A 110,858-nucleotide genomic window follows, 5' to 3' on the forward strand; every position below is an offset into this window, starting at 1 on the left:
TAAAAGTGTATGTTCTGAAGCAGTGACAGAACAAGTATCCTGTCTCTGAAACACATCCCAGAACTGCACTTGTTGTCCTTCTGGTGGTGACTGATGACACTACAGAAGTAAACTGACGAGTAGTCAAAGCTGGTGATCATATTGACTTCAAAAATAAACAGAAAAGATATCTGTAGAATAGTGATCACATTCAGTCGTTAAATACTGTTTTCTTCTTCGTCAGTTCTCCTGATTCAATAAAACGCCCCAAACATATTTTGTTTTTCAAGTTCCATAATCCTATTTTAGCAATCCCACCATCGCGGCCCGTTCCGACTTTCTCAGCCTGACACGCCCGATAACGACCTTTAAATCCAGAATGCACATACTATAGTAAGTAGTTACACAGTACTCGCAGGTCAGTGTGTTGTGGTTTCGGAATGGATGTATCATATGTCATTGCGATATGGTTTCTCTTGTTGCAGTGCAGGCTAAGCCTCGGTAAGTAGGAATTATATAATAATGTAAGCAATGTTTTCACTCTGGCTCCGTCCTTCCTACATCTGATGCACATGTAAATAAGTGCGTATGTGTTTACGTTCGTCACACGTACGGTGAGGGATGCAAATCTATGTCTTATTATCCTTCTGTATAATCAATAAACGTACATTACCATATGGGGTAACTTTACTTCGCAAATCTAGAATATTTGCTGTCCAATAAAATAGCCCTGTGGTGCCTTGTTTAGGCTTATGTAGTTCGCGTTAAAATAAACATATATTCTAATCTCTTTCCTACGAAAGAATCCGAGACAAACTGAAGCCGTAATTTCAAGAAACCAGCGCGGGCGAATAAGGATCAGCTTACACTAGGCTCGAGGTCGATGAAAAGGTGGTCACTTAGTGCAGGAAAACGGCCCACACAAGCAATTGTAGGATGACAGTTATACTCTGAAGATTTAATATGATTATGTTATTAGGAAGAGAGTGACGTGACCTAATGGATCTTGTTTAACGAAAAACAACAAGCCTGTTAATATCGGTGTCTGGACCAGAAAAACTAAAACGCCTGGTATCATCATTATTGTACAGTGATTCATAATCTCACGCTTATTATATTCTAGGTATCGTATAATGGATTCTGCTTTGGGCAGATATAGGATTTTTTTTTTTCCTGTCGGACTTTAACTGACCGTGTGTCCGCATGTTACAACTTGTCTGCATGTAAACTACCAATCAGACTGCTCATTTTCTTTACAAGATTTTCGACTTAGAGGAAATACCAAAATAATAGCTACAAAAGTCTGTCCGCTTCTCATTCTCAAATATTAATGCTCTCCCTCCATGTTGGTTTTGAAAGGTGACGTTGGTAGACTTTTCTTTGCAACAACCCAGAAAGCGGAAGGGTTTGAGTATTTCTGCCTGAGCATGTGACAGGTTTGTCCCCAGACTTTATGGTAACTCCCGACCAATATTACCAGACATTGTAATATTACCAGACACTGTACCTAAGACAGTTGGTGTCACACAAGAAGGACAAGCCTCTCCTTCTTTATACTCGCATGCCGGGCTTTAAACCCAAGACCAATTAACCTGCAGATCCACAGCTATCATACCTCCACACACAAAAGTATGTTCTCTGAAATCATTTTACGTTCTGTTTGTTTGATCGCCTTTTGAAATAGTTCAAATACATTAATATGCATCACCTGGATCCTCAAACCGATAATAAAAGCAATATGTTAATCCGCAAATTAAACATATTTTCCATTGATTAAATGGGAATGTATATCAAGGTTTGCGTTGTTGTGAAAATCGCTGGCTCCTTCTTGTTGAAAACCCCCATGGCACTGTGATTCCTAACTCACATACAGTTGAATGCTTGCATTGTTGAAGCGCCACTGCGAACACGACAGATAAGGCAAACACAACCTGTATGACGGATAGACGAATTAGTTTGTTCAAGATACGTACGAACACAGGCAGCACTGTTTTGTGTGGGATAATTGTTTGAGGCTGCATAAAGGGTTATTACATCGTTATTATTTGTAAATGTTGTGATCTCGTGATCACTGAGCACATGCAGTGAACAGTTTAGAAGCAGAGTTATAAAACACTGAGTCACACTTAATTTTTCTTCTCGGACATAGGGGCGGTCGGGTAGCCTAGTGGTTAAGGCGTTCGCTCGTCACGCCAAAGACCCGGGTTCGATTCCCGACATAGGTACAATGCGTGAAGCCCATTTCTGGTGTCCCCCGCCGTGATATTGCTGGAATATTGCTAAAAGCGGCGTAAAACCATACTCACTCACTCACTCACTCTTCTCGGACATAACCCCAATCTGATTTTTTCTCTATGATATAAGTCCACAAAAATGTTTCCCCAGTCAGACATAGCCACTCCATTCGGACATTTCCCGATAAGGACGTACCCCAATGCGAACATGGCTACCATTTGATCTCAACACAACACTGACATTTCCCCACTCGGACATAACTCAACACTGACATTTCCCAACTGAGACACAACTCCACACTAACATGTCCCCACTCGGACATAACTCCACACTGACATTTCCCCACTAGGACATAACTCCACACTGACATTTCCCCACTTGGACATAACCCTACACTGACATGTCCCCACTCGGACATAACTCCACACTGACATGTCCCCACTCGGACATAACTCCACACTGACATTTCCCCACTCGGACATAACTCCACACTGACATATCCCCACTCGCACATGACCCCCACACTGACATTTCCCACTGGAACATTACCCTACACTGACATTTCCCAGTCGGACATAACTCGACACTGACATTTATCAACCCGGACATAACTCCACACTGCGCTTTCCCTACTCAAACATAACCCCACACTGACATTTCCCAAGTGACACACAACTCGAAACTGACATTTCGGTATGACTGAACAGTTGACACTGCATCCTGCCTAACTTACTCTGTGTTGTCTTTTCAAGAAAAAAACCAACTTAATACGCAAGACGAACCTTTCGGTATTAATCAGATTGAACGAGTTTCTGCCCCCCAGCAAACATGTTGGAGACGGATAGTTGACGATGTTTCTGCCGCCTAGCAAACATGTTGGAGACAGATAGTTAACGATGCTTCTGCCGCCTAGCAAACATGTTGGAGACGGATAGTTAACGATGTTTCTGCCGCCCAGCAAACATGTTGGAGACGGATAGTTGACGATGTTTCTGCCGCCTAGCTAACATGTTGGAGACGGATAGTTGACGATGTTTCTGCCGCCCAGCAAACATGTTGGAGACGGATAGTTGACGATGTTTCTGCCGCCCAGCAAACATGTTGGAGAAGAACAGTTGACGATGTTTCTGCCGCCCAGCAAATTTGTCTGAATGGGGAAACGTTTGTGTGGAGTTATGTCATGTGTAGCATTAAACCCAACTTACTCGCTAACTGTTGTCAACAGAACCATCTCCATTTGCAGTTGATGTACTCACATTATGCTAATGTAAGAAATCAGCATGCACGAGGAGTGACCTGTGTCAGTGCAGAAGAAACAAGTTTGCATGGAGGAAGAAGTTTGTGAAAATGCCAAGGATGCATGATTGGATAAACTTGATTGCTCAAGTTTGATACTCAACGTGTAGAAATGAATAGTGTTGTAGGAGCATTGCAAATGCTTTGTCTTTGATCGTTGATTGATACTAAGAATGTTCAAGTGAAGAAAAGATATTTGTATTTTTGGAGTTGAAGATTTTTGCAGATGTAATTTTAAAGTTACAGCATAGAAAGTAAACATAAGCTGGTGGTCATCTTGGATTCCATCTTGGCAACCATTGTGGATTTAAATATTGCTAAAAGGTCATAGGAGGTCCCAACGAATATAATAGTACCAATAAGATACATTATAAACATTCTGTGGACTCGGGTGCAATATTACAACCTTGATTCCGACACAAATATCCCGGTTCAGAACGATTGAGTAAAGCTACAGGACCTTAATTTCACGATGAACGGACAGAGGCATGCGTTCATGGGCACGAAGTTTACGATCTGCACGATGTGCTTGAAAACCTTTGACGCGTTTTGATTGAGCTAAAGATCAATTGGACAGAGCCGGACTTTGCTCAAGTACATTTCACTGATGAATCCAGATGCTGTCCAGACTTCACAGATTGTCGTGCCTTTTAGCGTAGACAAGGAGAAAAAATTCAGGGTTCCAACGTAGCCAAAGACAGCGTTATGGAGAAGGCTCAGTCATCATTTGGAGTTGGATCAGTAGAGCTGGACAAACCGATCCCCATGTCCTATAGCAGGTTATGGTGAACCTTCATACAGTAAGGACCAAACATTGTATCGCAAGCTCCGACGTTCATACAGTTTGGCCGTCACTCTATGAAGGTTCATACTCCAATGAACTCACACAAAGTGAAAGTCAATCCTTAATTGAAAGAGCATTGGCTACCAGTAACGTCAGAACGGCCATGTCACTGTAGATACGTCGGGGGGGGGGGGGGGGGGGGGGGCACCCATGGGTATTCCGTGTTATAAAGTATAATGTCTCCATCATTCTGTTTGTTGAAAGAGGCCACTGAGTGGATCGGGTGGTCAGGCACGATGACTTGCTACCATCTTACCCCGTCGCTGCGGGACTCACTGGTCAGTCTGGTTCAGGTCAAAGTTCGATTATTTACATGCCGGCGTCAAATAACTGAAATATTGCTGAGTGCAGCGGTAGACAAATATACAGTCGTATGGAACAGTACTCGGTTTTTAAGAAGAGTAAAGGGTGATCATATCAGCACATGTGTGTCTATTTCTACGCGTCCCTAAGTAAAATGTGGTCCTTGGCCTTTTAGGTGAACAACTGATTTGCCTCTGCATGTGTTTGTGACGAGTGCCATGGGTTGGGGCAGGTTACTTTCACATTTTCGTAAACACCTGATATTATCACTATTTGATAGTGATTCATAAATACATGCTAGTAATGAATTCGGAACCGAACAATGGATTCTGATTTTAGCAGGCATGTCTTCTGATCATGGAATGATCTTGTCGCTTTTATATACTCAAGTCGGTATATGAGACAGGTCTACTTCGGAAAGCAAGCCCTGGTGTACGTATTTCCAATTTATGCTTATACATGTAACATGCAGCTACCTAGTGCGCTTTATGTGCAATATTGCATCCACGCGTGCCTGCGGTAGAAGAACGCCCTGGCTCTATGGGCTTACTTTAAGCGTAATTAATTATATAATATTATGCCCACCAAGTTTTACATATCTTTGAGATACCAGCACTTATGTGTTTAATCAGAACTTATTAATGACTAAATTAGGTTCCCATATAACGTCGCTCAAACACCAAGAGTGAACATTTGTATATGTCAGTTGTTAAGAACAAGTTAAGTAAAAACGAGCATGTCCGAGTAAGGTAAGTTTAAAATAGGTGTATATTATGTATTGCCAACACATCTGCACCACATTGCTCAGTGGCAGTAAACATACACTTCGCACATGACGATGTTTCGTTTTGCTGTTGTTATTGTTGGTTGTTTTAGTTTTATAAGTGTTTTTTTATGTTTTGTTTTTTGTTGTTGGTCAACAGTGTGGTAGACACCTTAAGTGTGTTCCTTTAGCATGCAGATCACTATGTCTTCGGGTGTGAACAGACCTTAGGCTGATTCAAATGATTCACCGTGGTATTGTTATATTTCATACTTCTGGTTGCGTTCACATTACAGGTGAGTGCCACTGCCGTATAAAAAGCCAGTGCGACCTTCACCAAACAATGTGTGAGTCGGGATGTGAGGCTGGATTCACGGGAAGTCGATGTCAGTATGGTAAGAATAATTTTACATAACCAGATCAACCACCATTTAGAGCGTCAGTTTACATTGGACAAGGGATGATAAGGAATCTTTTGGCCAACACGAACGCATAATGTAAGAAATGAGCAAAACGTTTAGAAATCATTTTGAAAGTTATCAGATATATTTAGATGAATGAATATTAGACTTATCAACACTTGTATGTTGTTTTTACTTAAAATAACGCCTTTTCTGATAAGCTGTTGGTGACCTGGTATCGTTGCTGTAATCTGTAGATGATTCTCACGTGGACATTAAAAGCACTGACAACCATTCGTGCTGTCTGGCCAGCATGCAGTCGTCCTAAAGCCTGGTTTCTCTGATTCTTCGTAAGTCTTGGCATGTCACTAGTAGCGATACAAGAATGTTGGATCCACGTATTGGCGTCCATTTTATCAGAAAAGGCACAAGGAAACGCAAGTGCATTTTGATTTTGACGTTTTGGCGACCAATATATGTACATTTGTGGCACTTTTGGTTCGTTAATACTAAATTTGGATACAGACCAATTTTAAAAAAGAGGTGTCTCCAAAAATGCATTGTTTTTACAGTGGGAAAAGTATTTTCATGAAGTGACGTTTCTTTTGCGGTTCAGCATTTATGGACATCGTTTAGGTCCAATTTGGAGGCAAGTTAACATACACGAGGAACAATATTTAAGGGAACCCCTGTCGTTCCAGATATAAAATGTAATGGCCAGCTTTGTTGCACCAGTCACTAAGCGGGCATAGCAAACTTTGGACATTTTACGTGTAGGGCTTGTCGTCCACGGTGATACGTCATGTTTTAATTACACGTGCCGGTTAACGTCACAACCACATGGTTCATTGATCGAGGACGACGAAGGAAAATATGCCTCCCAAAGTGTACGTCACAGAAAATGAAATAATGCGCATAATAGGCATGACTGAAGATGGCTAATCTCAGAATGCTTTTGTCAGACACTTAGGTAAATGTGTAAAAGTGTGACTTATGAAACAATATCGGCAAACGATTGGGGAAGATGGAAGACAACATGGAAAGATATTACCTGGCAGGATCAATATGGATGCACCAATGCTTTAAGGAAAAGATTCATTTCTGCACCAGTAATGAGGGACAACTTTGAGGCTGCCACGGGAAGCCGATTTTCGACGTCAGCGATACGAAACAGGTTGAAAACTGCAGGTTCTGAGTTCAAGACGTCCTTCCAGAGGAATGTGCATGACTGTGGTACACACGTGCCTCAGACAACAGTGTGCATGGCGTTTGGAGGTCGTCAACGGTGGACTTGGAGACACGCCATGTTTTTTCGATGAATTGATGTTCGGTTTACGCGTTACAAATGGTAGAGGACGTGTTTGGAGACAGCGTGGAGAGAGGAACTATCCGGCAACAGTCGAAGAGTACTTTATGTACAGTGGTGGCAGCATGGTCTGAGCTGGCATCCTATATGACAACAGGACGGATTGGAAGATCGTGCAAGTGAACTTGATCATCAACATTATGTGGACCACGTTTTATGTCCAGTGGTCATACCATTTGACAAGCCCGTTGGTCAGAAGTCTGAGATCCAGGATGACAACTCAGAGCTAGTGCTGCAGTCGACTGACTGAGGCAGGAAGGTGTCGCAACATTGCTCTTGCCAGCCAAATCTCCAGACATGTCACCGATTAAACACCAACATGTATGGGATGTTCTAGGCTGAAGAGCGAGCGTTACAAGCTTGTTCTGGTCCTGTCGCAGACATGTTCTGTGGGAAAGATGTTGGGAGAAACAGCTAGTTGTGTTCTAGTTCATAGCAACGCAAGTGTTGCTAAAACGTTCTCCCGGACACCTGTACACCCTTGCACGACCATGAGAGCTGTCCAGATGAAACCTGGACTCTGTGAACAGCATACTCTCCAAGACTTGTCTTCCGAACTTCAGATGCTGTCTACATCAAACAATGCCTGCATGACGGAGACGTGGAAGGAAACTTGAGCGTATTGTTGGATATCGGTGCCGGATCCTGTGATGTACGGCTCTACCACTGATTGGTCAACCCAGGAATTGTCCAAGCTGTTTATGAGGGAGTTTGGTATTGATTCCGAAGCTCCACAACCATATGACTGTCTTGTTAACGTGACGTCAGCCTCAATGTTGCCATGCTGTAGATTTGTTGTGCCATTCCAGTTTGCATACCTACTTCGCGTAGACGTGGAGCGTTATTTATAATTAACTAAAAGTGTCCCTAAAAGAGTACCTAATTGTTATCAGAGCACCTAATAGCTAATAAATCATTACATGCTGTTCATATTACAAAATCACCTGTGTGAGTTATCTTCGTGAATGTATATTGAAACTGCATTGTAAACCCCTCCAGGAAGTGAAAGCGGGATATAGGAATGGGAGCCGTCCGCCCTTCGGTCATTCCGTTCAAATCGTCACGTTTGACGATTTTTAATAATTTTGATTATTCTGGTTTCCATGGAAACAAGTTGGTCTTTGAAGGTGTACAGACCTGGGGATGAATTGGTTTCTTTTTCCAATCAGGGCATTTGATATTTTTCATTTTTCCGTTTTTCATGAAATATGTCCGACTTAGTGAATTTTGGTGTGATGTTTCTCTGAAACATTTTCTGCTTGGTAAATATTCCTTTGCAACATTTTGTATGGGTAATAATTCTTGATTACATACACCTCCAACTATCAGTCATTTTATAACAAATCATGGTATAAGCTCAGATGGACACCAGAACACCACATCTTGTTTATTGGATTGGTATACCCGCCCCAAATCAAATCAAATCATCCGAGCAGTTTTAGACCAAGTGTCACCGTCCCTGCACAAGATCTCTACATTCGAGTCTTTCATCTACGTCATCGACATACTACTGCCACCGGGACTGTAGGACATATGCCTGGTTTGAGGAGGATATGGGCCCAAACAAACATGAATCATCTGAGAGAGGTGAGAATTAAACCCAGAAGTCCAGTATGTGTCCCTGTATTGAAATGATTGCATCGACGGGAACGTATGCGATGGACCAAAACCGTACAGGACTCTTGTGAAACTGGCGGCGAGTCTGGTTCAGTGATGAATCACGATTTCCTCTCCAGTGTCGAAATAAACGTTTTGCACCGAACTGCGTTCGACAGGTCCACAGCTTCGGTGTCGGACATTTGAAGCTATGGGGAGCCATATCCTTCACACGGAGATATGACTTGTTGGTGGTTGTTCAAGGGACTGTGACAGCAAATCGCTACATCTTCAATGTCACCTACTTCCGATTATCAACAACATAGGGAGTTGTTTCAACATGACAACTATGCACCGTACACAGCTCGTGTCACTGCTGACTTCCTTCATAATTCAAGCCTCAATTTCTTGCCACGGCCTTCCAGATATCCTGATCTTGACCCGATAGAGCATCTGTGGGATTAACTCGACAGACGTGTACGTCAACGACAACATACGCGACAGACACTTGGACAACTGGCCAAAGCGTTGAAGGAATAATGGAGAAGAATTAAAAGAAATATGCACTTTTAATGTACTCAGTAAAAAGTTCAAAGTTAGCCTATGCTTTTTTATTTTTAAGAATGCTTTTATAGGACTTATATTCAGGTATTAACATGCAGTGGCAATTGACCTTCAGTGAGTATGTCAGATTTGTGATAGAATATGCATGTAGGAGTGGATGACGATTTGCCTCCTCGTTATGTATGCCAGGGTGAAATATTTACATACTATGAAGTTAACAATGAAGAGGGGACACATAATATAGAAAATAAAAGTGTTCAAATGGATACATAGTTCTACTTCAAAGGTGCTGCCGTTGTTATTTGATTGTACCTCTTGCTTTCAGAAAACATACTTAGGGGGCACACCCTAGATCCATATAACCGAAAACTTGTGGATGGAAATATAATGACTTGTTCCTCCTACCACAGAATGATTTATGCAAGAGACATCAAATCTGCAGACAGAGTGAACACATTGAGGATTCGATATGCAGCAGGTAACACATGCCATTTATAACATTATCATAAAACATCAATTTCTAACACAACGTGATTGTATATGTTCTATCTGCGTCCCTGGGAAGTGCAAGATGAAACCGTAAATATTCGACTAAAGATTCAAAACGTGATACACAAAATCACGTATATATCAAAATGTCTGTTTACCAGTGAATAGTGAGTTTGCTTTGTGATTTTATCTTGCGTCTATGTATAGTATTGGCCCTTTATGCTATTATAAAATATCTATCTCAAATCAACTTTGTCTCTCTTAAACCATATTTGACGGGATGACAAAATCGAGGTAGAGAGGCAGTGAGAATAAGTGGTTGTTAGCTGGGCAGATTATTGAACAACCGTTAAAAAGGATGATACAAGCAACACAACTGGGATGTGTATTCTCATTGGAAAACGCGTTGGCCAATTAAAAATCCTAGATGGGCGCCATTTATGCCATTACATGTTTATCTCATGATACAGCTATCCGATTCTTGAGATCTAAAAGTGGTTTCACATGGTTCCTTTATGCTGTAGTCACGAAATTTTCTAGTTCAATAGTTGGTATCTTTCATAAAACACACGCAATAGTATTACAACTATTTTATCCAGAATGTACTGGAGGTACATGAAACACACCAAAATACAACAATTTGCATGTACTATATTCTTGTTGTCATTTGAGAAGGTTAGTTTGAGCATGAACAGATTCATAGAGCTGTGTAGTGGATAACATGTACACCCACAGTTCAGTTAAACGGGAAGCCACCGAACATAATTCACATTACTGTTGATGGCAAAAATGTATGGGAGGCTTTCAGCTATTGCCCCACAATAGAGTTCAAAATTAGATTCTCTGAACGACCCGATCAGTGTGAAAATATACAGCTCCATTGTCACGACAAGGTGCCAGAAATGAAATTGAAGACTCTGAAGATAAAGTCTGTTACCCAAATTTCGAAATTCAATAATCTACATATGATGCTGTCATCGGTTGTTATTTGAAGGGTTTGACGTTTCCTTGAAACAGAAACACTTGAAGCTGACAGGAAGGAGTCAGTGCATCTACTGCAAGGTTCCAATTGAGATCAGAGCCGCCATCTCGATGTGCAATCCCCCAAACACGAGTGAGTGAGTGAGTGAGTATGGTTTTACGTCGCTTTTAGCAATATTCCAGCAATATCACGGCGGGGGACACCAGAAATTGGCTTCACACATTGTACCCATGTCGGGAATCGAACCCGGGTCTTCGGCGTGACGAGCGATCGATTTAACCACTAGGCTACGCGACCGCCCCCAAACATAAGAACAAACACCTTTCTCATAGCAATCTGGCTGGTGCCACATGATCTGCTTGGCTAATGCATAAATTGGTGGTCTGCAACGCTAACAGGATGTTGGTCTGGATTTAAAAATATGACTGTATTTCCTATTTTGTCTTTCGCATGCTTGATGGTTGCAACAGGAGGGGCTTGGTCTTGAAGTAGGGTGCACGATGAGTAAGGGTGTTGTCGTCCTGAAACACAAAACGTCGACCCACGCGCCTTGCAAACGGGACAATAAAGGATGTCAGCATGTTGTGCCAATAGTAGTGTAATCCTTCCTTGCACAAAATTGAGATTGGTTCGTTCACTCATGGTGATACCACCCAACAACATAACCGATCCACTGCCAAATCTGTCACGAAGTCTCAGGTCGACATGGTTTGACCTTCACTTCGACGTCGACCGATACGACCACGCCTACCAAGGAAGTGAAAAGTGAATCAGGGCCCATAATCAGGCACAACACGCGATGAGCTGCATGTAGACGATTTCTGATTCGTAACTCGTCCTCCATTAGCCTGAAGAATGTTTGCAACATTTTTATTGGCCGTTTGAGCTCGATTTCGTGATCGATTTCGTGTCGGGTCAAACGATACCGTACTCTTGTTGTTGACCTGGAACGCCTTGAACGGGATCGACCTTCGATCGATTGGTGGCGAATCAGATCTACGAAACATTGAATGTTTAACTCAAACTATCATCATACGTTAACACTTATGCACATTATTGGCATGTGGTTAATCGCTAGTGTTAATTTGAAAGTAATAAAAAACACATTTATTATGATTCAGTGCTAAAAGATTGATACTCAACAAACAGTCAGCAAAGTGTACACAAATCACAAATAGAAAAAAGATAACGCCACGTAACTTGTAGTTCCATTCAGGCAGATTTTAGTTTGACTCGCATCGCTGTATAAAACGAGCACAAGTTAATTAACTGCCAGGAAGACACCTTTCTAGTCGTGAGTTCATCTTTTATGTTTGTCATGTAATGCAGGTACTTTGTGTGGGTGTAAACAATGGAAGCTGTGCAAGACTCAATGTCCAGATGGTTGTCGCAGGGGATATATGGGTCAACTATGCAAATACAGTAGGTGTTCGTTTTCTTCTTGTCCAAACCTATTTCGAGAATAATTATACATAAACACAATTCCATCTAATTACAGGATGTAGTTATCGGGATGTGGATGTGGTAAGACCATGTTTCGTGTTTTGTTTTCTTATTATCATGCATAACTTTGCTCTGTCATTAATTTGAAGAACGCGACTTTTACATATAAGATAATCTAAATGGTCCATTGAAAATGTTCCTTGTTCATTTCATTTAACGCATGATCATGAAATGGGACCATTTTGTTTGTATTCAACAATTGCGTCGTTGCATGACATTACTTCAGTGATGGTGAAAAGATTAGGTAAACAGGAACTAATGAGGTCTGCCGTCTATTTATAATCACTTGGCGCGCTGTTACAGCATCAGACCAGAAGTACAAATTGCACATACGACGTGAATTTAGTAACAGTGCCGTTCTGTGTCGAGCTGGCCCGCATCACGGGCGCGTAGATAACTGGCAAGTGCAAACAGATATATATGTGAACAACATTACATGTAACTATCAGATTTGAATAAAACAATGACTGAAAGCCGGACAGATCGATCACCGTTTGTGTTCACCGCCACAAGGCCACGAGTAGGTACGATGTTTTCATGGGCTATCAAACATGCCACTCTTTCACTGTCAGTCTTCACGAGATGAATGAAAGAATGACTATGAAATGAAATAAATAATAATTTTTTTAACCTATGCACGAGGTCGAGCATGTGATCTAGGTTTATCTCATAGTGTACAATTGCTCCACAATTCTACACTTCCTCCAAGCGTGTATTACAATACAGTTTTAATATATCCAATGAGTCATTTTTAAATTAGTAGTGATATAGTTATTAATCATGAATATCAATATGTAGTCAGATTTGTTCATTTCTTGTTAAATTGTTATATAGTGGGCTACCATGTGTATGGTATTACAACCTATATTGACAGGTTAATGAAAGTTAATGTAATGATGTGTCAATTATTATAAATTTGCAATCAAATTTATAATGTTTCGTAGTTCATAAAGTAAATTACCTTTAAAATGAACTTTGTATATTTTGTATGTGTTAATGTGTTACAGTTCCAATAAGCATCCTAGCTATCAGTTTCTTAGTTATCTCTAAAGGAGTGATCTGAAAGGTGAAACAATCCTCTCTATAAGTACATGAACAGTCACCTAATGGCAGGGAACATGGAGATGGCACTAGCTAAGGGTTGGTTGGTTTGTTGTTTAACGCCGCACTCAGCAATATTCCAGTCATATGACGGCGGTCTGTAAATAATCGAGTCTGGACCAGACAATCAAGTGATAAATATCATGAGCATCGATCCACGCAATTGGGATCGATGACATACATCAACCAAGTCAGCGAGCCTGACCACCCGATAACGGAAATCAATTCAAAAGTATTATGGACAGAAACACATTCTGAAAAAAAATGTTTCAGTAATTGTTCCATTTCATCTTGGTAACAATCCATTTAGGGACTTCACCCAGACAGGTTGCAGAATGGGCCCGATTCTATCAATCTGCTAGTCACGCCACGCCCTAAGCATGGAAAGCTTGTGTTTTGGAATTTGTCCATACAAACCTATTTGATTCATGAAAATAATCAGCAACACTTTGTATTACAACTTTGCCTAGAGTCGTATGCTAAGGGCGGTGGCTAAACAACCAATCTGGCATGTTCAACCTCCGGGTTCTATTTGTCTTCAGGTAACTGACATGGGCCTCACTTTCATTCTGGTTGTCAGAAATAGATACAGGGTCTGTTTTCCCGGAATATAACGCCCTTGTAGCCCTGCTTTTTGCAGTCGATTTCAACTATAACATCGCTCCTTGTTAACCCTCGAATCTCCTTTCTTTCAACATGTGTAACCCAAAACACATCGGTTCTCGCTATAAAAAACCCAAAAGAAGTCATGTTGGAACAAATGCTGTTTCTTCATCTGATGGTGAGAGAACTCGACAAAATCCAGATTCATGTCCTGCCTGACTGTCGACTTTTCCATCACAAGGGATAACTATTTCAAGGTTTCATGCATACAGATTTTTTTTACGATGAGTTCTCATTGTATTAATTTTATTTCATTTTTTTTAATTGATACTTTTTTTTATAAAATGTGTATAGTAGAAAGTAAGTGATCTTTTAATTGGGTCGAATAAACAAAATAACTTAGATTGTTAGTGACTGTATCTTCAAAGGGTGTAAATATAACGTAAAATATTGTCCCCCTGAGAGGGTACACATCATTCAAGGTCAAATCGTTGTATGATTAATTGTTTGGCTTTCTAATAATCGCCAGTAGCCAGAGGGGTGGCGTAAATCCTACAAGGATTCCATGCAGGTAGCAAAAGTATGGCCTAACTTTGATTGTGCTGGTGACCTATAGCCCATCTTTATCATGTATTGTTATATACAGTGATATCTCTTTATCGTTATATGGTCGTTTTAAATAAAGTCTGTGATGGTCTTGTTATTGTAGTGTCCTTTGTTGGCATGTTTTATATTAATGTCTAAATTGTTGTACTCACGATACGGCTGAAATACTGCCGATGTGACAATAAATCTTAACTCACTAATTCACTAATAATGTTTTCAGGGTCCTAAAACACTTCCACAAAGGACATGTTTTGAATCACGAAACCTTTTTTAAGATTTATTTGGTAATTAGGTTGATATACAATCAATTAGTAGGCTGAAAATTATTTTTGTTTCTCTTTTTGAACTGTTAATGTTTGACCCAACAACTGTAAAACCTTATCAAAAGATAGTGAGTGACTCTTAACTTTCAACAGTATTTCAGTTATATCATGCCCTCTCAGCTTGGTTTGAGAGGAAAGCCCGAAGTAATGTTATCGTCTGAGTATTGAGTATTGAGGACGATAATGTGTATTTTTTCATTAGGAGCACCTTTAGATTACAGTACCACAACTTGGCGATCTCTGCCGTAGTTCACGTGTCTCAAGACTAGCAACCAGTTTTAGTGTGAATCCGTCGGACGCGAACTGACCTGAGTGAACACAGCTCTTGGCGTCAGGTGTCGAATTCGTGGGTAGGCATGAATGACATGGCTTTTAATAATTCTTCGGGTGATTTATGTGACAAAAATGTGTGGTAGGGAACACTGTAAGGATAACTGGATAATTGTAAGGAACGAGGTAGCCATAAGCATGGTTGGTTACGACACAAGTGTGAGTTCGCTTTTGAATCAGTAAATGAATAAAGTTTGCGGGTGAAAGCGACTTGTGTGAATGTTCCAGAACAGTTTCCAGGAACCAAAATATTCGACACTAAACCCTATCTTCCTTTTTTCTCGACGTTTTTGTGTGAAGAATTTTGGGAGCCGCTAAAGAATCTATCATAACCACAAAACAGCTACCTAACCCTAATGATCGTAAAGCTAGGGTTGGTAGATCGTTAAGGGGATCCAAGGGATAAGAATTGAGTTCGTGTAATCTAATGGCCACTAAACGGGTATTCCTAACCCGAATGATCGTAAAGGGGTGATTGATCGAAAAGAGGATCCAAGGGCTAAGAATAGAGTTCGGGCCCGAGGTACCCTCCCCAAACATCGGCGACATTTGGATGTGTTGTATTTCAATACAATAGGCCTGATAAACTACATTCCTGTGCATGATAATAAAAATTGATAATCGAAAAAAGAATATATTAATTCCCATTTACAATCATTTTAGCCATTTGAATTACGAAAAAACGAAATAAAACACATCTTGAAAATAAACGTGCTGTCCAAAACTAGCGCTTTCTTTCAAATGCGCCGTCGCAGGCTATATTTAGTAAACAAATATTCAAAATATATCTGGGCGTATTCAATGACACTGCGTGTAGAGAGGATAGATCACTAGGAGGAGTTTATGCACACTGGATGACCCCTGACTTCACAAGGCATTGTTTCACCGGTGTGAGCGGCAACAAAATACTACAAATCTACTCTTAAAAAAAAAGAAACTTGACACTGACTTTTAAAATGTAATATAATTCGATTGTTTCAAAATAGGACACAGAAACCATAATTGAAACACTGTTTTAAGATCAATGTACACAATGTTCAAAACATTAATCGTGTTACCTAGACAGACACACGTACACGATACAGTTAATGTCACAGGGGTACAGAAAATGTCAGAATCAGTTGTGCCCACCACGTGCATTAATCACCGCTTGACACCGACGACCCATAGATGCAATCAAGTTGTCCATTACACGCTTTTGGATGTGCTGCCATTCATGCTGAAGTGCATCAAGAAGCGCATCAAGAAGCGCCGGAAGTGTTTGGGGCGGTGGATTCCTTCTGCGAAAGCATCGATCCAACTCGTCCTACAGATGCTCAATCGGGGACAAATCTGGTGACCGGGCTGGCCAAGGTAATGTCTGCATGTTGTTGTGCTGTAAGAAGTCTTGACAAACACGTGCAATTTGCGGTCGAGCGTTGTCCTGTTGGAACTGTCCACCATGAATGTTGACGTGAGAAAGAACGTAAGGCTGTAGGATCAAGTCTCTGTAACGCACACCTGTCAATGCACCTGCCACATGCACGAGAGGCGTCCTAACACCGTGATGAATTCCGGCCCATACCATGACACTCCCGCCGCCAAATGGGACAACCTGCTGCATACAGTTGGGGGCGTAACGTTCACCCCGACGTCTGTAGACACGTGCGCGCCCATCAGCACGTGTGAGTAGGAAACGGGACTCGTCAGTAAACAGTACATTTCTCCACCTTGCACGTGTCCATCTAACCCTCTGTTGGCACCAAAGCAGACGATCCGCCAGATAACGTTGGGTCAATACAGGACGTCGAACAGGTCTCTGTGCAAAAAGTCCAGCCTCCCTCAGTCTGTTGCGTACCGTTTGATCTGATATTCTGCGTACCCCAGGGATTGTAGACGTGGCTGTGGTAGTGCGGTCTCGGAGGTGTCGCAGCCGGGTGTATCGATCTTGTGCTTGGGTTGTCATCCTTGGTCTTCCTGACCTTGGTATATCGTCAACTCTGTTGGTGTTGTTGTATTGGGTCCACAGTGCGGAGATTGTCTTTCTGGATACGCCAAAGTGCCTGGCCACTTTTTGCTGAGTTGCTCCAGCCTGTAATCTCCCAATGGCGTTGTTCCGTTGAGGTGCATTCAATCTTGGCATTCTGTCACCGCCTCTACTGCCGTTATAAGGACTGTATGAACAGCCGTTGATGTGGATTTTTATACCCATTAAGCCGGGGGCGCTGCACAGGATCCTGTGCTGCACGTTTTTTTACAGGCGGTTGTGTTTGCATGAAGCTGTAAAATTGATCCCCAAACGCTACGTGTATGTGCTTTGCATGTGTTTTCGCGAATTATAGACACATCATCTTTCTGTTTGACTTATTTGGTTCACATTTAATGTAATTATTTTAGATATTTGGCAAAAGGTGGTTTAACATCTATGTCAAGTTTCTTTTTTGGAAGAGTATATTTTCACGTGTTTGAAATGTTTGTGGTACTGTGTACGTGGTACGGTGGTACTGGTAGGCCAACCGAAATATCCGAGGATCGTGCTTTAGCCTTCCATCTGGTAGGTTCCTATTTTTTTCTATAATATACATGTATGTAACTGCATACCATACCGTAGAGTGAGACACAGTTCGGACTGTTTGCCGTCGAATAAGCTCGAACACACGCTCCGATCATGTTTCATACATGTCGCCATGTCACTTGTACACACCATCTTTCAGATAAATTCGTCGGCGGACACCATTATAAGATATTTGAATTAAGCATTTTCAAATGTGTTGGTGCTGTGAGGAATTCAATGGTCGAAAAATTCGCCTGCTTCCAACGAGAGAAGTCGAAGGTTTCAAGACCAGCGGATGCTACCAATGCTAGTATATCACCGGTGTAATTGTACTGCCTTTGAATATTTTACTGCCACTCTATTGTGTACTTTGCAATGATTTGTATTGTTTTTGTAAACTAGTTAATTGTATAAATCCAGTCAATGTCCAGTCAATTTCTTTGTTGTTTGTTGGTTTCATATTGAATTCTGTATTGTATAGATTTCTGGGTTAGCTTATTGTTTCAATAGCGTCATGTCCTTCATAACAAAATCACGACGTATTAAGATGCAATTTCTTAGCATGTTATGAATTAATTGTGACCAAATGTGTATATATAATTTTCAGAAAGGTAAGTTGTTTAAGGAACAAACAGAACTCACCGCAACACAACATTTCTGGCAATTGGTCCTGACTCAGATGCAGTGCTTTCGATTCACAAAATATCAAGTTATTGTGATATGGCATGCGTTACTAATTTTCAGAATACCCGCTATTTGCTAAAGTACAGTTAAAGAAAGGGAACAAACAACTAACCGGAACTGAGGACAAGAGTGAACCTGGCCTACTGCTGTTCACCTTTGAACCAAACAACGTCACTGATATTACACTGCCCCTATATGGAAAAGTGTGTGAAGTAGAGCTATCATATGGTAAGTGACATTACTCTGTGTAGTGTTATGTAACTGTTTCCTTTACCGTGTGTCAAAGGATGTGAATTAACAGTGGATCATACATTCTTCTGCCAATATGGCTCATTGCATTTCGAACATTAAGATTACCTATTACACAGATGTTACAAGGAAAACAAGTATGAATACTCATGAATACTTGGTATATGGCGCTTTTTTATTGTGTATTGGTTTCCAGGTGTATTGTTTGATAAGTAATAACACGTCTTTCGTCCAACATGGAAGAAGTCTCTTCTTAAATAAACATTTGCACAAAAGTATGTTTGCTGGTAGGGTTTTATGTAGACTGCACAACTTGAGCTCTAATGTAACGATCGATGTAATGAGCGATCAGAAGACGATTATGTCAATTTGCGAAATAGTTTATGTGTGACTCAAGTTGTTCTGCGGGCAGATACTGGGACTGTGTTTAATTATGCATTGAATCATGTCAACCTGTTGTTCAAAGGATAATCTAATGAGTACATGTATTCTGAAATGCATTTGATGAAATATGAAAGTAAACTGTGAAAAGCTATTTTTAACTGGCAGTTTTAGGTGAATCTCAAGCTTAGACTGTGGTCACGTGTCCGCTTAAACTGTACTATGAGCTTTACATATATGTTAAATGTAAGTACATGTGGTTTATGCAATGTGAAGATGTACTCTTGATACATGTACTTAAAGAAGATCAGTCTGATCCAGTGGAGACGTTTTCAGTCTTCCGCATCTATTACTACACCTATTAAAACTAGAGAGAAAACGGGTATTGATTTACATAGTTCTCTTATATCCCCGTCAAAATAACGATAGACCAACCACAAATTGCAACAGACATGCTTTTAGTTGATTCATATTTAACAAGCCCTCCTTAACATCATATAAAAAATGTAGAAAAATCTAAGTGGGGGGAACACTTTCAAATTCAGTCACCTTTACTGAAATATAGATATTCATTTTTTTTTTAATTATACAATGTTAACTTTGTTACATATCAAATAAAAGCTACGAATACAGGCTTCATCATGCTTTACCTTTCCATATTCTATCTTGTTTTGTGTGATAGAAATCAGCAAAAATCTGTTTTCAGCTTTCAATAATAGTAATCTATCTTGTTCCAAACAGCAAGAAACGGTCATGTGCTGACCGATACACCCCACCAAGTTGTCAATATAGCAAACACGCATACATAGTTACAGGTATGCATATGTATTAACTACAGTTCACTATCTTCAAATGCCGGAGGCTGTTGGCAATTCAAACAAGACATGCCACGACATTCGCCACACAGTGAAGAACGCTGCAATCTTTGATGCCTACAGCTACATTTGTTTGAACCACACATGCTCGTCTTACAGTTGCATTTGATTATGGTGAATAGTTTTTTGGGAGCTGCTGGCATATCTGTCAGCTGTGGAATCATTCGTCCATCAATGACTCTCCAACCCCATTCTTCTGCTGCAACTTCACCCACTGCTTTCCATTGCTGCACCTGAGATGATACACCCGCATACTGTGAAATTTTGCAGCAGCTGACGTTGGGGGTAAGCTTTGCGGGGTGATGTAGGTCACACTTGATGTGACCTTCTCACGAAACCGACGGTATCTTATATAATTTAGGTCTTCTCCTGGTAAATTGTTGTAAAGGCACAAGGGAGCCTTTTCTCCAGATATTATTATCTGTTCTCTGGTTATGTCCTGCACTGGCTTGTCAAACACCTTAGCATGTTCTCTGAAGTCGGCATTAGAGAGAAGTGTTTTATTAGCTTGCTTCAGTAGAAGAGCTGGAGTCAAACAAAGATGTTGGATGCCTACACAGTACTTCATAAGTTCCTTCAAGTTGTCTGATGTATCACCAGCTGCTGTAACTAGTCTCTGGAACAAGAGTACAGGTCAACAGATTCTGCAATTTCCTCATCTTCAACAGATGGTCTGCAATTTAATATACAGCTTGATTGGATTTCTTGAATGAAAAGTCAGATACGGTTTTTTTGCCAGACATTGAATTAAAGATCATCTATCCAACACTTTTTTGCCTTATCTGCGATAGCTGAGTTATTAGCTGTGATGCCATTGGCATTATGTCTGTCTTCGTGGAATGGGTCTCGATCAGCAAGGTAGTCTAGCAGTTATTGTCACATCTGATGGATTTCTGTGAATCCTCGCCCTGGTAATATCTGTATGCTGTTCACAAATCATCAGCTGCAACTTCTGTTCTTGGAATAGGTTGTTGGTGTTTGGTTCCTGGTGTTATGGTTAGTATGATGCCCATTCCGTGGAGTGTGTTACGGCCGTCCAGTGTCCTGACATAATGATCGACATTGTCAGCAACAAATTGTGCAAATCTGCCAGATGTTATGTTAGGTCTAAACCGTGGTTCACAGCAGAAGAGTAATCAAACTTCTTTACCTCGAAGTAAGAGCTACAAAATCCAAGACTTGAAAGGGTGTCAATCAAGTATTTAGAGGCAAAGTGATGATGTAGCTGTATTCCTTACCCGATTTGCAGGGGTGGGGTGCTCAGTTTCAAGTTGATGCCCTTTCCAACAAAGAGCGTTTGTAATAGAAGTTTCAATGACGAGGGAAGATATTCTTCATTGCTCAAAATGTTAGAAAGTTCGTCTGGTGTGGGATATGTGTTGGTTTGGATATTCATAGATTCAATGTAATTCTTTATAAGTTTAGATAGTGTTTGTAACAGTCTCATCTTTTCCTTTTCAGGTTCTTGACTTCTTGGCTTCTGACAATGTTCTTGTAATATCTTTGATGCTGTTGTTCTGAGTGTGGCAACATTTGGTTTCCCATTTATTGCAGTCATGCAAACTATTTCCGTCATGAAAACCGGAATGAAAAAATGTCCGTTATGTCTACAAAATATTCTAGTAGTTGTTGTTTCATACATGTAGTACATAGGCATCAGTATCACCTTGACACTCTTGCATCTTCATTATGAGATCTTGAACTGAGACCTGTTCACCATCAACTTGTTCTAGCTTTTCAGCTGTCTTCAAGAAAGCTTCCCTCTTTTTCAAATCATGTCTTCCTAACTTTTTTCGGTGTATTATCTTCATTGGAAAATTGACGGGGGATATCTCTGTTTGTCCTAAAGTTTACACTTTAAGTTTGATGATATATAGCATCGACAGCATCGAGGTCTTGTGCAAACTCTAATCTCGAAAATACTTTCTCACTCCAACTATCCTTTCTTGTCAAGCATGTGCTTCTAATCTTGTCTTCAAATTCTTTAGTTCTAACAGGAAACACATCTACAATCTTCCTTTTACTGGAATAGTTTGCAGATCTTCCGCAAAACAAACAGTTCAGTTATGTTAACATTGACATGATGTCCCCAGTTCTCACAACTTTATAACTTCTCATGGAACATCAGATAAATAAAGTAACTAGAAAATGTAATTTGTAAAGTACTTTATACAATTTCAAATGCAAAAGATTACTATGAAACAATTAAATATACCTTTCGGTTCCAGGTTAATCACTCAAGTGGAACTTGTTGTTAGGTACATAGTATTTAGCTCAAAAGGGTTGGCAGGAAACATTTACAAACAGACTCTTTATCTTGATATATATCATGATTTAGTCAATTTTATACAGCATTTCATTTGTTTATAATATCCATTATGGTTCATTTCATCTTGTAAACTACTTTGTGGTATATACCTGCTGGACATGAAAGTCTGTCTTCTTGGTAAACATGGCTGCCAAAGTGCTGCTTGTCGGGAAACATATTTGTAAACATTTATTGATGACCTTACCTTGACATATATGTTTTAAAAAGGAAATGTTTTAAAATGAAGGTTTCCAAACAAATAAACAAGTGTTTATATTATTAGATAAATATAGTTCAAACTAACAAAAATTATATAGATAAATAAATATTGATATACGTGTTTTTCCCCCCATTTCTTTTTTTTCAAAGGCCGATTATATTACATTTATGCAAAATAGATACAAAATATAGATATACAAGGACTGCTTGAGACACCAGCTTTCATTTGATATGTAACATGATATGGTTAAACAAAAAATGAAACATTAAATGTTTTGTTTTTTATGTATTATATATTGATTTACTACCCCTTAAAGATCATTACCAAATTAAACAATTTTCCCAACTTAGATTTTCCTAGATTTTTGCTATGCTGTAAGGGGATGCCTTCTGTTCATAAAACAGGAGAAATCATTTCTGTTGCCATTTGTTTTAGGTTTGGTAGGATTTGAGACTATATCGACCGGACTATAATTAAAACGGTTGATATTCACGTCCTGATCATGGACTCAGATTTTTCTCCATGTATTATGATATATTTTGACTCTTGTGGATATAATGGTTGTATAGATACACAACATCAATGAGTTTAGTATGACCAAAATGAAGGAAAGGGGCAACCCGTGATGAGAGATGTTCTAAAATTTGGAACTAAGTTAATACTCCTAAATAATGCAATGTCATTATTAGATTCGCATGGGCTACATTATGGAAAGAATACTCCCTGTAATCTTAGCATTAGTACGTTTACCTAAATAACCATTAATGCCTTTCTACTTTAACACAAACAACTGCACGTAAATACATTTTGAAATAGTTTATTTTGTAAAACGAAAGCACAACCTGTTCTTCCTACCTACTGCACCTATTTATGAAGATTCGCAGTCCACACTATTGACAAAATAGCAATATGAATTTTATCAAAATCAACGCCCTTATAACCAACCTCAAAGACTCCAAAAAGCTTTTCAAGAAGGACTTGTGCGTGTTTATTCTTACACACGTACACCTTCCGTTAACGTTCCGTTCTTATGTTCAAAGGACAGGTTATATGTATAAGGGAACTAGGGAGTATTTGTTGTTTAAAGTGGTTATGTGTGCTGCACGTCACATGAGAAACATACACAATGGAAGAAGGACAGACTGATTTTGACAGCAAACTCTCTACATTGTTGTCACATGACCGGTGCTGTGTGCATCGTTTCATTAATAACATATTCGAAACCCACAATATTTATTGTTCCTGTAACAGAATGAACTATTCCTGAACCTAAAGCAGTTTTAAAAGTATGTGTCCAAGAAACAATAACGTGAGTGAATATTGTTTTACGCCCCTTTAAAGCAAAATTCCAACAATATCACGGCGGGGGACACCAGAAATGGCCTTCAAACATTGTGGGGAATCGAACCCGGGGCTCATGCGTGACGAGCGAACGCGTTAACCACTAGCTACCCCACCGCCCCTGAAACGATAACACGTGTTACAACTATTTATAGACGATAAAGTTTACCAAATTACGTTATGATCATATAATGACAAGTGACTTTCGGGAGTGATGTGGATACAATATTCAATATTTGAGTGAGTGTTTTACGCAGATTTGAACACTGTCAGTATTCAGTTATGTCACAGAGTTTAAGTTCGACCTGGAAGGAAAGCCCTGAGGGATGCAGGCCTTACATGTTTACCGATTAGGTTGACCCCATGAGCACGGTAATGGTGCTGACAAACGTCTTGCGTGACTGACTGGGCCTCCGACTTCATAAAGACAGACATTCAGGGGAACGTTTCCACCCATAAGGATATGTGTAAAGTTGATGTGATCTGTTGAATGTTGTACGTAGACATGAGACATTGGAATTCCATATCAAACAATGGTCTATGTTTCAAGCAATAGTTTTTTAAGCAATAATTTTATATTCAAAATTTGGATCCCTGTAGGGACGCCTGGGAAGACTACGTCCAAGGAACATCATGCTTGTGACAGGATAACTGAGTGTTGATTGGTCTAAATGTGATCTGGGTGCCGTTGTACAAAGCGATCTTAGCGCATACCATACCTTAACATCGACTTACGACAGTCGTAGTGATAAGATTGTTTTGTACAACGGGACCCTGGTTTATTAAGTGTCACCTGTCCCGGCGGCTATCAGTCCTATGAACCATTGGTTTACCTTTCCTACACTCTTATTGCGAACCACAGCATTAACTCGCACTCTCGTTGACAATATGCATCGCCTTATCCCTGGGCTTAAATTTAATAAAACACATACATATTCATATTTCTTTATCTTTATTGCAATTTCATGATTCCCTTCAGTTATGTCTGTCAGCTATCTGTCACAGTTACGTATGGCTTAATCTAGTCTATATTAAGGCATAATTCCCACACTGCATTGTCTTGTTAGGAAATAATATACAAATTAGTTAATTTTTTTTCGGGGATTAACGTACGCATTTTTTTCATTTCCTCGTGTATGTTATTCCAAGCAAAACCTCAACGTTGTAGATTTCTAAGCTACACTCTCCAAAAAAAGAAACGCACAGGTAGATTTTTAGTAAATATATTGTACCTAATGAAGTCTGTATATTTAACTTAATATCATAGATACAAATACTTAAAATATGGAGCTCGATAGTCACATGGTGTCGTTATACAAAGGCATTGAAAACTGTTCATTGTCATGTCACATGAGGCCACAAAATACAAGGTCGCACTGAACTCAGTTTTCTCGTGTGACCGCCTCCGGCTGCAATCACGGCTCTACATCATCTTGGCACTGACTGGTTAAATGTACGCATTCTGTCCTGCGGAATTCTGCGCCATTCTGGTTGTAACGCGTTGGCCAGTTGTTGAAGTGTCTTCGGCTTGTTCTGACATTGAAAAATGTTGACAAGTGAATGACAAATTATTGGCTTATGCTTGCCTTTTTATAGGCACTACCACGAGTTACGAATGCCATAACTTGCACCTGCATTTTTCTAAACTGTTTTCCTCCGTGACATTTTTGAACAAGTGCGACAATAATGCCTTTTAAGACATTGCAGATCGACAATGGCTGCGTTTTGACGCACCGTTCGTCGAATATCAGGCCACCAACATTTTCCTATAACATATATCCAATTTTTATACAGTAAACTACGTTTATAACGAACATGCTTATAACGAACTGGCCGATATAACGAGCCTATGTTTTAGTCCGGACCATTTGGTGAATAAATGTTGTGTATATGCTTATAACGAACTACGGTTATTACGAACTAAAATTAGTGGTCCCTTCGAGTTCGTTATAACCGTAGTTTACTGTGCCGGATTTTTTGTGTTGTCAGGTTCAATGAACTACATTCTACCTGTGCGTTTCTTTTTTTTGAAATTGCGTGGTCATTATTTAAACATTTTGATATGGAAAGACCTACCATAAGAAACACAGAACTTTTGGCATTGTGACAAAGGACGTAATGAGTGTTGGCTTTTAAAAATGCATGTTCTGTTTGGAAATATCTGGAGGACAATTTACAACTGGTATACATTTTGTGAGATAGATATCGGCTCAAGGTGTAGTCAATGCTGCCTGGCGATTTGAAATCATAGGTCCACTTTGCACTGAATGATACTTACATACTGTTATGGTAGCGATGGTTCTCTGTCGTTTGTTTGTTACGGGGAGGTGCGTCGTTTCACGATTTATTCCGGTAACTGAGTTGGGAATAACTATTTGTTCAACCACAGATATCATGGTGCTGGGAAATTAATATTATATTTGGGGGAAGTTCGAGGATGTTGTACATTATCAAACGATACAGCAAGCTAATCACACAACGCTGATGATGTTTCGCAACACTCTCATTTATCAACGACAGCCCACTTGTAATTCATTCGGAGTCAACATTACACATATGAGTTAATTTCCAGAATGCAGTGTCGGCTATTACGAAGATGGACAAGACTGTACACAGTGTGGAGCTGGATGTAATGGAGGGTGTGATGGCCCGAACGGTCACTGCACATGTAAAACTGGCTGGACGGGAACTCGATGCAAAAGTAAGTACTGTCTTTTAACTATTGTTTGCTTATTGTTTGTGTGTTATTTTTTCCTCTACTATTTTCTGTACTCGTTATGTTGTCGAAAAACAAAAGTGACACATCAATTATATTATTACAATCTTTATTGTAATTTCTTGCTTTATCGACTGCAACTTAATTAATAGAGGATAGGTGTTGTATTTATAAGGTACATATTTGACGTCATTTTCACAACATTCATAGTGTCTATTTTGTGAAAGAATGTTAGCTACAACAAGATTAAATAAGAGCGATGAGGTGTCAAAGTTGGTATGACACTCTTTATATTATATTATTGGATACGACGTGTCACGAGCAGCTCCCGACCACGTATATGTCTACCCGTTTTCCAATTCTGTCTTTGGGGACAATCCTTGGGTATTCCATCGCTATTACCCCTGACCTTAAAGTTAGGGACATCCCTTTGTTTGGGTTTGGGTTTAATGTATATTAATCCTTCCTGCCCATTTAACAAGTAATCACAAAAGCATTAAACGGATTATCATCACATTTGTATGATGTTAATGCAGTAATTTGTCCTCAAGTGAAGTACTTCTACTGATTGTCATATAATGTCTGTACAGTGGAGACAGTAACAAGTACAAACCACCAAACACATAAATCTTCGTGGGATTGCAGTCTCTGTAACAATTAGATCTTACTACGATTATATGTCATGTAACGTATGTTACATGAGACCACACACCCTACATCATAGGAACATCGGCTGGCCATACGGAAACTGGGTTCTTCTTTGTTTTGTTTTGTTTGTTTGTTTGTTCGTTGTTTAACGCCAGCATGTTTCCAGCTATATGTATATGACGGCGGTGTGTAAATAATCGAATCTGGACCAGACAATCCCGTGACTTACATCATGAGCACCGATCCGCGCAAAAAAAATTTGGCAAACAATGACATCCATCAAACAAGTCAGCGAGCCTGACCACCCGATCCCGTTACAACAAGCATAGTCGCCTTTTATGGCAAGCATGGGTTGCTGAAGATCTATTCTACCCCAGATCCAACTCCAACTTTATAATGGCTGTCACAGTGTCGTAGAACCCAGCTCGTCATGGTCCAGTGGTCTTAGAGACTCGCAACTTATCACTGCCAAGCGGTGAGCCGCTCCGCTTCCGTTCTTTCACATTGTATTTGTTAGGCTAGCTCGAGGGGATTTGGTGTCTGTAAATTTCATTTTTATAGCATTTGAGTCTCATACTCATGTCTTGTGAGCATCGATCACAAAATTGGGTAGCGAGCCTGACCACCCGATCCCGTTGGTCGCCTCTTACGACAAGTATGGGTTGCTGAAGACCAATTCTAACCAGGATCTTCACGGGTTCTCCTTTGTTTTGTGTAGTAGCGTGTGCAATAGTTTTGACAGATATCAAGTGTCAAGTCTTTGAGTGGCATTTAGAAGTGAAATATATAAAGAAGAGAATATATGGATGTCAACTTCTTTATTACAAAACAACCTGGAGCATATACTTACTCCTTCATCAGGTGAATAAATGCTTTGAAGCATAGAACAAATAGATGTACCTGTAACAACAACAAAAGAAATAACACAGCAAAGGTGGAAATTAACCAAGGGAAGCCAACCGACAATTGTCGCTGATAGGTGATAGTAATGGACAAATGGAAGCCGACACGTAACAGTTGATAAGTGTTGGTAGGTGATAATAATAGACAACTGGAAGCTAGTACTAAAATCAATGGAATTAAGGCAATGGACAATAGACGGGACAATAACGGGAGGCAGCACTGATAGTAAATAGTTATGGAAATGGAAAGGGACAAATGAAAACCCGATGGACAATTAGCACAGACAATAACCAAAGCAATTAGTGATATCCAGTGTATGTCAAATGACAGGGTATGTGTCAATCAATACATCTTAAGTTCAAAATACTGGCAAGTTAGTCAAATCGACAGATATATTGAAATGTATTGGTTAATTCCATGGGAATAATTAAAAGGCTACAACCCCCTTAGTTCTTTTAATACGTGATTGTTGTAAGCATAACATTCCCTCCTACAGTATGATATGTATTTTTTAAGACGGATATGTCTTTTGGCCATTTATTCCTGCATTTAACGTGAGGTCGCCCTTAAGTATGCTAATGAAGGACTTCTGCGTGGTTTTTCTTACACACGTACACCTTCCGTTACAGTTCCGTTTTCATGTTTAAAGGACAGGTTATATGTATAAGGGAACATTAATTCGTATTTGTTGTTTAAAGTAGTTATGTGTGCTGCATAACAAACAATACATGATGGAAGAAGGACAGACTGATTTTGACAGCAAACTCTCTACATTGATGTCACATGGCCAGTGCTGTGTGCATCGTTTCAGTCATAATATATTCGAAACCCACAATATTTATTGTTCCTGTAACAGAAAGAGCTATTCCTGAACCTAAAGCAGTTTTAAAAGTATGTGTCCAAGAAACAATAACGTGAGTGAGTATTGTTTTACACCGCTTTTAACAATATTCCAACAATATCACGGCGGGGGACACCAGAAATGGCCTTCAAACATTGTACCCATGTGGGGAATCGAACCCGGGTCTCATGATTGATGAGCGAACGCGTTAACCACTAGGATACCCCACCGCCCCTGAAACAACAACACGTGTTACAACTATTTATAGACGATCAGATTCTAATAGAGAAATGTCTCAGTATAAGAGGAGGAAAATTTTATGCACTTTTCGTTGATTTTTCAAAGGCGTTTGACAGAGTAGATAGAACAAAACTATGGACACTGTTAGAATCGCACGGAATTAGCTTGAAAATGAGTTATCTTTTGAGAAGTATATACACCAATGTCAAAGCCTGTGTGAGAAATAATAACGAACTGTCAGAAAGTTTTACTATTGATTTAGGTGTCAGACAAGGCGGTTTAATGAGTCCGTTTCTATTTTCATTTTTCATTAATGAATTAGCTACTCAAATACAAGAAACTTGCTCCCATGGTATACAGTTACATACAGATCATACGGATTTATATCTGTAGCTGTTCGCAGATGATGTCTTACATTTCTTCACGACAGTGATTGATTGCACAAGGCAAATTATTGAACTTGAAAAATTCTGTAAAGAAACAAACTTAGTTGTAAATAGAGAAAAAATAAAAGTTATAGTCTTTAAAAATTGGGGGAAACTAGCATCAACTAAAAAATGGTTTCACAATTGACAAATTTGGGAAACCACATCTTCCTATAAATATCTTGGTGTTTATTTCACAAATCAACTTTCATGGCATTTTCACGTCAATCAAGCTACTATACAAGCTAAAAGGTTTGGACTGGTATATTTAGACAGTCTCCATTTCTAAGAGACAGATCATATTTAGAGACTGGTAGATCATATTTAAAAACTTTTGATACAAAGATAATTCCAATACTACACTATGGTGCTGAAATCTGGGGTTTAAAAATTCATAATCAAATTGAAAAAGTACATTTGTTTGTTTGCAAGAAATATTTAGGAGTTAAAAATAGTACGTCCAGCATAATGGTATATGGAGAAACGGGACGATATCCGCTGTATATTCAATCCTACTTAAAAGTTATTAAATACTGGCTACGCTTGATAAACATGACTAATGATAGAAACCCTAGGAAGTGCTATGATATGTTAAAACTCTACGACAGTACTGGAAAACGAAATTGGTAACAAACGTAAAAGAATTATTATTTATTACGGGTTTTAATCATCTGTGGTATAAACAGTGTGTAGAATCAGAACCGCTCTTTTTAATGTCCTTCACCCAGAGACTAAAAGATGTGTATTTGCAGAAATGGTTAGAATTAATATCCAAATCAAATAAATGTTTATATTATAGAATCATGAAAAGTAATATTGAAATTGAGGCGTACCTCTGTAAACTTGAGTTAAAAAAAACTAGAATTCCTCTCACAACCTGTATATAGAGACTGGTAGATATAATTACACTGATAGATGAGACAGAATATGCACATTGTGTAATACAAATTCAATTGAAGATGAGTTCACTTCCCCCTGGTATGTCGAGCTTACAAACATTTACGTGATAAATAATTGCCATCTTTGTACTCTGCACACCCGAATGTCCATAAGTTTGTAGATCTTTTATCTAATTATACTATGTTATGTAACCTGTCAACATATGTTTACCACACGATGTCACATAGAAACAGAATTGTTAGTTAACAACCACGTCACCTACATGTAAAAACGCATTGGACAATAGGCCTGTGGCCTTTTAAGTACTGAATAAAAGTGATTGATATAGACGATCAAGTTTACCAAATTACGTTATGATCAAATAATGACAAGTGAAAGGATTCTCTAGATAGTATTTGGACTTTCAGGAGTGATGTGGATACAATATTCAATATTTGAGTGAGTGTTTTACGCAGATTTGAACATTATAAGTTTTCAGTTATATCACAGAGTTTAAGTTCGACCTGGAAGGAAAGCCCTGAGGGATGCAGGCCTTACATGTTTACCGATTAGGTGGACCCCATGAGCACGGTAATGGTGCTGTCAAACGTCTTGGGTGACTGACTGGGCCTCCGACTTCATAAAGACAGACATTCAGGGGAACGTTTCCATCCATAAGGATATGTGTAAAGTTGATGTGATCTGTTGAATGTTGTACGTAGACATGAGACATTGGAATTCCATATCAAACAATGGTCTATGTTTCAAGCAATTATTATATATTCAAAATATGGATCCCTGTAGGGACGCCTCGGAAGACTACGTCCAAGGAACATCATGCTTGTCACAGGATTACTGAGTGTTGATTGGTCTAAATGGGATCTTGGTTCCGTTGTACAAAGCGATCTTAGCGCGGAGGTGATCGTAACTCCCATACCTTAACATCGACTTACGACAGTCGTAGTGATAAGGTTGTTTTGTACAACGGGACCCTGGTTTATTAAGTGTCACCCTGTCCCGGCGGCTATCAGTCCTATGATCCATTGGTTTACCTTTCCTACACTCTTATTGCGAACAGAAGCATTAACTCGCACTCTCGTTGACAAAATGCATCGCCTTATGCCTGGGCTTAAATTTAATAAAACACATACATATTCATATTTCTTTATCGCTGTTTTGCAATTTCATGATTCCCTTCAGTTATGTCTGTCAGCTATCTGTCACAGTTATGTGTGGCTTAATCTAGTCTATATTTAAGCATAATTCCCACACTGCATTGTCTTGTTAGGAAATAATATACAAATTAGTTTTTCTTTTTCGGGGATTAACGTACGCATTTTTTGCATTTCCTCGTGTATGTTATCCCAAGCAAAGCCTCAAAGTTGTAGATTTATATACTACACTCTCCAAAAAAAGAAACGCACAAGTAGATTTTTAGTTAATATATTGTACCTAATGAAGTCTGTATACTTAACTTAATATCATAGATACAAATATGAAAATTTGGAGCTCGATAGTCACATGGTGTCGGTGTACAAAGGCATTGAAAACTGTTCATTGTCATGTCACATGAGGCCACAAGGTCGCGCTGAACTCAGTATCTCGTGTGACCGCCTCGGGCTGCAAACACGGCTCTACATCTCCTTGGCACTGACTGGATAAATGTACGCATTCTGTCCTGCGGAATTCTGCGCCATTCTGGTTGTAACGCGTTGGCCAGTTGTTGAAGTGTCTTCGGCTTGTTCTGACATTGAAAAATGTTGACAAGTGAATGACAAATTATTGGCTTATGCTTGCCTTTTTATAGGCACTACCACGAGTTACGAATGCCATAACTTGCACCTGCATTTTGCTTAACTGTTTTCCTCCATGACATGTTTGAACAAGTGTGACAACAATGCCTTTTAAGACATTGCAGATCGACAATGGCTGCGTTTTGACGCACCGTTCGTCGAATATCAGGCCAACAACATTTTCCAATTTGTATACAGTAAACTACGTTTATAACGAACATGCTTATAACGAACTGGCCGATATAACGAACCTATGTTTTAGTCCCGACCATTTGTTGTATAAATGCTGTTTATATGCTTATAACGAACTACGGTTATTACGAACTAAAATTTGTGGTCCCTTCGAGTTCGTTATAACCGTAGTTTACTGTACCGGATTTTTTGTGTTGTCAGGTTCAATGAACTACATACTACCTGTGCGTTTCTTTTTTTTGAAATTGCGTGGTCATTATTTAAACATTTTGATATGGAAAGACCTACCGTAAGAAACACAGAACTTTTGGCATTGTGACAAAGGACGTAATGAGTGTTGGCTTTTAAAAATGCATGTTCTGTTTGGAAATATTTGGAGGACAATTTACAACTGGTATACATTTTGTGTAATAAATATCGACTCAAGGTGTAGTCAATGCTGCCTGGCGATTTGAAATCATAGGTCCACTTTGCACTGAATGATACTTACATACTGTTATGGTAGCGATGGTTCTCTGTCGTTAGTTTGTTATGGGGACGGGCGTCGTTTCACGATTTATTCCGGCAAATGAGCTGGGAATAACTATTTGTTCAACCACAGATATCACGGTACTGGGAAATTAATGTCATATTTGGGGGAAGTTCAAGGATGTTGTACATTATCAAACGATACAGCAAGCTAATCACACAACGCTGATGATGTTTCGCAACACTCTCATTTATCAACGACAGCCCACTTGTAATTCATTCGGAGTCAACATTAAACATGTGTAAATTTCCAGGATGCAGTGTCGGGTATTACGAAGACGGACAAGACTGTACACAGTGTGGAGCTGGATGTTATGGAGGGTGTGATGGCACGAACGGTCACTGCAGATGTAAAACTGGCTGGACGGGAAATAGATGCAACAGTAAGTACTGTCTTTGAACTATTGTTTGCTTGTTGTTTGTGTGTTATATTTTCCTCTACTATTTTCTGTACTCGTTATGTTATCGAAAAACAAAAGTGACGCACCAATTATATTATTACAATCTTTATTGTAATTTCTTGTTTTATCGACTGCAACTTAATTAATAGAGGATAGGTGTTGTATTTATAAGGTACATATTTGACGTCATTTTCACAACATTCATAGTGTCTATTTTGTGGCCTCCAACTTTATAATGGCTGTCACAGTGTCGTAAAACCCAGCTCGTCATGGTCCAGTGGTCTTAGAGACTCGCAACTTATCACTGCCCAGTGGTGACCCGCTCCGCTTCCGTTCTTTCACATTGTATTTGTTAGGCTACCTCGAGAGAATTTGTTGTCTGTAAATTTCATTTTTATAGCATTTGAGTCTCATACTCATGTCTTGTGAGCATCGATCACACAATTGGGTAGCGAGCCTGACCACCCGATCCCGTTGGTCGCCTCTTACGACAAGTATGGGTTGCTGAAGACCAATTCTAACCCGGATCTTCACGTGTTCTCCTTTGTTTTGTGTAGTAGCGTGTGCAATAGTTTTGACAGATATCAAGTGTCAAGTCTTTGATAGTAATGGACAAATGAAAGCCAACACGTAACAGTTGATAAGCGTTGGTAGGTGATAATGATAGACAACTGGAAGCTAGTACTAAAATCAATGGAATTAAGGCAATGGACAATGGACAAACGGGAGGCAGCACTGATAGTAAATAGTTATGGAAATGGAAAGGGACAAATGAAAACCCGATGGACAATTAGCACAGACAATACATTGTCAGACTCTCATACAATACAGACTCTCTACATTGTTGTCATATGACCAGTCCTGTTTGCATCGTTTCATTCATAATATATTCGAAACCCACAATATTTATTGTTCCTGTAACAGAAAGAACTATTCCTGAACCTAAAGCAGTTTTAAAAGTAAGTGTCCAAGAAACAATAACGTGAGTGAGTATTGTTTTACACCGCTTTTAGCAATATTCCAACACTATCACGGCGGGGGACACCAGAAATGGCCTTCAAACATTGTACCCATGTGGGGAATCGAACCCGGGTCTTATGCGTGATGAGCGAACGCGTTAACCACTAGGCTACCCCACCGCCCCTTAAAACAAAGAACATAATAATACTACATTATTATTTATTCTTTTGAGAAGTATATACACCAATGTCAGAGCCTGTGTGAGAAATAATAACGAACTGTCAGAAAGTTTTACTATTGATTTAGGTGTCAGACAAGGCGGTTTAATGAGTCCGTTTCTATTTTCATTTTTCATTAATGAATTAGCTACTCAAATACAAGAAACTTGCTCCCATGGTATACAGTTACATACAGATCATACGGATTTATATCTGTAGCTGTTCGCAGATGATGTCTTACATTTCTCCACGACAGTGATTGATTGCACAAGGCAAATTATTGAACTTGAAAAATTCTGTAAAGAAACAAACTTAGTTGTAAATAGAGAAAAAATAAAAGTTATAGTCTTTAAAAATTGGGGGAAACTAGCATCAACTGTAAAATGGTTTCACAATTGACAAATTTGGGAAACCACATCTTCCTATAAATATCTTGGTGTTTATTTCACAAATCAACTTTCATGGCATTTTCACGTCAATCAAGCTACTATACAAGCTAAAAGGTTTGGACTGGTATATTTAGACAGTCTCCATTTCTAAGAGACATCTCAGTTAGATCATATTTTAATTTTTTTGATACAAAGATAATTCCAATACTACACTATGGTGCTGAAATCTGGGGTTTAAAAATTCATAATCAAATTGAAAAAGTACATTTGTTTGTTTGCAAGAAATATTTAGGAGTTAAAAATAGTACGTCCAGCATAATGGTATATGGAGAAACGGGACGATATCCGCTGTATATTCAATCCTACTTAAAAGTTATTAAAGACTGGCTTCGCTTGATAAACATGACTAATGATAGAAACCCTAGGAAGTGCTATGATATGTTAAAACTCTACGACAGTACTGGAAAACGAAATTGGGTAACAAACGTAAAAGAATTATTATTTATTACGGGTTTTAATTATGTGTGGTGTAATCAGTGTGTAGAATCAGAACCGCTCTTTTTAATGTCCTTCACCCAGATACTAAAAGATATGTATTTGCAGAAATGGTTAGAATTAATATCCAAATCAAATAAATGTTTATATTATATAATCTAGCACGATTTAAATGTTCCTCTCACAACCTGTATATAGAGACTGGTAGATATAATTACACTGATAGAAGAGACAGAATATGCACATTGTGTAATACAAATTCAATTGAAGATGAGTTTCACTTTCTCCTGGTATGTCAAGCTTACAAACATTTACGTGATAAATATTGCCATCTTTCTACTCTGTACACCCGAATGTCCATAAGTTTGTAGATCTTTTAACTTCATCTAATGATACTATGTTATGTAACCTGTCAACATATGTTTACCACGCGATGTCACATAGAAACAGAATTGTTAGTTAACAACCACGTCACCTACATGTAAAAACGCATTGGACAATAGGCCTGTGGCCTTTTAAGTACTGAATAAAACTGATTGATATAGACGATCAAGTTTACCAAATTACGTTATGATCATATAATGACAAGTGAAAGGATTCTCTAGATAGTATTTGGACTTTCAGGAGTGATGTGGATACAATATTCAATATTTGACTGAGTGTTTTACGCAGATTTGAACACTTTAAGTTTTCAGTTATATCACAGAGCTTAAGTTCGACCTGGAAGGAAAGCCCTGATGGATGCAGGCCTTACATGTTTACCGATTAGGTGGACCCCATGAGCACGGTAATGGTGCTGACAAACGTCTTGCGTGACTGACTGGGCCTCCGACTTCATAAAGACAGACATTCAGGGGAACGTTTCCACCCATAAGGATATGTGTAAAGTTGATGTGATCTGTTGAATGTTGTACGTAGATATGAGACATTGGAATTCCATATCAAACAATGGTCTTTGTTTCAAGCAATAGTTTAATAAGCAATAATTTTATATTCAAAATTTGGATCCCTGTAGGGACGCCTGGGAAGACTACGTCCAAGGAACATCATGCTTGTCACAGGATAACTCAGTGTTGATTGGTCTAAATGGGATCTGGGTGCCGTTGTACAAAGCGATCTTAGCGCATACCATACCTTAACATCGTCTTACAACAGTCGTAGTGATAAGGTTGTTTTGTACAACGGGACCCTGGTTTATTAAGTGTCACCTGTCCCGGCGGCTATCAGTCCTATGAACCATTGGTTTACCTTTCCTACACTCTTATTTCGAACAGCAGCATTAACTCGCACTCTCGTTTACAATATGCATCGCCTTATGCCTGGGCTTAAATTTAATAAAACACATACATATTCATATTTCTTTATCGCTGTTTTGCAATTTCATGATTCCAGGTAGGTCTGTCAGCTATCAGCTATCTGTCACAGTTATGTGTGGATAAAAATATGAAAATTTGGAGCTCGATAGTCACATGGTGTCGTTATACAAAGGCATTGAAAACTGTTCATTGTCATGTCACATGAGGCCACAAGGTCGCGCTGAACTCTGTATCTCGTGTGACGGCCTCGGGCTGCAAACACGGCTCTACATCTCCTTGGCACTGACTGGATAAATGTACGCATTCTGTCCTGCGGAATTCTGCGCCATTCTGGTTGTAACGCGTTGGCCAGTTGTTGAAGTGTCTTCGGCTTGTTCTGACATTGAAAAATGTTGACAAGTGAATGACAAATTATTGGCTTATGCTTGCCTTTTTATAGGCACTACCACGAGTTACGAATGCCATAACTTGCACCTGCATTTTGCTTAACTGTTTTCCTCCATGACATTTTTGAACAAGTGTGAAAACAATGCCTTTTAAGACATTGCAAATCGACAATGGCTGCGTTTTGACGCACCGTTCGTCGAATATCAGGCCACAAACATTTTCCTATAACATATATCCAATTTTTATCATATAATGGGTAGGTTTCTCGGCAGGATAAAGCCAACGGATAAAAACGATATCCGTTGGGGTCATATGCGGATAGAGATGCAAATATCAAAGGTCAAGTAGGGACTACTTTCACTGTTTATAAACAAACATGGCGTCGCCCTCGTCATCTGGCGATCGAGTCAGAATTAACCATCGGGAATCTGGATAAACTACAGGGATAATTGCTATCATTATCAAAAGAACAGTCTAATAAACTGAAAATCAGTGTCTAACTGTGACGTAGCTAAGGCATTTTATAAGTTTTGGCAACTTTGGAGATATAAATTTCGAAACAATTTTGCGAGGACACGAGGCTTAGCCAAGCGGGATCAGTAGCCATATCTGTGCTTGTAGACCTCTGCGGCTTGAAACCTTCTCTACAAATTAAAATAGTTGGATTTGGAACCAAATATGTTTGAATTGTTACCTTGTTTCGTTTTTCGCTGTGTGTACATCTGACTACACTTCTTAACGTTATGACAGACCGAGTGTCAACAACGTCTGACCGTGGCCGTGACGTCTCATAGACTAGGGTTAGAGTAGCTTCCCTTTGACAAAGGGCAGTTACTCACAGTTACTTACGGACAGACCGATGGATTGCCGCGAAAGGAAAATATAAACCATTGTTGTTTTGCGTATATGTTGCTTCGCCACTGTATAAGAAACGGATTTCAGTTGGAACTATATTGGCTACTGTCACTGTCCGACTGACGCATCACTTACCCCATGACGTAATATATATTAATGCGCGCATTCCAGGAAAACTCGCAATGTTTCGGTAATGTTTGTGAGAGAGGGAAAGCGATTTTGAAGCACAGAATTAAAGAATGACATTATATGATAAAGAGGTTATCACGCTTGTGTGTTTGGGGATGGTAAATATCCTGTATTAGGAATAAACACACTCGCGTGATAACCTCTATTTATACAGTAAACTACATTTATAACGAACATGCTTATAACGAACTGACCGATATAACGAACCTATTTTTTAGTCCCGACCATTTGTTGTATAAATGCTGTGTATATGCTTATAACGAACTACGGTTATTACGAACTAAACTTAGTGGTCCCTTCGAGTTCGTTATAACCGTAGTTTACTGTACCGGATTTTTTGTGTTGTCAGGTTAAATGAACTACATACTACCTGTGCGTTTCTTTTTTTTGAAATTGCGTGGTCATTATTTAAACATTTTGATATGGAAAGACCTACCGTAAGAAACACAGAACTTTTGGCATTGTGACAAAGGATGTAATTAGTGTTGGCTTTTAAAAACGCATGTTCTGTTTGGATATATCTGGAGGACAATTTACAACTGGTATACATTTTGTGTAATAGATATCGGCTCAAGGTGTAGTCAATACTGCCTGACGATTTTAAATAATAGGTCCACTTCGCACTGAATGATACTTACATAATGTTATGGTAGTGATGGTTCTCTGACTTTAGTTTGTTACGGGGAGGTGCGTCGTTTCACGATTTATTCCGGTAACTGAGTTGGGAATAACTATTTGTTCAACCACAGATATCACGGTACTGGGAAATTAATGTCATATTTGGGGGAAGTTCGAGGATGTTGTACATTATCAAACGATACAGCAAGCTTATCACACAACGCTGATGATGTTTCGCAACACTCTCATTTATCAACGATAGCCCACTTGTAATTCATTCGGAGTCAACATTAAACATGTGTAAATTTCCAGGATGCAGTGTCGGGTATTACGAAGACGGACAAGACTGTACACAGTGTGGAGCTGGATGTTATGGAGGGTGTGATGGCACGAACGGTCACTGCAGATGTAAAACTGGCTGGACGGGAACTCGATGCAACAGTAAGTACTGTCTTTGAACTATTGTTTGCTTGTTGTTTGTGTGTTATTTTTTCCTCTACTATTTTCTGTACTCGTTATGTTATCGAAAAACAAAAGTGACGCACCAATTATATTATTACAATCTTTATTGTAATTTCTTGTTTTATCGACTGCAACTTAATTAATAGAGGATAGGTGTTGTATTTATAAGGTACATATTTGACGTCATTTTCACAACATTCATAGTGTCTATTTTGTGAAAGAATGTGTGCTAAAATAAGACGATGAGGGGTGAAAGTGGGTGTGACACTCTTTACTTTATAACTTTGGATACGACGTTTAAAGGGCAGTTCCCGACCACGTACATGTCTACCCGTTCGTCCAATTCTGCATTTGGGGACAATCCTTAGGTATTTCTTCGCTATTACCCCTGACCTTAGAGTTAGGGACATCCCATTATTTTGTCAAGACTAGGGGAAACGAGGGGCCTGACGGTTGATTTAATAAATGTACGGTTTAGAGCATTCTTTTTTCTTTTTTTTTAGAATTCTAAGTTATTATTTTTCACAACTGCATGTGAAGAAAGTTGGATGTAGTGGAACCACCAACAATATGGAAATTTCATGGAAGGCTTTTTGAAAAAAAGTGAACATGTTCGTTACTTTCACTCCCTATATGTGCTCATTCGCAGATATGATGCCAAGGACGATGCGCTCTAGTAGCGCCCTCCCTAGTCGACTTCCCTGTTCAATTGTACCTTATGTATGTTAATCCTTCTGACAATGCCCATTTAACAAGTAATCACAAACGCATTAAACGGATTAGAAAAAAAAGTTTGTCATCCTAAAATGGTGATAGGTTTCTTGGACGTCATTCATCGTTGATAATTGCTGGCTGAGATGGGGCTGGTCTTCACATACACCATACTTTTGGTTTGTTCTCTGTACGTGTACAGGAATATTATGTTGATTCAATTAATGCATATCAATATATAGCCAGAAAACTCTTTACTTAAACAATAATGCATTGTACGATTTAGACTAGATCATATGCATGTGTTTTTGCATCAGTATCAAATGCTGATGTCACTAGGTGTAACACAATCTAACGTCACATGACTTCATGAAACATGCGTTATTCGCCGCTTAATCATTTACGTTACAGAATGCGGAAATAGATAGACATGGATAGACGTGAAGGAGTGTCTGGGCTTCACAAAACACCACCATTTTGGTGTGTTCTCTGTTCGTGTTCCATGTCCAAGGATATTATCATAATGTTAATTTACTAAAAGCCTATAACACAATATAACGTCACATACCATCATTAAACATGTGTTATTCATTTACGTTACAGACTGCGAGGGCGGCTATTACATGGATAGAGGTGACTGTGTAGAGTGTGGTGCTGGATGTGATTGGGGGACTTGTAACGCTAATACCGGGACCTGTATCTGTAGACCTGGGTGGAGAGAACCGGGATGTGCAATACGTACGTGTCAGACTTTATACATTACTGTTGTCTTATTTCGTATTGACTTGTGTGATATGTTTTTTTTAGCGTCTAAATATAGTAACTTCCTCAAAACTGATTACATTAAACATAACGACATTCCGGACAACTAATGTCCACATACAATGCAATGAGCTTCTACCGAATCTCAGCAGAAACAATGTAATACAGTTACAATAAGTGTCCACCAAGGAAGTACATTACAGGTTAATTTGACCTTTCAGCTACACGACATTTTGTGTCCGAGATACAGTTATCCATATGTCTCTACTAGTATTGCAGACACATATGAATGATTTATCGGGAAATACCTGTTCATCTATTTCATCTACCTTTATACCATGACGTGTTATACACGTGTTGCATTCCTCATCATTTCTCACCAGTCTGCCCGCCTGGTACATATGGGGAACACTGTGGGCTGAACTGCTCTGCTGGGTGTGTCAACCAGACATGTGACCGAGTTGATGGCAGCTGTGACGTGTGTCTGCCAGGATGGAACATGGCCAAATGCGACAACAGTAAGTGGTACTGATATATCCAATTAAAGGGGTGCCAAATAGCTAAAGTAAACGTACGAGTATGTCCACCTTTCGGTTTTCAACCAGCAACGTTTACCTTTTATTGGGGTGCAAAATTTGAATTGTCACGAACTCATTCTGACACCATCAAATGCAAATATAATACGTAAATCTATGGTGTTAGATCAATAACTCAAGGCAACATAATATTTGATGAAGAATAGTTTTTCTCTGAAGTTGCATCATCGTTATGGTGTCATACCCAAGACATTATACAATATATAGAAAAGGATAGTAATAACGAAATGACATCGATATATTCTGATGTAAACAACAAGCAAAACGGTGTGAATTGTGTTATGTACATAAATATTCTGTTATGTTAACTGACGTGAAGATCCGAATGGAGAATAGGTCTTCAGCAACCCATGTTTGCTTTAAGAGGCGACTATGTTTGTCGTAAGTAGCGACTAACGGGGTCGGGTAGTCAGGGTCGCTGACTTGGTTGACGCGTGTCATCGTTTCCCAATTGCGTGGATCGATACGCATGCTGTCAATCACTGGATTGTCTGGTCCAGACTCGATTATTTACTAACCACCCTCATACAACTGGAATATTGCTTAGTGCGGAGTTAAACAATACACCAACCAAGCAAAGTTATTTTAAGTGACAAAAAAAATACAAATCTGTTCATCCTGTGCAAGCAATTACCTTTTCACGACAGGATGTGACACGGGCACCTATGGCCCTGACTGTATGTGTGCGTGCAGTGAGGGATGCTAGCCTGAGCAATGTGACACTTCTGATGGGAATTGTGGGTCTGTGGGTCAGGTGGATGTGCAATGGTACAATGTGTGAAACCCCTTTCTGGTGTCCCCCGTCGTGATATTGCTGGAATATTGCTAAATGCGGCGTAAAACCACACTCACTCACTTATCCCCCCTCCCCTCCCCGCCCGCCTAGTAATTGTACACAAATACTGTCACACAAGAATTTGCATATTTTTCGAATACTGGCAAATAAATGCGAAGGTGGAGGTTGACGTTTTATCTGATACAAACGTATTTTGAATGAGATGTTTCTGTTATCTGTGAACGTTGAGATGTGGAGATAATGGTCAGTGAATGCTTTATTTAAAAGACGAGCAAGTAATATGATATCTCCTTATCTCCAACAGATGTCTTGATGCAGACCAGTGGATCCTGCTTGCCTCCCTTTGTCATATGGTCCTCCATCACAACTATCGTCACGGTCGGGGCTGCTGTACTCCGACCTGCCATTCTTGTGTAAGGCTGTGAGAAAATCTTATCACATGGCCATGTGGTTAATGTATATATGAATATGTAAGTTCTTCTTGTGTCCTTGTCTTATTTGATAGGAAAGGATGAACTATTAATTCTTAAGAGGAGACTATTTGGTATCTTGGGGGCGGTGCGGGATGGGGTGGTAGGTATACTAACGGGAAAAAAGTAATCATGCTTCATATTAAGTGGCGAAAATGTCATGTTATGGGAAATAACTAAATATTTGGTCAATCGTCTGATCAATGTTTTTATAACAAATTCATTGGAAAAGAACATACCTGGTAACAGCGATACCCCCTAGAGTCGGGAAGTGTAGAAACTCAATTAACCATGTCAATATTGGGTGTGACCACCATTTCCGTTGATACAGGCAAGGTAACGATGGCGCATTTAAGACAACAGATGATGGAAAACCTCATGCTGGATATTGTTCCAAATGTCAATCAAAGATTGGCCCGACTGAGCTAGCGTTACCGGCTGGCTCTGGTCTTGTTGTTGGCGTCGAACCATCTCATCCCTGACATGTTCTATCGGCGAGAGGTCTGGAAACAATAGCCGACCATGACAGTATGCTGCCTCAAAACGTGTGTTACGTCACGTGCAACATAGGGCGGACATTGTCCGGCTGCAACGTAACGTTTTTACATCCTTGCATTTGCATAAAGGGTAGAACATGATCTCGAACTATGTCATCCTGGTTGCATAAGCCACGCAAATTGCCAATAACAATGATGAACTGTGTTCTCTGATGACGTTGAGTAACGCAAGCGTCGCTTAAACGTTCCCCTGAACTCCTGTAGACCCCTGCACGACCATCAGTTTGTGTGTTTGTTGTTCAACGCCGCACTCAGCAATGTTCCAGCTATATGGCGGCGGTCTGTAAATAATCTAGTCTGGACCAGACACTCAGGAGATTGATATCATGAGCATCATGAGCATCGATCCACGCAATTCGGAAACGATGACATGCATCAGCGAGCCTGACCAACCGATCCCGTTCGTCGCCTCTTACGACAAGCATTGTCGCCTGTTTCGGCAAGCATAGGTTGCTGAAGACCTATTCTACCCCGTATTTCACGGGTCACGACCATCAATGATATCCAGATAAAACCATGACTCATCTGTGAATAGTATACTGTCCCAGTCTTGTCTTATGAGCTTCAGATGCTGTCTACACTAAGTTAGGCGTGCCTGACGGTGATGTGGAAGCACAATTAAGCTCCTAGCTGGACGTCGCGGCCGGATGTTGTGTTCACCCAACCGTTTGCGTCCAGGAACCCATTTATTGTTGTAGCTGTTAATGTGTCAGTTTGGTAATAATTCCGTAGATGAACAAAACGAATATGGTTGTCATGTTGACGTGACGTCACACATGGACGACCGTAAGCGTTATTTACGGTTATACAAAAATGTTTGTATAAGAATGAAGGTAAACAATCAGCGTGTGCTGTTCACGTTTAAAAACCACTGTGTGAGTGTCATGTCACGACTTTAAAGTGGAGGAGATGTCTTCCTGAGTATGTGAAGATGGATTGTTTAATTTCAGAATAAATATATTTTTATTGAACTTAATATGAAGCACAGTTATATTTTCCCTTTTTTAAAAGAAAAGAACAGCAGTTCCTAAGCTTGCTTATTGTTCACTGGACATGTTGCATGTTCTGACAAATAATTTGTTATAGGTTAAACTAAAGAATTTTGTCTTCTGCTTGTTGGTTTTTACAGGATTATCTTATGAGATTATAAAGTATTCATATTTTAATGATTTGGTCAATTATGTAGCCCAGGTATGTCAAAATTGTGAAATATTATTTTCTTTTAAGGTGGAAATACAAGATAATAGAAAGCGGTGGTATTTGCACATTTGCATTACAAGATTTAATTTGTTTCACTGCAGTGTAAGGTTTTATAATCCAATACTTACTGAAACATACATCCACATTATGGATGCATGTTTCTATTTAGTCATCTATACGTGATTAAATGATAAAACGAACCAACTGACTTTCGTTATTTTGACTGAGTCACACTTAGTCGCTGTGTTATAGTCTCTCAGCTGTTTTGGGATTTAGTAAAGTGAGAAATCACAGCGAACAGTCAGCAAATGCCCACATTTGCCTGAAGGGAGTTCAATGAAGCAGACAGAAAGAGGGGACTTGTTACATATCTTGTCCATCCAGCGCTTGACCCTTGCGTGGATTACAACCGTCAGAAAGCTGATAATTCGTGAGCGAGTAATGTTCAAGCCGTAATCAGATTATCATGGCGGCATAAAAATGGAACAAAAGAACCATAATTTCAGCATGGCAAAGGCTTTGGCCTATGCTGTAACGGTCACACAGCGTATTCCCTGTAACTGATTTACCCACCTTAACCGAAAATAAGATGTACAAGTGAAACGTCTTATCTGTTTCATGTTTAGACATGTTAATAAAGATTCAGAGTGACAAAAAAAAAACCACAATACTGTATGTATGCCTTGAGAGGGAACTAAATCAACTTTCTCGAATTACAAAATGTTCAGCAATTTAACTTGACTACCTATCATCAGGTCGCATTGTAGATTTTTAACAAAAGGCTAAGCAGCATTATCAAAAAAATGTTAAGTTAATTTAGCATGCAGCACAATAAACATGAATCTCTTCTGACAATAGCTCTCAAACAAGATACAAAAAGTACTGCCTAACAATATACATTGTCAATCCAAGAGAATTACCTGTCTAGATTATCTACCGAAACAGATTCCAATTGGCGTACAGGGCAAATAGCTTATATGAACATTATATGAATGGTGCACTGTAAATCAGTGATGACACCACATGTTCGCGAAAAGGGTAACCTTGTCCTGCCCCATCGTTGCACCGCCATTCATACAATTTGCATACAATTTGCAAATAAGAATGTGCTGCCTTACGCCGCACACCAGTGCCCCTGCCATGCGAAAACAGCAGTTAGATGACAACCTTGGTTTCCCGAGAAAGTCCCTCACTAGTACATCAACTGCGCTTGCAGCAGGTTTGGGATTTCCCTGGTCTTTTCGGCCTTAAATAGTCACCATGGAATTCAATACCATATACATCCATATAATACTAGATTTTACTAACTTATTTTTGGGTGGCACGGATGGCCAAGTTGCTGATTGTGGGTTCGCCCCGATTATGTTTCTAGGTTTGCCAGCAGCATACCCGTGCCCATGGGTTTCAGCGAAGTGGTTAACGTCTCAGACCTGCATCACTTCGGGCTCTACTCCCACATCAAGCTGACACGTCGTGATATAACTGGAATACTGTTAAAAGCGGCGTTAAACCCAACCCATTCACTAACTTATCATCTGGGGACATACATGCTTTTAAAGCTTAACATGACTGGCCAGTAACAGTTGTTCTCCGTTTATATCGCAAGATTTGGTCAAGAAATGTTCACGTGCATCAACACACTGATTCTGATCATAGGGAGCTAACTCCGCATTTGCCTAGTTTATTTCTAGCTCAGACAGGTGAATCAGTTGAAGGGAACTGGCTGTGTGACCATTATTGAATGAAAACAGCTGGGCCGAATTCCCTTGTTTTGATTTTGCCAGCAGAAAAGAACGGATTTGCAAGATGGTAGCACAAATGGACCCCATGGAGATGCCTACTTCTTGCCTACATGTGCTGCACCTTTAAAATAGAAATACCAAAGCATTGTAAGAATTATGCTAAGAATTATCACCTGATTATACCAAAGGGTGAGTGAGGGTGTATTGTTTTACGCCGGTCTAGCACTATTCCAGCACAGTGTATCCATGTGGGAAATGTAAATGACAATGGATCTCAAGCAACTGGTGACCCTGCCGTCCTCCCTGGCACCGCTCGGTTACGGTCTAGATTGATTTCGAACGCTTTAAAATGATACTTTCGTTGTGACCCCACCATTGTTACAGAAAAGGCTTGAAATAAATAATTACGTTTTAGTATGATTTTATATATAGAAAATCAATGTTTACATTAGTATTTGATATATTTACATAACTTATGATACTTATTCGAGAAGTACTGGACATCAATCCAACAAATTTAAACATGCTAGGTTTTTGCAAATATTAATTAGGAATGAGATTTAAATATAATGTTGTTTGTTTTTGTATAACGCCTCACTCAGCAATATTTTAGCTATATGAAGGCGGTCTGTAAATAATCGAGTCTTGACCAGACAATCAAGTGATTGACATCAAGAGCATCGATCCACGCAATTGGGATATGATAACATGCATCAACCAAGTAACGAATCCTGGTGATAACTACAATGCGAACTTCAGAGAACACTTATCACCGCAAGCTAGCTGTGAGAACTGTTTAACCTCGTGAGCGAACAGAATTGTGCCATCAGTAGGGAAAATACGAATAGCTAACTACTAAACCAATATTGGAGATATAGGTATAAAAAAGAGGGCTGAATATAAGTGCCAAAGGTACTATTAAACATTCACAGATTAATATGTACAATTAGTAAGGTGGCATAAATATATGAAAACTATCAAATATGAGGTAAAGAATGAAAAGTGATATTAAAAGACACTAGGGTATCACCCAAAATACAAATCTGTGCAGTTACCTTACCTTGTGGGGACATTTTTGACTACATCTACACATCTACGAAAACTGGGTACACAATGTCACGAAGATCAACTAATCTGGAGGAAATAAAAGAACTTATTCTCTATTTCTGAGCAAAATATATCACTAAAAATAGACAACATCAACACAACACTGCAGAGCGCTATCGATAAGATTGAAATAGAAGTATCCAACCTGAAAACAAGAGTAGATTTCGTCGAAAGAAGTACAGAACATTACAGCGAGGACGTGATGCAGGTGAGAGAAGAGCTCAATGCTTTGAGAGCAGATTTTACGCTCGAGATAGGTATGCTCCGTCGTAAGGCCAAAAGAAAAGAGCTTCATGATAGAAAAATAAACCTACTGTAAATAACATCAACAAGAAGATAGTGAAACAGTTCTTAGGCAGTTTATGATTAACAGTCTCAAACTATCAGAAGAATATGTGGACAATGTGAAATTCAAAGATGTCCATCGACTGCCAGGCCCGAGATATTAGGAAAAGTCGGGTGAAACGGAAAGGCCACCAACTATCATTGCCGCCTTCATGTCGATTTAAGACAGGATTGAGGTGTTCAATGCCAGGAGAGCTGTGTATGGCTTAAATATGAATGTACAAACAGACCTCCCGATATCTATGAAAAGATCAGATCACTCCTCAACAAAAAAGCATATGAATTAAGAAATGAAAAGGGCCTGTATACCAGGGTAAGAATTAAAGGTATTGACCTTGTGCTTGAGGTGAAAAAGCCTGAAGAGCCAAATACCTCCTGGACACTAGTGAATTTGCCTATCCCTGACACCCTTGCCAAGTACTAATATGACAACTAAAATGAGTAACATGGTTACGAAATATATATGCATATTCGCCCAATCATGTTTGTTTCATATTAGACCCTGACCATGAAACATTTGTATTATAGCAATATACCTACCATGTTTTGTTCCCACTATAGAGCATGACCATGATAATAGGCCTATCATTTCATGTGTACACTATAGAACATGAAATATTTATGCATGATGAGCCTACCATGTGGTGCTCACATTATAGAACATGATCATGAAACATGTTTGCATAAAAGGCCTACCAAGTTTCTGTTTATATTATATGTCATGACCATAAAACCTATATGCATAATAGGCCTACCAATTTTTTTTGTTTACACTATAGCCTACAATGAAGAAACATAGATACATTATAATCCTACCTTTTTTTTGTTTACATCATATGGCATGGCTAAAAACCTTTAAGCATAAGAGGCCGACCAAGTTATTTTTTATACTATATGGAATGACCATAAAAGATATATGCAAAATAGGCCTACCAGGTTTTGCTTACACTATAGACTACAATAAAAACCATAATGCATATAATCCCACTAGGCTTTTGTTTACATTATATGGCATGAACATAAAACCTATATGCATAAGAGGCCTACCAAGTTTTCTGTTTACACTAAATGCTGCAGCCAAGAAACATATATGCATAATAGGCATACCACGTTTTGCTTACATGATAGACCATGACCATAAACATATTAGGATCATGGGCCTAAATTATGCTCTGTTGACATTACATATCATGACCATAGAACGCATAAACAAAACAGGACAACCAAGTATTGTTTACACTACAAACTATGGTCAAGAAACAAATATGCCTATTTGCCATACCGTGTAATGCATAATAAACCAACTAAATCTTGTTAACATTATATGCCTGAACCATGAAACGTATATGCACAATTGGCCTACCACGTTTTCTTGTTTATACTATAGACTATGGCCAAGAAAATGTATATGCTTATTTGCCCTTCCTTGTTTTGTTTAACATTATAGACTGAACCATAAAATGTATATGCACAATGGGCTTACAATGTACTGTCTAAAATTATAGACTATCGCCATGAAAAAACATCTGCATATTTGCACTGCCATGTTTTATTTTTATTATTGATCAGCCGTGATATAGCTGGAATATCGCTTTACTCGGTGTAAAAAATATATATACTCATGAATATCACGATGTTCGCGTTCTTGCAATATGTAGTGTGTTGTATGGTGTACAAAGAGGTATGGAAACATGAAATATTATGTTTACATCACACTGCAAACACATATGTTACAGTCATTTATTGATATGTAAAGGCCAACTATATGTTACCACACTAGTATATGTTTCAATGCACATGTTGAAGTAAATTAAACAGAAATAATATAAATGTGTAACCTCCAATAAGTAATAGCCACCTCTAAAAGAATCTCATCGATTCACACATCACAATAGTATAAACACAACATGCCTCCATATAACATAGATACTCTACCCACAGCATAGTTACCCATACACAACATATGCATAAATCACAATTGAATAGATGCTCTTTAGCTTACAACAGTAAATTGATTTCAATACATCATTAAAAACTGTACATATAACACATGAACAACATACACATGGCATGGGACACCCCCCCACAACAAAACATCCTAAACATACATACTCATACAGAAACAAAATATATGCATGCAAACATAATGAAACAAATTCATTAACAATATACACAAACAATATGAATATTTACATGTAATTTGACACCAAATCATGGTAATTGGGGATATTATTGCATGAAATGTTATTAACATTTCTACTGTAAAAATCCTTTTATTATAACATGCATGCAAAACACCATGACTTACACAAATATTTATATGAATAGAAGCCCTGCTTACATTAAAAAACATAAGCTTATTTAAAACATGATGCTTTAACAACATAAAAAATGTAAGATATCAAATTCACTTTAATCACATTGTTATTCATAATTATTGTCCCTTACAATTGGCAAGACCAATGTATGGAAGTATGCATATATATATGTTAATGTGAAGGCAAGTTATTATATGTATATGGGCGATATATATATACATATATATATATATTTGGTGTATAGATACACACAAAAACGAAAAAATACAGGCAAAAATAACTATTTTACTACCCAATAATAGGTAATCGTAGTGTAAAAAGTTGTTTTTTCCCGTCATCCCAAATTAATAATTCTAACTATAACTCCCTTGAAATAATCAAAATAAAAATTTACTTTCGACAAATTTTCGCCAAAAAATAAGCCCTCAAATAATATTTACATTTAAAAAATAAACACATAATCACAGATGATTTATTAAATAATGTCAAATCAAACTGGTATTATAATAATACAGTAATCATCACTCACTGTAAACACTCCCACAACAAATTAGTTCTTGACAAAAATGCCCTGACAAAGGTAAGCTGACCTAGATCTGAAGCCGCGTCGGGCGACCTGGGCGAGACGCACGTGCCGTACCTTTTCCTCTCGATCTGCATTCGTGCGGATCTGATCACTCCGCTCTCACTGAGCCTGCACTTAACTATAACAACTACGCCGCCTGTTTCCCAGTGCACAAAAGAACTGTCAAAGACTCTTGAAAAACACCCAACTCGGCACCATGGTAGACCATATTAACTTGTGAGTAAATGTAATTTTGTGTCCTATCTGTTTCTTACTCTCCTGTTCGTTCATTCCTTTCTTGTTACAGAATATACCGTGTACACAACATACTCTTATTTATCGAGTTCACATGCAAAATTATGACATTGCAAGATCAGATAATGGTTGACAGTATAAAAATAATCAGCACAAATTGCCAAGGCCTGAACAAAAAAAACAAAACCGTATAGATGTTTTTCAAAATTTGAAAAATAAAAAAGCAAATATATATATTGCCTGCAGGACCCCCATTTCACTAAGAACATAGAAAATAAAATTAAACAAGAATGGGGATCAAAACATTGTATATTTAGTTGTTATAAAAGTAACGCCCAAAGGGTGGGTATCATGTTTAAAGAAAACTTTGAATTTAAAATATTAAAAGAAGTCCATGCTAATGAATTTGGTAAATTTCTTGCTCCTAAAATGCAATTAAGAGAAAAAAACACATTGGCTTTAATCAACCTGGACGGTCCAAATACCGACACAACAGCATTCTTCGAAAATACAAGATATTGTCAATGAGTTTGAGTCGGATCACTGCTCCATCTGTGGAGATTGGAATTTTATCCAAAACCCATACATTGATTTGTATAACGTAAACAACCCAAACGCCAGAGAAAAAATATCAGATTTCATAGATGAACAATCCTTTTTTTACCCTTGGAGAGATATGAACCCAGACGAGAGACGATATACGTGGAGACAAACCAAACCCATAAAACAAGCCAGATTAGATTACTTCTTGTTGTTAAGAGACCTTGAAAAATCCGTAGATAAAGTTGGTATAGACCCTGCTTACAGATCAGATCACTCTATACATTGGACCTCGTTAAAACTTAACAGTATCGAGAGAGGAAGAGGCTATTGGAAGTTTAATAATTCCCTACTAAACGACAAAACTTTTGTTGAAAAAAATAAAGAAGCAATTAAAATACAATAGAACAATATAAAACATGTGTCGATGAACAAGGCAATGACATATTTAATATAGACGACCAACATTTTTTCGAAACACTAATGTTGATAAGAGGTCAAACAATAAAATACTCCTCGGAAAGGAAACGAAAGCGAGAACAAAAAGAAAACGACTTACAAAAACATATCGAAGCATTGCAAATCAATCTAGATACCTCAAAGGATAGAGGCAAACACTGAACTGCAAGAAATAAATAACATAAAAACAGAAGGAATAATCCTGCGATCTCCGGCAAGATGGAGAGCAATGGGAGAAAAGCCAACAAAATACTTCTTGTCCTTAGAAAAAAAGAACTATCTGAATAATGCAATAGCTAAACTAGAACAAAGAATGGACATACCATAACTGAAACAAAAGATATCTTCAACGAAAGTACGAGATATTACGAACAGTTGTACACAGAAACGTAGACCTAGATGATATGTTTAAAGACCTTAATATTCCAAAACTAAGCACACCACAACAATTATATAATTAGGCCTCGAAGGTGATTTACAATATGAGGAAGTTTTAACATCTTTGAAATATATGAAAAATGAAAAAAGTCCGGGTCCTGATGGATTTACTGCAGAATTTTACATTTTTTTCTGGCTAGTTCTGCATAAATATCTGATACGATCATTGAATCAAGGTTTCAAAAGAGGAGAATCATCAGTAAGTTAAAAGCAGGGTCTAATAACATGCATTCCAAAAAAAAAGATAAACCAAAGCAGCACTGAAAAAATTGAAGACCAATTTCGCTATTGAATGTTTCCTGTAAGATAGCATCAGCAACAATTGTAAATAAAAAAGAAGAAGTTCTGACAACAATAATTAACGAAGATCAAAGAGGTTTTATGTCAAAACGATACATTGGAGAATGCACTAGATTAATTTATGATAATATGGACTTCACTGAATGCATGGAAATCCCAAGGTTGTTGTTACTTATAGACTTTGAAAAGGCGTTCGATTCAGTAGACTGGGTTTTCATCCAAGAAGCTTTGACTTTTTTAAATTTTGGACCTTCAGTTAAGCACTGGATAACAACATTCTATCACGAGATAATCTAGTGTTTTAGTTAACGGTTTTGCATCAGATTTTACTATACTATAAACGTTACTCGGGAAAAGGCATTAATCTTGTAAAGGATTTGATAGACAAGAACGGAAATTTTCTGGATCTTTTAGACCTAAAACAAGTATACCACTATAAAACACATTTTCTGGAATATTCTAGTCTTATCCAAGCAATTAAACAATATTTAAAGCGTAAGCGTATAGCCCTAACATCTAAGTTACATCTGCCCTTAATACCGTATTTCCTTGAAAACTTAGTGGAGAGAGGGGATGTAGGGTGTTGTATGATATCCCCAAAATACATCCAAAGATGGGAACTAGATCTTGGCCTTAAGAATACGGAAAAAGATTGGCAAACGATTAATCGTAGCCCCCACAGATATGTGTCCTCAAAACAAAAATGGTTCCAATACAGTATTATTCACAGAATTATACCAACAAACGAGTTACTGTACAAAATGGGATATAAAGAATCATTTCTGTGCATTTTTTGTAAACGAGAAAAACGAACCTTAGTGCAAAATTGTAAAACATATCTGGAACAACCTTACAAACTGGATCTAAGACAAAACTGGAATAGAACTAGAATTTTTTAAATTGACAATTTTATTAGGATATCAAGAAACACGAAATGATGTATTTAATCATATTCTAACTGTAACAAAGCAAAACGTATTCAAATCAAACATTTCCAACTCCATACCAAATTTCCCACACATCGAACAAGAAATAACCGATTCATATTACATCGACAGAAATGTATCATATATACACACAGTTCGTGACATTTTGGTCTCTCTGTCACCACCTATTCGTTTAAAACCACGAACTTGCACAATCCACTAATATGACACTGGAATCGAATAGTTTTTGTTTGCTATCATCTATAGATATACTTTGTAACTTGTATGTATTTGAGATTGCATGTGAACATATTGTTTGTGTACTCCAAATAGAAATAAAATATACACATGTACAAAAGTTAAGCGCCACCCACCATATTTGTGAGCTGTTACTTTTGGCACTTAATGATGACTTTTATAACGAGATGTACGATTGTTATAAGCCGCATATGTAAACCTCATGTGATGCAAAAGTTGTCCCAAAGCAAGTTTATCTTGTGTTCCAAAAGAATATAAGCAGAATGGAATTTTACCGAAGACCAGAAAATGAAGGATTAGAAAACATTGAAAAACTTTTTTTGTCATGTAACTGTCATGATATCAGCAGACCATATCAGGGGTCACATAGACACCCCAGGGAGTGCAGAGTCTATTGCAAGACAGAAACGTCAGTTACGTGTGAACGATCCACGGACATTGACCTACGCCTCATACTCATTACAAGTCGTTGAATGCTTCTCTAAAGGGAAACGGATCCATTTTTCATGAAGTGCGGCTTCAAGTCCAGCGAGATTTTGAACTGGGGGATCACAATGTCTGATTTTCCGGCCAAGAATGTCCCAGAGATGCTCAATCGGATTAAGATCCGGACTACAGGCCGGCCAAGGAAGAGTGGCAATAGCTTCTTGACGCAAATAAGCCCAAACTGCCCGAGATCTGTGAGGTCTAGCATTGTCGTCCATGTAAACAGGTCTTGTCTGAAGAGGATGGTTGTCAAAATGAGGGACTACCACTGGACGAAGAACGGCAACTTGGAATTGTTGGCCATTCAGGTTTCCACGAATTGTCACCAGCGGAAGTGTGACAGACCCCCAGCCGTATATTAAGGTCTTCTGGATGTTCCTTGGTGCAAAACGAGTGTTACGTTGCCTCCAAACACGTATTCGACCATCAATAGTTCGTAGCTGCATTCGACACTCGTCAGACCAATGGATCCTTCTCCAGTTGGCCAAGTTCCATCTACTACGGGCACGACACCATATCAGACAATTCCGCATGTGCCTCTCAGTCAGTTGAGGACGTTTTACTGGTCTTCTGGCGTTATAACCAGCCGCTCTGAGGCGACGCCTTACGGTCATCGTCGAGAGTCTCTGATGGGTAATCCACTGCACTGTTGAAGTGGCAAATGGATTTCGTCTGACTATCATGAAAAGACGTCTATCCTCTCTGTTAGAGGTTTTTCTTGGCCTACCAGACCTATGCCTGTCATTGACATCATTGGTTTGACCATGTTTGACAATCAAACGAGTGAAAACACTGTGATGACGACCCATTTGTCTTGCAATGGCCCTGCATGACATGTCAGCATTTTTCATGCCTATCACTTGCCACCTTTCAGCGTTCGTTAACTTTCTCCTCACCATCGCTGATTTTCAACTTCTATTGGAAGGGGAATCTCACACAGGAGCAAAATGCAACCACGTGTCTGAAACTTGAATTTCACTATTTATAGGGTAGGGGAACTGCAGCAACACATAAAGCACGCTTTCCTTGTGGTATCTGGACAAATTTGGGTTCATGAAACTATGGATGCCTAATTCAGTCATACATCATCTTATTTCGTATTTCGGATTCCCACACATGAAATCAAGAGACTATGAATATGGTGGCGCTTAACCTTTGTCCATGTGTATATAAAATGAAAACAAAACAAAACTCATGCTTGCCGTAAAAGGCGACTATGCTTGTAACGGGATCGGGTGGTCATGCTCGCTGACTTGGTTGATGGATGTCATTGTATCCCATTGTATCGTGCTCCTTGACTGCTGCCGGAGAGAAAATCTCTCCACGCTATCTCCAAATACGTCTATGCGTAAGCATAATCTCGATTCATCAGAAAACGTAGTGGATCTCCAATGCCACTGTTGACCTCCAAACTGCTGTACCCACTGTTGTCTGAGGCGCCTTTCTCCCACAGTCAGATCCTTTCCTCTGCAAGTATTCTTGAGTTCAGACCCCCAGTTTTCAACCTGTTTTGTGTCTTTGTGGTCAAAAGCCGGACTACTGTAGTAGGCCTGAAGTTTCTGTTTCAGAAATGAATCTATTCCTCATCGAAATGGTGCATACATTTCGATCCCGTCTGGGAGTAATCTTTCTAGGCCTTACTCTACTCACCCTCATCCTAACCCTCATCCTGTGATTGTCCAGCTTCAGTCTTGTCTGTTGCTCGCAATTTTTCATTTTCTGTCATGCACACTTTAAAAAAACCATTTGTACTCGATAAATGAACCATGTGGTTGTGACGTTTATTGGCACATGCAAGTAACAAGGATGTGTCACCGGGGACGGCATGTTTCACATGTGCAATGTGCAAAGTTTGAGCGAGTTTGCTATCCGCGTTCATAAACTGTATCTAGTGCAACAAAGATGGCCATCATTCTTATAGTTTACATGACAGGGTGTCCCTCAAATGAACTGTTTGATTGGCATTTCACTTAAATATTGTTCTTTGTATATATATCCAAGTGTTCTTGAGCAGTGAACACATTTTAATAAGACACTATGTAAAACCTTTGTGTACACATTAGTTATTCATAAAACTTCACAGAAATTGAGATGACAATGGTAACGTAGACACCTATGCATGCATAAAACAATAAGGGTACCCAAATAGTTCCTGATGAATGGTCGTCAACACGTAATTTGTTATAACAGTTATGTAGCCTCGTCCTATTTCCCTGAAAAGTAAACAGATAAAATAAATGGAAAGGATACGCCGAAACCTAAATTTGGTGTGTTTGTGTCTGTGTATTTCTCTTTTTGGAAACGGTATTCCGCTAATGGGCATGGTTTAACCCTTTTTCAGGTTCATGGAAACAATCGCAAAAAATACCAATTGCATGATTAACCATTCGCATTCTGCGGAATCACTTGCAGTATGTTTTGTAGCACAACCGAATGTTCTTTCTCCGATATATCACACACGCCTATCACTAACACTGCCGACATGTATACCTGACTTTTATGAATGAATATCTGTGAGATGAGTCGTTGTCAACCGATCCAACGGATCTCCCCTGTGCTTCACGGCTCGGGGTACATAGGCTCACACACAGGGTACATCACATTATATACCCCTCGAGATCGGTTGACAACTTATAAGGTCGTACGGACAATTATAGGGAAGGCACACTCATCAAATCCCGTGACATAAGATTATCTGCCCTTGATTATAAACCAGGTCATGGACATATTGTAATAGTGAACTTTTCAGGAATAAACGCTCCATTGCGCTATAACTTAAGTATGAAGTCGTCCAAATGAGTTTGCAGTTTCGAATCGAAAATCGAGATACAATCGAAACAATAGACCATGGGTCCATGTCACGTATTCCTTGGTGACAAAAGTTATTTTGTGGAAGTACTTAACAGGATCTCTTTATTTGTGTCAATTACATTGTCCCACAGATGAGAGTAATATATTTATTTCCATGTAATCATCGAAAATACATTCGGTAACCTAGCAATATTCTAGTAATACAACGTATCGGGACTATTTGTTTGCTTGCTTCATGTTAAACGCCGCACTCAGCAATATTCCAACTATATGAAGGCGGTCTGTAAGTAATCGAGTCTGGACCAGACAATCAAGTGATTGACATCATGAGCATCGATTCACGCAATTGGAATACGATGACATGCATCAACCAAGTCAGCATAGTCGTAAGCTCGGGTTGCTGAAGACCTATTCTACCCTGGATCTTCACCGGACTGCTGTATCAGGAAGGTAAGCGACATAAGGCACAAAGCGACAATCATGCTGTTGAAGCATGTGAAGTGCACTGATACGGCTTTATTCAGAAATAGCCGAAACACGACATGGAGCTCTACGTGTGTAACATGGAAAGTATAAAGTCACAAATACTTTCAAATAGTGACAAGGTAATTGCAAATAAACATACCTCAACTAAGGCCACATATCCCGTTTGACTGTTTAGATTATCTACACATTCTCTAAAATTCTGCCTACAAAGACTGCCACGCTCCAGATTATCCAAGAGTTGGTCCAGGGTGATAAAAAGAGAGGTAGGAACGTCACCTTCGCTGAAACATGGTTTAAGATTCATATAGACCGTGATATTGAAATATAAACTTCATCGGTAATGCTAAAAGTAATTACGAATAAGTTCCTTAATTGGTAATAGTTTCTGTTTCGGCAGATAATCTGGTTATTCTCTTGCATTGACAACATGTATTTTGCTAGGACAAGATCTGAACAAAGGAAGTAGTGTATTAAATGAAATGCATAGTGAATGCATGAACAGTATCAGTCCATCCCAAGCTTGAAGGTAGTCATGACATCAGTAAATCTAAATAGTGCCTATTCCCTAATGGAAAACAAATTCCGCCTTACAGGATTATCATACGAGTTTGTAAACATACACGTACAGAAAACTACGCTTATAACGAACTGACGGTTATAACGAACTGTATTTGTCCCCGTCCATTTGCTGTACTACGGTTATTCCGAACTAAATTTTGTGGTCCCTTTAAGTTCGTTATGACCGTAGTTTACTGTATGTATAATACGCATGATAAGGACGTTATGATCTTTGATAACTCTTCATGAAAATATATAATGATTTCAATGTCCTACCTCGAGCAAACCGCTATTGGTGTGTTTGTGTAGTTCGGCTTCTTTCTAACTTCCTTCACGAAATGACAGAAACTTTCGACTTGAAACCACTCAGAGTAGTGGTACAAGGTGACGATTCTCTTAGAAGCATCCCGTGACATCTCGAAAAAAGGGCAAGGCAATTGTTACATTCTGAAGATTTAGTTCATCAGTCAAGTACGCAAGCACATATTACTTCATACTTAAACGTGAATTTCGTGCATAAATAAGTATGCCCTAGTTATACATATGATTAATTAAAGCACATACTGTTAAACTTATGTTCTTACGTGTGAAAATACGTATTTTTGTTTTAGATCAAAAAGTTTCTTTAAGGCTTAAGGTTCAATATTCCATATATAATTATTCATACTTAAACCCTTACAGAAAGTGTCCAGGTATGTCTTTGTCCGCAGGTTGCTGGCAAGCTGTGAATGGTTAATCGGCATATGGTATTTGGAATACATTTGGTGAAAAACAAGAAATATTTATTGCAGTAAAAATGTTTTGTTTCAGCTGGACCTATTTTATTAAATGCACGCACACTTGACGTTTTAACATGTTAAGGCATACCAATCATAACTAACACTTACCTCAGCTTCCTGCTTGGATGACACGTATACAATCACCGAAACATCGCGCTCCCAAATGACGTCCCAAAATTCCTTATCCTTAATTTTCATTGGTACTGAAACACGATAAATATTTTCATTTCAAAACTTATCCATTTCCTTTAATAAGCGCAACTGAAAAAAACATGTATAAAATAATATTTAAAAGAGAAATTCACCTTGCTCCATCACCGAAAGAGTTTGCAAAATACAGCTTCTAGGATTCGTAAAGAGCATTTGTTTATAAAAATAGTTTTGAGTGGATCTATTGTATTTTATTAACACGACCCAGACACCGCAGTTTTTAATGTATTTGGGCTGAGTGGGTTAAGGCAATGACATTGTGTGTTGGCGATTAAATTACTAAGAGTGTAGATTACACGCCCTGGGCGCTTATTTCGTTGAATACGGTATGTTACATTTGATCCCTTTCTAAAAGGCATTGTCTATTAATATTTGAAAGAAGCATTACTTACGCTGGGTGGCTATGTACTTCTGTTTTCCACGGGTCCCCTGAGGGAAAAACAAAGTTACTTGAGATAAATGACAACAGATTATGAAAGGGCAAAATGGCAGAAAAGTGTTGGATTTGAATTTTTCATACCCCATAACAGTAAGGGAAAAAAATAGCAAAAGAGTTAACATTGAAACCATGAAATCTGCTTAATATGTTACTGAAATACTGATGTTAATGCCTTTTTTACCTCATTACTTAATTATTTAAAAGATATAATCTCAACTCACATCCAAAAACCAGGCACCTACACGTCTGTTATCTTGAAGTTGAACTCGATTGCTTTCATCTGAAATAAATAATGTAAAGCCATATGTTGTGATTCCAAAATTCCAAAAATGGAATAAAATAATTGACCAGCTACTGAAGGCGCCGATCTACAGTGGTTATTCTGAAATTGTGCACTTGGGAATCGTGAGGAGCAGTTACTTTCATGTGACAAAAGATTTGGTTCATATTGGCATTAACAAAATGGATTAATAATGTAATTATCAATAAATCTAACCATGCATATCCGTTAATTCTTATGTTGTGGTTTATTTATTAATAGTTGTTTCAATAAAATGTGTGCTTTCAAAATGAACTGTGGGATAGTCCTTTTTTGTCAATTGTGTTCGAATCATTATTTCATAACTGTGAGGGAGTTAAAATGTAACATCGACAATATTTATGCCATATCGTGACGAGTATTTCTACATTAATAATACATATCTTTAGACTGTCATCGGTGAACAGTACAGCAACGAGAATATCACAGACAGATTCGATAAAAACTAGTTGAAAAATGTAAAACAATACATTATCAGTAAACAACAGGCTATGGATCACCAGCAACCGCAGGAAGATCACCATACCATGGTGACTTCCTTTGCTGCCTGCATGGACCCCAGCAGGATTGACATCATCCTTTCTGGTGTTGACGATTATTATACCTAATTTTAGCTACAATTGCCAAATTTAGCCGAAATTTTAAAGAACATCTATCATACGATTAAAAATGTGGCAGACATAAAACTACTTTGAATGACGCGTTCTGACATACCCGCTCTGGGAGACAATCATTTTACACTAGGACAACCCCCATCATGGGTACGGCCACTAACAATCTCAGTTATCAAGCTTCTTTCCACCCAGTCTAAAAAGATCATTTATGAATTACAAAACCTATGTTTCAAAATGTATTAAACATTTCTATTTCTATAAAAATAATACATTTGACCAGATACGTTTTCATTCAGACATCATTGTGGTTTGGTTTTATGTGACTTCATATTCTTTGTTTGTGTAACTCCGCTGTGGGCAATACTCCGGATAGATAAGGGTCAAAAGCCCAGTGTTATTTCCGGGGTTGAAAAGGTCCAAAGCAACCACTACGAGACGACTAAATGGATGGACACCCGTAAAGACCCGGGTTAGAATAGATCTTCGGCAACCCGTGCGCTTGCGCAGAGGGCGACTTTGCTTGTCGTAAGAGGCGATTCAAGGGATCGGGTGGACATGCTCGCTGATTTGGTTGATGCATGTCATCGAATCCCACTTGCTTAGATCAATGCTCATGATGTCAATCACTTGATTATCTGGTCCCGATTCGATTACTTAAAGACCGCCGACATATAGTTGGAATATTGCTGAATGCAGCGTTAAACAACAAACTAACAAAACAGTCGAAACATACTTGGAAAATATTCATTCAATCGCTTTCATCATCGATACATACAATGCAAATAGATTTAACTTACAAAATTCTTAATTCTGTGGTAGATAGTATAGTTCTAGTTTTGCTTACCTCTCTAGGGGATTGGCTCTCGAGGCTGTATTCCTTTACATCTGAAATCAAGATATTTTGTCGTTTCTATTCCCATTGTTATTGTCTCAGAACCATGATACCACAGCCTCCCCTGTGCTTTAAATATTTATAATTATATACCTTTCATTAGACCAACAGTCGAATGGAAGTCAGAAGTCTGCCCAATTTTAACGACAAACGAATTGAATTATTACAATTCTAAGCAGCAAGGATAGTGACTGGTTTTGCAAAGTTTTCACCAAGCGAGAGTCTGTTACGAAGTTGGCTGGACCCCAGGTGTAGGAACGGTGTAGACTTAAAAAAACCAATATTATTAAAAAAAGGTAGCCACACAATCAGTGTACATCATATATGTGTGACTTATTACCTCCTAATATTTCTTCTGTTTCTAACTGTAATTTGCATCATACAAACATATTTACAGACCGCCGTCATAAAGCTGGAATATTGCTGAGTGCGGCGTTGAACAACAAACCAATCAACAAACCAACCAACCACACAAACGGCAAACGTATTGTGTAGTGTACCTATCACTAGATCAACAACATTTTTAAAAAACTACCTTACTGCCAGTGCCAGTTCTTGGAATTCTCGTGATCATAAAGAGAAAGAAATAACATCGTTTGTCGTATTTTAAAAACGTAACATATTTGTAACCACTAAAAGTTCCTGACTACTTCGACCGTGGTGAAAAAGCAGTAAACATACTACATACAGTACACTTCTTTGATCCATGTGAATAAAACATATCACTATTTCCTTGAATGTTTAAATTACTAACTGAGCTGACATGACTTTAAAATAAATATCAAATGAAAGAAATTCTTCCAAATTAAGAAAATAAAAAATTCTGGCCATAAGACATTATCGTATGATATCAACATTTCGATTTTCAATTTTGTTCACAAATACATCATAGCAACCAAACGATTCCAATAACCATGTCTTAATCGTATTTACACATCCCGTGTTTCTGTTTCTATCGATGTTTCTATTAGTAATAACATTTTTCTAGATATCACTCTTTATTGCCAGTGACGCCCTCAGCCAAATTATCACTTGATTAGCTATAACATTGTTTAAGTTTAAGTTTAAGTTTTGTCAAAGTTAAGTATTTGATATAAATGTTTTCAGCCAAACTTTTAAATTTCATTGATGTCAATGTTTTATATTCCAATAAGTAATATTTCGGCTCATATAACTTTAAATGAAATATCTAACAGTTTAATCATTTTTTTATGCGAGTGCGTGCGTGCGTCCGTGTGTATTCATTTTTCTCTAACTACATTCAAACGTTTAGTTAATTAGTTAATCATAGAAATAATAACGTTTGTACATGAATCTTACACCTCAAATCATATACTCTGATTACCTTAACTCCAAAACAAACTTCCAGAGGGATATATTCTTCCTCGTAGCGATGCTTTTGATTTGAAGGAAAATCATACATGCCACAATGTGAATTACTCCGCTGATCCAAATCGACGCCAAGATATTGTCTGAAAGAGGTGAAAAAATGCATTTACAAGATGGATGGTTAGAAATAGAGACTTGACCTGAGAAGTTTAGTTTATCATAAATGGTTTCTATTTACCTTAGTCAATGTACCTCATATTAAGACTTTGCAGGAGTGCAGGTATCAGAAACATAAACATTCTTGAATTCAATCACATAACAAAGAAAATACAAAATAACTTTGATCCAGAGGATCAACACGGTGCAAAGAAATTGTGTAGCATACCTGACTACTGATACTAGTACCCATACTGTCATTAAGCACACATGTGTAACCCAGAAAATTAAAAGAATAGTAATTTCCATGTGGTACCTTCAGAACCAGGAATGAGAATATGGCACATTTCAGGTTTAATATTTATGTAAAATAAACGTAGAACAAGACCAGTAATGTTTTCACAACAATGACTTCCTGAAACGTTTTATTCTTCGAAGCTGTCTCAGCAGATTAGCATGATATCAACTAGCCAGCTGAAGGAACATCCTTTTACTTCTTTGGAGAATGAGAAGTTAGATGTGTCCACTGTTTTGACTGCTTTGAAAGTGGTGAACCCACAGTTAGAAATCGCGCAACAAACACACAATTGGGTTTGCTTCAAAACGACGCGAATTATCACGAGAGATTATGAATCTGGAACATTTCTGATCAGAGGACAGTAGCCTTGGAACCAAGAATGCTGAAACCTTTGTCATAGTCAGTTTATTCCGCAGCATGTTCTCAACTCTCTCGTGAGAGATGCCTACTATATTAGCTATGAGTCGCCGATCATCCATAATCTAATCGTGTATTTTATCAACATTTTCCGGTGTGGTGGAAGTTGATGGTCTCCCTGATATTGGATCATCCTCGAGACTCTCTCCTGCCCTCTTGAACTCCGCTGCGCACCTCGTAACAATGACAACAGGAGGAGCATCAGCATCAAGGGTTGACACCAGAAATATGCTGCCAGGTTGTACAAACGGATAGTTTTGTACTTTATACATGCTGACATGCTAAGGTTGTACTGTACATCTATGCATATGAGTCTATGCATATGAGTTCACTGGAGTTTGAACCTTCTTTTAGTGAGGGTGAAACTGTACGAACATCGGAGCTTGTGCCCAAAGTGAGTGAGAATTCTTAAACTTTTTAATATCACTATTGTATACATCGAAGTGTACACGCTTTCATTTAGTACGTGTTACTTAACTTTTTCACAGACAGCCATACAACAACCAGCTTTATTGCTGAATAAAACAGTTCCACAAAAGGAGAGTTGAGCGACTATATGCTCAGACTGCTTTACAGTAACTTCCTTTGTAGTTCTGCTGTGAGTGCGAGTCGTTATACAGTGTGTACTCAGAGCTAGTTTGCCTTTAAATAAAAAATTAATCTGTTTCAGTGGACTAGTTATTATCTTCCATTGACAATTTATGTTTACATCAAGCACAGGGCGTCCAAATGGCCGACATAATTAACGTTTCCGACATTGTTAATGAACTTTTTAATGGCGATTTCGGGTGTTGGGAATCATTGATCAATTGAAAAAGCGAGTTAGTGTGTTAATTGTTTTTAGTCACATCAACAATATTTCAGCCTTATAGTGACTATCAAGGGTTAAACATAATAAATACATTGGGACTTACATACAAACCTGCCAACTAAGGACAGACAAATATTTAAAACTAGTATGGAATCATAAAATGGATAGCACTTTACATAACATCACATTATACAAAACGGGCTATAGATCGCCAGCAACTGAAGGTATGTCGCCATACTAAGGACAAAGAGGACTTACAGTGCCTTTGCCACCTGCATGGAAGCCCAGCAGGATTTACACCATCCCGTCAGTCGGTGGCGATTATTCCTAATTTTAGCTACAATTAAAATGACAAATATGCTACGTTTAAAAGCGTAGTGGATGTAAATATTCTTTGAATGACGTGGACTTGCGATAACCTCTCAGGGGGACAATAATTTTACACTACTGTAACCCCCTTTTAACATACCTTTTAACAAATATTCATGGGGGTAACGGCAATGGCCAATAAGACATCATCGTGTCTTATGACCTCTTCAAATCTGGACTGACAACCCAAGTAGGTATTACCAATACATGGTTTAATTTGGGTGTCCCACTTCTTTTGCATCGGATCTCGGATATATGATCCTATCATTGGCTTGTAATCAGTGTATGGAATCAGAAGTGGTGTCACAGATTTGTTGAGTGCTGCTTAAGCTGCAGCATCAGCCATTGTGTTACCAACGATGCCAACATGGCTTGGTAACCAGGGGAAAATGATGTTGTATTGGCCAGTAGCAAGGTCATTATATGATTCAAGAATTTCGATTAAAATTGGATGTTTTGTAGACTGATTTGTAATTGCCCGAAGACGAGAAAGAGAGTCGGAAAACATAATAAATTGTTTATGCTTTCATTGTTAACTAATGTATCATAGTGCTGTTAATATAGCCTGTGATTCGGCTGTAAAGATGGAAGTTATATGGTGGTCCTGAATATATTGTTTTGGATCCAATGGAGGTAGCGCTGGCAACTGCGTCACCATCCTTGGATCCATCTGTAAATATAGATTTTTAAGTATCATATATGTTTCTTAATTGATTATATTCTTATTGATAAATTAGTTGGTTGGTATCAGATTTCCGTAACTTGGTTCATGTTAGATCCACCTCTGGTTTTACCAACTGCCAAGGTGGAGAAGACAGCATTTTGGATGGGGCTATACTTTCAAGATTAATTTGAGCCGCAGAAATATGAGACTGTATTCTAATTCCAAGGGTCGGAGTAAGAGATGTTTTCTTGTTATAGAGTACTTTATAGGGAGGAAAAAAAACAATCGTAGGCTGGATTGCATGATTGCAATTTAGAAATATACTGTAAAGATAATTTAATGCGACGTTATTTCAGTGACTGTTCATCGGCCTCAACATATAGACTATGAATTGGAGAGGTTCTAAGGGCTCCAAAGCAAAGCCTCAGTCCCTGATGATGAATGGTATCAGATTTTTTTTAATTGCTTTTACATGCTCCACCATAAAGGGAGATCCAATGCTTTCAGGCATTAAGTTTTTGAATAATTTATGGCAGAAATTTCAAGTGCTGGTCAAAAATAATACAAAGAAACTTGACCTCTTTCACAACTTTGATAAGAGCAGCACCATCCAAAACTAAATCCTGGTCCTTATGCGGCTTATATTTCCTACAAAAATAAATGAAGTTAGTCTTGGCTTTTGAAAATTTAAAGCCATTTTCAAGAGACCATTTTTTAAATTTTACAAACACAATTGCAGTTGCCTTTCAATCGTATGCGGCGGCTCATGGGTCAATCTGGTGGTACATTTTTATGATGTAACCATACGTCTATGTGGTATCATATGCGTTTTCGAGGTTGAAAAAGATAGGTACAGCATGTTGTTCATTTATCAGGATTCTAAATGTACAAACTGATAATGCTACTTCGATTTTTGCGAAAACCACATTGTATGTTAGTAATGAGATTGTTTGTTTCCAAGTACCAGACTAAACACAGCTAGTAAGGTGATATTGGTCTGGAATTAGAGGGATCGGTATGATCTCGACCAGGTTTAGATATAGGAACGACGGCAGCTTTTCGTCATGATGATGGAAAATTACCCGAAGTCCAAATATTGTCGAAGATATTTTGCATTGTTTCTAAACACGATTCAGGTAAATGTTTAAGGAGCTGATAATGAACAGTATCAAGCCCTGAAGCAGTGTCATGAGCTTTCCCAAAGGCGATATGGAGCACATGAATGGAAAAGATTTCATTATAATCCTCACCATTATCTGACTTAAAATTAAGTTTATTTTCTCTTGCTGTTCCTTTAATTTCTGAAAGTTAGGTACATAATTAGATGATAAGGAATGTTGAGCTAATGTTTCACCTGATGTATTAGCAATATCAGATTTATGTTAGAAGAGTGCCACCCTCCTTGAGATGGCGAACACTGGATTTGGACCCTTTTCCTTTTCTGAACCATATTCCAAACCTGAGAAATAGGCGGTCATGAATAAATTTTAGAAACATATAGATTTCATAAATATTATAAATAGCGGAATGAATAGGTAAATTATTGCTGTACAAAAACAGGTGCAAAGACGTCCGGGGTAGGTGGAACGTCAGTAACAATTATGGCCTCCTCGGGCTGCTATCACCTCATGGCAGCGACTGCCCATAGATGGGGTCAAATTCCAAATAACAGCCCGGGGAAGTTCTGCCACTCCTGCTCTAACGCTACAAACAGTTCCTGAAATGTCTGTGGCGGTGGTTGACGTTGACGGACACGACGATCCAACACGTCCCACAGATGTTTATCAGGGGACAAGTCTGGCAAGCGGGAAGGGCAGGGTAGCGTAGCACGTTGTTGTGACGGAGAAACTCTGTGCAAACACGTGCGACGTTGGGTCTGGCGTTATCCTGCTGAAAGATTCCGCCATAGACGTTGATGAAGGGGACAACGTGGCGCTGAAGGATTATGTTTCTAGGTTTGTCAGCACCATACCCGTGCTCGTGGGTTTCACCGAAGTGGTAAACGTCTGAGACCTGCATCACTTCGGGCTTTCCTCCCACATTATGCTGACACCCCGTGGTATAACTGGTATGATGTTAAAAGCGGTGTTAAGCCCCACACACTCACTCACCTTAATGATTACACCACTGATAGATCTTTCCAGGGACATATCCTGCTCCTACATAGTACGTAATCGTATTAACAACAAACTGTTTATCAAAACGTGACTTTGAAAGCTCGATATAATAGCAATATGTATATGAAGTCACACAGTGGTGCACGAAGAATGGCGTCATACATTTTGAACCTCGGTGCCGTGTTGCTGATTGCAGAATGTATAATATACACAGCGGAACAAGCCGATTAAACTCGGAATGTTGTACAAATTGTAGCGCCATCTGGCGTTCTTTATTGTCAACGTAGACATTTAGCGATTGGTGTCCTTTCCTGTGCATTGACGTTCTTTAGACATTGTTCTTTCTTTCAAATGGAGTCTATTTGTTTTGTATTTTGACCTTTATTAGTTAAACATTAGATTGCAAACAATCGCCAGAAGCTAGAGGCAATGAGTACATCCTGTTGGGGTACCATACAGGTAGCAGACGTGTTGTACGTCCTAATGGTCCCTAATACGGTGACCTACCTTTGGTTGCTGACGATCTACAGCCCGTTCTCATGATCATTATAATGTCCCCAGTACGGTGACCTACCTTTGGTTGCTGACGATCTACAGCCCGTTCTCATAATCATTGTAATGTCCCGTGTGTGGTGACCTACCTTTGGTTGCTGACGATCTACAGCCCGTTCTCATGATCATTATAATGTCCCTAGTACGGTGACCTACCTTTGGTTGCTGACGATCTACAGCCCGTTCTCAGAATCATTTTAATGTCCCCAGTATGGTGACCTACCTTTGGTTGCTGACGATCTACAGCCCGTTCTCATAATCATTGTAATGTCCCGTGTGTGGTGACCTGTTTTTGGTTGCTGACGGACTACAGCCCGTTCTCATAATCATTGTAATGTCCCTCGTGTGGTGACCTACCTTTGGTTGTTGACGGACTACAGCCCGTTCTCATAATCACTGTAATGTCCCCAGTATGGTGACCTGCCTTTGGTTGCTGACGGACTACAGCCCGTTCTCATAATCATTGTAATGTCCCGTGTGTGGTGACCTGTTTTTGGTTGCTGACGGACTACAGCCCGTTCTCATAATCATTGTAATGTCCCTCGTGTGGTGACCTACCTTTGGTTGCTGACGGACTACAGCCCGTTCTCATAATCACTGTAATGTCCCCAGTATGGTGACCTGCCTTTGGTTGCTGACGGACTACAGCCCGTTCTCATAATCATTGTAATGTCCCCAGTATGGTGACCTACCTTTGGTTGCTGACGGACTACAGCCCGTTCTCATAATCACTGTAATGTCCCGAGTATGGTGACCTACCTTTGAGTATGAGTATGGATTTACCTCACTCACTCAATCATGTTCGTACAATTTGACTATTATTACGTGCCTCTGGCCTATTATTTCAACTTGTCCATTTCAAAAATTCTGTGAAATCTGCTCCGAGTTTTATCTTGAACGATTTCAAAAAAGAATAATACCTACGGTATGGATGTAGTTGCATTGGATATCATAAGAATGAAATGTTGTGATCAAACGCTGTTAAAACTCCGGAAGATAAATGGGCTTGGTTTTCGTATAACAGCGTACTTCATATTCTCACATCGTTTTAGGAAAGAAATGAGCATGACATCATGGTATTTGTATTCTGAATATAGCTGTATTAGTATGTCAGAATTACAGTGAATGAAGGAGTTAGAAAACGAAAGTCAATGATATTACACTTATTCCTATCCTATCCTTGAAGTAAATAGATAACGTCAACGGCAGCGCAAAATAAGTCTCCATTATCTGCCGAAATAGATTCCATTGGGCGTAAAAGGCATACTGGTGGTGAACATTATACGAATGGATCACTAAACAGTCACCAGGTGTTCATGAGATAAATAATAGCACGGATCTACATAAAAACTATATTATTACGAGGCTACTTCCCAGGACTCACGGTTTACTTGTATACAGGTTCCGTCCAGTTGATAACACACTTCACAGTTGTCGCATTTGTGCTGACATTGCACTCCATGTCGCCCATCAATACAGCCTATGCACCCATCTCCTTTGCATGTTTTATTTCTACAGTTTTTACAGTCAGTATTGGATGGAAGTTTGGACGTTTCGTTGCAAGAATCAAAACCAGGTTTACAACCACTACGACATTCACAAGTATAAGCATCACAATCATCATCCAAACAACCTTCATTGCAACGTTTTGCGCACGTCGTGTTGAGCAAACAAAATCCATATTTACAGCTGTCTGTACACATCCCATTTCTTTGACAAAGTGCCGTTGGCTTGCCAGGTACCTTGTAGCATCTACCAGAACACGGAGATAAACAACGATCCCCATGATATCCATCAGCACATGTTTCACAAGAACAGTTTGCTTTATGACAAGTATATCCACAATGTCCAATACAATTATCCTCGCAACTTGAACCACACTGCCCTGTGTGGCACTTGGTACACTCATTGTCATTGCAACCAACACAGTGCTGTCCATATTTGACCATGCACGAGGAACGACTTTTGCCTGAAAGAAAGGGAAAATGTATCATATGAACGTTATAAGTTCACACTGTTTCTCATCATGACGTTTGCAAACTCCTTTCTTTGGGTCTTGGTTGAAGAGAATTGATAACATTGGACACATAGCATGCTTATCGCTTCATAAGCTTGATATGATAAGAGCAATATTTATCATCGATCGTCGAACTACCATCAGTGCATACAGATGAATCAAACAGTCATTACTCACGAGTATATCAGGTTTACAACTCATTACTTTGAAAACACTTCAATAGAATAAATCATTTAATGGAATTGGAGAATTCCGCAATCGGAACGTTGTGGTGTATGTTGTGGCACATTAGTTATAATTGAACATAGGTTGTGTTCTCGATATATGTTCTGACCAATAAATGACATTATTATCTCTGTTTATGGGCTATATCTGTAGGATCTCGTACATACTGTGTATATGTGGTAACAATCCAAAACAGCAAAGCAGGACAGCTAGATATCCCATTGTCATCCTGTAATGATGAAGAAAGTGAAGTTTAGCGATGGATGACACTAAGACATACATACTTTCTAAAACAAAGAAACGAATAGACCATATTTTCTCTTCTGATTTAACTAATAGGAATCTTGAGTATCTGTACAATATTTATATCCTTGTTTAACATTACCCTGAGTCATTTCAGAGTTTGAATCCATTGCCACTGTTTACGCAACCACTTCTGTTTTTATCAATAAAGGGGGGCACGGGTGGCCCAGTCGTGTAAGGCGTCGCGATTCGCTGTGCAGAGTTGCGTCCCCTGGACACGCCAGAAACCTATGATTGTTGGTTCGAATCCCGGTTCGTCCCGATTATGTTTCTAGGTTTGTCAGCACCATACCCGTGCTCGTGGGTTTCACCGAAGTGGTAAACGTCTGAGACCTGCATCACTTCGGGCTTTCCTCTCACATTAAGCTGACACGCCGTGATATAACTGGAATAATTTTAAAAGCGGCGTTAAACCCAACTCACTCACTCACTTTATCAATAAAGGGCGGGAGGGACACCGGGGAAGAATTTCATGCGTTTGCTTTTGCATGTGCATCATTTGCACCGTTACCAATAAAAGCCAGGGGGTCTGCCTGCTTTCGTGACAGTTAAAAGACGTGAATTCATGTGAAGTTATGCCTAGACTTAAAAGGCGCAGCGAAATAATGCAATTGGACGAGTCGCAATCGGCGGTTGCTGGCGCTTAAATGAGTCCCAGAGCACATTTGGGAAACCTTGGCACATATTTTACCAACAAGGAACAACACGTGTCACTACCGCACAAGACAGGTTCACTCGTCTACGACATTTACGGCAAAGGTTTTCTACAGTAACCTCTACCACATCTGCAGTACCTGGACTCCGGAGAATCTGGATCAACCCGCCAGGAACCGTCTGCGTGACCCTGGTATACGTCCAAGGTGACCAGCGCGGGGACCCATCCTTACACGACAGCATCGCCAACTACGCAGACAGTGATGTTAAAACCATCTCAACTGGCCGTTACAGAGATGGAGAACTGTCGTATTCAGTGATGAGTTACGGTTTCGCCGTCATGAACAGTATGCTCAGAACTGCGTGCAGGAAGTGGATAGATTTGGTGGTTGGAGTGTTATGGTATGGGCGGACATCTCGTACAGTGGGAGAACGGATCTCATCCAGGTGCAAGGCAATCTCATAGCGCGACGTTAATGTGATGAAAGCATCACACCTCACGTCATTCCATTCATGAACCGTCAAAACTTCAGTTATCAGCAGGACAATGCTCGACCCCATACCACAAGATTCACCATACGTTTCCTGGCCCATAACAACATCAATGTCCTTCCTTGGCTATCAAGATCACCAGATCTCACCCAGTTGAAAATATATGGAAAGAAATGGAACAACGTTTGCGACGACTCCATCTCCAGCCGCAGACCTAACCAGCTTTGTTTTTGGCTTTGCGGGATGAGTATCAGAACATTCCAGGACCTGTAATCCGGAATCTGATTCAGTCTATCGGACGACGATGCCAGACAATCCTTAACGCTAATGGTGGTCATAACCGTTGCTGACAGTCTTTGACATGACCTTTCTTCATGTGTCATTTGTTGCACACCACCTCTTCCTTCTGTTATATTAACATTAACAACAGAGTTTTTTTCTTAATTGTCATGTAACTCCAATGTTTGCACTTATAAATAAATGAAAACAATAACCTATGCGTTTCTTTCTTTGAGTAGCAACCTAGCACGATAGATAAACACATAATGTTAGTCAATAGCCACTAAAAGCGAAATGTGGCAATAGGATTTCTGAGGAGAAATACAATGATACAAAGACTATGAGTGTTGTTTTTTTAATGGAGGAACGTAAACAGCAGTAAACAGATTCGGGTCTCAAGAGGCGAAATGTCACTATAACCAAATAACTAAGTTTATAAAAATCTTATTAGTAATATTAGTATTATGTAATATTTTATATAACTGAAAATATCAATTGATATGCAGTTTGTAACAATATGTAAACTTATACAGTGTCAAACTCCATACATATGCTCATAGCGCTTCAGTCATGGACAACTCTGGCATGAAACTTGGTGATGTTTTAGAGTATTTATTCATTGACTATTTGCTTTCTAGATACCTTTTGAAGAGGTAAGTATTCAGCTGATACTTAAATGCATCCAGTTTTGGTGATATTTTTTATGTTTTTGGGGTAGTCTGTTCCGTTCCATTCCATGGCTGCTGTTGTATGAAAGTATATGAATCAAAAAGATTTAAGTTTTTATCCGGGAACACAGTCAGATTAAGTTGGGTTTTTCCACAGATCTGAGATCTCTGGACGGTTGATACACAGACATGAATTCTGACAATTAACTTCGAGCAAAACGAGACATTTTTAAGCGAGGCAATTGGCAACCACTGAAGTGAGGGTTAGAGTCACAATTCGTCTTGCAGTGTTTTATAGATGTTGCAATCTGCTTATGTTTGAGCCTGAGTTTCCCGCATTAATCTATTCTGGAGAGCATAAGGGCTTTCCTCCCACATTAAGAACGCCGTGATATAACTGGAATAATGTTAAAAGCGGCGTTAAACCCAACTCACTCACTCACTTACTTGGCAGGCTGGAATTGCTTAAGTTAAAATAATACAATATGATGGAACTACTTTCGGTCTGCCTTAATGAAATGATGGTTTGCAGAGTTTTTCATCAAGATAATCAATGAGAAAATACATATTAATAACTGAATAATTTGTAGTTCCATGTCTACTTTAGATGACAAGAATAGAAATATCCTCATTATATAGTGCCACGTGTAATCTTTAATTCTTAGAGACGATTAATATCACCCTACAATTAGTGATAATGGCAGATTATTTTACGCAGATTAGATGGGTTAATATTGCTGAGAGATCTGTGAATCACTTGGATAAATCAGATGTAATCTTAGACTTTGCGTTGTGGGTATTTGAATGACCGTGAAGGATGAATAGTTCTGATGTTGGCGCTGGTTTGTTTGTTTGTTGTTTAACGGAGCACTCAGCAATATCATGTTGTTTGAGGTCACGGACATGTAAAACTAGATCTACCTCTTACTTTGGAATTATGTAGACATTGCAATTTCAAACATATGTTGTCAAATGAAGATATGATTGATTCCCGACGAGCGAGGTGCGCACAAGCGAAATAAAAAGGGGCATAACTCGGGAATGCTTAACTCTGGACAACTGTTATGTTATCTCTGCTATAGGAGTATAAATTCAATATGAATGACGACTTTATTTGTCGTGGTACATTACACTGGAGTAACCATATGTGCGCAGTTATCAATATTCAAAACATAGTTATATTTTGTGGTGATGGTGAAAGTGGCGGTTTGGGGGATTGGGGGTTGGGGGTTGGGGGTTGGGGGTTGGGTAGGGTTGTATAGTATTTATTTGAAAATATTTAGGGACATAGTTTCAAATCAAAATATCTTGTTTTGCAGCTGAATTTGAAAAATATCTAATCTCCATACAAATGGCCAAGGATTTTTTTAGTCGCTTTCATAATTACTTGTTATTTTCCTGTAAAAAGCCGTGAAGCAAGTGAAAAAAGAAGTGTGGCCTGAGGTAATGAAGCATGACGTAATTGGTAAATATGCCTCAAATAAAGCAATTGGCGAAACTGGACGCTGCAATATGTTTGTACATAGCCAAGTAAGAGTAGTTAAATACTGGATAAGGTTACTAAAAATGGAAGTATGTAGATATCCTCTTCAATGTTATAAATTGTTAAAGCAGTTGGATGATAAAGGTAAACATAACTGGATATCTGAAGTAAGAAATCTATCATTTACATGTGGTTTTTCTTTTGTGTGGATTGCACAGGAAATTGGAAACATTTAAGTGTTAATGGGAATATTTAAGCAGCGAGTGAAAGAAACTGTTTTATCTTCGTCTTTACTTAGCAATTATAGTAAACTTAAGTCACATCTTCAACAGGAAATGTATTTATCTGTCTTACCAGAGAAGTCATTAATTAGATCGTTTCGTAAATTTAGAGTCTCATTACATAATTTTAATGTATATATGTGTCGTAAATCGGCAGATATTGATGTTGTTAACAGTGTTAGTACCTATTGTGACAGAGGTGAAAGTGAAGATGAATTCCATGTCTTATTTAAGTGTAACAAGTATTCCAAGTTAAGATCTACATATCTCCCCTTCTTGAATAATAACTATAAATCTGAAATGTTAATGATAAATGGCATCAACTCACAAAATAAACATTCCTTTTTAGTGGCTACTTTTATAAAGCATGTTTTTACTATCAGATTCAAGAAAATTTAGGGACCACCTGATCCCGTTAGTCGCCTCTTAGCGTCCATTACTTCGTCTATAGCACCCTTAAGAGACCGACCATCTGATATTCGGGAGGGGGGGGGGGGGGCTTGAGATTTTTGCGAAAAACATAAATTGTCCCCCATTTAATAAAATTAATAAAAACAACACAGCTCAGAATTTTGTGTAAATAACTCAGACCTTAGTAAAAAGTCTCAACCAATATGTGGCCATCCTCATCAATAGAGAATTTAGTGAGCAAAGCAATTATCTTTACAAAGAGACATCACCACGAGAGACAATTAATGGTATTGTATCCCTTATTTATGAATAATTATTTAAAATCTTCCATTTCAAGATGCCATATCATGCAAGTCACTGTGTTGTATCCTTATGTTATCGACTCCACTTGTCCCGCTGTGATATGACTCAAACAGTTGTTGACTGTGATGTGAAATGACCATTAAGGCTTACCCTTACTGGGAGACAAAATACAACATAAACATATATATAGTTGATTGCAATAACCTGAACTGACGAGCAAAAGACACGTTACCAACTTACACTTTCGTTCCTTTAAACAGAACAGGACCAATGTCAAGGAAGATACTTGTGTGGTTAAACGACATGAATTAACAACATCATTCCAAGTTACGCCATGAGAATCAAGTTGGCCTAAAATGTCCCTCCCCTATTGCAGTTTGAGATACATCAGTTTTGGGGATAAAGGGTTTGTTTTGGCCGGCGTATGCAAGGATGGGGGCTGCTGAAAGGGCTTGCTTTAGCTTTTAGATGGTTGGACCATTCGAAAGAGAGGTGCAGAGAGGAGGCGATGCAAGAAAAGTTTGCTACAAATTTGTGATAATACGAGGCCAAACATAGGAAATGATGCATGTCATGGACATTTTAGGGGGTAGAATCTACCTCCCCTTTCTGTTTAATGTGATACAGCAAACATTCAGCGAATCTCCTCTAATCATAGGCATCAGCGCTATTAATAAATATCAATTAACATTGCCGGATTTTCTGTGGTCTTTTATCATATAAATGACTTATTGTACTGCTGTTACATATTGTTCTTTTTTTTAAATCACCTGCATCTGTACAGTTATATTTTTTACATTATTTCCATATGTCGAATTTGAAATTGGCCCAAACCCCCAACCCCATCCCACCCCGGTGCACCCAACCATCCCTCAATTCCCCCATCCCCACCACCACCACTGGCCTCTCTTGAAAGAAATACTACACTCATCCACCACACCACGCACAAAATTTACAGCCCTTTAGTCCTCACTCCCTGCGCGAATGGTAAGCTATGACCCCGTTTGCAATGACAACTGGTAACAAAATACACGCATCGTGTCAACGATCACAGCAACGCGGCCAAAAGAACAAAGACTCGAAATAGACTGCCTGATCCAGGAAGTTGTTTGATGAACACAACCTAATGTCTGAAGTATCGCCAAGAAAGTTCATGGTAAGGCTAAGCCATTTAATTTTACCAATCCATAATATAATAGCCTTGCAATTCCAAACAATCGTACTATGCCTGAAGGATAAAACAGCAAAGGTTCTCGCCAAGCAGTTATCTTCAACTTGACAGACTAATTCGGGAAGACGCATGACGATATGGAATACACTAAGGGGCATTAACGTGTTGGAAACCAACTAAAAATACCAACATTTTAGTTACATGGTATCGACCGATGTTTGTGATTACTAACTAACGTGTTACATATTATCAGCTTGGTTATGGTAGATTATGCGTAAAATCTGACCAAAGAGAAAGACATTGGTTGAAGTCTAAATTGGGGGCTCCTTTCCTATTTAGATATAGTTGCTTGTTTCTATCAAAAAAATATATTTTCAGCGACTGAGTCTTGGTCTAAGGTTGACATAAAGAACGTTAATTCTAGTTACTTTATCATTAACTACTTGCAAAAATAGATGAATAAACAGTAAAAATAAAAGTATGAGCCGTATCTGCTTTGACATGTACTGACATGTTTTTGTTTTACCTAGAAAGTACCTAACATGTACATCTTCAAACTCTAAGCCTGTCGATCATGAAGGAGTATAAACAAAATATGAGGTAATATATTTCGGTGACTCAACCCACCTAAAGCAAAAAATATTATTAACAATAGGTTTTAATGTTGTCATGCCAGAATGGAGATAAAACTGGATTTTTTTTTTCAGCATGATATTGACAAAAAACCATTGTAAGTGTAGCTACCAATTCATAGCTAATAATCATATCATTGCGAAGGTGTGTGTGGTCCTTTCAGCACTTTATCATATCAAAAAGCAACGTTAACCCTCTCAATGTAATTCGTATTCATAGAAAAAGGCGCTTATATAAATAGGAGCATTGCGCGTTGAAGAAGTTGAAGAATTTTAGGGCTATATCAAATAGTCCATAGTCATACGAAAAGAGTACCCTTGCGCATATTTCAGCGCAATGTATGAACATCCTGTTTATCTTCGATAATAATTGATTTGTTTACCTGGAAACATTCAATACTCCATTCAAACACAAATTAATTACACAGTAGAATTCATAATTCTGTTACAGAGAACGTTGTGAATATAGTAGATAAAAGCGATAAAACTCTTTCCGTATTCATAAGAATTCTTTGCCAACATGTACAGGCGCTAACAAATGCTAAGTGATTGCAAGCATACCCTTGGCCTTAACTCTGGGCCGGTATCGCCCAGTTTAGCTCAGGCTAAATTTAGATAGTTTTTTCCAAAACTTTGCACTGTGAAGACGATGCGTATGAACATCAATTTCAAACAAGCTTACAACTAAGTTTTTATGTGAGACTAATGTCACATTTAACAGTCAACAGATAAATTTTAACAGTGAACCTATTCCTACATCTTAAACACCATTAATAGAAGAGAAAAACATAATAGGCTACTGGATACGATATTCCCTTGATATGGACATGCTCAATACCATCATAAGGTTGCGAATATTCTTTCTGGGATTCGATCCTTGAAACGTCTGACCAAAATGCAAGATTAACACTCACACTTGTGAACTGGTAGTAACTTCCGAGATTGTGAATCATTACTCCAGCATAAATAATGATAGACATTTGATAAAATACCAGCACATCAAGTAAATCCTATGATTAATGTGTAACACATACGCTGAGTTGCTCTTTCCCTGTAATCCGTGTCACCTCAACCTGCTCTAGTGAGTTGGTGATAAATATAGACGGACCGCACTGCCACCCACCACTTATGACTGGTATTGCGCAGTCAGTGTGGAGAAATATCCCTCCGCTGTACGTTGCACTCAAACAAGGAAGTTATTCACAGTAACGCGTGAACTTCTAATAACTACCTTTTATACAACAGAAACATGACAAGTTTGACTATGAAATATATTATTACATTTATTACCTATTTCGTGAAGGAAAATGCATTTCTTTGAAAAAAAATCGATATTTCACTCGAGTGAAATAACATGGCATTGCGGAACTACTTTCAAAATAAGGACATGAAGATCAGTTAAAAAAAGATATCTACATTTACATATAGGAACTGATATGAAATATCACCTTTTTCGATGTACATGTCTTATTGTATGGAGTGTATTATAACGGCTATTGGTGATAGTTTATTCAATACGACACCAATGCACCAATGCATAACATCATGACGCGACACTTCCTTTCTGTTTCAAATAGAAAACATTATCAAGTAGTGTCGGCGTTATATATTGGAAGTAATGTTCTGCAAGGCACGGTAGGGTGTTCTTACTTTGTATGTTAGATCCCCAAAACACCAACATGTATCCTTTCGCTCAAACTGTAACGCACTTCTCGTATGATTCAAGCTGCGTCTGTCCTCTGTGATAGGGTCCTTGTGAAATCATCTTGACAAGGAGTGGCCACCGTGTTTGTTTGTGCCTATTTTAGGAAACCCTGTTGTGGCAAGTAAACACACTGCTGAAAAGCTTGAACTAATTATGTGTATGCTGAATATTACAAATGGTCACAATACTTATCATGTTTATTCCTTGTTGTTGATGAATACCTCCTAACCTGTGTTTACTGCATATACAAGTCAAATTACTATATTGCTTCTCTATGTTTTGAAGAATACCCCACACCCTGTATAAACAGAATATTTCAAGTCATATTACTATATTTCTTATTTGTTTGACGAATACCTTACAACCTCTGTATGGTCAATACTACATATCATATTACTATATTTCTTATTTGTTGTTTGACGAATACCTTACAACCTATGTATGCTCAATACTACATGTCATATTACTATATTTCTTCTTCGTTTGATGAATACCTCACAATCAATGTATACTCAATGTTACAAGTTATATTACTATATTTCTTCTTCGTTTGACGAATAACTCACAACCTCTGAATGTTCAATATTTCACGTCATATTACTATATTTCTACAACGACAAAATGTATGATTACTAACAACGTAATGTTATAAAGATACATGTATCCCTGTTACTGTGTAGGTCATACGTTAGTGACTATTCTCAACAAAAGTATATTCGTATGCTTTGTCGTAGGAGGCGACTAACGGGATCTGATGGTCAGGCTCGCTGACTTGGTTGATGTATGTCATGGATCCCAATTGCGTGGATCGATGCTCATGATATCAATCACTGGATTGTCTAGTCCAGACTCGATTATTTACAGACCGCCGTCATATAGTTGGAATATCGCTGAGTGCGGCGTTAAACAACAAACCAACCAACCAATCATGCTCTATCCAAACCCCCAACCTCCATCCCCCAACCCCCAACCCCGCACACTACTAATTGCAGACCCAAGTGTATTCCTCGTATATCTATATATTTCAGAGTATCTCTGTGATACCAGCATTTACTGTGAAAGATAAAGGTATCTTATGAAATGTGTCTAACTCTATCGTGAGAAGTGTGAAGAGTACCGAGGTTACCAACAGTCGGGGGATGTTCATTAAACCATTATAAGATGTCCGGGCTTAGAATCTATACCTCCACGAACAGTTGGGTAACAATTTGTCTCACACTTTAACTGGTAACAGACAGCAGTGATTAAACATATCATGTGTTTCTGCCATTTTGTACCGATACCTATACCGATACCTATGCCGTTTCACGTTGTCCATATGCCAGTTATATCCCGGCGTGTCACGCGCACGCACGCACGCACACACGCACGCACGCACGCACGCATGCACACACATGCAATACTTGTGAACGCGTGTGACGGTAAACCCCATTTCACCTCACGACATTTGCTGTCATGGCTCCCGATCAGCGATTTAACATTCATCCCAACAGTCTTCTTTTACCCGGGACATATGTCCACACAACAGCGCCGTTATGTTTAGAACCTTTGAAAAATAGGTCACAGCCTTCCAAGAAATCTATCTCTCCCCGGGAACCTGACATACCGCTCACGTAACCATGCACATAAACAATCACAAACTGTACAGTTTTTATATCGCAACTATCGAGCGCAACAAACCCGCTGTTTAACTACTGGCATAAGACGGGGACTTTATACAAGGCGGTGTGTTGAGGTAAGGGTGCGATATACCAATGCATTTATCATGTCCTCATTTCGGTTAGATGTAATTACGGGCAATTTTACACAAGAAGAAGATGTGACTTACAGATGTATAGGTAATTATAAATGAACATATTTGCTGATTTCAATGCAGTGTGTCTATTAAATTTATCCACCCTAAAACTAATGTCACTAAAATAGCGTCTAAGTATATGCATTACAATACATATATATGGATCAGTCACTCAGTCATAATTCGTTGTAGTTTGCTTTATGGTTTGGCCTTTATGGCATCTTCACCTATTGTATTGCAAACTTATTTAAAAAAAACATTTTATAGCACGTTAATGAAAGTGTTAGATGCCACAAAACTCTTGCAATATTAATTTTACATGATTTATTATTTACCCATAATACCGCTTTATCTTAAGGGGCATATATTTTATCTGTGGGATGAATACAAGTTATTTTCCATCCATAACAATGCACTAAGGGGTAAAAATGGAGTGAAACTAGTACTTCTCTTTCCAAATCAGATTAAGTATATTGACATCCAAACGCCCACCGAACCCCCCGCCCCTCCAAAATCATCCTCAAACACTAACGTTCAGCCAAATGGTCAACGTTCAGTAACCTCAGCAGAAACATTGGAATTTAATACATGCACATCTTTTACATAAATGTTGTGTTTTATTTATTCCAGACAAGATGAAATGTAGTGGACCCAGGGCACCGTCACCAACTCTCCTTGTAAATACTGTGCTGCATGTCCTTCTCCTCTACCAATATGGTAACATTATCTAATTTTTAGATGGCATAAATTAAACCCGGGGAATGGGTGCGTGGTTAGGATTTCGGGTTGGTGCAGAGTAGTGATATTTGTTAGAGACAAAACACTTTTGGTCACTGCTTGAAGACAAAAACAATTCTCCTGAAAGATGAAACATTATTTATTTCTATTAAAAATGTATATTTTATTGAGGTGAAACAGGTGAAACAAAGTGATTTTTTAAGTCTTATTACCACAGTGCAAATTGTATGGTTTTCAATTCGAGAACGCAATACCTACCTCATACCACATCAAGTGAGAAAGAATATTATATTAACATGTTGACAAATGCATATCACGTGTACTCGAACTGGAGCTGTTAAAGATTCATGGTTTCCAGATTTCATTACACCCAATAATTTATTAATACATATTTTGACTTTATGTTTATAACAATCTATCATCCATTTTTACATGACAAATTCCACACTACTTGTGTAATGTAATATACCATATTTATTTTATAAACATTGCACGTGAATGCCATCTCTAGTGTTCAGATTTGGGTATATTAAAGAAATATACAACGAAGATATTTGAAACTGCAATCAACACCCTATTATAAACACATATATGTAATGTATTGTTTAGGCCGAATGCATTTCGCTCTCAAGTAACTTTATCTCAAAATATGTCAAATTTAGTAATACCAAATTGTTGTCCCAGTTTGGGACTTATAGATAGTTTCAATGATAATTCTATCGTATTTTGAAGGCGACACCAAGTGCGTGTACAAAACTCGCCGACTCTTGAAGGATGGCTGTGTGAACTACTGTCCCGAGGAACAATGTCCCGAGGAATGTTCCTACTGTGACAGCGGCTTCTATGGGTCTGACTGTACACGGAGCTGCCGAGGACACTGTTTGAATGGAAGGTGTGCCCTACTGGCCAATGGTAGAGCCGTCAACTGTACGGAGGGTTGTGTGGAGGGGTGGCGGGGGTTAACGTGTAGTACTAGATGTAAGTATCCTTGTCGGGAGTGTGGGAGATACACTGGTGATTGTGTGGGGCGATGCAGGGATGGTTTCTACGGACCTGGGTGCTTACAGCGATGTCCATACACCTGTTCCCGATGTGACAAAAACAGTGGAGTATGTTTGCCTAACACTTCCGTTGATGCAGACCTATCGCCGATAAAACACAAAATGACATTAAGCCTGACACATGGTAGTGACATGACTCACAGCAGTCACAAAGCAGGTGAGGGGTTTTGCAAGAAATCTATTTAATGTATATTCATAAAAAATATAAACACACATATCAAAATATATTTTGCAATCCGTAGTTCTTTGTTCCTTAGTGTCTACTTTTGTAAGAGTGAGTGAGTTTGGTTTTACGCCGTTTTTAAAAATATTCCGGAAAAATCACAGCGGGGGCTTCACGCATTGTACCCATGTCAGGAACCGAACCCGGGTCTTCAGCGTGACGAGAGAACGCTTTAACCACAAGGCAACCCTACCGCCCATACTTTTGTAATACATAACTGAAGATACATATCATCATGTATCAACATACTTAATTTCAACACATGCAATGTGTTTGTACTGTAAATATGTTTCAGAGTTACATCAACACCCTGCAATGACGTCAACACCCCATGGTGACAGTTGGTCATTCAACTCACAGGTCTCCACTAGCGTTGCTGTATTATCTGCAGTAATTACTTTTATTGTCATCAGTTTCACCATCTTCAGGTATGTCTATACTGGCAACACAACGAAAAGTAGAAACAACACAATTCATTTGCATTCATTAGATCACACAATGTCTGGACTAAATTCATTCAGTTTGCGAGCAGCAGGTGATACCTCCTGACCCTTTGGAAAGACCCCAACTGGGATTCTAGTACGGGATATGCCCCAAACATCATTTTCATTTCAGATGCGTTTATTTACGTGCTATGAAATAATTGTAATGTTGTCGACAGCTGAGGAAAACAACATTCATTCACTATTCTGAAAGTGAGAGATTGATATACATGTATGCTTTGTCGTTCATTACTATACTGTATAGTTATTAATTACCACAACTGCACTGGCTTTAAAAATCACAAATATTGAAGAAAATCTATTTGCATCTACACGTTGTCAAATGAATGAAAAGCGACAAATCTGTCTTTTGCCATTACAGCAGTGGCATCCCTAGATGATTTTGAGGTTAATAAGAATATAATGTTGAACCTTGTGATAGGATAATTTAATTTTTTTATTCTTTAAAGTGTGTAATCATACACTTTTTTACAGGGTGAAAGTGACCATGCCACAGAAAAAGAAATGGGTTCTGTTAGGAAACTCCCCAGACACGGAGAGTCTAATCGGCTCCCCAAATTCAAAAGTGATGGGTTGTAGGATCCATAATTACTGATGTATATCCTGTACCGTAAAATTCATCATTAATAAAGGAATGTGTTTGAAAACGTCCTCAAGTTGTTTTTTTCCATCCTCGGAAGGTCACAGACCCCCTGCTCCTTATAATAATTGGGGGCACGGGTGGCCCAGTCGTCTAAGGCGTCGCGATTCGCTGTGCAGAGTTTCGTCCCTTAGGCACGCCAGAAACCTATGATTGTGGGTTCGAATCCCGGTTCGCCCCGATTATGTTTCTAGGGTTCTCAGCACCATACCAGTGCTCGTGGGTTTCACCGAAGTGGTAAACGTCTGAGACCTGCATCACTTCGGGCTTTCCTCCCACATGAAGCTGACACGCCATGATGTGACTGGAATACTGTTAAAAGCGGCGTTAAACCCAACTCACTCACTCACTTAATATACTGACTTGTCACAGCTAAGTTGATATTGTTACATCATGTATATGGCCACAACACGATTTCACGATTATAAGGCAATTCCTTCTGTGTGTTAGATCGGAATAATGCCCAGTGATGACACAACGATGTCTTAAAGTGAGTGAGTGAGTGAGTGAGTCTAGTTTTACGCCGCTTTTAGCAATATTCCAGCAATAGCACGGCGGGGGACACCAAAAATGGGCTTCACACATTGTACCCATGTCGGGAATCGAACCCGGGTCTTCGGCGTGACGAGCAAATGCTTTAACCGCTAGGCTACCCGACCGCCCCACGATGTCTTCAATCAATTAGGACATAAACCAACAGAGTTTTGAAATTTGATGTAGTTATCCTGTAGATTAGAAGCCTCTTATTTTAATTTGGAACCGAGCGCTTTAGCAACGCGTTATTACACAGGGAACAAAGGTTCTCTATCTCAGAACATTCTGAAAAGGGATAACAGGTAGTTGTATATGCAACAAATATTTTTAAAGTTCAATACCCACAGTCTCCTCGAGTTCAAAAGAAGTGTTCAAAACACTTAGTTTTTCACAAGGAAGTTGACAAATAACGCTCCTAACGTAGCCCAAAAATATATGTTATAATTTCATCGCAACCTGCTTCACACTCTTTGGACTCATCAAGTCATTTCTTGGAAATGGAATATATTTCCCTTTGCAGAGATAATGCTTATCTCTAACAAACGTTTTTAATCAACATTCTACTAAGTATTTTAAATGTTAGCCTTATTCGTTAGTTGGCAACTACTCCCGGTAAATAATACAAGTTAAAAATACATGCCTCTCCTTCCGAAACAGGGATATGGCAGAACTTGACCTACATCACGGATACTCACACCTCACACTGACAATGTTGTTGTTTACATTCTCCGTGCCTCTCAGACAAGTAACGCGAAGCAGGATGACATCTTGATCTATGATGTGATTCAACATTAATTTGTAGACTTACTGGGAACAAGCCTGCTTGTACAATATGTATATCAATGGATATAAAGGAAATCTGGAGTGTGAATGAACAGCCGCTTTTTAGGCTGCAGACAAGCGGGCTATTTAGACAGGAGGAATCTGATTTGCCCTGTCAATTTCAAGATTTCAAGTATTCAACGTCAGCGTGTAAATAAAAAATGATGTGACAGTTGTGGACAAGAAACAGTGTTTCGTGTATGATTTGCTTAATTATACGTGTTCTGAAATTAATTTCACCAAGTTTGATAAGTTGTTATGATGGAATCCCTGTGCTGTGTGTTCAGTGATATCGGGACATTGTTTTCATGGCCTTTCGAAGGGAGGAGTGTTTTCTTATGGGCTTTCAAATCCCCTTATTCTTACGGCGGTGGTTGACAGAGATGGCAATGAATATCGATCTCAAAAAGGTTTGCAAACAACATGTTGTCATGAGTTGACTATTTTTAAACACTTTTTTATAATGTTATGTTTTGCTTTCATTGTTGGCTGTTTCAATGACGAAATTGCCTGTTACTTGTCCCTAACTGAACCATAAACATTTCATTTATATGCCAAATATTTGCCTTGGTAAAGTCTTGTAATCCCATCATTGAAACAATCAGCCCCGAACATCATATCGTCGCCGAAAACATACGACTGACTGACTGAGTATGGTTTTACGCAATATTCCAGCAATATCACGGCGGGGGACACCAGAAATGGGCTTCACACAATGTACCCATGTCGGGATTCGAACCCGGGTCTTCGGCGTGACGAGCGAACGTTTTTACCACTAGGCTACCCGACCGCCTATTAGACACGAGGCTGCCTATTAATTTCACGTGTGTTAGGGACCTGGCTTGGCTTAGAGGCTTAGTGTGTAATAGAAATAATATCGATACCTTTTAAGTTCTAAGTAGAGTATGTGACACGTGTATAACATGTTCCCTAGTACTGACACGTGTACGTCATGTAGTATAGTATGTGACACGTGTATGACATGTTCCCTAGTACTGACACGTGTTCGTCATGTAGCATAGTATTTGACATGTGTATGACATGTTACCTTTTTTTTGACTCGTGTACGTCACGTAGTAGAGTATGTAACACGTGTATAACATGTTCCCTAGTACTGACACGTGTACGTCATGTAGTATAGTATGTGACACGTGTATGACATGTTCCCTCGTACTGACACGTGTACGTCATGTAGCATAGTATGTGACACGTGTATGACATGTTACCTTTTTTTTGACTCGTGTACGTCACGTAGTAGAGTATGTGACACGTGTATAACATGTTCCCTAGTACTGACACGTGTACGTCATGTAGTAGAGTATGTGACACGTGTATAACATGTTCCCTAGTACTGACTCGTGTACGTCACGTAGTAGAGTATGTGACACGTGTATAACATGTTCCATAGTACTGACACGTGTACATCATGTAGTAGAGTTTGTGACACAGTGAATATCAAATTACTCGGATAATATCAATCTGTCCACCACTACACATGTCAATATGCACTTCATATGATATATACTCCTATAAATCTACCCGATCACAGCGTGGTATAATGGGATTGTCCATATATACGAAAGAACAAGGGTCCGATTCCATATCAACCGACAAATCCAATACTGTTTTTGATTTCTCTGATGAAATGTCCTAAATTAAAGGACATGGGAATTTCTATAAACATGAACATACCATTTTTAAAAGTTTTCCGAAGTATCTGCACTTGACGTACATTTCAAATGTATTGTTACCTCTGAAACTGAAAGTATGACTATCCATATCATTATTATGGTTTATAAATGATTAACAATTAGTTTTGTTACTGAGTGCGGTAGGTTTAGGTAATTCACTATATGGAGTTTAGGCAAACAAAAGATTGAGATTGAATTGCTTAATAGATTGATCGTTTTTCGTTCAGGCCACACTCATCCTGGTAAAGCAGCCAATACCTACTTGGCAATGTCACGACAAAATAATAGGTTTTCCATCTGGGTTCATAAACGGAAGTGAACGAGCAACTCAGAAGGGGACAGTGTGATTTCCCCTTCCCATTAACACGCCTATCACTTATCATTAAAATAATATATAAGATATTCGTTGGGGTTCTTGGCTCTTGGCACAATTATGTATAAACATTTATTTCTATTTAAAAAATAAACAACAGGTACTATGATGCTGAAGCTTGAAAATACACGACAACAAATGTGCTATGTATAGAAAAGAAGTCACTTATCAACCATTACTCACCTACCTTTGCCGACGGAAAGTAAAAATACGTAGAAATAACAAAGTTGCTTTCGCTATTTATCAAGAATTGGACACAAATAGTTACATGTATAACACGCAGAGGTATAACATTACCCTTTCAGCCCAGTTATGTGTACCTCCGGTAATGTAATATCTGCACCTGTTCAAGGAGCCGTAAACCTGTTGTCATGTAACGAGGTGAGTCGTCGCGTTGGTGGAGTACTCAGTCCCATTGGCGTATCCTGGTGTTAAATCTCCATTAAGCCTAATCATGAATATGTTTATGTCGACTACACCCGTGAAACACCCATGTCTCTTTAGTAAAACGGGTGCACCGTGTAATATGTACGTTCAACAACTACCGCGATAATATGTGAACTTTGTGAATAGGCCATGTGTTACTCGTGACCAAGTCTTCTCGGCCGTGTCACATTACATGTTGTAGAGTCACATAAGAGACAATCAAAAAAAGGTTTTGCATTCATTTAGTCGTTAGGGATAACGTACTTGAGAAGAACAACAACATTCTTAACAAACAGAGAAAGCGAAATTAAATATCCTGTTGAAATAGTCGTCTCAAATGAAACCATATCGTATCTCTAAGCTCCCGTGGATGATTGCTGAGTCAACACAACATTATTGACATTGATTACTTTCTCCTTACTTCCAGTTATTCACACAAAAACTCGATATTTCGAATTGTTTTCGTTGCTTCGCTTATTTTTCTCGTTATTTCGATTATTTTCTCGCTGCGTGGACTTTTTCTCGTTATTTCAAGTTTGTTTCAAAAACTTCATATTTCGTTGTTTTTTCTTGGTTTTTCTCGTTACCCCGATTATTTTCTCGTAATTTCGCTTATCTGTCTATTTATATTTATTTAAAAAACTCGAACTTTCGAGAAAATAATTGAAATAACGAGAATATTTTATTTTATAACAAAACAATAATGCTACCAAAGTGGCACCATTAGGCTTTCATATAAAACAGCATTATTTCATATTATACTTATCTGCCCAAACCTCGATGAGATTCATTGTTCATAGTAATGACACATGTATTAAAAGCATAACATAAAACAAATGCATGAAATATAAAGCACGTGTTCAGATGGTAGACTTTCCCATGGATTCATAAAATAAACTGTGAGGATCAAACAGTGCTCAAGCTAAATCATGCAGCGTTTATCTTTAGTATTATATAATTATTTGCTGTTATAGGTTAATTTTGAGGGGAGAGGGGCTAAATATACCTTATTTTACTCCATTGTAATAGATCTGAATCCCCCAAACACTGACAAGTTCACGCTTCAACAAGTGTGCCACTCCCAGTGTCTCGCAGTGCCATTCTGTATGTTGCTGGTCATGTACTGTATACTGCGCTTGATATACAGTGTACTGCACTTGATACTGGGTTTTTACATCATTGCGATGGATATCATGCTGTTTATGGCATATAATGATCTCCTTACCTTAACTATCAAGTTGAGCCGGTATTCTCCACGTTTTGAAACTTCCCTCTTGACTTCGAATATGGATATTGATAGACACAGCTCATCGCCAACACGACACTAAAAATAGAAACGGCTTTTACGTTGCGCTTTCCATTTTGAAAAATTAAAATGTTGGATGAAAAGGTCCAAGCCAGCTTTGTGTAACAGTAAAGTAGGTACATTTAAATCTCTGATCATTCATACTGCCATCAAATACATCCTATTTCCATATTTCCACAATATCAAACACATATATGTCGTAATCAATCAGTTATCAACAATGTCAGTTTAAACTTGTAATGGCTGACGAAACTAAAACAGGGCAAATATATTATTGCCTCCATTGCTGAAGCTGTGTAAGGTGTACCCGAGTTAGAAAAGGCCTTCAGCAACCCATGCTTGTCGTAAAACACAACGGTGACTGTCGTAAGAGGCGACTAATGGCATCAAGTGATCAGGCTCGCTGACTAGGTTGATGCGTAGATCACTGCTCATGATGGCAATCACTGGCTTGCCTGGTTCAGACTCGATTATTTTAAGACCGCCGTCATATAGCTGGAATATTGCTGAGTGCGGCGTTCACCAACCAGACAAAAAACAACTGCAATGCTGATCATTAATTTCAATATTTAAAAAGGATGGTCGCACATCTATGTGCCCATGAAATGACACACACCCCATGCGACAAATCAAAATGTGCGCGATCAACGCCAAATTGGTCGGTCTACCAATGTGGACAACAAGCCTGTGACAACAATGTGAGATTGACTACCCATCCAGTGAGCCTATTCATGTACAAAAGCGTGTGAACAGGTAGCTTGCTTCACAATATACAATGTTATCATTGGGGAAAGCATAATCTAGGGGGGAACATTAACATGTTTCACGGAGTGACACTGGTTCACCTTCCCCGGGTTTTTTTTCCAATGCGTTTTTGTGTGTGACAGAAGCAGTTATTGTCTTCACTGCTTTCAGTATCGCCATCTACTGGTATGTTAACAAGTATTGTACGTTAAGCAGGGTTTGCTAGATAGACTGGTTAATAATAAACCATAGCAGTGAGATAAATCAAATGCATTCACTCTTTCATACGTCTTGGATAAAATCATCTAAATCCCTTCCTAAAATCACGAGATGATATCAGCCAAAAGCAGAATTGATTGTAGGATTCCGAGTATGTCATAAACACTACCAAATTGTGGTGACACGAGGTGTTCGCGAAGCGTACCAATCATCTTAAATCATGTACTTAATCTATGTGGGATGACGAAAATACAGACGATGTCTTGTACGGTAGGACTTCATATCTTCAATATTCTAGTCTTAAACCTGTTCAGACATATTCCAGCATTAATGTTACAAAGTTATGTTTATCCCTGTATGTCAGTATTTTCACTAACACACCTCGATTTACTTAAATGTTTAATTGATCAGACATGCAAAAGACTCTGGTGAAACCCTCGACCCTCGACGTTCAACCCAAATGAACTAATAGCTGAGATGTTTAACAAGTGAGACAGTTCATGAAGGTCACGAGAGCAACGTCTTCAAGTCTGCACTGTAATTTGTCACATTAGCAGTGCTGTGCAGACCAATGCAACTGTATTTGATCGTCAATAAACCCTTTTTGCGTTATAGTTATTATCAGAAAAGTACCAGCAAGACTAATGCGAGGTGACCAAAAATATGAACTCCTCGTCACATAAGTGGCTTCATGTTGTGTTCTTGTGTTCAATATAACCTTTATTTCTGTCTTTCAAAAAAGATTCCAGGTAAAATAAATACTTATACCAAACCATAAGTCGATTTTATATCTGGATACCCACTTCGTGCTATAAATACTCCATCAAATAAATGTTTCTCCGATCACAACGTGGAATAAAGAGATTGTTCATATCAATGAAAAAACAAGGGTCCTATTGCAGGTAAACCGACAAATGCAATATTTGATTTCTCTGAAGAAAAATCCAAACTGTAAGAACACGGATATTGTTATTAATACACATGGTCATAATATTTATACAAGTTTTCCCAAGTATCTTCACTTGACTTACATTTTAAATGTGATATTACCGATTAAAACTGAAGAGTATGAATGTCCACCTTTTTCCATGATTTAGAAATGAATAACAAGTGATTTTCTTATGCGTGTGTTACGTTTAGGTTATTCTCCGTGTCGAGTTCACCCTATCAAACGACTGAGATCAAATTGCTTAATAGATTTGATTGTTTGTGGGTTTTTTGACAGACCACCCTTATCCTGGAAAAGCTGTCAATACGTACTTGGCAAAGTCACAAGACTGCAGGTTTTCCTTCCAGTCTGGTCACAAATCCCCAACACGAAAGTGAGCGAGTAACCCTGCATGAAAAAGTGTGATTTCCTCTACCTCTTAACGCCTAGTGATACCGTATATATACAGATAGAAATCTAGACTTCATCAATATTATTCAGTAAACATTGTTTATAGTCGCTTATTATCACCTGTCACGAAGTGGAAGGGGGATTATAGGATTGGGTGCTGTCTGTCCGATCTTCCGTCACGTTTCGTTTCCGGAGCAGAACTAAAAAACATTAGATATATCTTAACCATACCTGACACATAGATAGGTCTAGTGGTGAACTGGTGCCTTTTGATAGTTTGGGATTTAAAAAAAATGTATTTTTCGAGTTTTCATGACAACGACTTTGACTTATGCGTGTTTCATGCTTAATACACGACAACAAATAAGACATTTACAGAAATGACATCACTTACCATGCATAACTAGCTGATGGCGTCATTCTTTGGGAAAGGACCATTCTTTGGGAATGGGATAAATATAGATCCAGCTACACATAGAGGTATAATATCTCACTTTCCGACGGTGAAATATTGCTGTATGTTATATACACACCTGTACAAGTAGCGTGAACCTATTTTCATGTCACGAGGTAAGTCGCCTTCTTGGTATCGTTACAATGTGTGAAGCCCATTTCTGGTGTCCCCCGCCGTGATATTGCTGGAATATTGCTAAAAGAGGCGTAAAACCATACTCACTCACTCACTCTTGGTATCGTACTCAGTCCCTTTGGAGTATCGTGATGTTAAATCTGCGCTACCCCAATAATGAGTATGCTAATGTCTGTCTGCTGTTATCATTCATAAACTCAGAAAAACAGAATAACGTTTCAAATATATACTTGAACTGGCACTCATCCATGCCGTTTGAGTAAAACGTAGTACTATATACGTTCAGCAGCTAACGCTATAATAACGTGGAACTTCTCGAATTCAGAACCAAGTCTCTTCTCGGAAATACACAACGCAACAAAGGCGCCATCGATTACGTGCAGGTCCCTTTGAATCTTTACATAATGGCAAGCATCAGGCTATATTGTCATAAAGACATAATGGTGTGGCGTAATGTGGTTATGATTAAGTTACACCCTCTTCACAACTGTAATAATTTCAGTCAACTCATGATTCGATTTGTTAATTGAACTATAAGGTGGGCATTTATGCGTGAAAGCAAATATACAGAATTCTCATATATGTGCCGGTTGTGATGCATCATCTACGATGATTTCAAATGTTCCTAAGTTGTTTAGACATGTTTGATCAGGGTTTCAGGCTCAAGGCCTTAGTGAAGCTTTCAAAACGACATGTAAGGGGATTTCCGAATTTAACGCATCTGTGACCAAACTGAAGTCCGATGCAATTCCCTACTTTGATGTGAACTGTATGTTCCTCCTCGCTACAAATATGCACAATATTTACAAAATAAACCCAATACATTCATGCATAATTCATCATGTCATTTCAAATAGCATCGTACACTAAAATGATCACCATTTCATACCATGCAATTTAAACTTTCCAGTCAATTACTTTTACACCTTTAGTATTATCTTTCTCAGGCAACATAAAAGGGCAACAGGGATTGTGAGCAGCACTATACATGTGTTGTGGTAAATTGTGAGGGTGGCGGGTAGTACCGGTAGAGTAGGACCTGATTACCCTTTCCGCGAACACACGGCGTCATCATTGATTTTGCCACAATATAGGCTACTTGGGCCGATATTGCTCTTAAGGAATTGTACAAACTCAATCGCACCATTGAGTTGTCAATACTCTTTCAAACCTTTAACATCGATATCTGAGTAAAATCCACATTAAAAGCATTAACACTAAAGCTAGAGAATTAATAGTAACTTTCAAAATGATATAATTATCCACCATAACTTGTATATGCACTTCATGAAAATATCAGCTCATATATTACATATTATACAAACTTGTCAATGTTTTAAACATACCTAAAGCCGCTGATACAGTATTCCCCACGTGCCGTCCGCTATGAGTCGCACGTCACACTGTGATAGTGAAAATAAATACAGACACAATACAGTGACGTCACAACAGACGGTATTGCGCAGTCACTGCGGAGATATATCCCTTCGAGATAGGTTATGGTTCAACAAGGAAGTTATTCACAGCAACTACCGAATTTAAAATAATTACTTCTGTAAAACAGAAGCTTTTCCAAGCTTTCATATATTTTATTAGATTTACTGTGTTATCTGAGAGAAAATATAGATTTTTTCACACACATTTAACAAAACACGTTATGCGGAACTGCTAAAAATGATCCAGGCCTGTAGTTTTCAGAATGAACTAAACCGCCACGGTACAATTTGTATTCCACTTCCCTTTTCAATTACATGGGAAGGATTTTATATATATATATTGGATATAGTGTTCTCCAAGACATGGTAGGATTTTCACACTTTGTATGTCAGATCCCAGGAACAACAGCATGTATCCTTGCGCTCCAACTGTAATGCATTTACCTCACGAATCAAGCCGCGTCTGTTGTCCTCCCTGATAGGGTCCCTGTGATAGCCACGGGACAAGGAGTGGCCTCCATGTGATAACTCATCAACTTTTGTACATTTTAGTATATGAGGGAACCCCCATTGTGACCAGCAGCCACACTGCTGAAAAAACTTGGATTAAATATATGTTTACTGAATATTACAAGTCATGTTAATACTTCTTCTTTGTTGACGAATAACTCACAACCTGTCTGTAATCTATGACACAATGTATAATTACTAATAACGTAATGTTTGAAAGATACATGTCCTCTGTTACTGTGTAGGTCATACGTCAGTGGCTATTCTCAACAACAACAACATTTATGTTTCTTTTGTTTGGGGGCATGTCATTCTCTTGCGCTATGGTTTCGATTTAACTCGCTGATACCACCAAACAGTCCATATTATAATGGGTGCAACGATAGAATACACGTACATACGATTACAAGACTCATTGTCAGTGATTTAACACTGGCCTTTGATACATGCTGATATGACTGCAGGTATAAGGTAACTCTGTGCCCGACATGAATTTGAAAATAACTAGGTCACCCGTTTCGGAGAAATCTACCTCTCCCGGGAATCTGACACGTGTCCACGTAAACCTGTACATGCGCAAACTGTACTTCCTATTTTGCAGGAAACATATGCATACTTCATCATATGAATCTATATATATTGATTATGGTCACCCGTTATATTAAGGTAAGACATGTTGTAAACTGTTTGTTTTTTTAACAAAGTTTTAACACTTTTCTTGCTTTGAATACAATTTATACCACAAGTAATTATTTTACGTACATGTAGCTATTCCAGATGGAGCATTGTTCTGGCAACATATCCTGACATATGGCACATATATTCCCTTGACCATTAACACCCAAACTCAGCCCAAAACAGAACCCCATGCCCCTATCCCAGCCCCAAATCCCAGCTCCCAAGCACACATCAAAACCCTAAACACAAACACAAATTGCCAACGCATGCTAATCCGCAGCAAAGAAGTTTCCATGGTCGGACGGTTTAATACTTATTCATACCATTATTTCTTTTCTCCAGACAAAATGAATTGGGATGGACACGAGGGTTTGTTACCAACAACATTTCTGTTTGTTGTGTATGTTTTTCTCCTGATACACCAAGGTAAGTTCGTTAACGCCTTTAACGTGAATAATGCCAATCACTGGAAACTTTTTATTCACACCCATAAGCACAAGATTAGCTTGTTGATAGCTTGTTTGAGTTATGGTATAAGGACCATCGTTTCTTCGCTTTTCCTTTCTTAAACATTTGCCAGTGGAAATACTCCAATTACAATAAATTATCTATTTCGCTTATTTTCCATGTGAAAAACGATGATCAACGCTTGGATATTTATTGGAAGGTATTTGAAACTACAGCTCACTCTATGTAAGGATATTTCAATGTTTTGATTAGGCGGACTGCATTTCTGTCTGTAATATCTTTATCCTTCACAACATTTTACATTTACCAGTACTAGTTGTTGGTTTATGTTTGTTGTTTGACACCGCGCTCAGCAATATTTCAGCTATATGACGGCGGTCTGTCCACCCGAACCCGTTAGTCGCCTCTTACGACAAGCAAGGTTGCTTTTTACTGCAATAATGGGTTGCTGAAGACCTATTCTAAGCCGGATCTTCATGGGTCTTACCAGCACTAAGTTCATTATTGATCAAAAAAGAGGTGGTAAGAATAGCTTCCACCATGTCGTATTTTGATGCGTATGTGCTGTCGTATTTGCAGGTGACACCAAATGCGTGTACAAAACTCGCCGACTCTTGAAGGATGGCTGTGTGAACTACTGTCCCGAGGACCAATGTCCCGAGGAATGTACCTACTGTGACAGCGGCTTCTATGGGTCTGACTGTACACGGAGCTGCCGAGGACACTGTTTGAATGGAAGGTGTGCCCTCCTGGCCAATGGTAGAGCCGTCAACTGTACGGAGGGTTGTGTAGAGGGGTGGCGGGGGTTAACGTGTAGTACTAGATGTAAGTATCCTTGTCGGAAGTGTGGGAGATACACTGGAGATTGTGTGGGGCAATGCAGGGATGGTTTCTACGGACCTGGATGCTTACAGCAATGTCCATATACCTGTTCCCGATGTGACAAAAACAGTGGAGTATGTTTGCCAAACATTTCTGCTGATGCCGACCCATCGCCGATAAAACACAAAATCACATTAAGCCTGACACATGGTAGTGACATTAACAAGACTCACAGCAGTCACGTGAACAAGACACACGGCTTTCACAAAGCAGGTAAGGGGCTGTCAAGAACCCTCCAAACCGATTAAATGTTTATTTACATAAAAAATATTATTTTACACACACATATCAAAAATTATTTTTTAATATGCCAGCTATATGACGGCGGTCTGTAAATAATCGAGTCTGGATCAGACAATCCAGTGATTGAGATCATGCGCATCGATCCACGCAATTGGGACACGGTGGCATGCATCAATAAAGTCAGCGAGTCTGACCATCCGACCCCGTTAGTTGCCTCTTACGACAAGCATAGTCGCCTTTTACGGCAAGCATGGGTTGTTGAAGATCTCTTTACCTGGATCTTCACATAACAGAAGGTCCACATCAACGTGTATCAACATACTAAATTTCAACAAAAGCAATGTGTGAGTACAATGGGGTTTTTCCGTTTTAGAGTTCCATCAACACTCTGCAATGACGTCAAGACCCCTTGGTGACAGATGGTCAATATCTCCATATTTCCTCACTGGTGTTGCTGTTTTATCTGCAGTAATAACTTTCATTATCGTCAGCATCGCCATCACCAGGCATGTCTTCATCACACAATACTGGCGATACAAAGAAATCCAGAAATAACTTCATTTAATTACGTTCAACAAATCACATACATGATGACAATAACTCTGTTTGAAAAAGAAATACAAAAAGATGCCGAGTTAAATGAAATTAATTAATATATATGTTAGAGTCAATGTGTAAAATCAGACAATTTGTAAAATCTCACCGGCACTGAGTATTAAACGGTATGAGTCATCATCAATCCTGTCCAGGGTGACAGCCAGGATGTTTCGAGGTTCTGTTAAAGGAATGGATATAATGTCTTTATCGCCAGGGTTGCCAGCAACAAGTTCTACTCGACTGTGCTTTACCATGCATTCTGCTTGAGCCAGTTGACCAACTAGATGTACCACTTGTATCTGGACTTTTCGAAGTCCATTATGCTGCATAATACGTTTACGCCAATGTGTCAACTATTCTGCAAGAGATTTCAGTCAATTTACAAAATGACTGACAATTTTAGCCATAATACAAATTGACTGATTTTACAATATACATATTCATGTCGTCTTTGTGTTTTAGTTTGTGTTTTGGGACATTCAAAAATGAAGTTGAAGCTAAGGATACAATGGGTATAGCTCATGAGACAGATGATGAAAATACTTCAACGGTATAATCATGCTCTGTTTTGCAGGAGGAAAGCGACAAGGATACAATCGAAGATGGAAGCAGTTGAGAAGCGAGGAGAGTCTAATCGGCTCCTCAATGTGAAAGTCAACTTTTTTTTAGTAAATTAAATGTAGTTTCGTGAATCTGTATTAACTGACAAAGGATGAAACAGACACATACGCGAGTACAATATCGTACACCAAAAGTGTATTGAAAGTCAGTAGGGCGTGACAGGTTTTAAAAAACTGCTTTAAAAAAATGTTCAATAATAACTTGCTTCTGAAAATGGAAGTCAAAATGTATTTCAATGATTTAACAACTACTCAAAGACTTTTGAAAACCTGTGGAAAACTACCACTGGTTGATGTTCTTTCATTCACAAGGGAGCAAGTGATCCTCAAAGGTTTTTAAAACCATTAAAACATGTGACCCACCAGGAGAAAAGGGACCTTATGGGTGCTAGGATACAATTGTGCTGTGACGTCATAAAGAAAAACAAGATACGATTGGGATATGATGACATGCATCAACCAAGTCAGCGAGCCTGACCACCCGATACCGTTCGTCGCCTCTTAAGACATACGTGTGCACAGCCTGAAAAAACTACTCTAGGTAATTAGTGAGTGAGTGAGTTGGGTTTAACGCCGCTTTTAACAGTATTCCAGTCATATCGCGGCGTGTCAGCTTAATGTGGGAGGAAAGCCCGAAGTGATGCAGTCTAGGTAATTACGCAGTGTTGTTAGAATATTGTATTATTTAAATTCTTCATGCGTATTTTTACGTCAAGGAGTAGAATGACCGAACATTTATATTTAGAGTCAGGAGAAAGGGTAGAGTTGCCTCCCTTTTATGATACAAGCTAACAAAGAAAGTAATGCGAATGAATAATGTTTAAAATGTGTTGTTGAAGATGGTGTAATACGTCATCGTTTATTGACAACACAATTTAATTATTTATTGGTTCCCATAAAACGGGTATTTTTCTTAAATTATTTTACTGAACCAGTACATCATAATTTGTCTAAATCTTTCTGTCAGTTGACTTTGATTTAAGAAACTGATGAGAGTAAAAGGCTAAGGCAGCTTAACTTTCCCGTTTGTTGACATTCGCTGTGATTTGTTTTCTTTGGTTGAAAATACATAATGCTATTGAACAGTAAATGACAAAACAGTATACAGTCTTCTAGAAGATGTATTTTTGGGTTTGTTTTTATATTCAAGACATGTAAATTCTGTAGAACTAGAGATAAAGATATAAAGGTAGGTAAAGCATTCTTCAACAATCGATACCTGTGCTGTCTGTGACAGATTCCATTGTTTGAAGAGTCGATTGATGAATGCCCCGGCGGTGGCCCGAGTTCGAGTAGGTCATTGAATCATCCAACTGATCATAAGAGGCGAGTAAATTGCTTCGGGTGGTTACGCTTGGTGATATCTTATCATCGTACCTGTCATTCTGAATGTCTTTCCTGTTGTTGATTATCATTCTTTGAATATATGCGTACACAATGTTGGATTTTCCGGAACCTGGCTTATCCAGACTAAAACAAAACGTAGCACTGAAGAAGCATTTTTTAAGCACAAGAGGCCCCAGTTGCTCTACCGCCAAGATAATAATCGGAAAAGACGCTAGACAAAAACAAACTGTTTGCAGTGCATACTTGAACTGATAAAGAATTGAATGTATTTTGTTCTCTGTGTGTCTGTGTCCGTGTCCTCATATATAACTTGATCCTGTCCAATTTGTTGTTGTTTTTAAGCCAATTAGTTTTCAAGCTTGTTATGTATTCCCGTTTTTGCAGACCCTTTACAATAATTAGAGTATCAACTTTGATAGGCCTTTAGACGTAAGATGACAACATGGACAACAGTATGGACAACAACCTCTTTGGTATACATAAAAGATTGACAGAGTGGGAGAGCATGACATTTATACACAAACATACAATATTAATATCATGTTTATTATCTCATTTAAACTCTTGTGTAAAAACATCACCTTGTATCCACTCACCTATAACTTGTCAAGTCCATGTCGAATAAAGGTCAAGGTCTCGATTAAACGCCGGAAGTAAACGCTGGGTAGTTTTTATACACAGAATTCTACCATTATTAGTTTGTGATTAAACGTCGGAAGTAAACGCTGAGTAGTTTTTGTGCACAGAATTCTCCCCATTATTAGTTTGTGATTAAACGTCGGGGATAAAGAGTGTCTTAGAAGAATATACGCCCGGGCGTTTGTTTAAAACGGTACTCCTTTGTTAATCTACACCAACCTTCATGGAATTTGCACGATATGAAAATGCAACAGTATGGAGGGTTTGAAGAACATATTACTCCTTTTCATGATTACAATATTAATCGCTACTGAGTATTGTTTTGCGCCTGGTATAAAGACATGTGCCAGTAGTATGTATTCACTCCTCCTCATTCAACACTCTACCTTTCGATTTCATATCATTTACCATATTAAACTTCATTCTGTAGTTAATTTTATCTTGTTTCCGTTTCAGTATCATAGCATCATGCATATGTTAAACAATAAATGTGTCTACAAAATGTGGTTTTGTTTTAATGAAAAATGCAAAAAGGCTCCAGGGGGAGTCGAACCCTCGACCTTCTGCTTACTAGGCAGACGCTCTAACCAACTGAGCTATAGAGCCACGACGTTCGACAATGGAGCTGCCTACTGCCGTTCTGATTGTCACCCTTACAAACAGAGAACTGTCAATACTTTGGATTTTACGCCTTCCACGTGACATTCGTCTCTAGTCACGTGACACGATATCCGCTCATAAACACCTTCACATTGCAGAACACTCACTCCATACAGGTAGTGATCCACATATTAGAATACTTATTGTGAATTTACTTATTTAATTTGACAAATTCTTACTCTTTGTCAAGAGATCGATTAATTTCTTTTCTTTTTTATTCGGAAAACATATTATAAAACTGACATAACGCTCATGTGAAGTTTGAAAGTTTCAGTGATTATCTTTTTATTTAGAGTATTGCCAACATTGCCACAAGGCTGTTCCTGCGTACAATACCGATTCGGTGGTTTTGATAGCCCTGCCATGACTGGAATATATATACATATATTCCCCAATTATTTTTTTTTAAATTTACGAAAAGCCTTGGCTCGTCTTGATCAACCTAAAGCAAGTCTAGTTTCCTTGATTCCAGACGAGGTATTAACAGCCAACTTCTCTTGAACAAAATAAAATACAATTATTTTAAAGAAATGTATTCATTGGCTGAGTGTTTGTCTATGGTTCGGAACTAGGTCGCCAGTAGATGGAGCTGTCATTTAAATCAACTATTTCGTTGAGTTGAGTTTAACTTTATAAATGGTTTCCTAGCTAGCAATATGTGTACTAAATTCGTCATCATTTACAATATGAAGGGTAGAAGATAACAAAGCGAATTCTCTATTTCATAACACACTTTCCCTTTAGCCTCTTGTTGTGTCCAAGACTTTGTTCTTCACAGGTCTCGCCGGGACGTCCAACCGACACGTGGTGCAGAGCAGCTAATCTCGGCTAGAGTTGTCTCCCCTACACTGTCGATCATCTCTTGTAAACGACACCCAATCGTTTTGCTGCAACAATTTAATGGTTAACATTAACGTGTTGCATTCTATGCGTCGTTTAAACACGAAAGCATATTTTTTTAAAAAAAACGATGAATATTCATAAAAAAACATATCATGAGTTATGAGTTTTGGCAGAGATTTCGGCATCTGTGAGGAATCTAAGACATCTACACCACCTTGTATCCACTCTCCTATAACATGTCAAGACCATGTCGAAAAAAGTCAGGGATGGGGTAGCTGTTTAACATTCATGGTGTCCAGATATCATTACACGTGAATCTAGTGTTTCTATTTGGGTACATTAAAGAAATAAAAAACGAAGATATTTGAAACTGCAATCAACACCCTATTATAAACACATGTATGTAATGTGTTGTTTAGGCCGAACTCATTTCTCTCTCAAATAACTTTGTTTGTCAAAATATGTTACATGTAGTTATACCAAATTGTTGTCCCAGTTTTGGACATATAGATAGTTTCAATCATAATACTATCGTATTTTGAAGGTGACACCAAGTGCGTGGATAGAAGCCACCGACTCTTGAAGGATGGCTGTGTGAACTACTGTCCCGAGGACCAATGTCCCGAGGAATGTACCTAGTGTGACAGCGGCTTCTATGGGTCTGACTGTACGAGGAGCTGCCGAGGACACTGTTTGAATGGAAGGTGTGCCCTACTGGCCAATGGTAGAGCCGTCAACTGTACGGAGGGCTGTACGGAGGGCTGTGTGGAGGGGTGGAGGGGGTTAACGTGTAGTACTAGATGTAAGTATCCTTGTCGGGAGTGTGGGAGATACACTGGTGATTGTGTGGGGCGATGCAGGGATGGTTTCTACGGACCTGGATGCTTACAGCGATGTCCGTATGCCTGTTCCCGATGTGACAAAAACAGTGGAGTATGTTTGCCTAACACTTCTGTTGATGCAGACCTATTGCCGATGAAACATAAAATGACATTAAGCCTGACACATGGTAGTGACATTAACAAGACTCACAGCAGTCACAAAGCAGGTGAGGGGTTTTACAAGAAATCGATTTAATGTATATTCATAAACAATATAAACACACATATCAAAAATATTTTGCAATCAGTAGTTCTTTTTTCATTATTGTTTAGTTTTGTAAGAGTGAGTGAGTGAGTTTGGTTTTACGCCGTTTTTAGCAATATTCCGGCAATATCACGGCGGGGGCTTCACGCATTGTACCCATGTCGGGAATCGAACCCGGGTCTTCGGTGTGTACTCTTGTAATACATAACATAAAGCACACATCATCATGTATCAACATGCATTTCAACACATGCAATTTGGGTGTACTATAAAATATGTTTCAAAGTTACATCAACACCCTGCAATGACGTCAACACCCCATGTTGACAGTTGGTCAATCCCCTAACAGATCTCCACTAGCGTTGCTGTATTACCTGCAGTAATTACTTTTATTGACATCAGTTTCACAATCTCCAGGTTATTCTATACTGGCTATACAACGAAAAGTAGAAACATCACAATTAATTTGCATTCATTAGATCACACAATTTCTGGATTAAATTCATTCAGTTTGCCAGTAGCAGGTGATACCTAATGACCCTTTGGAAAGACCCCAACTGAGGAGGGGCGGTCGGGTAGTCTAGTTGTTAAAGCGTTCGCTCGTCACGCCGAAGACCAGGGTTCGATTTCCAACATGGGTACAATGTGTGAAGCCCATTTCTGGTGTCCCCCGCCGTAATATTGCCGGAATATTGCTAAAAGTGGCGTAAAACCATATTCACTCACACTCACTTCCCAACTGGGGATTCTAGTAGGGGATATGCCCCAAACATCATTTTCATTTCAGATGCGTTAATTATGTGCTATGAAATAACTGTAATGTTGTCGACAGCTGAGGAAAACAACATTCATTCACTCGCTGTTCTGAAAGGGAGAGATTGATATACATGTATGTTTTGTCGTTTATTACTATAGTTATTTATTAACACAACTGCACTGGCTTTAAAAATCACAAATATAATCACGATATCTTGAATCAATTAGGACATAAACCATAGGTGTTTTGAAATTTTATGTTGTCATCCTGTAGATTAGATACCTCTTATTTTAATTTGGAACCGAGCGCATTAGCAGGCGTAATTGCACAGGGTACAAAGGTTCTCTATCTCAGAACATTCTGAAAAGGGATAACAGGTAGTTGTATATGCAACAAATATTACTAGAGTTCAATACCCATGTTCTTCTGGAGTTCAAAATAAGTGGTCAGTTGACAAATAACACTCTTAACGTAGCCCAAACATATATGTTATAATTTCATCGCAACCTGCTTCGCACTCTTTGGACTCATCAAGTCATTTCTTGGAAATGGAATATATTTCCCTTTGTAGAGGATATGCTTATCTCTAACAAACGTTTTTAATCAACATTCTACTAAGTATTTTAAATGTCTAAGCCTTATTAGTTAGTTAGCAATTACTCCCAGTAAATAATACAAGTTCAAAATACATGCCTCCGGGATATGGCAGAACTTGACCTACATCACGGATACTCACACCTCACACTGCCAATGTTGTTGTTTACATTCTCCGTGCCCCAGACAAGTAACGCGAAGCAGGATGACAACCTTGATCTATGATGTGGTTCAACATTAACCTGTAGATTTACTGGGAATGCGCCTGCTTGTACAATATGTATACTAATGGATCTGGAGTGTGACTGAAAGGGACGCCTTTTTGGCTGCAGACAAGTGGGCTATTTAGACGGGAGGAATCTGATTTGCCCTGTCAATTTCAAGATTTCAAGTATTCAACGTCAGCGTGTAAAAAAAAAATGATGTGATAGTTGTGGACAAGAAACAGTGTTTCGTGTATGATTTGCTTAATTATACGTGTTCTGAAATTAATGTTACCAAGTTTGATAAGTTGTTATGATGTAGTCCCTGTGCTGTGTGTTCAGTGATATCGGGACATTGTTTTCATGGCCTTTCGAAGGGAGGAGTGTTTTCCTATGGGCTTTCAAATCCTCTCCTTCCAAATCCTTACGGTGGTGGTTGACAGATGGCAATGAATATCGATCTCAAAAAGGTTTGCAAACAACACGTTGTCATGAGTTGACTATTTTTAAACATTTTTTTACAATGTTATATTTTACTTTCATTGATGGATGTTTCAATGAAATTGCCGAGTCTGTTCACCATCGAACATGTCCCTAACAAAGTCATAAACATTTCATTTTTATGCCAAATATTTGCCTTGGTAAAGTCTTGTTATCCCATCATTTAAACAGCCAGGATTACTGCCCCGAACATCATATCGTCGCCGAAAAGTTACGAAATAAAACAACCCTATTTCCACTATTAGACGCGAGGCCGTCTATTAATTTCACGTGTATAAGAGACCTGGCTTGTATTAGAGGCCTAGTGTGTAATATAAATAATATCGATATGTTTTACAGTTCCCATGGGTGATTGATCGGCACCTATTTTCTTATGAATCGATAAATAGGTTATCAGTGTATTCAGACGCACGTCTTTTGTGTGAAAACGTTTAATTTATTTAAAAGGCGTTTCCGTTGCAAAAAGGAAACCTCTTTTTAACCAATCAGAATCAAACAGTCTTCTATGTCATGGAAGAATTATGTTTATTCAGTTGTATTCAAGAACAGACATGTAAGTGCGCGCAAAGCAGGGAGAAGCTAGAGCCGAAAGAGGGTTTAACTGCTTACTATACATACTGCAATTATACAATAACTAACTATTATAGAAATCTTAATTCAATAATAAGAGATTAAAAACCATTAAAATACAAAAAGATGTTGTGTATAAAACATCTAGAGGGCTCTTGATAAATATTTACAGGCAAATAAGCAGCTTATCGCGAGCTCTGCTGAAATCTGTTGGACACGCAATGCAAGGCAGCTCTTAAGATTTGGTTCTAGGATTTCCAGTTTGGTACTTCGTAGAAAATGATGCCGTCATTATGTGCAGGGCATTCAATACAATAGTGAATTCATTTAATCTTTTCACACTGTTTAGATGAGCAATACATGATATTCACCCTTCACAAGATGTAATGCCAAAACCGTAAACAGTCTCCCACAATAGGTATTGTTCTGTTGTTGTTTTTAAAATTCAAAACATCTAACTTCTGCAATATGGAACTTGTCACTGTGTCATTCCGAATGTCATTCTTGTTGCTACCATACCATATGTTCCCGTGTTCTTAGGTGAACAATTCACTTGAATTCACCCTTTCAAATAGAGCAGAATCAATATCAAACAACCAACTGTACAATCAAACTACTTGGATAATATATAGCATACAATGTGTCACAGTGTATATCATGTAACATAGTATGTGACACAGTGCATATCATGTAGTATAGTATGTGACACGTGTATGTCATGTAGCATAGTATGTGATACGTATATGTCATGCATTATAGTTCCAGACACGTCTATATCGTGTAGTATAGTATGTGACACGTGTATGTCATGATATTCACATCACAAGGATACAGAATGGAGGATCCTCACCTTTTAATAAATGTTCGTGGGTATATCTGCTGTGGCCAATACAACATTGTCATAAAATGACCTCTTCAAATCAGGGCTGACAATCCAAGAATGTGTAACCGATATTTGGTTTGATTTCATGTAACTTATTAATACCTACGTGGGTATCCCACTTCTTTTACATGAGATGTCGGATGTAATATCTAATCACAGTTTTGTAATCACTGTATGGTATAAAAAGTGGTGCCTAGATTTGTTGAGTGCTGCTTTTGCAGCAGCAGCCATTGTTTTTCATTTTATGCCAACATGACTGGACAATCAAGAAAAGACGATGTCGTATGGCCAGTTGAAAGATCATAATAAAGTTCTAAAATATTAAAAGTAATTGGATGATTGGAGGAGACATTTTTCAGGGCATAACGACAAGATAGAGAATAAGAAAAGATAAATAGTTTTACATGCAGACTGTCATTGAATGTATGCCAAGGTTGTTGGGATAGCATTGGCCTCAGCAGCGAAAAAAGAGCTACGAGTATTGTATGGTATTCTAGATGATAAATGGTTTGGTCCAACGGCATTGGCACATGCTACTTCGGTTTACAGAGGAATAGTTTCATCAGCTATATTCTTTAGTTTGTCAGAGAACAACTGAATTGGGTCAGGGACATCCATGAAAAGGTCTTGTTGCAATTTGTCAGTACAGATGGTCTGAAATAATGGCCAAATGGCATTGGAAAAAATCCATCGTGTTGTAGGTTGATCAACGGTGGGATTTATAGCTGTAATTACTGTCCGAAAATGGTCACTGCCACAAAGTTCATCATGGACCGATCATTCAAATTCATTATATGTGTTTGAATCTGTGATTGACAGATCTGGAGCAAAGTACTTTCAAGTTGCAGGATGTAAATATGTGTTTGAGCCATCGTTGAATATGCATAAATTAACTAAAATATAATCTTCAAGACGCTTCCCTTTATTGTTAGTAACGGAACTTCCCCATATAAAGGCTTATGTCCATTAAGATCACCTATGATGATACAGGGCTTAGGGAGATGGTCAAATACATCCTGATGTATACAGACTGCTGAAGATGGAGAAACATACAAATTGTGAAGGTTATTTGTAAAGTGAGACGGACAGCAACAACCTGAATGTTGCAGTATTGAGGAAGCACCGCCAGCTGCTTTATCACCGGGTAGTGTAAAAGAATGATAAGAATTATACTGACGCAATTCAAATTTATTAGTGTGCTTAAGATAGTTTTTTTGTGAACTAAATGCTGATGGTTTATAATCTTGTGGTAATAATTGTACTTCATTATAATTGTTCCTGAGCACTCTGCAATTCCACTGAATTAAATTAAGAGATTGGCTCATGGAGATTCTATGGGGGATCTTTCACGTGTACGCGAGGAGGATGGACTCGTATTTCTGAGTTCTGAAGATGGCGTGACTTCCATCTCCAGAGGGTCAAAGGAGTTACGAGCCTCAACTTTAGAGGGGATTTGAGATTTTTGTCTACGATTAAGACGTTTTCTTTCTTTTTTACAATTCAACATTTATATCATCATCCACAGCTGGTTGGATAACTTCAGGTTGTAACTGACTCACTGTCTGAGACGAAGATGTTGCCACATTGGAATGACTGTCAGTTGTAGTAGGCACAGTAAGAATGTGCACTGGTTGGTCGAGTCCAAGACAGATCAGTTTGGCAGGATACAGAAATTGTGTTTTTTAGACAGCAGCTGTGTAGGTAGTTGGGGAATGTTTAGATGGAGTCTTGCTGAGAATACGCCTTTTAGCTTCAAAGAAGGAAATATTGTTTTTGTATTTCAACTTGAGAATTTGTTTTATTGTTACTGCCACTCAGGGCATGACTTTGAAGATGATAGATGTGCACCATCGCAGTTTGTGCGTTTAGGATCTTTACTGCAGTCGGAGCTTTTGTGATCCTCACTACAACGATGACAACGTGGAGCATGACGGCAAGATTTGGAACCGTGTCCAAACTTTTGACAGGTATAACATCGGAGTGGATTGGGGACATACAATAAAATAACCAGCTTTTATTGATTCGGGCACAGTACATGAAGCAAATGTAAACAAGTATGTGTTGCTTGGTTCTCTTATACAATCTTGTTTCTTGAAAGTGAAGCGCTTGACAGAAGTAATATTTTGATCTGTACGTTCATCAACAATCTCCTCCTCAGACATGTCCGCTAGAAAACGGACTCTGTCTCTAACACTGCCTTTACTGGAGAGGGATGTATTATGGGGAGAGAGCGATTAGCGCTACCAAGCACTCACCATGTGGAGGCTGCTCTTCATGTGTGCCCATATAGAATAGAATGTGACACGTGTATGTCACGTAGTATACAATGTGATACGTGTTTGGTTTGTCATATAATACAGTATGTGACACGTGTATGACATGTTGTACAGGATGTGACACGTGTATTTCATATACTACAATATGTGACACGCGTATGTCATGTAGCATAGTATTGACACGTGTTTGTCATGAAATAGCGTATCAGTTACGTGTATGTCATGAAGTATAATATTTGACACATGTATGTCATGTAGCATAGTATTGACGCGTGTTTGCCATGAATTTTATTATGTGACACTTGTATGTCATGTAGTATAGTACTGACACGTGTATATCATGTAGTATGTGACACCTGTATGTCATGTAGTATATCATGTGACACGTGTATGTCATGTAGTAGCGTATTTGACACGAGTATGTCATGAGGTATAGTATGAGACGTGATGGTCATGTAGTATAGTTTGTGACACGTGTATGTCATGTAGTATCGTATGTGGTACATGTATGTCATGAAGTATAGTACTGACACGTGTACGTCATGTAGTATATCATGTGGCACGTGTATACGATGTGGTATGTGACACGTGTATATCATGCACTATATAACACGTGTATGTCATGAAGTATAGTATGTTACGCGTGAAGGTCATGTAGTATAGTATGTGAAAAGTGTATGTCATGAAGTATAATATGTGACAGGTGTATGTCATGTAGCAAAGTATTGACACTTGTACGTCATGTAGTATAGTGTTCGACACGTGTCCAACATATAGCATAGCATTTGGCTATATATGTAGTACACTGCTGACACGTGTGTGTAATGTAGTATAGTATGTGGCACGTGTATACCATATAGTATGGTATGTGGCACGTGTATACGATGAAGTATGGTATGTGGCACGTGTATACCATATAGTATGGTATGTGACACGTGTATACCATGTAGTATGGTATGTGATACGTGTATACCATGAAGTATGTTATGTGACACGTGTATACCATGTAGTATGTTATGTGACACGTGTATACCACGTAGTATGGTATGTGACACGTGTATACCATGTAGTATGGTATGTGACACATGTATGTCAAGTAGTGTAGTACTTCACACGTTAAGTTTATTTGTTTGCTTGTTGTTTTGTTTAACGCCAAATCTCCCAGCTATATGACGGCGGTTTGTATTACAAATAATCGAATGTGGACCAGACAATCCAGTGATTGACATCACGATCATCGATCCACACAATTGGTATACGATGAAATGCATCAACCAAGTCAGCGAGCCTGACCATCCGATCCCTCTTACGACAAGACCGCCTCCGTGGTCTAGTGGTAGATAGTCCACCGGCACAACACAACACGACAACATGCGACGAATGCAGTTGATGTGCAGTCTGAATTCCAAGTAATCAAGGACAGTTGTCAACGTGTCAAGCTGGCTGCCGATCACAAACTGCAGGATTCTCGCGGAGGAATAAAACGCCAGGACCAAACAACCTATTCTATTATAGCAAAGTGTGCGCGGTATATTAAAACAGGTTTGAAAATATTACAAAGCACTGAATCAAATGAGAGTAAGAATATTCAGGAACTTTATGTTGTACTGTAAGCTAATATTCGTTATCTACAAGATGAATATGCTGCTCTTTTAGTTAGTGGTGCAGTTAACCCTGAAACCGCTCGATTGTTCAGAACATTTAGAAGAAATACCTCTTGTTTTACTCCAGACGCAATAACGACCTGAGAACCGCTACCGTAGCGTCAGTATCAGTACAGCAAGATCGGGGATCCTACCGTGGACGCTATCCCCTCCGACCAAGAGGTCGAGGATTCAGATCACGTGGATTTGGACGCAGTGACTTTAACTTTCGACAAGCACATTCTTCACAAGACGTGTTCACGGGTCGAAACATCCCTACCACTCGCGATAATGAAGGGGGACAATAAATATCGAAAGACATTGCAACAAATTCCAGTTATAAAATGTCAGCGGTCGAGGAAGAAAGTTTGATTTTATTGTAGTCAGACATTAAATATATTCTTTATAACATTGTTAAACGTTTGACCATTGCCAAGAGAGCGTTTAAGGTGACAAGAGTAGTCTCCCTTGTTTTGTATACACTAGATTTCCATTGGTGTTAGAGGTTTGATTACCTCCCCTACACTGATGTTTTAATTTCTTTCTCTATTTTCATTGTTTTTCATGCAAGTGTCTTAGTTTATGTTCATTTAGATTTCGATTGGTTATTTTACATTTGATGTTTAAAATGTGTTTTCCAAAAACTACCCTACATTTCAAGGCAGATAATATTCAACGACACTAAGATGTCTGGCGCTAGATAGGAGCCCCAGATAATCTTTGTAAATGAGTTTGTGATGGCGTAAAATTACCATTTACTAAAGAACCACAAACTTTTCATCTGTCTAAATTCACTAATAAACAATATCAATTTGTGACAAGTGAATTTCGGGCATTGTTGTGTTCGGGAGCAATTAAAATATGCAGTCGAAAACCAAAATGTGTATCGCTTTTTGCAACTGTACCTGAAAAAGGGGGGCAGGGGGGGGGGGGGGGGGGGGGGGATTGAAACATGATTTACGGGAGCTGAACAGTACATGTTTAAAACAGGGATACCAATGTGAGGACATTAGAACGGTTAGACAGTGTGTTAAAGCAGGTGATTGTTTACTAACACTTCACATTAAAAACGGATTTCATCATATACCCATACACCAAGATGACAGATTATCTTGGGTTTCAGTGGCAAAATACATTTTATGGATGGAAGGTTCTCCCATTTGGCTTATCAATAGCTCCGTACTATTTTGGTAAAATACTCAAACCAGTTGTTACGTATCTGCGATCTCTTGGACTGAGAGTTGTGTGTTATGTAGATGAAGTTCTACTTATGAGTACTCCTGCACATATCGTATCACAAAACGAACAATTAGTGAACACTCTTTCAAAGCTTGGTTTTTTTATCAATTGAGATAAGTCTGACTTAGAACAAAGCAACACCAAGTCTTATTTTGGTTATATAGTGTGCACAGACGGAGAAATCCCTCCGTTGAGAATCCCATCATCACGGGTAAGGAAACTGAAAAAAAGACATAAGACGTTGTCTTGCTTTACCTAGGACTGAGGCCAGAGTGTTGGCTCGCATCTCTGGTCAGTGTGTATCAATTTTCCGGGCTGTTGCCCCTGGGACACTAATGCTTAGAAATACATACAGACTTCTTAGTAGAAGAAATAGTTGGGACGATAAATTGACACTAGATTCGCCAGCTGAGGAGGATATGTTGTGGTGGTTTACTGCTCTTGATAACTGGAATGGACAAAGCGTAATTATTCGACAACCTGAAGTGCAAATTGTAATAGACGCAAGTTCGACAGGTTACGGCGCGGTGCGCAACGGGAAACAGGCAGCAGGATTTTGGCCTCCAAAGATAAG

At 38.7% G+C, this 110,858-nt stretch overlaps 3 protein-coding genes, 3 long non-coding RNA genes and 1 other non-coding gene across 11 annotated transcripts; 3 read left to right on the forward strand and 4 right to left on the reverse strand.

Moving 5' to 3' along the window:
* The first annotated feature begins 398 nt into the window (after positions 1–398).
* LOC139479181 (protein draper-like) lies at positions 399–44,616 on the forward strand. The gene is made up of 10 exons (XM_071261986.1): positions 399–480; positions 5,717–5,815; positions 9,673–9,825; positions 12,148–12,240; positions 18,562–18,729; positions 26,448–26,576; positions 33,295–33,423; positions 40,645–40,779; positions 41,187–41,321; positions 42,500–44,616. The coding sequence occupies exons 1-10, from the start codon at positions 420–422 to the stop codon at positions 42,610–42,612; spliced, it is 1,215 nt and encodes a 404-aa protein (XP_071118087.1). The 5' UTR covers positions 399–419; the 3' UTR covers positions 42,613–44,616.
* Positions 44,617–52,827: 8,211 nt separating this feature from the next.
* Positions 52,828–58,706, reverse strand: LOC139478537 (uncharacterized). The gene is made up of 4 exons (XR_011654312.1): positions 58,696–58,706; positions 58,293–58,432; positions 57,598–57,739; positions 52,828–56,374 (listed from the first exon to the last, which is right to left on the reverse strand). It is a non-coding gene; the product is annotated as an uncharacterized lncRNA (long non-coding RNA).
* LOC139478536 (uncharacterized) lies at positions 58,703–59,726 on the reverse strand. The gene is made up of 4 exons (XR_011654311.1): positions 59,666–59,726; positions 59,398–59,434; positions 58,904–58,998; positions 58,703–58,738 (listed from the first exon to the last, which is right to left on the reverse strand). It is a non-coding gene; the product is annotated as an uncharacterized lncRNA (long non-coding RNA).
* Positions 59,727–61,221: 1,495 nt separating this feature from the next.
* Positions 61,222–93,013, reverse strand: LOC139478547 (uncharacterized). Of its 3 annotated transcripts, XR_011654314.1 has the most exons (6): positions 92,956–93,013; positions 88,638–88,736; positions 70,392–70,453; positions 69,367–69,951; positions 62,615–62,741; positions 61,222–61,262 (listed from the first exon to the last, which is right to left on the reverse strand). It is a non-coding gene; the product is annotated as an uncharacterized lncRNA (long non-coding RNA). The 3 variants fall into 3 exon arrangements; XR_011654313.1 differs by lacking the exons at positions 88,638–88,736; positions 92,956–93,013 and adding an exon at positions 78,552–78,659; XR_011654315.1 differs by lacking the exons at positions 88,638–88,736; positions 92,956–93,013 and adding an exon at positions 77,936–78,019.
* LOC139478546 (angiopoietin-1 receptor-like) lies at positions 76,168–83,542 on the forward strand. Of its 3 annotated transcripts, none has more exons than XM_071261047.1 (5): positions 76,168–76,254; positions 81,032–81,118; positions 81,872–82,357; positions 82,719–82,851; positions 83,401–83,542. In XM_071261047.1, the coding sequence occupies exons 2-5, from the start codon at positions 81,037–81,039 to the stop codon at positions 83,519–83,521; spliced, it is 822 nt and encodes a 273-aa protein (XP_071117148.1). In that variant the 5' UTR covers positions 76,168–76,254; positions 81,032–81,036; the 3' UTR covers positions 83,522–83,542. The 3 variants fall into 3 exon arrangements, with proteins under 3 accessions (XP_071117148.1, XP_071117147.1, XP_071117146.1); XM_071261046.1 differs by lacking the exon at positions 76,168–76,254 and adding an exon at positions 78,473–78,536; XM_071261045.1 differs by lacking the exon at positions 76,168–76,254 and adding an exon at positions 80,275–80,341.
* Positions 93,014–93,308: 295 nt separating the features above from the next.
* LOC139478545 (uncharacterized) lies at positions 93,309–99,494 on the forward strand. The gene is made up of 5 exons (XM_071261044.1): positions 93,309–93,326; positions 94,576–94,659; positions 95,281–95,796; positions 96,200–96,332; positions 96,998–99,494. The coding sequence occupies exons 2-5, from the start codon at positions 94,581–94,583 to the stop codon at positions 97,098–97,100; spliced, it is 831 nt and encodes a 276-aa protein (XP_071117145.1). The 5' UTR covers positions 93,309–93,326; positions 94,576–94,580; the 3' UTR covers positions 97,101–99,494.
* A 67-nt stretch (positions 99,495–99,561) lies between these two features.
* On the reverse strand, positions 99,562–99,635 carry Trnat-agu (transfer RNA threonine (anticodon AGU)). Its single transcript has one exon. It is a non-coding gene; the product is annotated as a tRNA-Thr (tRNA).
* Between the last annotated feature and the right edge of the window lie 11,223 nt (positions 99,636–110,858).

Source organism: Haliotis cracherodii, unplaced genomic scaffold (assembly GCF_022045235.1).
Source record: "Haliotis cracherodii isolate W230 unplaced genomic scaffold, xgHalCrac1.p SCAF_4, whole genome shotgun sequence".
Lineage (NCBI taxonomy): Eukaryota > Metazoa > Mollusca > Gastropoda > Lepetellida > Haliotidae > Haliotis > Haliotis cracherodii.

Excerpts from the sequence above, each read along its gene's own strand:
- LOC139479181 (XM_071261986.1), top strand. The coding sequence starts at position 420 with ATGGATGTATCATATGTCATTGCGATATGGTTTCTCTTGTTGCAGTGC. Across the intron at positions 5,816-9,672 it reads GGGAAGTCGATGTCAGTATG|AAAACATACTTAGGGGGCAC; the intron begins GTAAGAATAATT and ends TCTTGCTTTCAG. Across the intron at positions 41,322-42,499 it reads CATGGCCAAATGCGACAACA|ATGTCTTGATGCAGACCAGT; the intron begins GTAAGTGGTACT and ends TATCTCCAACAG.
- LOC139478546 (XM_071261047.1), top strand. The coding sequence starts at position 81,037 with ATGAAATGTAGTGGACCCAGGGCACCGTCACCAACTCTCCTTGTAAAT. Across the intron at positions 82,358-82,718 it reads TCACAGCAGTCACAAAGCAG|AGTTACATCAACACCCTGCA; the intron begins GTGAGGGGTTTT and ends AATATGTTTCAG. Across the intron at positions 82,852-83,400 it reads ATCAGTTTCACCATCTTCAG|GGTGAAAGTGACCATGCCAC; the intron begins GTATGTCTATAC and ends ACTTTTTTACAG.
- LOC139478545 (XM_071261044.1), top strand. The coding sequence starts at position 94,581 with ATGAATTGGGATGGACACGAGGGTTTGTTACCAACAACATTTCTGTTT. Across the intron at positions 94,660-95,280 it reads TTTTCTCCTGATACACCAAG|GTGACACCAAATGCGTGTAC; the intron begins GTAAGTTCGTTA and ends TCGTATTTGCAG. Across the intron at positions 95,797-96,199 it reads ACACGGCTTTCACAAAGCAG|AGTTCCATCAACACTCTGCA; the intron begins GTAAGGGGCTGT and ends TTTCCGTTTTAG.